The sequence below is a fragment of the Mus caroli genome, unplaced genomic scaffold, assembly GCF_978045245.1.
Source record: "Mus caroli unplaced genomic scaffold, Mus_caroli_1 scaffold_13, whole genome shotgun sequence".
Taxonomy (NCBI): domain Eukaryota; kingdom Metazoa; phylum Chordata; class Mammalia; order Rodentia; family Muridae; genus Mus; species Mus caroli.
This window is the reverse complement of record NW_028227268.1, coordinates 55,896,092-56,038,921: the sequence shown is the minus strand read 5'-3', so window position 1 is coordinate 56,038,921 and position 142,830 is coordinate 55,896,092. Positions and strand designations below refer to the sequence as shown.

The 142,830-nt window shown below is 45.9% G+C and overlaps 4 protein-coding genes and 1 pseudogene across 6 annotated transcripts; 4 read left to right on the top strand and 1 right to left on the bottom strand.

Annotated features, from left to right (window-relative positions):
• Positions 1–65,296: 65,296 nt before the first annotated feature.
• On the top strand, positions 65,297–75,852 carry Tmem220 (transmembrane protein 220). Of its 2 annotated transcripts, XM_029484256.2 has the most exons (7): positions 65,297–65,403; positions 66,038–66,067; positions 66,252–66,323; positions 70,009–70,069; positions 71,068–71,191; positions 72,184–72,243; positions 74,171–75,852. In XM_029484256.2, the coding sequence occupies exons 1-7, from the start codon at positions 65,311–65,313 to the stop codon at positions 74,304–74,306; spliced, it is 576 nt and encodes a 191-aa protein (XP_029340116.1). In that variant the 5' UTR covers positions 65,297–65,310; the 3' UTR covers positions 74,307–75,852. The 2 variants fall into 2 exon arrangements, with proteins under 2 accessions (XP_029340116.1, XP_021033021.1); XM_021177362.3 differs by lacking the exon at positions 66,252–66,323.
• A 1,721-nt stretch (positions 75,853–77,573) lies between these two features.
• On the bottom strand, positions 77,574–92,120 carry Adprm (ADP-ribose/CDP-alcohol diphosphatase, manganese dependent). Of its 2 annotated transcripts, XM_021176987.3 has the most exons (5): positions 92,026–92,120; positions 91,175–91,272; positions 81,022–81,648; positions 79,725–79,841; positions 77,574–77,965 (listed from the first exon to the last, which is right to left on the bottom strand). In XM_021176987.3, the coding sequence occupies exons 3-5, from the start codon at positions 81,620–81,622 to the stop codon at positions 77,661–77,663; spliced, it is 1,023 nt and encodes a 340-aa protein (XP_021032646.1). In that variant the 5' UTR covers positions 81,623–81,648; positions 91,175–91,272; positions 92,026–92,120; the 3' UTR covers positions 77,574–77,660. The 2 variants fall into 2 exon arrangements, with proteins under 2 accessions (XP_021032646.1, XP_021032647.1); XM_021176988.3 differs by lacking the exon at positions 91,175–91,272 and having other exon boundaries at positions 92,026–92,083.
• Positions 92,121–92,135: 15 nt separating this feature from the next.
• Sco1 (synthesis of cytochrome C oxidase 1) lies at positions 92,136–103,419 on the top strand. Its single transcript, XM_021176989.3, has 6 exons — positions 92,136–92,407; positions 93,267–93,357; positions 95,236–95,433; positions 96,007–96,099; positions 96,772–96,887; positions 101,802–103,419. The coding sequence occupies exons 1-6, from the start codon at positions 92,186–92,188 to the stop codon at positions 101,934–101,936; spliced, it is 855 nt and encodes a 284-aa protein (XP_021032648.1). The 5' UTR covers positions 92,136–92,185; the 3' UTR covers positions 101,937–103,419.
• A 5,455-nt stretch (positions 103,420–108,874) lies between these two features.
• Positions 108,875–110,437, top strand: LOC110305703 (prefoldin subunit 3 pseudogene; annotated as a pseudogene).
• Positions 110,438–119,152: 8,715 nt separating this feature from the next.
• LOC110304238 (myosin-3) lies at positions 119,153–141,683 on the top strand. Its single transcript, XM_021175477.1, has 39 exons — positions 119,153–119,356; positions 121,425–121,568; positions 122,018–122,174; positions 122,602–122,629; positions 122,948–123,056; positions 123,273–123,365; positions 123,986–124,049; positions 124,124–124,222; positions 125,530–125,633; positions 125,713–125,851; positions 126,411–126,529; positions 126,615–126,764; positions 127,755–127,925; positions 128,014–128,320; positions 128,437–128,507; positions 129,388–129,475; positions 129,560–129,677; positions 130,044–130,167; positions 130,261–130,397; positions 131,059–131,314; positions 131,507–131,749; positions 131,851–132,027; positions 132,155–132,300; positions 132,381–132,471; positions 133,177–133,566; positions 133,658–133,784; positions 135,397–135,515; positions 135,695–135,891; positions 136,274–136,457; positions 137,274–137,439; positions 137,981–138,105; positions 138,580–138,888; positions 139,002–139,205; positions 139,279–139,404; positions 140,204–140,374; positions 140,494–140,598; positions 140,742–140,837; positions 140,932–141,069; positions 141,532–141,683. The coding sequence occupies exons 1-39, from the start codon at positions 119,153–119,155 to the stop codon at positions 141,556–141,558; spliced, it is 5,823 nt and encodes a 1,940-aa protein (XP_021031136.1). The 3' UTR covers positions 141,559–141,683.
• The last annotated feature ends 1,147 nt before the right edge of the window (positions 141,684–142,830 follow it).

Sequence of the window (142,830 nt, the reverse complement as noted above, 5' to 3'; positions counted from 1 at the left end):
TGGGACAGTGGTGGACCCTTCCTTCCAGACAGACACTCTTGAAAGATTATGATCAGTTCTGCCTGTGTGGTGCTGGGGCAGGAACCAGCATGTAGCGAGTGCTCTATCGTTAAGCAACCTCCCCAGCATGGTCAACTCCTAAGGCAGTAGACAGGATGAAGAGGGTGTTCTTTTGTTCTCAGAGGCAATGGGAATGGATGCAGCTCCCAAATGCCAGGCTTTCACTCAGGCCCAGCTGGATTTTCAGATTTAGGGGCTACCCGGCATGTTCTCCATGGAACACGGTCATTCATTCCAACATGACTGTCTCAAACTTTGTGTGTAGGAGGCCCTCAAAGCCACCATCAGCTCACCATGACCTTCTCCCTCCATCATTCCCTGAAGTAAAGTAGTCCAGAGTAACAGCTTAACATGACTGCTCCAGAGGCTGCTCACTCACTGTGGGAATACCTGCTCTCCTGTGACCTCGGACAAGTCTCTTTCTTTCCCTTTACGATGAAAGCTTAGATCAGATAGGGCACCTGAAAGACCCCTAGAGGAGGCAGTACAAGGCAGAGTGAGAGGACTGGAACCCAGATCCACCACTCCACTCATGCAGGACACTGTTTTTTCACTGTGTTTACTACTGAATCACACATTAGTACTTTCTGTGAACATTTCCTTCGGTGCCCAACACTGTCTCTCCAAGATGATTGGTGCCAGTTCCTTTCCATTCTGCAACCTTTGGCCTCAGTATAATTGCCAACTTTATTTATGATTTATGGCAGATTGTAACTGGTTTAGCCAGTTCCCAGCAATCAGAGTGGGGTCAAGGAAAAAGAAGCAGACTCTGGAGTCCAGAGCCCGATGCCACACTCCCTCCCACATCCTTCAGAGACTCTGCAAGATGAAGCAGATAGGACCTGCTCCACCCTGCCCTGGAGTTAAGGAGGCCATGTTCCTAGTCTGCCCTAGGACAGAGCTGTGGTCTGGCAGCTCTGCCAGCCTTTACTCTGCAGTGTGCCAGTTCTCCAGAGGCAAGAGGGCAACTGGTGCTAACCCTCAAAGGCTGCCCAGAAAGTTTCAGGATAACTGGCTCCTTTTTATAGCCCAACAGGGTACAGAGCAAGACCTTCTTGCTTTGATTTTTATCTCTTGGCCACTGTGTTTCCAGGACTGTTTGCTTCATTTTATTTTTATTTATTTTTACTTCTCGGGCATGTCCCATAAAGATAAGTCCCTAAGCAAAGTCACATAAAGACTCACCCATTGGCAAATTTAAGACAATCCCTAACCTCAAACACACACACACACACACACACACACACACACACACACGCACACACACTCCCTGGCCTCTACAACTCAGCAAACATACATGTACACACATGAATACACTGCACATATGTAGATACATCTCCCCTCCCCCAACCCCGTTGTACACAGATATTCAAGGTATACACTAGCATGACTCCCTCACAGACACCTTAATCTAATCGCATACCATCCTATGGCTTCCCTTACACTTGCACACACCCATCATGAAACTATCACCCACAAGAACAAGCACGCCCACAGTGTTGCTATCAAGGCTTATGGCCCCGAGCCTTGGAAAGTGAAACTTGTTTCTCTGCATTTGCCTTTTCAAATAGGTAGGTAACCTCTCTTCTCTGCCCACGCTGCTGCTATGTCTGCTCAAAGGTTAGCTGGGTAAAAGGGCACCCACAATTTGTTCGGCAAGCCCATTCCTGGAACCGACACAGTGCTAGGGCTATGTGAACAGCCAAGCATCTCTCAAGTCTCTCCAGGGATTTCTAATCTGAGGAGAGAGATATTGCAAGTGCACACCACTTCACAAAAGTACACAGGAAAACGCATTCCAGGAGATAGGCCCAGTCTTGCATAGGCTCTGAAAGCTGGAGTGAGCACAGAGCCCCTGGCTGGAAGCGTGGTCTATGTATCTGGCCAAGGATATGTGTGTGTTGGGGATGGGCAGGGGGGTGGTGTTGTGATTCACATGTCTGACCTAGCCCTGAGAAACAGATAAGAAGTTGACAGCTAGAGATGGCATAGGCCAGGTTAGCCTGGAAAGAGAAAGGCTGCAGAGACTAAATAATTAAAGAGCTCAGGGAGGCTAATCAGATATATTGTACTTAGGGATCCTCAGTGCAGCTCATGCAGGACTCTTAACACTTAGTGAGGCTTTTGGTCCTTGGTGTGGAAGGGGATGTCAACATTACAGACTGGAGAATGGCCTTACCCTCCCCTCCCCTCCCCTACTCTAGGAAGGGTAAGTTAGCAATGTGGATGAAATGATCTGGAAGGTACAGGCTCAGAGATGGGGATAACACCCAGAAAGTACAAGTTCTGGGTAACGAAAGTTTGGAGAGAAATGATAGCTATAAAATGGGAATGAGTAGGAGTGCGAAGACACCCTGACAAAATGGCGCCCGTCCTGCTTCCCTTCAGGGACAGGCTGTGACAAAAGCTCAGAAAGTGTCACCATTCCCAGAACAAGAGAGGTCAGGAGAAGCCATGTTTAATTCAAATGATTCGTGTTTCTCTCAAGAACAGAGAGATATAAATGCAAATGGAGCATATGAGCAGGACTACCTAATAGTTGAGTGTGCGCATTGCTCAAGCTCAGAAAACAGATCAGGTATAGAGCTGGAGGCAGAGCCGAAGACATGACTATGGGTAAGATTGTAGAGAGAGAAGAAGCTGAGGAAAAGGGGGAGACTGTAGAGATTGGGGAAAGAAAGGAGACATGGGGAGGAACATTAAGACTCTCTGAGCCAGGCTCTAGGGACTGCTCCTATTCCATTTCGCCATACTATCATGCTTTGAGAAAAGAACCATGGAACAACTCCCCTCTCTTCCTTTCCCTTTTATTCCTCCTCCTCTTCCTCCTTCTCCTCTTCATCATCATCCTCTTTATCATAGATGTTGACTTTTGGATTACAAGGAGCATAGTGATTAACCCACTTGAGCAATGTGAAAGAGCCAGTAAGCATTGGAGCTAGACTTTCTACATGACTGGGCATTGGCAGATATGGCCTCTGACCAAATCTTCCCTGCTTCTTATTTTTGTAAGTAAAGCCTCATTGGCTCTCCATTCATTTCTTGACTTCTGTTATTAACCCCAGCTGCTCTATGCAGTAGTAGAGGGGTTAGATAGTTCAACCAGAGACCAGATAGCCTAACAAGTCTGAACTACTGACTATCTGGCTCTTTATGAAAAAGTATGGCCTTTGGCCCTTGGAAGACAAGGTCAGAGCTGTGGACCATGCCTGTGCTCAGAGGATGAGACAAGAAACATTGGTTGAGTAGTCTAAGTGAAAGTTCCCAGTAATGATAAGGGAGTGCCATGATGAAGCTGGCAAAGAGGACAAAGGAAGACATGATCAACTGCATAGGGACTGGCCTTGGTATGTTTCAGAGGCACCGAAGCCTCAGGAAAGGTCACACATCTCAGCAATGAGTCTTTATCAGTGAACAGTTGGGAAGGATCAAGATGAGTGCTATGTGTGGAGTGACTGATGAGATGTACAAGGCCTGGGTGCAGAGTGCTCTCCAAAGTGTTTGGTGATGAAATTAAGGAGGTAGGACAGTGGCCTGATAGCATAGGATTCCTTTCTAGGGGGTGGGGGTAGGTACAGGGAATTGAATGAGAGGGTGAGTGGAGGGAGAAAACGGGGGTTTGAGAGTGATGAGCAAAGATGGACTTCTAGGAATAGGGCAGAGATTAGAACCAAAAGCCCAGGATGAGGCACTAGCTTTGTGTTTAAGGAACTAATACTTGATAAGCCCATTGTTTGTAAGCAGACGAACCAATGGCTTATTTTCAAGTCCCACTCGTTGCTTCCAACTCAGAACAAAGCACTCAAAACTCCAGTTTACAGATGGAAGAAATCTGAGCCTCAGATCTGTTTAAAGTACTCCAAGGGAAATTGGTGGGTATCCAGGGACAGCCCTAGAATTCAGAGCCAGGTCTGGCCATTGAGTCTTGTCTGATCCACAATTGTCGACTTTTGTCCAGCATGGGTCTGTCTGGCCCAGAAGAATCAAATCAAGGTGTGCAGTCTTTGCAGCACACCCTCCGATAGTATCCAAGAGGGACCCAGATGCTGCAATGATGGAGCTTTCACATCACCCACCAGGATAGCCGAGAATGACTGTGAATACCAGGACTCTCTCTGGAGCCCAATCTCCCCGTGCCAAACCGCTGATACTGCTGCCAGCACCCCAGAAGTTTGTGGAGGACAGAGGAGCCATGAAGTTCCACCAGTGGGGCTTTTTATAGGAACCACTCCACTCCTGGCTTAGATACCAAAGAAACCTCTGGTCAAAGTCTTTTCAAAGAACTGCCAACGGAAATCGGGGTCTCCCGTGAGCATGTGTCCCACAGTACTGTTGTCAAGTCTCTTTGACATCCACTAGACTCCAAGTGCCTGGTCTCTCTTCATCCCACCACTGAGGAGATACACAGAAGCCAATTCCAACATGGAGACTGCAACATGAATGTGCAGGCAGCAGTGAGCACACAGGACTCTCCTTACAGGAGATAAGCTGGCACTGTTCACGCAGACCCACCTAGGTGCAGAGCCAGGCCATGAGGGCTGCTCACAGTGTGCTCCAGGTCACCTGAAACTATCAGGCACTTTCTCTGATAAGCACTATAGGACTGTGCTGTGCTATCTGTCTGTGTGTTGTTCATGACTTAAAGGATAAAACTACATTTCTAGGCTAAATTACGTGTAGTCTACTACAGCCTGACCCCAGAATCTACCAAAGACCACCATTCCAGGGACAATCACAAAGATGTCATCCAAGCTGACCTACGCCACTAATTTATATTTCCTATGGCCTGATTTTGTACTTGGTATTTATATTAGGGATTATAATGCTCGTGTTTCCTTTAAGATGTCTCACATCATTTATGGTATGAGGTATTTGCCTGCAGAAAGAAATGGACATATTGTTGTGTGTCTGACATGATGTGATTCTGAGTCTGCATGGTGACATAATCTCCTCACACCCTCAGCTTTAGGGCACTGTCATCCCATTTATTTATCTTGGGAGTCTACTTTGAGTAATTATACTGCCATCACACACACACACACACACACACACACACACGGGAACAGGCAGAGCACAGAGGTTAGCCTCACCAGGTAGACTCTTCTGGAATCTCTGGGCTCAGCTAACAGCTTGGCTCCTCAGTATTAGGATGGACTCAGAAAGCTGAGAAGAGCCTCTCTACCAGTGCCTGACAAATACAGAGGTGGATGCTCACAGTCAACCCATGGACTGAGCACAGGGTTTCCAGTGGAGGAGCTAGAGAAAGGACCGAAGGAGCTGAAGGGGTTTGAAGCCCCAAAGGAGAAACAACAATATGAATCAACCAGTACCCCCAGAGCTCCCAGAGAACCACCAACCGAAGAGTACACATGGAGGGACCCATGGCTCCGGCCACATATGTAGCAGAGGATGGCCTGTGGGACATCAATGAGAGGAGAGGCCCTTGGTCCTGTGAAGGCTCGATGCCCCAGTGTAGGGAAATGCCAGGACAGGGAAGTGGGAGTGTGTGGGTTGGTGAGCAGGGGAAGGGGGGGGGGGATAGAGAGTTTTCGGAGGGGAAACAAGGAAAGGGAATAACATTTGAAATGTAAATAAAGAAAATATCTAATAAAAAATAAAGTAATAACCCCCCAAAAAGTAAATATGCACATACATATATGGATACCCACAAGAAATTAGAGATAATTTCATTGTATTTATATATTAGGCTACTTAGCTAATAGTATTTTCTATTGTTTCTCTTTTTCTTGTTTAAATTTTTATTTGTTATTAAACTAATAAAATATATTTTAATAAATTTTAATTTATATATATATATATATATATATATATATATATATATCCTGAAAAGATATCATGAAAAAAATCCCAGTTAAAAGAAAGATGGGCTGGGCAGTGGTGGCACTTTAATCCCAGCACTTAGGAGGCAGAAGCAGGCAGATTCCTGAGTTCAAGGCCAGCCTGGTCTGCAGAGTGAGGTCCAGGACAGCCAGGGCTACACAGAGAAACCCTGTCTCGAAAAAACAAACAAACAAATAAACAAACAAACGAAATAAAGAAAGATGGAGCTCTTATCCAGAACCTTCCTTGACCTCCGTCATCCATAACCCTATTGATAGTGTCAATTAGAAATGTGTGGGGAGGAGCTGCCCCCATACCCAGGAGAGACCAGCTCTTTTTACTTGAGGTTCTGCTATTATTACAGTAAGACATGTGACTAGTGACCAAAGTCCCTAGGAAGACACTGAGCTAGAGTCCCCCTAGCTTCTCTTCATGAGACCAACACAGCTGGCTATTTTGTTGTTGTTGTTGTTACTGCTGCTGTTGTTTAATTCTAGAAATGGAACCAGTCTCTGTTTCTTTGGGCTGGGTACCAAATGCATTCTCTGGCTCTCACTCAGCAACAGCCTCATCTGCACTCACTGGGGAAAACTAGGCTCACACTCAGCCCAGGGGATACGTTCACACCAGAGAAAGACTGAAAGAGCTAAGACTGACTGAGCCGCAGTGGCTGCTTCCCACCTCACACAAAGCCCTCACTGCAGGGAATCCCGGGTGTCATTTGCACCTTTAAGGAGTTGAAAGTGATAGGTCCAGGTTTGGAGCCCAGGTCTCTATGCTGTCAATCAAATACTCTTTTTCCCTCTGGGAATGGCTGACTGGCTTCTCCCCAACCATACAGAGCCTCAGGCAGAAACAAGCAAACAAAACAGCACAGGCCAGGGGAGGCGAGACAGACTCATGCTACAAGTGAGTCACGCAACTTCATACCTCAGGCATCAACCTGGCTGTGCTCTGTACCAGGGAATGAGCAAGACTCCACGCTGCTCTGCGTCACCCCAGATGCCAGGGTGCTGAATGCACAGGTGCTTGTCACGCCAGCAGGGCTTGCAGAGAGAGAAGAGGACTAGGGAGAGGTAAAATGGTGAGAGATTAAGCCAATTTACATCTCACCTGCCTCCCTCCTGGCTCATCTCAGTACTCCTCACAAGATAAGTTCCCTAGGAGACAGCTAGCTGGGCTTTTGCATGCCCCTAAATTCAGTACCTCCCTCCCGTCTCATACAGACTTCTGTGGGTGTTTTCCACCGATGAGGAGATGAGGACAATGACATTATAATCACAAAACCCAACTGGGATTCAGCATTGGCCCCCTAGATGAGCAGACACCTGAGATGTAACCCTCCCCTTTTGTAGAAATCAAAGGATAGAGCTGCAACATCTTGAGCCACCTCATCGGGGCTCATGATGGTTCTAGGACTGCAAGGCACTGTGTTTAAAAAGCCATTTAAAGACGTCTGTTGCTAATCATCAAATCTTCACATAAACACATGCCTGTGGCTCATCAGAGGCAGGACCCATAAACCCTGTGGGATATGAGCATACTAGAGGAAAAGATGGATCACTCCCAAATATGGATCTCAAAGCTCCCTAGATTCGACTCACCTCTCAATGAAATTAAGTAGGTGGGAATAAGGGAAGCTTATCATGGCTGGAGTACAAGCTGACTTGATTATGGTTGAGGTGGGTTCAGAACTGTTATTTGAATGAAGAGACAAAGAGCCTGGATAAAGACCAACCCCGAGGATAATGATGCTAGGAAGACAAGCATGACCCTTTAGGGAAAGAGATGTGTTGTGGGTTTATTCTGCTTCTTCCCTCATCAAGGATCCATGTTTATTCTCTGAGAAGGACACCACTGAGTCCACACTCAGCATGCACTTGGGCTGTACCAGTTCAGGAGACATGCTGATCATCTGGCAGAAAAACGAAACAGTAGGTGCCAACTAACAGATAACTCAACTTGTTAGGAGACGGATTGTCTATTCCAAGACTCCCAGAAGTTTCCTGGCAGGGTAAGCACACAAGGATGGAGGCCAGCCAAGACAACAAGGGGATCGGCCAAACACCCTTTGTCAGAGACACTGGGATGAGAGGCTTAGAATGTCAGAATCAGACTATGGGTCTAGGATGCCCAAGTTCGAGCTGTGAGAAAGCTCTCTGTGCTTATCCAAGCACCAAATCAATGGATTCCAGTAGTGGATGACTTTACAGCCTTAAGAACTCTTGTGTTTATATTCACTTTTATGCAACCAATAGTCACGTCGAGCCACATCCCACCCAGGTTCCAGCCCCTGTGAGTGTTTTCAGCCATTTGAAGTTGGTAACATTCAGGGATATGAATCCACTATGGCCCTACCCAAGCTGTTCATTGTGACCCACACCAAGCTGTCCCCAAACTCTAACTCAGAGAAAAAAGTAGATATAGCCAACGCATTATTTCCCATGTTAACAGCTTAAGCACTGCATTTGATCTGACCCCAATTATTAGTTTCCTTCCTAATTCTTTCCCAGAACCAGTTGCTCCAGTACTACCCAGCCCTGTGGAACACTTTTCTTCTTTACTTAGCTTCACTTGTTTTTAAGACACTAGCCTATTCCATAGTGAGGAGCCCCAGACTATGGCCACTGGAGCATAGCCTTACACACAGCATTGGCTCTGATGTCTTCTCACTCCTGACTCCCTCTTTCCCACCAATCCTCTTCCTCTGCCCTCCAACACTGTGGCTGTCTTTTCCTGAGGACACACCTACATTCCTGATTGCTAATTCCAGTCAGGAGGCTTGACTTTGGCCCCCGCCAAGGGTCTGTCATCTGAAGAAGACTCCAGGGCTACAATAATCAGTTCTTGGGAATACTTAAGGCCAGGCATGGTGGCGCACACCTTTAATCCCAGCACTTGGGAGGCAGAGGCAAGGGAATACTTAAGGAGCAGCTCTCAAAGTCCAGTCTGAGGACCAGCAGCAATTTCTTCACCTGGGATCTTGGTAGAAACGCAAAGCTTTTGGTCTCTCTGAGTACCCAATTCCCTATCCCCCTAAGGACTTTTCTGACTCCAGTATTGAAGGTTGTGTGTCCTTGGAACCCTTAGGCATGGACAAACTGGTGAGGTTAGTCACCTCCCCCTATCCTACACCTGCTTAATGGCCAGTTATAGACATAGGGTCCAGTGATAGGGGGTTAATACATCCTTCAGTGGACTCAGGTCAGGCTAACTCAAATCCAAGAATGTAATGTTGCTGCCAGAAGTGAATATACTCTACAGAGACACTTGAGCCCCTTGCTTTGGCTTTAGACTATTGAGACAACTGGACCCCAAGGGTGTGGAATTTCCCAGGAACCTCACACTGGGAGAAAGAAAGGGCTGAAGTCTGGTTCAGCCAGAAGAGAAAAACGCTTCTAGGAAGAGATTAATAGTTAGGCAGATTCACAGGCAGAAGAGATTGGAGCTGAGACAAAGATGAGGGGCGGGACAGTGCCTTAATGGAGACTGGATAGTTCTACAAACTTTTGGTCCTCTGTTTAAACCTAAAACTCAGGTTAGGCCTTGAGACATGAACTTGACAGGCAGTAGGGGAGGTATTAGACCTCTTAGTTCATCTTCCCTGTGAAGCCACATTGAATAGCTCTCCTTTCCTGCTTACTCTATTAAGCTTTTTCTATTTGGACCATTGAGTGCAGGTGGTAAACCTGGCTTGCAAGGGTTGCCAGAGGCCAGGTTCCAACCCTAGCTCCAGAAATGAGACTGTCTATCCTGATTGGTTTGGGGTGTGACATCTAACATTTGCCCAAGGGCTAACCTGTGTATGACTGCATGTCCTCTGCACTCCCTCTGGGCAGGGGAACATAAAATTTGACCTGCTGACTGTCACATGGAGTCCAAGCCAGGCTGAACTAGCCCCAGGCAGCTCTCTCGGCTATGGGAACCTCATGTCCTAGCTAGCCCATACTGTCCCACATGTCTCACAACTGACCTGTCAGCCAGAAAGCTGGATAGACAAGTGCTTCCCACGTCTCCTTGGGATCTCAATTTTTAAGAAAAGCAACGCTTCCCCCTTACTAGACATGCAAATCCTTGGTCTCGTCTCAAACTTCCTGAAGTAGAAGTTCTGCAAAGGGCCATTCAAAAGCCCTTTGTCTTCGATTCCGATGCTCTCTCATTTTCTGTTTCTTCAGGGGATACAGTGCCCCCTAGGAATTTGAGGTGATTTTCAGTGTCAGAGTCTGCCTTGGGCCCCATGACTCCTAAGAAGGACAAGAGCCATCTCTTACTCTCACCTAATGACTTCCTAAGTCTGTAGAGGTGAGGACAAAAGGAAGTAGCCCCTCCTCTGCCCCTACCATGCCTACCCCACTACATCCACAGTGCCAGGCAGTTCAATACTCTGTGGGTCCCTTCTGGGAGAGGTTCTGGGATGGAAAACATCCTTTGGATGCTGTGCCCATTTCTAACCTAGTTGTAATAGCATCAAAATTCTCCTCTACCTGCCACCTCCATGCCATCCTTCTTGTCTTAAAAGTCTGTTGTCTGCCAATGAGATTGTAATCACCATGGAATAATTAATTCATTTCCCCATGATTTATTAATCAAACCCATCCATAACTGGCTATGCAAAAATGCAAAAAACAGATGTATTAGGATTTCCATTAGCGTTTTTGAAACATTTAAAGTAATGCATTATAACCCCATAAATCCCTTGGGAATCCGTGAAGAACAAATGAAACCAGAGATTTCAGCTCTTAGCTGCCCGTGTGGAGGAGGGTGGTGCAAGAAGAGCCAGAGAGAAAATGCTTCTTAGCTCTCCGTGCCACTCTCTGCTCTCCCCACTACCACTAGCTAGCTCAGGACTTCAACCCCTTCCACAAGCCCTACCTTCCCTTCCATTTCTGGAGACTATCCAAGGCGCAACTCATAAGCAAGGCCAGCGTTAGCTTAGCATCACAGAGGTTTATACTAAATGTTCTGCTTCCCTGTTCCCAAAGAGACCATCCTGCGGGCTTTACCTCAGGTCCTACAAACTCAGTCTCCTGTCTTCTTCACTTAAATCATCTGAGGATGGGATGCGTGTGGTTGTTTGGCCCAGAATTAGTTCCCAGGACCCTTCTCCATCATAGCAATCTCAAGGCCACGTGAGCAACATAAGATGCTCACCACAGTGACAAGCAAGTTGTTAGAGGTAGATACTTCCCACTTCCTCCTGCAAAGCCTTGCCCAGGAAAGTGGAGCTAGAGGACAGTCCCAGTGATAGACAGGACCAGTCTTTGCTCCTACTTGGTACTAGATGGAGCCATCTTTTTCCTCTCTCATTTGGTACACTTGTTGGCACATATTTTGTTACACGTCTTTTGAGTCTCATTATGTAGCACAGGCTGACTTGAAATCCACAATCCCCCTGCCTCCACCTCTTGATAGCTGTTTTTACAGGAGTGCACCACACGTGGGTCCTTCCAGACTCTTTCCTATTACAGGAGAGAAGCAGCCTTCAGGCCTGGAGCTGGAAGAGGTCAGCCTCCAACAAAACAAATTCAAAATCTTTCACGATTGTAAACTTGTGTGAATGCCAACTTTCATTTATTATTTTTTCAGTGTCTTATTTAATATTCATGCATGTATATAATGTGTTTGGATCAAATCCCTCCCCACACTTCCTTCGCTCCAATTCCTCCATGTTCCTCCCAAATGTTGATTTTTTTTTTCACCCCATAGCATATTTGTGTGTATTCAGTACTTCTAAAATGTGCCCAAATTTTCAAGTCAAAATTCCATGATTTTGCCTATGTGTTTACTTTCCCGAGCCCAGGGACATGGACCAGTTGCCCAGCTGAGAAGGAATTTCACCATAGGCAACGATTCTCTAGCAGTCACATGTGGGTGCTTGTAAGGTTTCCAGGCAAGCCCAGCCATGTTGAATGTCCCCTGGAAAAGAAAGAAGCACTCCCCTCTCATTCCAGCTCCATGTTTGCCATGGAAGAATGAGTCACGGGTGGCCTGAAACCCAGTTTACCTGGCCTCTGGTTTGCTGCTCTTCCCACATGTCATTTTCCATGGGTGAAAGCAAAGGTCCAGAGATGGACAGGGGGTCTCCAGGGTAACCAGCCAGGTGGGTAAAGGAGTCTAGTCAGGGACTTGCTGTGCTGAGCACACAGAGTGGTGATGCCAACACTGTATTATTTAGAGGATACAGGCATGGGAGCAGGTTAAGTGGCATAATTCAAATTCCTGGTCTGTGAACTACAGCCACTCAAAGCACACATTAGCCTCCAAAGCCACTGTGAGGTATCAGCCAAGTACAAGTGACTATGCTGCTAGGTCCCAACATAGCCTCCCCATGGGGACAACAAGGGTTACCCCCCCCAAGCCATTAAAGGTGACATCTAAAATGAAACTCCTTATCTCTGATATCATTTATTATTGATATAAGCCAATGTCAGGAGTCAATTATGCAGATGAACTTGGACCAGCTGTCGTGTGATAAACACCTAGAAATCACTCTCTCCACATGCCATCCTCACAGCGCAATTCCAACCAGATTAATCAGAATTAACCAGAATCCTGATTAATCCCAAACTTATTGGCCATCTCAGCCACTCTTCATTTAATCGATAGCATTTGCATTTTTACTGTCCTTCATCCAAAATTCCTCTTAAGCTACAAGAGATCGTGAAAGTCTCCATGGCCTGACTCTTCTGCATTACCACCAAAAAGGCTGCTCAACCCTATTATCCCCAGGAAGTAATGATACCGTGCCTTTCCACAAGCACTGATGCTTACAAGAGAGCGCTGGGTGGAGAGGAAATGGGAGATGGATTGCTTGGAATGGACAGTTCAGTGCTTCCAGTGGTAAGTTGAGCAGCTTGAAGCTGTGTGCCTGCAACTTAGTTCATCCAGGAATAGATCTTCTTCTGTATTGTCAACAGCTTTGCACTTGAAGGGTTACTGAATGTGTTACACTAGGACAGACAAGGGGCTTTGGAACTAAAGGACACAGCAAAGAAATGAGACCATACACCCAGAGACCTACACCTCCTCCACCCTGTACATATTCACACATATTTGCAATACCCTGAATGTTGGAGGCAGAATAGGAACCATCAATTGAACTCATTGCAGAGTCTTTGATTTATGTTGGATTGAAGCCAAATCTAGGACTGGCATGATATCAAGCCCCACAGTATGGAAGTTACACCCACAACGTTGAAACTTAGTGGTAGACTTAAACCTCATGCAAAGGGTAAGGTTAAGTTTCCTTTCCTTACACACACACACACACACACACACACACACACACACACACACACAGAGAGAGAGAGAGAGAGAGAGAGAGAGAGAGAGAGCCCCTCTCCCTTTGCCCAGTAACCAGTAGAAATCATAGTCAATTGAGGTAGAGAAAGTTTTGGAGGGGAGATGAGACCTGGGTTCCCGTCCCCCTTTTGCCTTTCAACTTGCTGGCCGAATGACTATCACTACAGCCCTCTTTGCACTCCCATCTGTAAAATGGGCTTTTGGAGCTAACCAGGCAAGCTCACACGATGCAGTAATAACCAACTTCTATTGAGTTTTCATCACATGTCAGCACTTTCCACAGTTTATCTCCTTTCCTGCCTATCATAACCTTGTAAATTTATGACAGATGATTGGGAGAAATCCGGGAACTTATCCTGGATCGCAGTCAGTGAGTGACAAGGAGAGATGGGACTGGAACCTGCCAATCTGATAGCACAGCACTTTGAAATCCATAAATCACACTTAGATGTAGGTGAAAGGTGAAAGGCAGGGTAAAGTCAGCACTGGGGAGTCAGTGGAGCTCACAACAAGGTAGATTTTTGCTGCTTCCCAGACCTCACATTGCTGGGCAGATCATCTGTGTTTTAATGAGCCCCATCAAGTAATTCCAACTACGCCCAAATCAAAGAGTCCCAATTAGGTGAGCACAGACACCAGCTTCAGCCAGCATGAGGTGACAAGGGCAGCATTCACCCTCTTGCGCTAACATGAAGAAACTATATATAAAAGAACAGGTGAAATCAAGATAACCAAATATTGAATCTTTGATAGATGGATGAAGACAGATTCATAAGGAAAAATGGAGCGAAATGATCAATATACAGAATGAGAAAGGAGACACTGATGGCTCTACAAGTGCTAGAAAGCTACAGAATGGACGTGAAGAGTGACTTCAGGATATCTCCGCTACTCCTCTTGTTGCTGGAACAAAGTGTCCAACAAAAGCATTGACTAAATATTTGTTTTATTTTATGAGCTTCTCTGCCTGTGAGAGTGGGTGTGTATGTGCACCATGTGTGCAGTGTCCATGGAGGCCCGAAGAGGGCATCAGATCGCCCTGCAACTGGACATACAGACGGCTGTGAGCTGCCCTGTGGGAGGAGAGAATCAAACATGGGTCCTCCAGAAGGGCAGCCAGTGCTCTAAGCACGGAGCCATCTCTCCAGTCCCAACAAAAGCAATTTAAAGAAGAGGATATTTGGAGCTGGGGAGATGGATTAACAGTTAAGAGCACTTTCTTGCACTTACACACGCGTGCGTGCGCACATACACACACACACACACACACACACACACATTTTTTTTAAAAAATCCTTTAAAAGAGAGAAGACAAGAAAAATATGGAGAGGGGGGAAAAGAAAGGTTCTTTGCCATATATGTTATAACCTAGCTGCCCTCATGGAAATCTGAAAGTAGGAAAGATTAATTTATCTACATCTGGAATAGTAAGGGGGAAAAATGTATTCATTAGTTAGTGGATCTACCTGTCTACCCATCACTCAGTCAACAGAGTTAGAATCTCTGCAGTCAGGCAGTGAGTTGATGCCATAGTAATGTAGTAACTGGCATGCATCAGGGCTGACAGCCACAAGGAAGGGGAAGTCCCTGAGCCCTGCTCTATCGTTTTTAGAGTAAGACAAGCTGTTTTGATATGCCTGTGGAAGGGCACAAAACCCACACAGGAAGATTTTCACACAAGAACAACGACCATTATATAAGAAGTATGTGCGAGCCTTTATGCACAGTGTCTCCTAGAGAACTGAAGGTCAAGGTGGTAAAGTGACTCTTCAGGGTCTCATGTCTCAGGAATTAAACTCAGTCACCCAAACACCTTTCTACTCTAGACTCTTGGAGTTTCAAAAGAAGGCAATTGAGAAGACTCCATCTGTCAAAACCTCTCTTCCCTCAGGAGGCCTATCCCCCTTGCTGTCATCTCCTCAGTTTCCACCAGACATCCCATCCCCACATTTCTCCTGCATTGCACACAATGCCCCTGCTTCTCTGAGTTCCCCTATTTTTGCTAACAAGGGTTCAAAAGACAGTATCTTGTTGCTAACACCCACTCTAAGAGTATTATTAAATTCTGTCCTAGAGGAGCTGGAGAGAGAGCCCAGTGGTTAAGAAAACTAGCTGCTCTTACAGAGGACCCAGGTTCGGTTCTCAGCACTCACACGGCAGCTCACAGCCATTTGTAACTCCAGTTCCAGAAGACCCAACACCCTTTTCTGGCCTCTACAGACACCAGCTACACATGGTGCACACACATCCCTGCATGCAAAACACTCATACATAGGAAGTAAAATAAAAATTTTAAAATGTTTGCACATTCTTATGTCTTGTTTATAGCCACATATTTGTCCATGGCTCAGTGTGATGTAACGGTGACCTAACAGAGCTGAGCAGACAGAACTCGATCCAAATAACTCAGGCCCTTGGTGATGTCTGTGGGTGTGAGACCCAAGACCACTCTAGCATAGAGGGGGAGAGCAAAGGAGCTAGCATAGAGTGATGAAGTGTCCTCCATCCTAAATCAATAAAGAACAGGAGAGCACAGTATGTACACTGTGGCCTGTAAGGCAACCATGGGGAAACAGGGAAACACACACACAGAGTAAGTGGGGGAACAAAGGGCAAAGAGAAAACAAGCAGGATAATGTTGGGCCTGAATCCAACACACAAATTACAAGACAGAGATTATCCAGGTGGAATATTTTCAGTTGCCCAATTGTACGCTATCTATAAGAAACTCACATCAAATAGAATGATATCAGTAGGTTAAAAGCAAATGAATGAGAAAACATAGGCTGTGCAAACATAACCAAAAGAAAGCCAGGGCTACAAAAGTGGATAGGGGGAGCTCAGCTCCCTACCCCGCTGTTTCCTGAGTAAAGTCACAGAGTGGCTTAAGAGCTCCATTCTTTGACTTGGCCAGCTGTGGACTTTTCCCAACAGGCTTTGGCTCATGTCAAAGCTTTCAACTACCCCAAGTACTGATAACGGTGGCAAAGCAGCTGCCCAAAACTCGGGGGGGGGGGGGACGGGGCGGGGAAACATGGCCTCGTGCATGTCCCAATATTCCTTAACTCCTCATAAAAACTTCACATTGAGGCTAGCAAGATTACTTTACAGGTAAAGCTGCTTGCTGCATATGCCTGGAGACCCACGTTCTAGCCACGGATCCCATGGAGAGAAGCAACTCCACAAAGATGTCCTCTGATCTCCATCCACACTTTGTGACAAGCCTACCCAACATACACAGCATCCACACACATTGATGATGATGATGATAACAATTTAATAATAATATATTTGTTTAACTCTACATACTGATCCCATCACTGATCTAGTAGCACATCCCTTTCTCTAGCTGTCAATCATGAGGATAAGGTCCAGCAGTCTGTAATTGGCCCTCTTGCCAATGTTCTGCACAGATCACCTGGCATCAGAGCTTCTTGCATCCACCCCACCCCCAATACTGAGCATAGATGAATTCATAGCCTTACTCACGCTAGGCAAGTGTTCTACCCCTGAGCGACATATCTAGCACCCCTACACCCACACCATATTCTGAGACAAGGTCTCACAAAGGCACCCAAGCTGATCTTAAGCTTATGATTCTCCTGCATGTACCTGCAGAATATCTGGGATTATAGTCACATGGCACTGTCTATTTGGTGCCTCATTCTTTGGACTCCTCACCACCAATGCATTGGGACACATCTTTTAGGGTACTTTCTTGCTATAGCCTTTGTGGTAACTCCAGATGAGCTTTGGGAAGATGAAAACCTAACATAAGAACAAAGAGAATATGAGATATGAATATGAGATATGAGATATCTATCATAGTACACATATATGTATATATACATATGCATAGTGGCACACACATGGAATCCCTGAACTCTGAAAACCTAAGATAAAAGGATCAAGAGTTCAGGCTAGCCTGACTCAGAGAGTGGGATCCCCACACACACCAAAATAATGCACAGAACTTCCAGGGATGTAAAGGGACATTATATAATGACAAAGAGTCAATTAGTCAAGACAACAAGAAATTCCAAGAGCCGTATGTACCAGTGGCTAGAGAGATGGCCAGGTGGTTAAGATCACACCCTGCTCTTGCTAAGGACACCAGTTCAGTCCCCAGAACCCATGGAAAGCTGCCTGCTCACAACCACCTGTAGCTCCAGCTCCCAGCAACCCAGTGCCTCGGGCTTCCATGGGTGCCTGTGCTGATGTGCACCTACTCTCACCCAGCTAAACATACATACACACAATTTAAAATAATAATAATAATAACTCTTGTTTAAAAGAAACATATGCACTAAATAACAAAGTTTTGAAATGAGTAAAATGGTTGAATATACACTTCTCCAAAGTTCACTACATGGACGATAGATATGTTCATGATCATTAACCGTTAGAGTTATATGTATTAAATTATCCTGAAATACACTAGGCACTTATTAGAATGCCTAAAAGAAAGTACTGTAAGCAAAAATTTAGTAACTGGAGCTCTCAGCTACTACCAGCAGAAACGGAGAACTGTGTGACCATGAAATGGGTTGACAGTTTTACACAAATAAGCAAGTTCTTACCATATGTCCTGGGAGTCCCATGAATATATTTATCCCCTGTGAAGGGGTGTTATAGTCACATAAACTCATAAGTGTTTTTTAACAGCTGTACTTAGAACTGCAAAAAGAAAACGAGTCAAACTAAACAGCCTTCCACAGAAGATCAGTGAGAACTATGGTAAATCCATACAAATGCAATGCACTTCAGAAAGAAAAAGTAAAGGACTTTTGACAGAAATAATAACTTGGATTGACCTCGTAGAGTTTAAGATGAGTGAAAAAAAGGCCAATCCTAAAGCTTTTATTTGTGACACAGAGCAAGCTTGGAAACATGCTCCCGTGAAAGAACAGCCATTGTGTGCCTGGGTTTGAGCTTAGAATGGAGTAAGGATGAGATTACAAAGAAATGGCAGGAGGAAGTTCTTTGGGTGGTGGTGGGGCTCTCGCTCTGGACTCTGATGCTCACAAATCTGTACTTGGATTAGAAGTCCATGAACCATGGTTCCCCCCACCCACCCAATTATATCAGCTGTGTGTTGATTTTAAAAATTAAATTAAAATTAAAAACTGTGTTCTTCACCATTTGTACTTCTCAAACTTTCCCAAAGAGTCTTTTCATGTAAGCCACAGGAAAAACTGCTTTGCTATTTCCTTTCTTTACTATCTGTCCCCACATTCTAAGGACTCACACTTTCTCCCAGTACTGCATCAGGCAGTAAAGGGGAGAAGGTAAGCCCTCTACCTTCTTCTTCAGCACTGACAACAGACATGCCCCCTTCAAGTTCCCCACTTCCCAGGACACCCTAGATCAAGCTAAACCCCACCACCATTTTCCCATCTCCTCTTTTGCTCCCAAGCCCACTTTACAAGTCTAAGTAGGAGCTTCCCTCAGTATTGAAAGTTAGCATTGGCAAAGCCTGTATGTGTTGTGGGTGGCATGGGAAAGCCAGGGTTTAGAATCCACCTTAACAAAACACACTTAACTAAAGGGGGCCTCAAAACAGTCAAGCAAGGAAGCTCCAAACTGACTATAACCATGTTACTGCTTCAGCCAAAGAAAATTTCTGGAATTCCTTTACTTGAGAGAGGGTCTGCTATGTAATCTTCCTGTCTTGACCTCCAAAGTGCTGGGATTACAGGAGTAAGCCAACATGCCTGGTTCAGAATTCTTCAATAGTCTCCAGGCCAGACTGCATTGTACAAGAACCCCAGTAACAATAATGAAATTAGTGATGTGTGTGTGTATGTGTGTTTATCTAATCCCCACAGCAACATCATATAGTAAGGTAAGTACTTGAAACACCCATTCAATACATGATAAAAATAAAAAACAGCATTATTTTCAAGTCTGCCAGGTGATAGATCTGGCTTTGAACCTAAACTACCTAACTCCTCAATCCATACTTTCAATAACTACTAAGCTGTGGTGCCGGTGGGTGTGCCTAATTTCCTTATCTGAAAATGAGTTCTCATCTGTTTACCCCACCACTAAGCGAATCTTTTTCAACCCTACTGAATTTTGGTTATTTATTCAAGTAACCTATCTTCAAAGGAAAATTACCAATATAAGATAAATCCAAAAGAATTTGCTGCAGGCTTTACAAGTGGCTCCCAGGAAGGGTCACGCATTCTTGAGTAATGACAATCTCCCAAGACTGTGTACTCTACCTAAATGTCCATGGCTATAATTGACTCTGGTATGTTGGGTAAAAATAATTCACCCCATTCTCTTATAATCATTCCTCAAAATAAGCAGGTAAGGCGAGCATCTTCCAGAGTCCTCCACCCCTTCCTTCCCTGCAGCACTCAGAAAGACATACTTGACTCAAGATGTTTTCAAAGCAGAGGCAGAAACACTCCTCCCTGCCTAGCCCCTCAGAGATTAACAAGTTCACCCTACTTTTAACCCAAAGTAGGAATATTTCTGCCCAGTGTCTTCAGACTCCAAGCACCGGGATGGAAGTGAGAGGTGAGCAGATTATGGTTCAACTATCAGCAACCATCAACACCCGGATTCATGCTCACCTCCCAGTCCTCGCCCTCTCTGCTCACTTATTTCAGATGCAGCAATGACCTTCAGATTCATGGCAGCCCTAAAACATCTCTCACAGAAGACCCAATGGTATCTAAGACCAGGGAGAAACTAGACCAGAGACAAGTTTGGAGGACTAGTGAGAGGATGGGAGCCAACATACCTGTCCATCAAAAAAAAAAAAAAAGAATGAAATCCCACCTCAAATATTATGGGGTGCAGACACCAGGATGAATGAATATCTCTCCACAATATTAATGGCAGCCAGAGTCAAGATTACCTAAGTCAAGGGTCAGCCAAAAGGATAGCTATTAAGCAGTCACAGTCTACAGTGTTAGCTTTCTTTCTGCACCTTGCCTGGTCATCTTTTTTCTTCTTCCTCCTTTTTCTTTGTTTTTGTCTTTCTTATAAAACTTTGAAAAGTTTACACAGATAGAAAGGGGGAAGGGAGAAGGAGAGGGAGAGGGAGAAGGAGAGAAAGAGAGAGTGACAGACAGATGACAGACAGACAGAGAAAGAGATCATGAGGAACACAAAAGCAAGCAACAGGGCATATCTGATCCTCGAGCCACAATTGGATGACCCCAAGTCAACAGTTCTCAAACATTACTCTTCCAATAAGAAACACAGTAAAAATCCATGGTGTACTGTTAATAAACTAATAATCTAAAAACAGAAACATCATCCTGATTTGCCCGTACCCATAGTATAAGTATTCCCACCAGGCTTATTGTGTTGCTCCCGGCACAGAGCTGAGAACTGAGGCTGCGTGGTAAACTTAACAGTCGAGACCAGCCTGCCCAAAGTCATTTTGCATCAATCACAGGTAGACAACATACTGCAGAAATTTTGTCACTGCCAAATTATGGGAAATTCCAGTATTGGTTTTATGAGTAAATAGCATGCCAATAACACTCATTCAATAAATATTTGTACTGTGGTAAAGTGTAGGACCGAATGGTGTGTGACAAACTCAAGTAGGTCACAGTGTAGCAGAGAGAACAAGGATAAGCATCCACAACCTATGAACAAGCAGGGAGAAGAGATCTGGAGGGGACTGTGTAGCCCGGAGGAGCTGTGCCTCTCATGGACTGTGGATCAGAAAATTATCCCCAACTTAGCTCCAAGACGGGAGGCTGTGGGGCCAAATAGACCTTACCAGATCATTTCAGAAAGTCCCATCTCAGGTCTTCACACTCTTGTAGTATGCACCTTAGTTTAGAAAAGTCTTGCTTAGGGAAGTTAACATGTATAAGACTAATTGTTTGTTTGTTTGTTTGTTTTTGGTTTTTGTTGTTGTTGTTTTTTGTTTTTCTGACATGGAAGAAGTGTTCTTTCCTAATGATCATTTTACCCTTGATTTTTTTTTTTTTCTGTGCTAAGAATTTGTCATGAAAAGGACACAGGGCTGTGGTCATGTGATAAAAACGATGTTTGCATGCACGGTTGGAGGGTTTTTTCCTTCGTTTCTGAACGTACATTGTACATGAATAATAACACAAAATAAGACTTCTGAGTTCCCTGGCACTCCAACACTAACTTGTTCTTGCATTTTCTGCATGCTGCCATCTGAGTCTAGGACACAAGACAGCTCCAAGGGTTGCTTACTGTTGCAGGATTTTCCCTGTCCAATTACATTAGGGCAGCAGGAAGGTTGTGATTGGACAGGAAAAGGGAGGCGGAGCTAAGAGTTGCAGGGACAGAGAGTGTCAGAGAGAGGGGCAGGGAGAAAAGAAGATCAACCAGCAGTGGTTTTAATCAGCCACAGGTAGTTAGGATATCATAAGGTTAGAATGATTGGGATAAAGCTTTTATCATTATCAATTGGTTCTGACATTATTGTATTGGCATCTTGTAAATTGAGAATTTATTGACACATAAATTGGTTACTTTTATGGTTCAAGGGTGTTGAGTTGGCGGGCTGAGAGAAGCTGGCGGCAGAGAGAGGGGCTGGTGGCAGCGATCTGCAAGGGAACTCAGAGACTCCAGCCCTGCTGGAGAGTTGGCAGACAGTTTAGAGTTGAGATCCGAGTTGAGATCACCCAGCTGGAGCCCTATGGTCTGCTCATGCCAGCACTAGCGTGGGAATGGGCTGATTCTCTTGTTTAATATTTACCGCAGCAGCTTACTTTTCATGTGTCTTTGTTTTTGATGCAGAGTCTCACTATGTTGGCTGGTGATGCCGTTTATTGCATATTAGTCAGTTTTTTACTTAATCTCGCAGTGACATGTATGCATTCTTTTCCCCATTGGTTTTTATAACAAGTCATGTTTCTAATTCCCTCTCTGTTGCAGTGACATGATGCTCATGTGACAAAAAAGCAACACTGGGGTAGGGTGCTTATTTCAGCTTCCAGGTCCATCATGGAAGGAAGTCAGACCTCAATCAGGAACTGGAAGTGGAAAACATGGAGGAGTGTTGCTTCGTGACTGGAAGGATTGGAGATTTGTACTTAGCTATTTTATACAGCCAAGACTCGAATGCCCAGAGAACAGGCCACCCTCAGAGGGCTGGATCCCTTGAAAGGGTCATTCAACCCCTATAGGAGTCACAACCTACAGGTTGAAAACTGATGCTGTAGGATGTGTCAAGTTGACAGTTAATGCTACCTAGGGAAAAGCAATTTTCCATAGTTTCAATGCACTCATGGCTTCAATACTTTTCTGTCTAATGATTCAGTCCTGTCAGCTTCCATTGTCTGACAAACCGCCCCAGAACAAAACAGCTTAAAACAAGAGCTGTTTCTTGAGTTCATGATTCTGCGTGTTGTCAGGCTCTGGTGTGCCATGGCCTGACCCCTGTCAGCTGGGCTCTGTGTAGCAGGACACATGACAGCCCAGTGCTCTTGTGCTGTGCCTGCTGACTGGCCAGCTGCAGACCAGAGCAAGAGAAACAGTTGGCTCCTGTGTTTCTGGTCATCCAGCAGACTGATCCAGGCTTTTGACATGATAATTGTTGGTTTCCAAGTTCAGTAAGTGAAGATAAGAACATATAATGTATGTCTTTTTTTCACACCCTGCTTGTATCTTGTCCTGATGATCAAAGCACGTCAGCTGGCCAGGCAGAAGGCACGGGCACGGAGAAAAGCTAGGCACAAGGAAATGCAGACAAGTTGGGGAACGACTACTGTACCAATTCACCAGATGTCGTTCATGACTTGAATGATGTTTGCCAACTGCTAACAAATAACTTTGGAGGTTACGTTCTTCCAGGATGAAGACATAAACCAGTTACCCTGTAAAAGGGAATATTGGGAGAAGTATTTTAAAACGCCGTGGAGGGAAGAGGACCCCTAGCAGAGAGGACAGAATGTATAAAGATGTGGAAGCCAGGCAGCCAAGGCTCCTCCCCGCCGTTCACCATGACACAAAAAGAAAGCAGGCCTTCCTTGACTGGAAACATCTGTTCCGTGCAGGTGGCTTTCACTCAAGCACCTTATGCTATGATCTGATTTCACTTTCAGCAGCTATCATGTCTGCCCTGCTCAAAAGATTGGCGACGAACCCCAGAGACAGTGTGTTTGACTTAGGACTGAGTCTAACAGGTATCACAATCTGCAAGGACGAGAGGACTCGGAGGCCTCTGGCAAACAAGGATTCCTTAGAGGTGAAAAGGGAGGTTCTACAAGGAAGGAAAGAGGTGGAAGGGCATTGTGTTGAAGAAGAGGGGCAAGAAATGAGTAATTATCCAGGAATAGGGAGGGCACACAGCTGGGGAAAACAAAACACAGACCAGGGGACCTTGGCAGAGTGTCACAGTTGGGACCTTGTTCTAGAAACCAACACTGTACAGACCACCTTCACTCAGACCATATTCCTATCCTGCTTCACTGGATCATGTGACCACTCAAGCACTTCCACTCAAGTGGCCACGATGATGTCAGTCACTCCACTACCCAGCAGTGGAGTTTGTCCAGTGGTGTTTCTTGCATTTTTAAGACCTTATCAACAAAGCCCACCCTTCACTTTTGATCAGCCTAAATATTGGGCAGCTGGGGATCCAGGGTGTCAGGGGATGGTAAAACGCGTGGAGTCCCTGTCACCTTATTCCTGTTCTCTAGGACTGAGAGTAGCACTAACAAGACAGGAGTCACTGAAAAGCCCTGGCTTTCTCTGCCTGTGAGAACGAGGGCTAGCTCAACACATAATTGACTCACTTGGAGCATACTGCTCTGAAATGTTTGCATGTACTGGCACCGGTTGAGTCATACAGTATAAATGTTCACATGTCAGATGTGTTTTTCTTAAGCCGCATAGAAAGAAAGAAAACTCGGCAGTGTAAGCGAAAACTCGGCAGTGTAAGCCTTACAAGAAAATCTAAGCTGCGATGTCGTGGTTTGGTTTCCTTCGGTTAGAAGTCTCTGCTTTCTTAATTGACGGCCAGTTTTTACAATTACCCTCCCTGACATCTACATCTCCCTAAAGTGACTTGCAAAAAGTGGGCCCACCGGAGGGGTGGAGAAAGGCAGGAAATGTGACACCACCTCCCCACCCTACCCCCACCCCAGAAAGCCCAAAGGAGGTCGGCAGAGCCTGGGATGACAGAAAGAAGAGCTCCGGAGCTAATTAAGTCTGCAGAGGAGCCAAAGAGGCCTCCTTCCTGGTTCACTGCCAGACACAAAGCTTTTTGATGCTGCTCGTAAATCTGAGCGCGCCAGGCCAAAGAGGAATTTGATTACAATAACTAAAAATATTCAAAGAAAGAACGAAAAAAAGGGGCTCAGAAAAGATGGACTCTGCCAACCGACTGTGCAAGGATAGAAGGGTTCATGACCTCTAATCTTGATAGTTAGATGATTCTCTCCATAAATAATTGCATTTAACCAAAAGCAGGTCGAAAATTATCAGCCCCGCAGCGGCACCTTCCTCCCCCCCCCCCCCCCCCCCGCCACCTAGTGGCTGTGCCGTGAAGCTTGCGCCATCTCGTGTCCAATCCTGGAGTCACAAGCATTGGTTTAGCTTTAGCAAATTTTGAAAAGCTGATTCCGAGTGGAGCATGCCCTTGGCTTTGTTTTCAATACAACGTTCCTGTAAGAATGTGCCCATTTGGGGTCGCTACGAGAGACTGGCACATATAATTCTAACAATTTCCTTCTGGCATTCGTATAGCCTTTGGAGATTTACAAAGCCCTTTTGTACATAGATTTTACAACCATGGGCCAGCAGCAGGTGGGAAGTCATAATTACTTTCACTTTACCAAAAAAATAGAATCAGGATTGAAAAGACCCAGAGACCTGCTTAAGGTCAAAGGTATCAGGACGACAGAACTAAGTACTAGACCCCCTAGAGTCCAAGGTTAGGGAGATTTTCCTTAATTCCCGGTAAAATGTCTTGATCCTCACAAATACTGTGAAGCACAGCCCTGGCCGAAGTTCATCGCTTGCAGGACCTCTGAAGCATACTGATGCCCGGTTCCGTGTCCAGAGTCACACTTAGCCACTGTAGGGAGATGTTTGCACACCAGCATTTTAGGAAGGTCTCCTGAGAGGCTAACGTGTACTTGAGGTTGAAAACCGTGTTATCAGTGAAATAAAATAGAAGCATAGAAAAGTTATGCTTACATTTCAGAGAACTTTATGCCCATTAAAACCTGGGGGGGGGGCATCCCATAAACAACCATCAAAACCAGACACTATTGTGGATGCCAACAAGAGCTTGCTGACAGGAGCCTGATATAGCTGTCTCCTGAGAGGCTCTGACAGTGCCTGACAAATACAGAAATGGATGCTCATGGCCATCTGTTGAACAGAGCACAGGGTCCCCAATGAAGGAGCTAGAGAAAGTGCCCAAGGAGCTGAAGGGGTTTGCAGCCCCATAAGAGGAACAACAATATGAACTAACCAGTATTCCCAGAGCTCCCTGGGACTAAACCACCAACCAATATGGTGGGATTCGTGGTTCCAGCTGCATATGTAGCAGAGGATGGCCTAGACGGTCATCAATGGGAGGAGAGGCCCTTGGTCCTGTGAAGGTTATATGCCCCAGTATAGAGGAATGCCAGGGCTGGGAAGCAGGAGTGGGTGGATTAGTGAGCAGGGGGGGAATGGGTTTTTTGGAGGGGAAACTAGGAAGGGGGATAACATTTGAAATGTAAATAAAGAAAATATCTAATAAAAATAAATAAATTTAAAAAAAAAAACCCTGGGGGCACACCAGGGACCATCTATAAAGTCACAGGGGAAGAACCTGGAAGTATCATTGTGACTCCCTTTTCCTCAACACACAGGAGAGAGGGAGAGAGAGAGAGAGAGGGAGAGGGAGAGGGAGAGGGAGAGGGAGAGGGAGAGGGAGAGGGAGAGGGAGAGGGAGAGGGAGAGGGAGAGGGAGAGGGAGAGGGAGAGGGAGAGGGAGAGAGAGAGAGACTCAATACACAATGGATGCACACTGCTTTTCTGAGCTGGACATCCCCCCTTTTCTAACTAACCCGTACCCACACCTAAGCAGAAGATCACCAGGTCCCAGGGTTATTGGATCTCCTGGACATCTCATGGCCTTTTCAACTATCAGGACTCAAAAGAATGTTGAGGACCATGAAGCTCTGAAAGTCCTAAGTCAGCCAGCCAGAAAATGGGAGCAACTGCATTTCACGTTCCTTTTGTGCAAGTTGTGGCACATCTTTTTTTGAGCAATGCATTTTGTTGATTGTGTTAAAGTCAAGACTACAGTCAGATACCTGATGCACTCCCCAGACCTGGGTGGCAGAGCCCTGGTCCACTAGAGTCAAAGATGGTCACACTTGTTCTGATGGCAGAGATGCTAGAGTGAATGAAGGCAGCTGCGTGTCCAAGTTCACCTAGCAGGGTTTCAGGTCCCCTGGGCATGAATTCAGATCAGTCATTCATTCCACCAATATTTATCAAATACTCTGTGCCAGGTACTGGGTACACAGCAGTGGACCACACAGGCAAAGTGATAGAGATGTCATTCCAGTTAGTGAAGAGACAGAGAAGAAGATGGCTACTCATTTGCATATGAACACACACACACACACATGATTGATACTCAAGAAAAGACAAGTTAATAAAAAGATGGCAAGAAGTGTTAGGATCTGAGAATGGCAGAGCCCATACTGACTAAAGTCAATGAGGGGGCAGCATGGAAATATCTGGATGCAGGACAGAAACAGCAGGTGCAAAGGCCCTGTGGTAGCCATGAGCCCAAGGCATTCAAGAAAGAGCAACCAGATGAGATCAGTGGAGGAAGAAATATAGGAGAACCTTTTGGGGCCTTGACTTTTACGCTGAGCAACATGAGCCACTTGGAGGAAGCATGTGGAGACAGTGGGAAATGAGTGGGAAGGCGGGGCACACCCAGGAATGCCATGGTGCAAGGTTTCCCACTTACAGCCACTGTATAACTGAACTATGATAGCTTATAATGATAATAGAAATCATTTGACACAGATTTGCCACTTGGGCAGGGTTCATTCAGCTGGGGTACCTCAGCGCACAGTCTGGAGAGCGTGGGCTGGAGTCATCTGGACCCTCACTCTCTCAAGCTGCTGGGGCATGATGCAGGCTGTTGGCTCAGGCCCACGTCAGTGCATCTGCAGGTCACTAATGTGCACTGTGAGCTTCCTTACAACATGGTAGCAGTGCTCAAAGTCAGCAGGCATCTCTCCTGGCAGGTCATCCACGGAGGTGGTCTCAGGGAGCAAACACGTAAACCCCACCTGGAAACCAAGGAAGTGGCAAGGCTCCCGGCCTTAGGAATGTTTGAGAAGCCCAGTGCATACAGGTGGAGAAAATCTGTCAGGGGCCAAAGTGCACACACACTGCACACAGGTACATGTTAGAGAGATCAATAACCTAAGATGTCACTTTTCCAACAGGCCAGATTATAGAGGGCCAGGATCCCACCAAAGACTTCCGTGCTGAGGACCACTTCTGTGCTGTGGAGAGTGGATGTCGATTCTCTAGCCATCCCTGACACATCATCTGGTTCTATCTCAGAAGAATGGACACTTGGCAGAAACATATTGAAGACACATCTTGATACTTCCAAACTCTTCCAAAATCATGCTCACGAGTCAGTCCAGTCAAGTGTGTGTGTTTGGAAACACTGACTGATAACTCTGTGCCTCCATTATCTTCGTCTGTGAATGCGGGCCCTATAGAACTGTCCGCTTGTACAGTGCCTTGCACAAAGCCCTTCAGTGGCCAAATATGGTCCTGAGAAGGAGGGCAGTCAAGTAGGACTTGGGCTAACAGCAAGCCTAGTACCACTATAAAGATTAATAGGACTCTGTTAGGAAGGTCAAAGCCAGGCTGTCTGGGACAGCAGCTTTCTCTGGCTGGTGACTAAGAGGCAGGATGGCAGGACTCAGCTCTTCCTGTGTAATTGAATTTCCTCCCAGAGCCAGGGAAGACTTGGGGAGGTTAACCACATCTCCCCAGCTCACACAGCCACAGGCTGCCCTCTGGGCCCTTCGGAGACAGTAACACTTTACCAGAAGCTGCTTCTGCCAACTGCTAGTGGCCCCAGTGACCTGATCAATGATGACTGCTGAGACCCCACTCTCTTCTTCCTCATATCCATGATGGAGCACCCACAGGAGAGGCCTTTGGGGGGTTACGGAAGGAGTCCTGGAAGTTGGGGAAAGGGTCTCAGTCTCTGATATTTTTTAACCAGATGTTGTTGTTGTTCTGAGGAACAATATCACACATTATAGAATATTTGCAACATCTTGGTCTCTGATCACTAGACACAAGTTAAAACATACCTTCGTCCCCATTCACTGCCCAGAGTGAGAGAGCAAAGTCATCAGGAGCTAAGACCACCATACTGTGTGTGTGTGTGTGTGTGTGTGTGTGTGGTTAGAGGTGCATGTATACACCTGTGCATAGAAGTGAAGCAAAGAAATGCACCCCTGTGAGAATTGACTCCATACATTCAAGAAAAAATAAGAAAAATGTTTTTAATAATAGTGATATTATTATTATTGTTGTTACTATTTTTTCATGCCCAAACAGAAATTTTTGCTGACTTTTATAGACCTTGAACTTACGCATTCTACACACACACTGTCATCCTTAAATCTCTTTCACTTAGAACAATTTATTTATTTATTTTTATTTTTTTTAATATTTTTATTAGGTATTTTCCTCATTTACATTTCCAATGCTATCCCAAAAGTCCCCCATACCCTTCCCCCCCCCACTCCCCTACCCACCCACTCCTACTTTTTGGCCCTGGCATTCCCCTGTACTGGGGCATATAAAGTTTGCATGTCCAATGGGCCTCTCTTTCCAGTGATGGCCGACTAGGCCATCTTTTGATACATATGCAGCTAGAGTCAAGAGCTCCAGGATACTGGTTAGTTCATAATGTTGTTCCACCTATAGGGTTGCAGATCCCTTTAGCTCCTTGGGTACTTTCTCTAGCTCTTCCATTGGGGGCCCTGTGATCCATCCAATAGCTGACTGTGAGCATCCACTTATGTGTTTGCTAGGTCCGGCATTGTCTTACAAGAGACAGCTATATCAGGGTCCTTTCAGCAAAATCTTGCTAGTGTATACAATGGTGTCAGCATTTGGAGGCTGATTATGGGATGGATCCCTGGATATGGCAGTCTCTAGATGGTCCATCCTTTCGTCTCAGCTCCAAACTTTGTCTCTGTAACTCCTTCCATGGGTGTTTTGTTCCCAATTCTAATAAGGGGAAAAGTGTCCACACTTTGGTCTTCGTTCTTCTTGAGTTTCATGTGTTTTGCAAATTGTAACTTATATCTTGGGTATTCTAAGTTTCTGGGCTAATATCCACTTATCAGTGAGTACATATCATGTGAGTTCTTTTGTAATTGGGTTACCTCACTCAGGATGATGCCCTCCAGGTCCATCCATTTGCCTAGGAATTTCATAAATTCATTCTTTTTAATAGCTGAGTAGTACTCCATTGTGTAAATGTACCACAGTTTTTGTATCCATTCCTCTGTTGAGGGGCATCTGGGTTCTTTCCAGCTTCTGGCTATTATAAATAAGGCTGCTATGAACATAGTGGAGCATGTTTCTTTCTTACTAGTTGGCACTTAGAACAATTTAAAAAGCGACAGGAAACTTCGATTCTGGCCACTCGGCAGATGGGAGAGTTATACAGCACAGGGATTACCAAGGCTGTCTTTAAGCACACCAGGGTTGTTCTTTTCAAACAGTTGTTACCCACAGTCATCTTGCCCATCTGGTAGAAATATGCTTTACTTAAGAAGAGAACCAGGGACTTTATGGCAGGCTAGAAGTCAACAATGGTCGTCACTCTGGACTGCTCCCTTGAGCCGTCCATTGTAGACACTTATAGACGTGTCTATAAGTGGTAGCATCCTAAACTTCATTTATATTTTTGGTTACCAGAAAAATGCAAATTAAAACAATTACAACGTACCTTTGCATATGCAACTGTTAAAGATTGGCCTTAAATAGTAATGCCTAATTGTGGGAAGAACGCTTATCAACTAAGCCATCTTCTCAGTACTACACTGTGCAGGATTTTAAAGATATTCTAAGTTTTAGCCACCACAATCAGATAAGAAAATGAATGGAGCTCATTGATACTACATTAACTTTCAGATGGAGTGAGGAATTAAAAGTTTAAAAGGCTCAAAGGATTAAAAGATACAAAGCAAAAACGTCCATGTGTAAAAGATAAAGTCCACATGAACATATGTCACTTTTGACTTAGACTACATTCTAAACGGCATATGAAGGATCCATAACAGTATATTATTAACTTTCATCTATACATAATAAAAGACTACTATTCCAATTAAAGGCAAGAATAGATGGGGCTGGAGAGATGGTTCATCGGTTAAGAGCACTGACTGCTCTTCCGAAGGTCACGAGTTCAATTCCCAGAAACCACATGGTGGCTCACAACCATCCGTAACAAGATCTGGTACCCTCTTCTGGAGTATTTGAAGACAGCTACAGTGTCCTTACATACAATAAATAAATCTTAAAAAAAAAAAAAGAATAGATATGACATGGTATGTACAAAATAAGAAAAGTAAGAAAATGATATGGATTAAAGTGTCCGATATGTTTGGTTACCAGGAAAACACAAATTAAAACAATTACAATGTACCTTTGTGTACGCAACTGTCAAAGATTGATTTTAAATAATAATGTTTAATTGTGGGAAGAATGTGAAAAACCTGGCACTGGGGATGAGAACTGATGTGATTTTAGCTTTCCAAAGGAGAGTCTGATGTTAAAAAGCACAAAAATAACCGAAATGTATCATCAGGACATAGGACACTGCACATAGCTGCACATGCCTGTAATCCCAGCTCTGGAGAGAAAGAGGCAGGAAGACCAGGAGTTCAAGGCCAGCCTTGACAATGTAGAAAGTTCAGATCCAGTCTGGGCTACATGAGATGCTATCTTAAAAAGCAAAACAAATGAACAAAAATGTAGCATGCCCCTCACAGCAGGAGATGCCAGTGGCACTAAAGATGCAAAGTCCACATCGGTGTGGCATCTGCTGAAGTGTGGACCTGTTTGTCACTCTAAGCCCAGTGGTTTTCGTGGTTCCGATGGTTACATTGATAGGAGAATCCTAAGGGCAAGAAGAAACGAACAAAGAGCTTCCCATCCACCACTGCGACTTATCCAACACTACCTTCTTCTTTCTCTCTTAGGCCTCTGTAAAATCTCCCTGCTTACGTCCCAGAACTAAAAGCAGTGCATAAAATATTGTGAGATAGAGTCTCGGCAGGACAAGCGTGTGTGTATGTGTGTGTGTGTGTGTGTGTGTGTGTGTGTGTGTGTGTGTGTGTGTAGTGCTTCTAAGTCCACTAAGCCAGCCGTATGACTTCAGACAAGACACTTCTGCTTTCTATGCTTTGGGTTAGCTATCGGTAGGTTAGAAGGAATGGTGGTTCTTGCCTTACAGTTACTGTGTAAGAGTTGAGATCATGCTTGTGAGGCAGTGATGGAGCTCATTTCTCCTTAGGTTTGCAACGAGATGTGAAACCTTCACAGATACACTGGACAAGAGCGAAGCACTCCGTAATCATAGATGTGGTGATGCACACACACAGGGACCATATGCAAATCAGTGCATCCTGGGCGTGGGGGGAGGTCACAGACAGGTCAGAGATACTTATTGGTCTCTCCCAGAAATTGCTTTTCTAGATAGGTTCACCTGTATCTCTTCACCTGCAGAGACCACCTGATACAGACCACATTCCCCTCTGCATGGCTCCTCCTATAGGCTACGCAGGGCTGGTCCTCACCTCTAGCCTACCTGATGGGTAGAATTGATATCATTTTCAGCACTAGTCATGGGCACCCACAAGATGGCATATTGGTGTCAATTCGAAGTGTTTGGGGAGGTCACTTAAGTCCAGCCGAGAATGTTCTCTTTGAAGTTAATGTAGGACGGCATGCCAGAATCTCATAAACTTTGAGGACACACAGTTCTGAAGTAGGGCAGAGATGAGATTGCTAACTGTCCAGCCACCTCTCCTGACTCCTGGTATAAATGGATCTGTTTATTATGGGATGTCCATGGCATTATAATTTTAAGTATAATGTTAAATTTGTTGTAACAATAAGGGTTTGTTTGTTTGTTTGTTTGTTTTTGAGACCGTCTTGCTGTACAGTCCAGGCCATCTATGAACTGGAAACCCTCCTCTTGCCGCAGACACAAATGCTAGGATAATGGAAAAGAGGCAGCACATCTGTCTGTTGCTGCTGTTTTGAGACAGAGGTCTCCCTTATGTATGCCAGGATAGCCTCGAATTCACAACCCTCCTACTTCAGCTTCTCAAGTGTTGGCATTGCAGATGTATGCCATGGTGCGCAGCCAGAAAGGGTGTGGCCCATCTAAACGTACCTCAGATCTCTCTCTTGAGCTATATTCAAGGCCACTTTATCTGACAGCAAGGCCCTTTACCAAGAGGGCAAATGGGAAGGATTTCTAAATCCATCTGACCTCTGACCTCCAGCTCCAGCAACATCTCAACTATTGGCAGATGTGTTCCAAGGGGAGATAGGGGGTTACAAGGCTGGGATCTGGCGTTCAGGACAGAGCTGTCCAATAGCAGCCCTTGGGAGCATTAGTGTGCTGTGTCCCTATGCAATAATGGTAGCTAACAACCAATAGGGAGTATTGAAGTGGAGGCTGGTGGGACCAGTGGATTTCATCTTCTTTAATTTTAACTAGTTTGTATTTAAATGACCACGTGTAGCTTGTGATGACCTTGTTGGGCCATTCGCTGTGGGTAAGGACACAGGATCTGGACCTAGGTTGCCTAGGTCTGCATCACAGCTGCTCTCCCAGTTACTCTGAATATTGGACAACCCCATGCCTCAGTTTCCAAAACCTATGGAATGGGCATCCTCTTAGCACATAGCTTCTTGGGAGGATTACATGACTTTCTGTGAGCACTGTGCTCAGCACAGTCAGTGGGAGGTTTCTGTTGCTCTGCAGGATACCCCACCCCCTTTTCCTTCATTATTCCGCTCTCCTCTCTCCCCATTTCTGCTCTGGGAGATTAGCCTGGATGAGTCAGGTTAGTGCTTCTGTCTCTCAGGTTTCCGGTTGGGTGTAGCCCCATGAGAGGCACTGACACAGCACAGAGCTGGAGAGGAAAGACGTCTGGCTCCTTCTCTGCTCTCCTCCTTGCCTGGCAGTCATGCTCTCCTCTTCCTTTGCTTCTGAGTTTAAGCTCCATCATCCTGCTTGCTGCTCAGCCTAGAGTTGGCAGGAATCAGCTCCTGCCTTGTTAGCCATGGTTTCTTGTCATCCTGTCCCACTGTGTTAGACAGTACCTTTCCTGGACCTCGAGGTCTTGGCCTTAGGGTGCTTTCTGACCAGTAGGTCTCAGGGAGTTACTGATACATTGTTGGCATCACCTTGCCTACATCTGTGCCAGTATCCAAACCAAATTGCTGGCTGCACTGGCTGTCTCTTCTTGATGTCTTAAGTCTTATTAACTGGCCCTAGCTGGTTAGCTCAGAGCTTGTAGAAGTGGGAAGATGATTGACAGAGAAGACAAATGTATTTTCTCTACAAGAATCCTTGCCCTCTGGAAACAAGCACACTCGCTTCCCTAGCAAACTTATGTCAGAGAACTTTTCTGCTGTGCCTTGTACCGTGACAATAAAACCCTGAATCTACTTTAACGGCTCCAGTAGGAGCAGCACCCTCCACCCCCACCCACCCATCCCTCCCACCCCTCCCACCCCTAGAGTCAGCCAGGGATTGATGATATCTCCCTAGTGAATGAACACCAGCTGTGTCTCTGCCAATATTAGGTCTCCCTGGTGGAAAAGATGACCAAGATCAAGGGCTTGTTGCTAGGTGCTTGGGATGGAGGCAAGGGTGGAATTAAAGATAATTAAGGGAAAGTGTCTTAGTCAGGGTTCCTATTTCTGCACAAAACATCACGACTGAGAAACAGGTTGGGGAGGAAAGGGTTTATTCGGATTACACTTCCATACTGCTGTTCATCACCAAAGTCAGGACTGGACTCAAGCAGGTCAGGAAGCAGGAGCTGATGCAGAGACCATGGAGGGATGTTCCTTACTGGCTTGCTTCCCCTGACTTGCTCAGCTTGCTTTCTTGTAGAACCCAAGACTACTTGCCCAGGTATGGCACTACTCACAAGGGGCCCTCCCAGCTTGATCCCTAATTGAGAAAATGCCTTACAGCTGGATCTCATGGAGGCATTTCCTCAACTGAAGCTCCTTTCTCTGTGATAACTCCAGCCTATGTCAAATTGACACATAAAACCAGCCAGTACAGAAAGCCGGAAGAAGAGAAGATTTGGGGCATAGAGTGGCTGATTCTCTGTGTCAGCAAATATTTACTCTGCAAAGTGCCTTTGTGAGGGTTTGTACTTACAGGTGGCAAAGGAGTCAACTTTGGTAGGTTTAAGGAGAAAGCAGTTAATTCGGAGTATATTTAGTGGGCTCCATAATGACCATAAACGCTGGGGAGCCAGTTTCTGAACACAGAAAGCAGACGGGGAAGCTAAGCCAAGTTATATCAAAGGTCTTGCCAGTAAACCCTTGGGTCCCCTATCACTCCACTCACTGGTCTGCAGCTGTCACTATGAATGTCAACCCTTCTGCTTCTCTTAACTAGCTCCTGATTTAAAGTCCAGGCATGTATATCAGCCTGGCTGACACTGGACCACGGGCTGAGTTCCCTGTGCCAGGGAAATGGAAAAGCAGTACCTAGACCTCTGGTCCTTTGGGTCCATTGGATAATGGGCGATGTTTTCCATTAAGATGCTTGGCAGGGGCTAGTAAGATAGTTCAGCAGGTAAAGGCATTTGTCACCAAGACTGACAACCTGAATTAAAGTCCTAGGTCCCACAGACTGGAAGGAGATAACACACACAGACACACACATACACACACACACACACACAGAGAGAGAGAGAGAGAGAGTGTGTGTTTTGTTTAGCTCTAAAAGATCAAAATTGTGGAATTTCCAGCAAAGTGTATGTAACTGGAGATCATCACATTAGGTAAAATATCCCAGAAAGACATATATTACATATTTTGTCTCATACATGGAATCTAGATTACAGTGTGTGTGTGTGTGTGTGTGTGTGCACGCGCGTGTGAGATTGGAGTATATTGTGAACATGTGGGCAATATCATAATGAATTCTGTTCTTTTACACAAATATTATTATACAGGAGAAGCAGTCTAGAAGTCACTGAGAAAGAACTTCCACCATCATGGTCACTTCAGGTGACACTAGACAGGTAGACATCGGCTTTGCTACTCACTGGGATTGAAATGACAGGATGGAGGCGTCTGTTCTTTGTTGACGCTCATTAAGAAGAAGCTACTTCTCTCAGGTAATGGTAGTGCAAATCTCTAATCTCAGCACTTGAGAAACAGAGGCAAACTCTCTGAGTATGAGGCCAATCTTATCTACAGAGTGAGTTTCTGGACAGCCAGAGCTATAGAGAGAAATCCTGTCTCAAAACCAAGAGAGAGAGACAAAGAAAGAGAGATGTGGAGGAGGAGGAGGAGGAGGAGGAGGAGGAGGAGGAGGAGGAGGAGGAGGAAGATGAAGAGGAGGAGGAGGAAGAGGAGGAAGAGGAGGAGGAAGAGGAGGAAGAGGAGGAGGAGGAGAAGCAACTAGAATACTGCTGCTTGATCAAAAACCTAGAATCTAAGTTCTACCTTTGGCCCTGGATAGACTCTTGGCATTCTAAGATACCCAAAAATATTACTATTATCTCCTCTTTTATGCTAACTCTTTATTTAAGAGTTAGTCCAATTTGTCCTGTCAATCACTCCAGTCCATGCACCAAGGAAAACTGACTCACCTGCAGATGTGCTAAGGAGAAGAAAGGACTAATTATTCTGTAACTGAGTATTGGGGGCCAGCCACAGCATCCAGTACTAAGGCAGGCAGTAAAGGGGTATGGAATTATTGATTGGGACCAAAAGCTGCTTACTTTTGGCAGTTATATTTGCTTTAACTCTTTGCTATCCTGGGGTCAAAAGCCACTGGCTTCTGGTAATTTAATTCTTGCTGGTGGCAGCAGAGGATTAAGGAAAAAAAGGCTTAGTTACTGGGGCTCTTTTTCTCTCTGATCCAAAGGCCATCACTGGCTAGGCAAGAGGCTAGGAGTTGGTTAACTCTTGATGAGCCAGTGAGAAAAGAAAGGAAAGAAAGTCATTTACACAGACAGCGTGCACACCAGATGAAGCATAAATGGCCAAACTTGATTATTGTGTGCAACTTTTTAAAACATTTTAGATAAAAAGTTTTCTCTGTAAGAAAGAATTACCTCATAGATAAAATGTTACATAAAAGGGGAGTTACAGAAGGATGTCCATAAGTAAGTTCAAAGCTGTGTTTCATTCTATAAGCTCATTATAAGCTCAAAGCAACAGTTGCACATGGCCTTGCTTTGTCATAGTGCACACCTATGGCTTCATCCTCCGACCTGACCTAGAATGAATGTTTTTCCCTGATCCCAAAATTTGTCCTAAGCCTATTTCTCTTCTTAATGTAATTTATGAAAGCTCATTTTATTCCTCATTATGCAGTCTTTACTTGCTATTCCATGAGAAGGGGGACATCCTATATTTGATTCTTTATTATATCTTTCTGGCAAAACAACTAAGACATCTCCTTAAACTTTCTTCCTAATAGTATTTTAATAAAATTAGGAATTCTGTAAGGTCATTAATTCATCTAAACAACATTCATTTATGAAAGTTCATTTTCATGTTGATCTGCAGGAACTTTGACCACTAGGGTGGGCTGATGCCCAGGAGTCATTACGCTATGTAATAATGACAGGAAAGGCATCTCGGCAGCAGGAAGCAATCTTAGGATGAAGTCTCTGGGGCTGTGCCTTTCCACAGTGTACCCATTGCAACCATGCAAAATGGTGGGTCATCTCCAGGAAATTCATGTCTTTTCCACAGCCTTTCCTAGATGGTTTCTGTCAACTCAGATAATGTTCATATCCTTGCAGAAGCCCCTCTATTGAGGCAGACACTTACAATGTTTCCATGAGGTACCATTGCAGGGCCTGCCCACCTTTATGACCAGTAAGTCTTCAGTGCTAATGTCTGTGTGCCTGAGGATCAATTTGTATCATAAAAGTAAAACCACACTATTTCAAAAGACTGGTTTCAGAGCCTCTGATAGGCCTAGGAAAACCCATGAATCTAATTCCCTACACTATAGACACCTAAGCAGACTCCAGCACTGCACAGAAGGTACCCTAGGGACATCAGGATGCTGTAATCTAGGTCAAGGAGGTGAGCTAAGACTTGAAAGAAATAAAGCAGAAGGAAAGGGGATAAGGTAATCCAACGCCCACTGTGAGATCTAGTGGATGAGGTTCTCCAACTCCCACTGTGAGATCTAATGCAAGCATTATACAGAGGAACCAAAGGAACGGATGGCAGGAGCTCACGACACTGGAAACAGGTGAACATAGGAGGTGTACAAGCTTGTCTCCATCATTCCAAAATAATTCATTTTGACCTCTTGAGTCAATATTTTTCAGATGACTCACTAGCAGATTGTGAAATCAATTTAGTGGATTCTGACAGGCAGCTCTCAAAAGCGATAGAGACCAAAAATGCAGGTTTAGTATTGATCTATGTAAAGTTTTGCTTCTTTTATATAAATAAGAGCATTAGAAAACTTGACTTCAATCTTTGAAGAGTCTTACAGTAGGTTAAAGTTCCAGGAAGTTGAGAGCCATGTCATAGGCTGTTTGACATTTTTCAAGAAGTGTTTGGACAAGGATAGGGTGGGATTTGCAGCCTGCAGCCCTCATGATGCTGCAGGCTCCATGGACAGTCCCGGAGGATAAGCCTAAGGGATGCATTCCAGCAGAAGACTGGGAATTAACAGAGGAGCTGAACTGATGCTCTTATTGAGAGGAGTGGGGAGCTAGAGCCAAAAGTGTAAAAGGGGTTACAACTGCACTGAAGACTCAGAGGAAAAGACTCTGTTCCCAGTATAGCCAGAAGGATGAAGATGCCTGACCTGAGCTGGGCCCTGGAGGTCATGTATATTTATTTACCTGTGGGGGAAACATGTGTGTGTGTGTGTGTGTGTGTGTGTGTGTGTGTGTGTGTGTGTGTGTGTGTGTAAGCAGACATAGTACCCAGGAACATCTCTAGAGCTCTATCCATTGGGCACAGTGCACCTACCCCAAGCCAAGTTCATCCAATACTGACCCCCAAATGGAGCCTTGAGTAGAGAGGCCCAGGACCAATCCACCCTGTGACCCTGACAAGTTGCTTCGCTTGTCTGGGACCTAAGAACTGGCTCTTAGATCTCCACTGAATCTGTGAGCCTCCCTCCACCTTTCCTCACAAGTCCTTAGGCTAAATTTCCATTTCCTTACTCCCACACAGCAAAAGGCATTTTCTTAGCACCCAAGAACACCTGAGAGATACGCAGCATTCTCTCGGTTGGCCTCATAACGCTCATGTGGCAGGATTCATGAGGTAGTTTCAAACCACTGTGCAAACTACTGAGCACTGGACAGTGTGAATAATAGGGGCTTGGCACCACCACCACCCTCACCTCTAGGCCCTTCACATACCATGCATCCATGTTCTCCTTATGAAATACACGATCTGGTGCTAAAGGCGCCTGCAGAACAATCATGCACTACACCCTATGATCACCCCAGCACAGTGAGAGGCACACGAGAAGGCTGAGGCAAATGGTGGTGGGGTTTATATTGAGTTCCCCAGAAGACAGAAGGACGCTGACCAAGCTGAGGGCCTGGCATGAACCATGGCCAGAAGCAGCTGCTGCTCTGCTGGGCTACGTGGTCATTGCAAACAGCCTGGTAAGTCTCCGTGGTTTGTAGAAAAGAGATGGGGAGAGCTGATGCCCTTCCTTGAGGGCTTGGGTCTTAACTACAAGGGGCTATGAAAACCAAGGGACAGACTTGAATGATAGAGAACCGAAAAGTATGCATCTGGGGGGTTTCCGGGCTGTCCAGCTAGAGCAAAGAGAAAATCATAGACTTGGTGCTCACACATATGAGGTACAAAGTGTCTATCTCAAAGCCTCTCTGACCTCTAACAAGAATGATAGGTAGGTCAGCCTGCATGTTCCCACCCCCTTATACTTCCCCTGGGTACTCATTCCTTCCCTGCCCATCTCACTAAACCTTATCAAATCTGAAAGGACAAGGACAGCATCTTGTTTCCTTTGTTCTTCATATACCACCCAGTGGCTACTCTGTAACTGCGGAATGAATGAACGATCTGTCGTCCTTCCGGTTCATGTCCCTTCCTTTCTCCCCACTGGCAGGTCAGACTCAGGTATTCTGTACTCTCTGCCACACTGCTGAGCCTGGTTCCTCCGGGGACTCTGTGTAGGACATTTGTTTACCCTGGAGAGAAGTAGAGCCTAGGACTGGTCAAGTGAGCTGGGCACAACTTGGCTAGGAGCCAGGCATCAGTGGAAAATTCCACTGGCACCAAGCCTGCTGGGCCACAGCGCACACAGGAAGCTACTAAGAGTGGAAGTGGAGAAAAACCTACATTTTTTTTCTTTTCCGTGGGTCTGTATCTTCCCACCCCAGCCCATCCTTCCCAACCCTTTTAAAAACTAAAAAGGGGATCCTGAACTTCATTTTTAGAGTGCACCAGAAAGTATCCCCTTTAGACCTCATGAAGCAGATGGTCTCTGTCACAGCCACTCAGCTCTGTCCCTTGTAGCAGAAACACAATGGGTGAAACACATCAGTGTATGGACGGTGGGTTTCAACTAACTTGATTAGGCTTCAGGGTGTGCACTTCAGAACGTAGTTAGTAGACTGCCAAACCTCTGGGCACTGTCCACCCTAAGCCCTCCTCCCACCTAAGATCCCTAGCAATGGTTCTCAACCAGGGTGATTTTGCCACCAACGCCCCCACCCCCCATAGGAAACATTTGGCAGTGTCTAGAGATCTTTCTAGTCCCCACATGCCATGGAAAGCTATTGCTGGCATCTAGTGGGTAGAGTCTGTTACTGAATGTTTTAGGGTACAAGTCTGGTCTACAGCAGTCTTAAGGAGATAGCTTCATTCCCTTCTCCTCAGTATGCTAATTAACAAACCGAGTACCAATAAACAGGGGGAAACGGTTGATTTGATGATGTTACATTGGGATGAAGAGTCAACAAAGAGGCCCAGGGGTCCAGCGCTGACACTTAAAAGGAGACGTGCATAAGTAAGCAGTTCTAGTCAAGGAATGCCCCTGCCCATCACTGACCCGTCATTGTCTGGATTCCTGTCGGTTTTACAAGATGGAGCAATGATGGAGGGAAAAGTTTATTGTAGACACAAGGGAGAGCATTGCCAGAGGCAAGGACACCTGGAAGTGTCCAGAGTGAACATAACCAGACTGTGCTGGGCCGTGTGAACAGAAGAGGGAGGGAAAGGGAGAGGGGAGTGAGGGGAGCCAGGTGCAGCATCCAGGAGGCCCAAAAAGAGGACAGATAACCAAAATGGCTGGACTACATACTAAAGAACATCTGGGGAAAGGGCAGCCCAACCCCTGGGTTGGAGAAATTTAAGGTAAGAAACAAAGTATGCCAACCAGGAGGGTGCTGAACAGAGACTGGGGGATGCTGGGAGCCAGCTTTTGCTTTCATCGAGTAAGTAGTCACCTCAGCCATTTGTCCTGGGTTTGAGACGAACAGGTTGGATTGACCGTCACCTCCACCTAATGGGGAAAGCTGAAATTCAGAAAGACTAAGTAACTTCAGCCAAGGCACACAAGGCACACAGCAAAGTTTAGCTCCAGACGCCTCAGAAACAGGAACCCCTGCCTTTTACTGAAACATGGAAGCATCTGAAATTAGGAGAGACCTCAGCGATGTCCTCCATCTGCAGGAGAAAAGTTGACAGGGAGCCATTTGTTGCAGTGACCATGGTATCTCCAGCACCTCTGCATTTGGTGGTCTTTCTGCCCATTCCTTCTCTCCATTCTTATAATTTCTCTGTGAGACCATCCAGCTAGAACAAACCACCATTGATCCAGGTTGCAGAGACCCCACCTTAGATGTCGGAGTTCCTTTACAAGTCTCTGCTTTTGCAAGGCTGTAGCAGGAGATTCAAGATAACTTCTCCCTCCCAACCCATCTCTGACCTCGCATCTCTGTCCTGCTTTCTGCTAGGTTGCAATATTGTTATCTTTGTGACTCCATCGAAACGTGTTTGTTGGGTGACTTATAAAGAGGGTTTCACCACCAGTCACAGCCTTACCAGGGATTTCCTTCACACCCCACTGTTCCACCCTACCAGGAGGCAAGTATCCACTTCCAGAAAGTGCTCCCCTCCCCACTGTCTGAATGATGACAGCATCCTGGCTTGGGACTCATTTAACAACAAATAAGGCTGTATTAGATTAACAACAAATAAGGCCACATTAGATTCACAGGAAACGAGGTTGTATTGGATGCAAGTTGCCTGACTATCATCGTTTGCTTTCTGGGTGGAAGGAAATTGTCTCATCAGGGCCTGGCTTCCTTAATGGGTAGCTTTTTGCTCATGGGAGAATTAAGTGCCAAGTGTGTGCCGCCAGTTACTCAGGCAGCCCCGACCTGGCCAGCCACACAGGGGAAGAAAATCACACATTCTCAGACAGAAGACTTGCTACATTTGGTAGGGACAAAGAGGGCCTGAAAACAGAGTGCTGGTCTATGTCCTGAAGCAGATCCTCTCTAACTCTTTTTTTCTAAGAAGACTCACACATCTTCAGCCAGCACCACCTACACCGAGAGGTCAGCCCGCAAGTGTGAGGGAGGTACAGAATATCCAGACCGGCCTGAGGGAGCCCGTCAGCCCCAAGTTTAGTGCAACACTAACTGCAAGCCCTGATACTGGGACCTTCAACTGTGAGGTCTCGGCCAGAGGACTTTTGCAGCCAACCAATGAGGAGAGGATACAGAGGTGAGCGAGCGATTCCTGAATTCATCAACATTCTCTTTGCCTTCAGCATTGGAAATATACACTTCTCATGTGTGAATGGGACAATTACGGATGCTAAATGGATCCCATACATGGACACGTGATACAGGCACTGCCTTCCTGCCCGTATGGAAGGGGGCCGTGTAATTCCCTATGCACTTTCTGAAAGAAAGCACTAGCTTTCCTGTGTGTGGCTTTCACAGCCAAGCTAAAAGACTCTTTGGAGTCAAGGTCTGTGTTTTCAGATCCTCATAGGAGGTGGCAGTGATGGAAGAGATAGAGAGATTGGTCAAGAATGCATACTTCTGAGGACCTGAGCTCTCATATCAGGAGGCTTACAGGTACCTGTAACTCTAGCATCAGAGTGATCAAGTGTTTCTGGCCTTCATGGGCACCTGCACTCACATTCACACACCCACACACTAATTCACAGACATACATATAATTAAAAATAAATTAAATCTATTTTAAAATATTTTATGTCTCAGCCATCCCAGCATTTTTATAAAACACACACACACACACACATATATACATACGGTGTCCTAAAAAAAAAACAAAAAACAAAAACAAAAACAAACAGAGCTAAGGCACAAGATTTATCTGCTGAATGAGTAATTGGATAAGTGGATAAATAAATTAATTCCATCTGCATGGAGCATATGCTAGAGAGGAGACCCAAGACAAACCCACCCCTGGGTTCTTTCTCAGGGTTGCAGTCCAGAGCTCAGGCTATAACGTTCTGTGAGGGGCACACAGACCAGGATAACCAGGGGTAAGAATGGGGCCAGAAGAACAAGAGTGCAAACACTTCATACAAAGCCCGCAAAGAGCAGGGCACACTCTTTGTTTCCTCTGCTCTTTGTCCACAGTTTGTACTCCCTGGGGCTGCTGTGGGCCTGTGCTGTTGCTAGGCAACTGCCTCCCTGAGCATTACCAGAAAGAAGAGTTTCTCCTTGGTCTGAGAGCACCTGAAAGGGTTGTGAGGGACCAGATACACCTCACCTGGGTGGTCTCTTAAACTAACTAAGGATTCCTTCTGATCCCTGTCAAGCAGATGAACTCAGATGCCCAGCTTCTCCAGGAAAGAAACAGTCATTCCCAGTCCTGCCAAGATCAGGATGGAGGAAAGTGGATATGCAACAGGATGGTAGTGAGATAGTGACATATTGAGAGAGTTTTGTAGTAGGGGTGGGGGAGATGTAGGAGTGGAGGATAGTTCTGTGCTGTGTCCTCCTGAGGGAAATGGAGGAATACTTTCCGTCCTCCTCTGAACCACTGACACCAGAGCTTCTAAACTGGAGCTGACATTAATTCCTTCACTTCTTGGATACATTTGGCCATATCTGAAGACCATTTTGACTATCATGCGCGGGAGATCTCTAACCAGCATCAGGTGACTAGAGATGCTCTTTAACCAACCTTTACAACACACAGAAGAACAAAACAAAACAAATTGCCCAACACCAAATGTCATCAGTGCTGAGAAACCTGGTCTAAGAGTGACTGAGGCTTATGGATTATCACCAGCATCATGGAGCTACATCAAACTGGAGTGTTCTCTAATGTCCATAACTTTGTATCTCTAAGTCTCTGAAGACCCAACCCACACATCACCACAGTGGATCAGAGGCAGGGATGGGAACAAATAAGAGAGAACAATAATTGGGCACCTACTATGTGCCAGAAGTCCCACTAGAGTAGATACACTACAGTCCTTCACTACTAAAGGACAAATATAAAACTGTCCTGGGTCCCCACACACACACACACTCCCCCTTTTCCTTTGCCATCAACTGGTTAGACATGCAAGAAGAGAAATTCAAAAATTTGGGAAGTCACTCCTATTAGTTAATATAAGAGAAATTCAACTTCAGCCGTGCATGAAGGCTTCTGTGGTGTTCACACAAGAATCCACCTAGGGAGGAAGATAATAGGGCTAGGGGAAATGGGAGTGGCCTCAGGCCCTGACTTTCATCTGGCATCCTATCTGTCAACAAGTCTAACTTGACACCCCGCCCACCAGTCTGGCTGCCAATCAAATCCTCCAATCAGGCTCAGAGGCAAACCTTCTGGGAGTGAAGTCTTAACTAGGAAGGATTCCTGTTGCTCTTGCTCTCCACAGGCTCTGATGACCACCTCCTCCACCTGAGCTGAGTAAAGAGAAATAGAGAGCAAGTGCTCACCCAAACGTAAGACTTCCAAGTACCCATCAGACTCAAGAAAGCCAGCCTCACTCGCTCTCTCATCATGGGGTTCGATATCCCAGACAGAGCATGGGTGTGGTCTCCAGGGTGTTTGGGAAAGTCTATTTTCATTCCTATTGCACCTGAGAAATGATGCTGCTCAGTGCAGGGACCTCATCATCCTTCCTTCTGATGTCAGTAGACCTGGAGACAGTATACAGCACATGTAGATGTCTTTTTCTTTCCCTGTATCCAGTGTGTGTGTGTGTGTTGTGCATATATGAATTTATGTACATGTGTGGGCATTGGGTGTGCATGGATGCAGATGCCAGAGGTTGATGAAATGAACCATCTTTAATCCTCTCCTACCCTATTCAATGAGGTAAGACGCTCAATCCAAACCAAAGCCACCTCCATAGGTAGTCTCCCTAACCAGCTTGCTCTGGGGAATCCCCAGTCTCTACCTTGTGAAGTTGGATTAACAGACAACCCACTCAGCATTTACATGATGCACTGGCTAGTTTTATGCCAAGTTTACATAAGTTAGAGTCATCATAGAGGAGGGATCCTCAACTGAGAAAATGTCTCCGTAAGATCATGCTGTAGGCAAGTCGATAAGGCATTTTCTTAATTAGTGATTAATGGGGGTGGGGACTCAGCCCATTGCTTGTGCAGCCAACCTTAGGCTGGTAGTTCTGGGTGTTATAAGAAACCAGGCTGAGCAAGCCATGAGGAGCAAGCCAGTAAGTAACACACACACACACACACACACACACACACACACACTCCATGGCCTCTGCATCAGCTCCTGCCTTCAGGTTCCTGCCCTGTTTGAGTTCCTGTCCTGACTTCCTTCAGTGATGAACAGTGGTGTGGAAGCATGTGCCAAATAAACCCTTCCCTCCCAAAGTTGCTTTGGTGGTGGTGTTTCATCACAGCAGTAACCTTAACTAAGACACTCGGCTTCTGGAGATCTAAGCTCTGGTCTTCACCGGCCTTCATGCTTGTGCAGTAAGTACTTAACCACTGAGAAGTTTGCCCAGCCCATTAAAAAACAATGTCTTTCTACATTACCACGACACATGCTTTCAATCCTCACAACCTAAGGCATCGGGGCTTTAATATTCTTTTTCTGCTAGTCTGTGAGACCAATATTAAATGTTTGGAGGAGCTGCTCCAAATGTTTGGAGGAAAGCCACTGTGGCAGGTTAGCATGCCAGGGAGGCAAACATAAGCAAAGTGTGTAGTGTGGGACTGTTAGGTAAATCAAAGGAAAGCCACAGTATAGAGCCACAATATAGTTGAAATAAAGTGCCCCGTCAGTGCTGATGAGGACTGTCCCAAGCCTGGAAGAAAGAGTCATGATATATATATATATATATATATATATATATATATATATATATATCTTATGGAAAGCATGACCTCAGGCTAGGCACATGAGACAATTCAAGGCTGACTGCTGAGAGTCAACTGTGATATAGTTTAGGAGGGCAAACAGCTTCTGTATCCCTGAAGAGGAATCTTGATACAGGCCGTAGCTTTTGGCAGCCACTCACTAATGAAGAACAGAGCTGGAAATGCCCCATCTCCTACCGTGATGCTTCAATATAACCTATTCCCTGTCATCAAGTCTTAGTCTTCATGATGATTGGAAAGATCTGAGTGGTCTAATATTGGCATTCCAAGATAACTTAGGGTGACCTAGCAAACTGCAGGAGTGAGGAATGGACAAAGAAAGAAGCCCCCACCATAGTGTACAGACCTACCCTGCAAGGTCTGCAGTAACAGAACTCACTCCTGTCATGGGATGTCATGGGATGGGTCACCCTGAACTTTACACCTGAACCTAGTACTCTAACTTGGCTTCACTTCACCCTCTCCCCACCCAACTAGTCCCAATCCAGAGCCTAGACATCCTATCACAACTACATCCTTCCTTTACAACCAGTCGTTGAAATCCTTGCGATGAACTGGATGCTTCAGCTGTTACCAGTCTTGGACTTAGTTGTTCCTTCACAGAATCCTTAGCTAACCAGGAATCAGATAATTTACAGGTGTCTCATTCACACAGTCCCGGTAGTCTCTGAGCCTTGGCACTCAGTTATTCTTTGTCTTGCACTTACCGGGGCAGCCATATTTGCCATGGGTCAGTTTCTGAAAGTGATAGGCCTTACAGCCACAGTGTAGCACAATGTGGGTGTCGTACGGGGATGCTTTCAAATGGTAACACCCCCTCCACCATCTTGTTTCCCCCGCCAAGTTAAAAAAAGGCTGGAAGAGAAGGCATATCTGCAGTTTATTTTACATTGTAGAATGTTAAAGAGCTGAAAAGGAGGTGTTGAGATTCAAGCAGGCAAAATGGGGATCTTCAGTGTCACATAAGTAGTCTGTCCAGCAAGGCAAGGCTAAGGTCAGAAAGATGGGACTGAACCCCATCTCCCTGGAAGTCTCCTGACTCCTGGCCTTGGGCACTTCTGGCAGTGAAGCAGAAAAATGGCCCTACCCAGCTTTGCTTTTTGCAAGAAGCCTCCCATGTCCTTTGGCAGTTCCAATCTTTCCTTCAGCCTTCCAGGTCCCTTCTCTCCTCACCCCCATGCTCACCCCTGCTCACTGTTCACTTATCTCCCCTAGAAAGCTTTTCTAGACTCCCAGACTAGAAAATTTATACTCCTATCCCCTTTATCCTCTTAGCCCTGAGAAGAGAGAAGACCCCCCCCTTGTGCCTTCCCTGTAGCTATCAGACTATTAAAGCAATGAGCCCCCAGATGGCACCATTTCCCCAGGAATTTTATGCTGGAGGGAAAAAGAGCTGAAGACCTGGTACCAACCAGAGGAGGGACATGTTTTCTGAGAAAAGATCCCACACAGTCCTGGAAGCCTATCAGACCACCCACAGGAGAGCCTGGAGCCAAGAAAAGGCTGAATCAGCAAGGGGTGGGACCACACCTTGACCAGGATCGCTAATGATGTCTTCTTACTCCAATATTAAAATCTGGACCGTGGGGCTGGAGAGATGGCTCAGTGGTTAAGAGCACTGACTGATCCTCCCCTCCGGAGCTCCTGAGTTCAAATCCCAGCCACCACATGGTGGCTCTCAACCATCCATAATGAGATCTGATGTCCTCTTCTGGTGTTTCGGAAAACAGCCACAGTGTTCTTACATACAATAAACAAATAAATTTAAAAAAAAAAAAAGAAGCCTAGACCTCAGGTCAGAACCCCAAGGTGGGTTTGGGGTGAAGGTCACTGCGTCTCTCTTGGTTTCTCTTCCCAGTGTGGCCATGCCAAATAAAACTCCTTTTTCTGCTTTTTACTATTTTCCCTTTAGCTGGTATATTGAGAATGGGTGGCCAACCCTTGCTTACTAGAATTACCAGGGCCCAGTTTTCAAACTAAAACCTGCAGTAACATCAGGAGCCCGGTATTCTTTCTTGCACTCGTGACTATCCTAGTTAAATCTGTACTGTGTAACTTCCTGTCCAGTGTCTCATTAAAAATGTGAGCTTCGTGTGATAGGGGACCGAAGCTGTCTTGGTCACCAGTGTATCCCCAGGAGGAAACAGCTAACCAAGGGTACATTCTGTGTGGCTGTCCTGGTTAGCTTTTCGTCAACTTGACGCAAGCTAGAGTTATCTGGGAAAAGGAACCTCAATGGAGAAAGTGTCTCCATCAGATCACCTGTGGGCAAGTCTGTGGGGGCATAGTCTTGATTAATGATCGATGAATTGATCATAATTGATAATAATGATGAGGGGGTTCAGCCCACTTTGGGTGATGTCGTTCCTGGACAGGTGGTCTTGGGTTGTTTTATAAAGCAGGCTGGTAAATCTGTGGGAAGCAAGCCAGTAAGCAGCACTCCTTTATGGCCCCTGCTTCCGTTTCAGCCTTCAGGTTCCTCCCAGACCTGAGTTCCTGTCTTGGGTGGCTTTCCTCACCGATGGACTGTGATCAGAATGTGTAAGCCAAATATAACCCTTTCCTACCCAAGTTGCTTTATCACAGCAACGAAAAGCAGGTAAGACAGTGTGCTAATTCTCCAACTCTCTTATCCCTTGTTCATAGAGGATCTCGACTTCTTAGACAAATACCAACAGTCCCAAAGACACTCCAGATATCACAAACCTCTCAGAGTCACCCCCCACCCCCCAAAAATCTAAACCCAAAGCGATGATGGGATGATGGCTGTCCTTCCTAAACCGCCTGTGCTCAAAGAGGGAACCTGGGATTTTTTGAGCTTCTGCCAAGCCGAAGGGAGGTCAGGGACCTAAGACAGTTCTGGCCTGGGCCCCAGGCAATGGGGAGAGCAGGAGCACAAATCGCATTAGCACGGTGCTCAGCTGCTGAATTAGAGGTTGCAGCCTGCTCAGCAGCTCTTCCTAATAGGACATTAATGTTCATTCTGAGCAATTACTGTATTTGCAACGGTTTCTTAATGTTCGGCTTCTGGAGCCTCAGAGCTAAGGGCCTTGTGTTTCCGGTAACCAGCTCTCTACTAAGGCGGACGGATGAACTTCAGAAAGGCTCTTCCCAGCCGGATCTGGGGAAAGTTCAGCAGCTGGCAGACTCTGTACCTGGCTTCCCTGACCTGATCACATCCTACAGACTTTCAAGTGAGGGTAGACAGAGGCAGGTAGGTCTCTAGGTGAGCACACATACACACACACACACACACACACACACACACACACACACACACACATCAAGTGCCTTCTCTGCAGGTGCTCCCTGCAGTCACCCTGCTAAGTGCTCCTGGCAGCATCCAGTCTTCAGCATCCCACTATGGTGCTTATCATTTTTATTTTAATAGCATCTCCCCTCTTGATCATTAGCATAATTAAGATTCCATTGTAGAAGTAGAGCACAGTGTGGAACTGAGCAGATGACATTACCTTTGCACCCACGGGTCACAGTCCCCGGACGCTATCCTATACATAGCCATACATGAAAATAAGTAAATACCAGCCTTACAAACACAGAGGGCAGTGCCCCAACAGCCTTGTGGTGGTAGGATGGCTGTGGTATGTTGCGATTGCATCTGTAGCTCCTTTCCCAGTGAGATATGGCCTCCAGATGGGGGCATTCAACCAAGCTCACTATAGATCTGGGGCAGGGCACCTGGCACAGAGCATTCATCCTTCAGATGTTCGATGGCTGGCTGCTGTCTCAGGGTTTCTTGGGTTGTGAGTGACCTAGTTGAGGTACCCAATTAAAACTGGCTCCCAATTAAAACTGGCTAGCAAAAGGTAATTCTCTGAAATTCTTAGGGGATCGAAATTGTTACATCTGTAAGTGAAAGTTGATTTTCTCTCTCTCTCTCTCTCTCTCTCTCTCTCTCTCTCTCTCTCTCTCTCTCTCTCTCTCTCTCTCTCTCTCGTCTCATTTAGTGTTAGAGTCATTCCTAGGCTCCTCTGGGTAGACAAGACCCTGGTCTGGTTTTCCAAGACTTGTGTCCATCTCTCTGTCTGTGGTGTTCCTACCTAACCACCCCACCACTGGATTTGTTAATTTGGACAGAGGGAGGAAAGAAGGTAGGGTTCCTGCACTGTCTACTCCCAGGGGAACTCTGTGATCTGGTGTCCCCTCAGCTGTCAGAGCTCAGCCCTAACTCGTAGAGGACCAGACACTCTCTGCACACCCCAGTCTGCTCCTTGTGGGTTGGACCAAGCCTGTGATAAAATGAGAGGCTGGAAGCTACAGAAAGAAAAGGAAAAGGAAGCAAGGGATGAAGGAAGGAAGGAAGGAAGGAAGGAAGGAAGGAAGGAAGGAAGGAAGGAAGGAAGGAAAGAAGGGAGGGAGGGAGGGAAGGAGAGAGGGAGGGAGGGGCAAGCCTTACCCAGCCTCAGCTCACTGACTGCATGCAGAAGCAAACTGCAGAGACTGCATATGCTATGGGCTTAAATCTCAGGGTCACTCTCCCTCAGGTGTGGGGTGTTACTCGAGTTCTCCTTTACTTCTCTGTCTGTCTGTCTGTCTGTCTGTCTCTCCCATCTCTGTCTGTCTGTGTCTGTCTATCTCTGTCCCTTCTTCTCCCCTTCCTGCCTCTCTCTCACACTCCCTCTTTTTTCCTTTTTTCTTTCTCTCTCTCCCTTTCTCTCTCCTTTTCTCCCCCCCCACATTCTCCTCTTTATCCCTCTCCTTTCCTATCTTTTTCTCTCCCCTCTCCCTTCTCTCCTTTTCTCCTGCCCCCCACATTCTCCTCTATCTCCCTCTTCTTTTATCATGCTCTATTTCCTCAGTGTGCTTTCTCTTTCCTCCCTTCTCTTTCTTCCCCCTTCCCTCCCTCCTTTTCACTCTCTTCCTCCCCTCTTCTCCTCTTCCCTCTTCTTTTCTCTTTCTCTGCTCCCTCTTCCTGTGTCTCTCATGTTTTCTACACCCTCTCACCCTCTCCTTCCCCATTCCCTCTCCCTGTGTAGATCTTTTTGCTCCCTCCCCCACACACCTCTCCTTCTTTCCTCCCCTCCGCCCCCAACCTCACCACACACACTTCCACGTTTGCATTTCTCCAGGATCTCTTAGTCTCTTGTCTGCCTGCCTTCTTCCCATCAGATATTTAAACTCTACCAAATACAGTGTTTCTTTTATCAGCCAAGTGCACACTTGATGCTGTATTACTGTGAGAAAGTGAAATCTCTCTCCGATAAGGGAATCCTGTTCCCTTCTATTGACCACCGTGTCTTAGAAAAACGCACTTAACACTGAATGTAATTCGATTTTTCAGAGGAGCATAAAGCAATCGTTCACCGGAGATGAAAGGCCTCACTTCCTGCCGCCGGTGGACAGGGCTGCATCTGTTTGTCTGCAGCAACCAGAGGAGCCAGTATCTCAGCAGAACTGGCTCAGAGCACACCCAGTGGACAAATCTGACAAATGTCTTTCACCAGCCTTTGTAGAACTTTGTGCAGTGCTTTCTAGAAACAAGCAGAAGCTGTGTCAAACATATAATCTCCAACTAGTGCTGCCTTCAGGGTCTTTAAGAAGAAACATGTCCCAGGCAGCCACAGGGGACCAGGCACCAATGAAGAGGATTTTGTTAGGAGAACAGAACAATTGGTCAGAAATCAGGGGCAGTAATTCCCAGACCATGGGACACTCCACCTTCAAACCAAAACCAATCTATGAGTAAACTGCCCAAGGACTGTCCTTTCATTCAGGATCCAGCCTTGAATCAAGACTCTAGTATTGCCCCCACCCCCCAGCACTGCCCATGTTCTTCACAAAGGACTGTGAGCATGGCCCCTGTCATCAGTTTGCTGGGAGCATTTTCCAGGCTCTACACAGAGCTGGGCAGAGCCAAGTGTCTTCTCCCTCATTCATTCACCCTCTAAACCTTTACATAACTGAAAATACATCAAGTAGTGGGGGCTCTAGAAAGAAAAAAATGACAAAGCCAGGAGACAGAATATGGCTATAGGGAGTCAGGAATGTTCTTCCTTTGAGTTACAATTTGATCAGAACCCCAATGAAGTGAGACTCGGCCAGACCCACATCTAATGAAAGTCAGGGCTAGGGAAATAACTCATTGCTAAAGTATATGTTTGGCATGTGACAAGCCCTGGACTTTATTCTCAGCCCCGTCCAAACAAAATAATAAACAAACAAACAAATAAATGGTAGTTACAGGGTCGGAGAAGGCCAGGCTGAATCTGAAGACACACACCTGTAAGCTTTAATCCCAGCACTCGGGGAGCAGAGGCAGGTGGATTTCTGTGAATTTGAAGCCCATCTACTCGACATATTGAGTTTCAAGCCAGCCACAGTTACAAGATTAGATCATCTCAAAAACAACAAAACAAAATAAAACAAATAACCCAAAACATTAGAAGTCTTGAGCCTTACAGAAATCCTTAGGATATGGGGTTAGTTTTTTCTCTAATAAGCACTGAGGTGTGCCCTTCCCCCAGCCTTGAGCAGGCTAAATAGACCTTAATTATTTGCCACAGTTGGTCTTCCACCAATTTAGCCTGACCTAGGGTAGAGTCTTCTGCCTTGCCCTACCTGTAATTTTCTACAGGAGCAGACTGCCGGCTGAGCCTTCTTTGCAACATAATCCAGCTGAAACAAAGGATGGGTCTGTGGATTTTCTCTATATAAATGCAAAGCTAAAAATTAAACTTTGAGCCTTGATCAGAAACCTTTGTCTTGGCTTCATCTGTCTCTCAGCTGCCTATCCTTTTCCATTTCCAGCCTCCCTTTCAGGTACCCAGTTCTCTGTGGCTGCTGGACAGCTACACTGAGGCATGAACCTAGTGTCCTGTGCATGGTAGGTACTGAATTGCAACACCAGACCTTTTTTCTTGTAGAAGGGGCACGTTTTTAAAAATTGACAGAGGGTCTCACTCAATTACTCATGCTGTCCTCGAACCTGGGCCTGTCTTGAACATGAGATCCACCTTCCTCTGTCTCCATGGGGCCCTGGGATCACCGCCTACATCACCAGGCATGGCTAAAGGCTTGGGTTTTTATTATGAAAAGATTAAAGAGCTTTGAGATGAAGAGAGTTGTGAGTTGGTTTTGGCTTTTATTTATTTACTTATTTATTTGGGGGGGTGGTATGGTGTCCATGTGAGATTGCAGGACAACTTTTGTGGGAATCAGGTCTCTCCTTCACCATGATGGACCTGGGGATCACGCTCAGGCGGTCCAGCTTGGCAGCCCTTGCTTTTACCCACTGAACTTGTTCATTGGCTCCATTGCTTTGTTTGTTTGCTTGTTTATTTTGAACAAATGTGGCCTCTGTAGGGGAAAATTAGAATCTCACGGGAGTGGAAGCTAGGAGACTAATTTGTTGGGATGCACTGTAGCCCAGGTGAGAAGGGCTGGCAGTTCTGGTTGGGCTACCAATCCTGAGGGTGGAGAGGAAACAGGTACCCAAGTGTGAACAGAGTTTTGAAGCAACCAAATGTATTAGCTTCAGAAGAGAAAAAATGGGTCAAAGATGACATCAGGGATTTGGGCCTGAGCATCTGGTGATGCTGGTGGTACCAGTTACAGAATAAGGTGGACTTGGGGGGAGGCCAATGCTTGAGAATATGACTTTGTATGTATTAAAATAATATGTGAGAAGGAAGGGGAGAAGGCAAAAGATGCACTAGTGGCCCAGTGGGAGGTGAGAACCAAGGAGAGATGGGAATCAGTAGGAGCCTGGAACTTTTGGGAAGTGCAAACAAAAGGAGAGTTTAGCAAAGCAAGGTGGGAGAGACTCAAGAGAAAAACAACACATGGCGTCCAATCAGTAGTCGTGAGGGATCACTCTACATCCCATCATGGACACCTAGGCCCTTGGATGTGTAAGTTCCTTACATGAAATGCCATTGAAAAAATAATGAAAAAGTTATATTAAAAGTGTTTTAAACTACTGGAGAGATGATTTCATGAACAAACTGTTTGCTGTTCAAGCCATGAGGGCCTCATGCCCAGCACCTATGTAAAAGCCAGGTACAATGGTACATGCCTGTGACTGAGCAGACAAGAGGAGGCAGGAACTTGCCCTCTGGCTAGAGTAGCTGGCCAGTGAGAGACATTCCATCAGCCTGTGAGCCTCCACCTGCAGAAGCATGGGTGAACACACCTCCACGCATGCACATGTGTGCACACATGTACAAATAATTAATAAATAAAAATAATAAAAGGCATAGTATTTACATGGATATATGCACGTCCTCCTGTGTGCTTTAAAATGTTTTTTGATCACCGATCTGGTACAACACACAGTACACTGTGCATTTGGGGCATAAATAAGTCTGTGTGGGATCAACATAGATGCAATTTTTTTGGGGGGAGGGGTTTTTGAGACAGGGTTTTTCTGTGTAGCCCTGGCTGTCCTGGAACTCATTCTGTAGACCAGGCTGGCCTCGAACTTAGAGATCTGCCTGCCTCTGCCTCCCAAGTGCTGGGATTAAAGGCATGCACCACCACGCCTGGCGAATTTTTTTTCAGATATTTTTATATACACTTGGTTCAGTCAACCACTGCAGAAGCTGAGGATAGAGGCTGAGTATAATTCAAGGTGGAGGGCCTGTGTAACTGTGTCCAAAGCCATCGATAATTAGAGCAACAGGAGCTCGAGGCAAACCTTGGATTGGAGAAAGCACGGATGAACTTGAACCAGTCGTACGTAACTTATAACTGCCATACAACTCTGCCAGCCAAACACCACTGTCTCCATTTTAACTGGTAAGTAGTTTGAGGGTGTGCCAGGATCACATGCCCGTGAGTGTTGGAAGGAAAACTTTGATTGTAGATGTTTGAGGCACCATCTCCCATCAAATCACCATGCCCTGGCTATGAAGGTACATCACTGGCCAGGTGCTGAGTCTGTAAGCTTACAGCTCCTATCAAGTAGGAATTATCAGCATATAGTGTGAAAGCCAAAGTTACGTCTTAAGTTTTCATTTCTGTGCCTACAATGTCTATGAAACAAAAATACCTCTACTCCATAAGCCCCTTGCCCAAGGACAGATACTTTCTGAAGTGCTGAAGGATATTGTTCATAGGAGATAAAAAGCCACGTGGTTTTAACTCCCCTAAACAAGTTCATTTGGCCCGACAACAATGGATGTGCTCGATCACATGTGGGCAAGAGGTAAGTGGGCAGGAAATATGTCAGGATGTGGGCTCGCCCCTGATTGGACCTGTTGGGAAATTCACTGGGTTGTGGGTTTTACCTTTACAAGCCCCTGCAGAACATGACTCATGGTTATTTTCTGGAAACCCATACATGGACCTGGCCAGAGAGTCCATCAACCCGGCCAGTGTTTAATTAAAGCTTGCTTCCAATTTGGCTCTCAATCATGGTAGTGGCCTTATTTTCTATGAGTAGGATTAACAGCCGTCCTCCTAGAAAGAGCACAGTCCAGCTTAAAACAGAAGACTGGCATTTCTCTCTCACCGTCTTCACGCCTAACGTTTATCACGCTTGAGATCCCAATCACGTCAGGTCTGGCAACCCATCCTCGATAAGCCAATTTAAAAAGCCAAATTAAAAGTGGAAAGCAGAAGGGGAGATTTATCTATTCAACATGGCCACACTGGGGAGAGGAAAAAGGGAATCCAGTGAAGACCCTCCAGTCAGTCTTAAGGGTTCAGAAATAAGAGCAAGTTTTAAACAGAAAGCTAGGATATGACTATCTAAGCAATCCCATTCAAGACGTGGTCCTGGAATACATTAGTATCTGGGTTTTATATTCTCACCCCGTAAGGTGTCCTGCCAAGTTCTTAGAAACGTGTGTGTGTGAAGTCTCTTTCAGGGAGACACACCCCCCCTCTGGCTGGCCTGGTGCTCAGTCCCTCTCAGAGCATGAGACTCCTGGGGGAAATTCTCGTTTCTCTGTGGGTCCATTGTTTCAACAATCTAATAGTCAATTGAGAAACACAAGTTTCTCTTTAGAATATCTTCGTTCCTGGCAGGCTGTGTTACACTAACACTTGTTAGATTTTGATGTCTGTATAGCAAAACAACTTTGGAGAGCCAGTTCCACTAGCCAGGACCACTGAGGAGCAGGGGGATGCTTTCCACAGCACAGGACCCCACTATGCTGGAGAGCATCTACAGTCTGCATCCTCCCCCAGATCCTGCTGAGACCCTCAACCTCTGGCCCCTGCTCAGCCTCCTCCCTGCCTATCGTCCCCTCCACCATCAGTGGTCTCCTTAACGGCTTTCACTTCCCGGAGTTTTAGTTACCCATGATGAATGGCAGTTCATGGAAAAGGTTAATGTGGGTTCTGAACAAATTCATGTAAATTTTGGTACATATTGTTGACATTTTGTCTAGGCTCTGCCCCACAGTTACCTGGCAACAGCCAGGTGTGCCTGACTCACTATAAAAGGGGCTGCTTGCCCCCTCCTTGCTCTCTTGTTCTCTTCTCTTCTCTTCTCTTCTCTTCTCTTCTCTTCTCTTCTCTTCTCTTCTCTTCTCTTCTCTTCTCTCTCTCTCTTCTCTTCTCGCTCTTGCCCCTTACCCTCTTCTCTCTCTCTCCCCATTCCTCTCCCCACCCCCTCTACACATGATCACGGCCAGCCTCTACTCCTCTACATGTAAACTCTATTCTATACTATACCATCGTGTGTGGCTGGTACCACAGGGGAAAGGGATGCCTCAGCATGGGCCCAAAGAGACACCTCTTCCCCTACACCATACCGTGCTTCCCTCAAACATATTCCTTCCTTCTTATTTTTTTTTATAAAACACAAATATAGTATTGTTGTGCATGCTATATTTTATTCTTAGTTGTTATTCTCTATACCTAATTTATATCCTAAACTCCATCATAGGTGTCTATGCAGAGGGAAGGTGTAGTGTCCAAGATAGGGTTTGGTACTATTCATGGCTTCCAGCATCTGCTGAAGGACTTCGGACATGTCTGCTATGGATAAGGGGAGACACTGTAATGTGAAGAGCTAGTGGACAGATATAGTGATGCAGGCCTGAATTCCCAGGGCTTGAAAGATGAAGCAGAATCCCCAAGATACGGGGCAAGCTTGAGGTTAGCCTGGGCTACATAGGCAAACCCTGAACCACCAATAACTAAAACAAAACAAACAACTGAAAGAGATTAGTGGTCTTCTACCCATACATCTCTGTGTGGTCTTACTGATTACAGTGAATTTAAGCTACTTTAGAACACTTCTTTTCTTTCTTTTTTCTTTTTTAGCTTGCTGCATTTCAGTTTGTTTGTTTGTTTGTTTCAACATTTTATTATGAAGCTGTATAAACACAAGCACTGATCAGGGAACCACTATCCATCCACCACCTCTAGTTTATAGGGACAAGTTACTCTGCCTCCTTTGTCACACCGTTGTCCACCCATCCTTCCACCTACCAGCATCAACCCATCATATGTTTAAGCCACTGTACAGGTCACCCCAAAACACTTCAGCACAGCCCCAATCCGGTATTTGCTCACGGGTTTATTTTTGGTGACACAGTTTGCAAACATTAGCAACTCGGACGTGTACAAACGCTACAGTGTTGACGGGTACAGACACACGGAGAACAACCTCTCCCTCAAGATACAGAGCACTGTGGTCACAGGCCACACGCTCTCTCCTGACCTCTCCCAGTCCATCCCCACCCATCCCAGGGGAATGGCTGACGGGATGTGCTTCACCAGAAATGGTTTTACCTGGTGAAGACTTTCTCACAAATAACCTTCCTTCCCTCCTCTCTCTGAGCATGGCTGCCGATCAAGGATGCTGAGGCGTTCCTTCCCTTAAGTTTCTCTCAGTAATCCATTGTGTGACTGAGTCTCAGTAAGACTGCTCTCCTCTTGACTGCAACGATTATTTAATAAAGAAAAGTATTATTCATTAGCAAAATTCCTCTTCAGGGTGATGTGGAGGGTCTAAGAGACAGCTCGGATGGAACAAGCACTTGCCGCACAAAGCAGACACCCAAGCGTGCTCCTCAGAGCTCCCTATGGAAGGAGAGAACCAACCCCTGAGAAGTGTCCTATGACCTCTGACAGGCGTGCTGCGGCATTCCCAAACACGCACATGATAAGGACTGATACCTGGATTGAAAAAATAACCCTGTTAAGAATTCTTTCATCATCTAAAGCTAGCAGGAGGCCAGCAAGATGGATCAGCTCCAAGTCTGAGGACCCAAGTCCAATCCTGGGACCCACATGGTAGACACAGAGAACTGACACTCACAAGTTTATCCTCTGACCTCCATGTATGCATGCACACCCCCCCCCACATACATGAACATACAAATGCAAATAAAAAGTATTAATGACTAAAGCTAGCACATCCACCAACTGGGACTGAAACATCTAAAGGCTGCTTGCTGTGCAGTAGCTGCAAGTGGGGCATGAGGCAGGCCTGGGTCACTGCTGTCTGTAATAGGATGTCTGTTGGTTTGCTCCAGAATTTTGCTCTGGTCTTGGTGACATATATTTAAGCAAACCTTCTGTTCTTTGTCACAAAACAAAAAGGTATTTTTTTCTAGGTAACTGTTTTGGTGAGTGTCAAAAATCCTTTGAAGTCATATACACTGTAAAAAGATCTAAAGGATGGTAGGTGTTCATCTGGACGGTTCCTTAAGTCTGTGGCTCTTTCCTGTCATGGTGGCTTAGCCCCAGCTGTGTGCTAACTGTACTGGGCCTGGGGAAGCAACTGGAAGAAAGAAAGAAAACAGATGCAGATATTCTCCTCATGGGGCTTGCAGTCTGGTGAGTCACACAGACACCAAGCAACTCATTGTTTAATTGCCAGTTTGACCATACTACCAGAGCTAAGGGCAGCTGCAGAGGGTGTGGAGGGGTTGCCCCAGGAGACCGAGTGCAAACAGGAGGGAGAGTCGAATAGGCGAAGGAGAAGGAGTGGGTGGAACCCAGGTCGGCAGCAGAGAGATTTGCATAATAGAAGGCTGTGTAACCAAAGGGTTACAGGGGACATAACTGAGTATGAAGATGTGGGGAAGGAAGCCCTACGGGGAGGAATTTTAGACTGCTGGGCCCAGCTTTGCTGGGTTTTACTGACTGTTCAAACTATTGGTCTTTGACCCTGGAGTTTCCTATTTGAAGATTAGGTGAGGTTGTCCGGTCTGTTCACTCTTTAAGTTTCTGGTGCTCCGGAGAACAGTGCCCTGCATCAATCTGAAGAAGGGGGCGGGGAGGTGGGAGGGCGAGGCAGGAGTGGAGGAGGGGCACAGCACAAGATGGAGGCAGGGAAGGAGGGAGGGATGGTTTTAGGTAGAAGTTTGAGAGTTATGTCTTGCAGAGGTCACCAGTTGCATAGTGGGTGGGAGCAAGCTCAGAACCTAGATCTTGGCTTGGCTACCCTCACAGGTACGGCACTGCGAGGGGTGGGCAGTCTAAACAACAGGTTAGTGCAGTGCTGTGAGTTCACAATGCCATCAGGGTTGCTTCTTTCCTGGCCTCCTGCTCACAGTTCCTCCTGTGGCTTTCCCTGGGCTCTCCCAGAAGGGGAGAAGGATGTATAGATATATATATATTGAATCCTCTTCCTATAAGAACACCAGTCCTTGAAGGAGATGAAGGGGTTTGCAACCCCATAGGAAGAACAACAATATCCACTAACCAGACCCCCCAGAGCTCCCAGGGACTAAATCACCAACCAAAGAGTTCACATGAAGGGGACCCATGGCTCCAGCTGCAGAGGATGGCATTGTCTGGCATCAGTGGATGGAGAGGCCCTTGGTACTGTGAACGGTTTGATGCCCCAGGGAATGCCAGAGTGGTGAGATGGGAGTGGGTGGATGGGTGGGCAAGCACCCTCATAGAAGCAGGGGGAGGGAGGGTCGAGGGGGTTTCCTGAGGGGAACTGGGAAAGGGGATAGCATTTGAAATATAAATACATAAAATATCCAATAATAAAAAATTAAAAATGCCAGTCCTATCAGGTAAGGACCCCACCCTAGTGACCTCACTTAACTATCTCCATAAAAGCCCTTTCTCCATATAGTCAGCATAAGGACAAGGAGGGTAGCTCAGCTCAGTCCACAATAAGACAGATGCGGGGGAAACCAGCCAGGAGGCCTGGGAGAGCGCAGGGGCAGCCTCCTTTTCAAGGAGTAGCAGTAAGAAGGGACAATGCTGTGCAGAAAGGTCTGTGAGAATCACAGGTGGCTTCCCAGGGCAGGGAAAGGAGGGAAGACATTGATAAGTTTCTACAGTTAACCTGCTGAACGATAGCACCCCAAAGACATGTCTACACCCCAGCCCTAGAAGTCTGTGCACATGACCTCATGACCTTACATAGAAAAAAATTTTCATTGAAAATGTAATCAACTTGAGAATCAGAAACTTTGGATCAATCTGAATCTATCCTGTGATCAGAAAGGAGAAGACAGCAAGATGCCCCAGTGAGTAAAGGTGCGGGCTGCCAAGCTTGACGGGATCCAAGTTTAATCCCTAAGGCTTGCAGGGTGGAAGGAGAGACCTGACTCTGGCAAGCTGTCCTCTGACTTCCACGTGTACATGTTAGCTCTCGAACGTGCACACATACGCACACACATACACACACACACCACGTGTGCGCACACGCACAACTTTAAAAAATTAAGACAGAGAAGATATTGAATGAAAATGGGCCCAGCGATGAAGCCAAAATAGCCACTCTGTGGGTGAAAGTGAAAAGGTTTTTACCAAACTGCGAAGGCTGTCTCCTGGGAAAACAAGAAGAGACTGGAAAAGATTTCCAGGATTAAACCAAAAAGGGATAAAGGGGGCTTGTGAGCAGGGACTGGGGGAGCCTCGAGGCCTAGTTAATAGTCACCACAGTCATGTTAGTGGAAGAGCCACAAGTTCCTCTAGCCAGAGATAAGAATGACTCCTTGGTTAGCAAGCAGAAAACTTCTTTAAGCCCCTGAGGGAATGGGGACTTTTTTCTAAATGCCTGACCTTAGGAAAAGGACTTTCCTGGGGGGAGGGGGGGGGATCAGACAGGTACTACACAGATAAGGGTAAGTCAAGACAGTCCACAGGAGAGATTTGGCCAGAAAGAGCCCCCAAAAAGCTAGAAAAAAACAAGGCAGACAGCTCCCCAAAGCCTTTTGAGGGGAGTATGGTCCTGCTGACAGGACTTCCAGACTCTAGAACTATGAGATAATCGATTCTCTGTTTTGGTAAAGAAACTATCATTTCTCTGCTTTCAGGATAATTTGCTAAGGCACCCTTACACAACCAACAAAAAGAGTTAACTGTGTATGCGATTGTGTCATCAGGGAAGAGAGAGACACCCGAGAAACTAATGTCTCCTAGTTTAGATTTACAAATGCAGACTTTGAGACGCTGTTAAGACGTCAAAAGCTACCTTGGGATTGCATAAAGACTCCACAACCTACGCTATTATCATTATTGTTTGCTGGGGGGGTGGGGGGGTGTCGTGCCTCATTTGTTCCATTTGCTCATTTGCTCCTCATTTGCCTCCTGGGTAGCAAATGGGTTTAAGCTCTGCCAGTGGCACAGCAAAGCTCCGCTCCTTCTTCGCAATGCTTCAGCTCAAAGTTCCTGGTACAAAGTTCTATTTGTATTTCTTCACCTCGGGCTGATTCCAAGTTCATATCCACCCCGAAAGTCTACATCAGACCTACCCAGGGAGATCCTAGGGGAGGCACAATCCTCCCTCCCCCACCTTTCCGCCCTACCTCTCCCCAACCCCACCCAGGAATCGGTTCAAAGAGGAAGTCCGCCACCTTGTGGACACTCACAGTTCCAACAGCCTAACCCTTAAATACCGAAGTCAAGATTAGGAGAGAAGTGGTTTTTTAATCTTCTGTCCTCCCACGTCCTTTATCTTATTAGTGCAAAGGGACACGGCTATGGGTGGGGAGATCCTTCCGTCTTTAAGATAGCTAAGAGGCGAGCAAAATGATGTCAAGCACGTCCTGAGGGATCTGCTCTATGGCCTTTGGAGAAATGAGACCACGCCTACAGATGACCTCTTAAGCCTCCCCGGGTCATGGAAGAAAAGCAGTATTTCCTGAAAAGTTTTTCTATGTGTCTCAAAACCCTCTAGGAGGCTTCTCCGTGCCCTTGGAAAAGCCCAACTTCAGCCACACTTACTCCTGTTTTCCTACCTTCCAACAACTGTTCTCACTATATTTGTCACCACTACAGGTGGTTTGGTGGCCTTGGGGACCAGGTCCTCCTCACGCATGCTCTTCTCTGCCTTGAGCATGGCTCCATGTAGTCTTCCCCACTTGTACTCATTCACATTTTAGTCAGGAAACTTCTAAGGACCCTTGGGAAAGGTCAGAGTCCTGGCTGTGCGCATTTCCACAGAGGCCGTCTCCGGGCCGTCCCCCGCTCCGTCCCCGCTACCCTGCCCACTGAGATCACCCGCTTATTTCTCTAATTGTGTTTAGTTCTCAGACTACGACAATCAGCTCAGTGCCAGACGCGTTGGAAGTCCTGTATATTTAGTAAATGGATGAAGAAAATGGTCCAATGTGCTTCATACCCATAACCAGCGTAAGACGGATAGACATATGCTGTCTATCCAGGCACAAGGGAGGAGGGGCATTAAAATCTCTTCTCTTTCCAGTGACATGTGGGGACATCTGAGGAGCATTCTTTAGGTCAGATGCCTTTCATTGGCCATCAATTTTAATTTGCCTTCAAGTGTTCACAATGGGAGCTAAATTTTGCAAACACTCCAAATCAGAGTCCAGGCAGGCTTTGCAGGAGCACGCCAGGCTTGCTAGACTATCTTGCCCTTCACTGGTTTTAGATACTTCAGGAGAAGCCCGTGTGATTCAGTGTAGACTCCCCCAACCATCCTCTCTATATTCTGTTCTTCTGGCAATGGCAGTTTCTTCTGGTCCTCTCTCCTCTGCTTGTAGATGGAGCCTTCTCCTGTGGCCTCACAGAGAGAGTCCTTTCTCTCCATCTGTGTCCTGGGTACCTCTTCCCACAGGGACATCAGCCTATTGGAATAGAGTTCATCCTTGTGACCTCGTTTAAAAAAAAAATGTTCGTTTTAGCTGGAGAGACGGCTCAGAGGTTAAGAGCACTGACTGCTCTTCTAGAAGTCCTGAGTTCAAATCCCAGCAACCACCCGGTGGCTCACAACCAACTATAATGAGATCTGGCGCCCTCTTCTGGCATGCAGGCAGAATGCTGTCTACATAAATAAAAAAAATGTTCTTTCACTATTAATATTTTTAATTATTATTATCATCAGCGTGAATGAGTCAGTGTGTGTGTGTGCGTGCGTGCGCACGCGTGTGTATGTGTGTGTGTGCGTGCGTGCGCACGCGTGTGTGTGTGTGTGTGTGTGTGTGTGTGTGTGTGTGTGTGTGTTTGAGGGCACACCAAGGATGTGGTGGGGGGGAGTGGTCAGATTCCTCCTGTCTTTTCACACGGATCAAACTGAGGTAGGTAGCTTTGTGTTGCAATTGCTTTACATCTTACCAGCCCATGACCTCATTTTAACTTAACCACCTCTTTAAAGGCTCCAAAAAATGGGGCTACAGGGATGGGGGCAGGGAGTGGGTGGGGAGGTAATCCCGCCCACAGCACTCTCCACTTTAGCTTCATTCTTTCCATGCAGAGCCAAAGCACTGAAGGTGACCTTGGCTTATTCGCATTCGAGGTTGGTTAGTGGGGGAGACCTGAAGAGGAGCCTCACCCAATATTAGTAAAAGTGGTTGGTGCCGTCCTTGCACACCTCGGATAAGGGTTGTGCCTGCTTCTCCAAGGCCCCCAAGCTCCCTTCTCTCTCTCTCTTTCCTCTCTCTCTCTCTCTTTCCTCTCTCTCTCTCTCTCTCTCTCTCTCTCTCTCTCTTTCTCTGCCTTTCCCTGCCTCTACTACCCTCTTAACTCTCCTCCTTGCACCCTAAATAAACTATTCATACTATACCGTTGTGTGGCTGGTCCCTCAGAGGGAAGGGATACCTTGTCATGGACCCACCGAGACATCTCCTTCCCCACACCCTGCCAGAACATATTCTTATAGCTCTTTCTCTTTTTATGATCACAACAATGGTGGCCCTCAACCATAAAATTATTTTTGTTGCTATTCATAATTGTAATTTTGTTACTGCTATAAATCATAATGCAAATCTGCTTTCTGATGGTCTTAGTTAGGGGAACTCTATGAAAGGGTCCTTTGGGCCCCTCGAAGGGGTCGCGACCCACAAGTTGAGAAGTGCTGCTCTAAAGGCCGCCCTTGAATGGAAAACACTACTGAGAAGTTGATCTTTTTCTTTTTTTAGTTAAAAGGAAAGCAGAACAGTCAGGCACCCAAAATGCAGGATTTGAGGTGACAAAGACTATTTGGATTAACAATGATTCAGTCTATGCATGTGTAAATGAGCCCAAAGAAGCTACTCCGGAGCTTACACAACAGGAAACTGGCTGAAATAAGTGAGCAAAGAGCTGCCAATACTTCCAAGTCTTCCCTTTCTAAGAAATGCATAGCAAATGAGTGTTGGAAACGTTGGTTTTGCAGATGGGTTAGAAATATGCCGGGCGTGGTGGCGCACGCCTTTAGTCCCAGCACTCGGGAGGCAGAGGCAGGCGGATTTCTGAGTTCGAGGCCAGCCTGGTCTACAAAGTGAGTTCCAGGACAGCCAGGGCTACACAGAGAAACCCTGTCTCGAAAAACCAAAAAAAGAAATATAAATATGTATAATACATAAATAAATATCTTATATGATGAGAGCACGTGAAGGTAAAGGGAGCTGCCTCTGGAACTCACTTCAGAAATGTCGCAATGTTTTCCTCCCTCTGGAAGCACGGGAGCTTTAAAAAGAAGCACTTAAATACTAATTCCAGCACTATTTAGGACTATGAATGTGTAAATGAGACTAGGCTGTGAGTTTGAAGTTAGTGTGTTTTATATAGTGAGTTCCAGGACAGCCACTGGACCCTGTCACAGAAAACGGAAAAACAAAAACAAAACCTAACCAGAACACGCGTGCGAGCACGTCCTTTTTCTTTTCCTTTTTCTTCTTCATTTGTGTTTCTGGTTTGTTCTGTTTCTTTCATTTGCCTTTTTTTTTGGTTTTTTCGAAACAGGGTTTCTCTGTGTAGCCCTGGCTATCCTGGAACTCACTTTGTAGACCAGGCTGGCCTCGAACTCAGAAATGCGCCTGCCTCTACCTCCCGAGTGCTGGGATTAAAGGCGTGCGCCACCACGCCCGGCTTCATTTGCTTTTTTTAATGAGAGAAAGAATAAGGGAAAAGAAAGGCACAGCAATGCCAATGATATACTCTATCCACTAGAGGGCGCCGCAAGACCGTTCTAGACCTGAGGAGGGCGGGGAGGGAAGAAGGGCTCGCCTCGTCCTTGTATCCCCGCTCCCGCTGTCTGAGCCCTGCCCCTTGTCCCGCCCCCACCTACTACGCCCCGCCCCTCCTTCTGGGTACCGCCCCGCTAGCCCAGCCTCGCCCTCTGGCCACGCCCCTCTGGGGCCTGTCCTGCTCCTCCGGCTTCTAGGTCATGGCGCCAGCAGTGGCTACTTGGGCTCCCTTCTTGTGGCGGGCCTGCAACGCACTCATGGCAGCTTTCTTCGCCCTGGCCGCTGTGGTGCAGGTCAGGAGGGCTGAGGAGGGCTGGCAGAGGGACCGCGAAGCCTGGGCGACCGGTTCTCAGGGTGGAGCCGAATTGGGACCCGCAGAGTCCTTTCAAGCAGAAAGAACATGGATGAATATGTGTGGTTAGGCAACACGCTCAGAGCCTGATCTAGTGGCCCCGTGCAAGTTTGTGCAGCCGGTCACTTAGAAAGGGGCCCAGAACCGCAGCTCTGACACCTTTTCGAATCTTCAGCCTCTGTGAGATGGGTTTCAGCGCCTGGGAGGAAAGTGGAAACAGAATAGACAGCATCCTTACCCTTCCTAGACCTCTTCCTGATCATCCTCAGGGTGACTGCCCTCGTATCTTGGGACCTAGGATTTTAAAATACACCATAATAGTTCTTAGGAAATCCCAAGCAGTTATTTTCAAAAGATGCATGGCTGGGTGTTAGATCTACCTGTTGTGTTCAACCGAGAGGAGAATCCCTGCCGCCATCGGGATGTGCAGACTGCTAGACTAGCTCATGGTGTTCTGTACCCTGAGCCCATTGCAGCGCCTAGGTCTTCGCAATGAATAGTAAACACAAGGTCAGACCAGACAGAGGATACATGGGTGTAATGTGAGCTAACACCTTGACGTTTTGACATTCTAGGTGAACGATCCAGATGCAGAGCTGTGGGTGGTGAGTACGAGCTACTTGCAAAACGTTCCTCCATTTGACACGACTACACTCCGATCCTGGGACACTTGTCTAAAACCCAGAAATTAACACCTCTGTGAGCTCATGTCCCTAATTTTTCCCATCGGAGGGGGAAATCACTCTGATCATATAACTGATGGAGCTGCGAATTCTGAACTTTCTGTAGACACGAAAGTCTTTCTGCAGAGAGAGCTTATACCAGCGACTCCCATTTCCCATGACTACCCGGGACATGACAGTAGGAGTTCCTGTCATTTGCCAAGGACGTATAACATGCTGGTCACTTGACATACATTATGCTAACCTTTATGACAGCCGTTACAAGGATGTGTGTTGGTTATATCCCTCTGTGACTTTTGTTCTCAGGCGACAATAGACAGTCTTGGAGGCAGACTGCACAGTATCATTGAGAAACTCATCTTGGGTTTGGGGACAGTGCTCACTGTATAGAGAACAGCGAGTGAGAACACCAGGAATGCAGAGCTGAGTTCTAGCCTGGTTTGAATATTGGGGCAGTAGAACCATGGCCCGAAACTGCTTGTTATCCAGAGTCCCCTGTCCCCAGATTAAATGACCTCCTTGGCCTTTTGCTCCATAGCCTGAGTTCACAGTCATATCTCATATATCCCCTCAGGAAGCTCCATGTTGGTTCCCTGAAAGATGGCTCCAGATAGCCACCAGCACCACCGTGCTGCTCTGTGAAACCTGTCTGGGATCCCACAGAACACCTCTCCTCCCTAAGCTCCATCCACCGCCTGACCCAGCAATTTCTGTTCTCAGCAGAGCTACCTAGGCATCCTCACTCAATACCTGTTGCCTTTAACATCACTGCCTTGAGATGCTGTCAAAAGTAAAAAAAGAATTCAGCAGCATCCATTCTAGGCATAGGTACATGCACAGTGCCTGAGTACCCTACCTTTGCTCGTTCCCACTCAGCCCTCCCTTACTTCCCCTGAAGACAGCCTTATAACTCTTCTGTCTGCCTCCTGCCTCCTCTGCCTCTTGGCTACCGGTACATCACTGTCCGCTTTCAAACCCTTTGTTGTTTCCCAAGCTAAGTCGGAGCTCCTCCATTTGGTCTTTAGCCCCACCATAGCATGGCCCATCCCACATTTCCAGCATTGTCTTTGGAGTCTAGTCCAGAAATGATGGCTACCAGGCCTTGCCCCTAGCCTGTCTGCTGCTGTGTGCCCGGACTCCCAGGACTCTCACAGATGCCATCTCGGTCACTCTGCCTCTTTCCAAGAGGATCTGACCATCCTTCCTGATCTCTCGTCATAGCAACAACTCCTTTGGCTGATGCTCTGGGCATCCAGCTTCCAGAAGGACAGGGACATGTTCTCCATCTCCTTAGGAGCCTTGTATAAAGTTTCCTCGTAAAAATCCTCCCGAGGGAAGTGCAGAAGGAATGGATGCACAGATGAACAGTACTATGTTGCTTTCTGCACTTTGGAGACTAGGTCTTCACCCAGCTCCTTCCCACAGTCCCTGATGTACCTTGTTCATGGAGGCTACTTGCATCACAGAGGCAAATACTGGGATGTGGATTATAACAACAGGTTATAGAAATACAGAACATAGCACATAAGAAATTCTGGTGGTCGCTTGATGAACAAGAGAGACATGAAGGAATCGGGCTTTCTCTTCTCAGCCTTCCTCGTGTTTATTGACTAGCTTCTGCAGCTGCAGACCTCTCTAATCCCCAGAGGAGTATACCCAACGTGTGAGGAGTCAAAGCAGGAGCGAGATAGGCTTCCTCCTGGGCTTCCATCCCTCCAGTTACAGACAAAATGTTTCCCAAGAAGGCCCTTGGACAGGTGGCATTTGGTTTGCACAAATCAGCATGCTGTGTTGGTATTAGGGTCTCGGTGTGATTTATATGCAACCATACCTTGTTAAAATACCTTGTATGGCATTAACTTGGCCCTGGGAGACACCACCTTACCTATATTCCTGGACATGACCATTTTTGCAATGGATGAGAATTAGGGACGAGTCCAGGGTACTCGATGACTTTACAAATTAAATTCTGCTAAGTGGATACTATGATACCTTTAGTTTTTCCATTGGTTAAAAAAAAATTAATGAAGGACTGGCAAGTTGACTCAGTGGGTAAAGTTGCTTTCCCAGAAGCCTAAAGCCTGATTTTGGTCCTAGTGACCCATGAAGAGAACGGACTCCACAGAGGTGTCCTCTGACCACCACCACTTAGATCATACACACATGCATATACACAGATGCACATGCGTTCACTCATAAATTAAGAAGCTAATTGCATTTACTAAATCCCAAGTGTATCAGACGAGAACATTATAAGTGAATGATACCGGGTTCATATTTTTACTGAGCCTTGTTTTTTGTTTTGTTTCATTTTTGGTTTTCTAGACAGGGTTTCTCTGTGCAGCCCTGGCTGTCCTGGAACCCACTCTGTAGATTAGGCTGGTCTTAAACTCAGAGATTAGCCTGCCTCTGCCTCCCAAGTGCTGGGATTAAAGGTGTGGGCTACCATTGTTGTAACGTGTGTACTAGAAGCAGTTCTTTTCTATCTCTCCACCCCCAGCTTTTTTCATCTTCTCCGATTATCGACAGGGCAAAGCATTTTCATACGGATTATTACATCACAGTTGCCGTGAGAGACTCAGAGGCTCGATTTCTTCATCTATGTATAAAGCAGTAGAATAAGGCTGTGTAGTCTGTTGAGACAGACATGCAGACATTTGCGTGCACATTTTAAAAATCTATGCAGAACATTTCCCACAGAGCACAGTTGGGTGTGTGCTCATTAATGGTCTTCTGTCTCTGATTGCCTCTATCTGCCTCACTCCTGAGTAGCTGAATCATATAGTTATCCACGTGGAATGGGTCTGACCCCTGACCCCTGACCCAAGTGTGTCCTTGGAAAAGCAGCAGTGTTCCATCCAGGGACTTGTCAGAAAGACAGCATGCTGAGACCTACTACAGACCTACCCGCTCAGCACAAGACCCATGCTAAAGACCCTCAAGGAGCATGACTGCCCATCTGTCAGAGACAACCTGACTTGCAGGTATCAACTGGCTGACATTCCAGTCACCAGCTTGGATGGAGCAGGAAACACTAACACAGACTTTCAGATCCAAGGTGAAAACCAGCCACTTGAAACAACATTTCTTCTGGTCATTTCCAAAGAGACTGAAGGTTTCTGCTCTACACAAACTGATATGGTGAAGTAGCCCCCTATCTTGGAAAGTCTCCAAGTTTTATGAATCTATTCTCCCTTCTTGCCTTCGGCTACACACACACACACACACACACACCGCCAGAGTTTGTGTCTTACAATAAAGCTCAAGAATGGGACCTTTTCAGGGCCAGTCTTTCCAATTCCATTTCCTAAATGAACAACCTTGTCTCAGTACTGAGCATGTCAGACCCACACATCATTTGGATGCTTTCTGTGACCTCAGTTATACAACTGGAATACTGAGTCACATGGTCCATGGGGGAGCGGGGGGTGCGTCCAGCTTAGCAGGGCCATCTGGCCATTCATGAACTGTATTTTCAGAGGATGCTCTTTTATGTAAGCAGGGACGGTCACCCTGGGTATGGAAGTTGCTTGGGAGAAACTGGGAGGCCAGCATTGATGAAACACTGCTCAGAGTTACAGCTTGAGGGTCCGAAGCATCTCCTGGAAGAGCTGATGGAGGGAGGTGATGCGGTGATGAGGTCATACTAGCAGAATTACCACATCCTCCATGACTTACTGAAACAGGAAAATCCCTCAGCTTGGGGACCACAGACCACACTTTTATTTGCTAGATGGTCTGGAATGTATCACATGTTGAGTATACTCTTGTCTTCAGTCCTGGGGATGAGATGGTCGAGACTGGGCTAACGCCCCCACTTTTGAGCACCCTTCCTAACCCTCACACTTCCTTTTTGCTAACAGGTGGTGTACATGATCCCAGCAGTGCTTACCCTGCTTGTTGGGTTTAATCCTCTTATCACAGGTATGAATAGCAGATTCTACACGGAGGGTCAGCAAATCGGAGTTCTTAGAACGGTGGGAATCTACCTGACCAACCCCCAAGAGAAACAGGGTTCTAGGCATCTCACCTTGCTTCTGATAATGAGTCGCGCTCCTTTTCACTTCCAGTCTAGGTCCTAGACCATCCTAGGGAGACTTGCCCAGCTCTGGGCATACTAACCATTATCAACTATGATTCGAGACCTCTGGCACCCATTGCTGTTTATGAGATTGGGTTTGGGCTGGAGAGATGGCTCAGTGGTTAAGAGCACTGACTGTTCTTCCAAAGGTCCTGTGTTCAATTCCCAGCCACCACATGGTGACTCACACCCATCTGTAAAGAGATTGAGTTCATAAGGGAGAAGAGTTTGGTCACTGCCCTGGTTTCTTAAACCTCCAGCTAATGTTAGATCAGATGGGCAGCAGTCACCGTGGTAATCATGTCTTCTCGGACTCGGGGGCAATCATTGCCTGTTGCATAATTTTCTTCTTTCTAATCCAGATCAGCTCATTTATTTTTACATATTTTTAGAGAAACACCATTCTTGTTGCTAACTACTTTCTTCTTTGAAATGCAGTCACAATGTATGTATAGAAACTGTCAGTTGTGTATAGAAAGTGCCTAACATGTCTGCAATACACCTCTACATTTTTCATTAGTATATGTTGCTCCTTCCAATCTCCCTGTGCTTAGTTCTTGCAGCAACGTATGGTGTGCTTTTATGTGTTCCCCTATTTGGTGCAAGCTAATCTTACACGCAAGCACATGCTTCATGCCTCTTTGCATAAGCTCACACGTATTATTCCACCAAGCTAAGCAACAGAAAGTGGAGAGGCCAGGTGCCAGTGACAGGGGCAAGTGGCGTGGGAAGGGTGGCTCTCCAAAGAAAATGAAGTATTATAAAGCAAGTATGAGAGAAGAACGCCAGCGCCTCCTTCTGGATCCGACCTGACTAACAGCTGCAGGGCATCCGTTTGTAGGCAACTTCATCTGGAAGAGTGTGTCTGCGATACATATGCTGTTCTGTGCGCTGTGGGCTGGCGGCTTGGCGTACCGCTTCTTGCTTCACGCAAAGCAGAACCTCCTAAATGAGGAAGAAGGCAGGTGAGCAGGGGCGTTTGCCCTTTGGAGGGGTGGGGCAGACCTGAGTCATTTACAACAGCAGCTTCCCAGTGCACAGTGATGCTATAGCTCCCCCAACTGTGCTAGGAGGAGCAGGGACAGTAACAGCCATTATCAGGTGAAGAAAGTGTGGCTTCAAACCTGGCATTGTCTCCTGCATTCCATCACACCAGCTCTCATAGCCGTACCAATTCCACATTACTTTTGGGCAGGTGAACCTTGACCTCCCTGTAATTAGTAAGAACGTACATAGTACAGTAATGCTCCAGTCTGATAAGCTGGGGACAGCATCCTGAGTCACTCAGGGCAGTCTCTGCCAACCTTGCTTAATGTGTCACATGCCATCCCTCTCTTGATCAGAACCATTTAGTCCTAGTTTATTACCCTTCCTTTGTTTGGCTCCCAGCCTTACTAAGAGACCGTTTCTGTTTTTTTTCTACCGTTTCTGGTGTCTGCTGGCACAATGCTCCAGAGACTTGCATGTTAGGTGCCACTGACAGGGTGTGGTTTGTTCTGGACTCTAACCTACGTAATCTGGAGAGATGGCCAAGCTGGACCTGCAGATGGGGATGTACACTAGATGGGTTGAGTCACCTCCAGCTTTGAAGCCCAGGAATCAGGGTGGACTCGAAGTAGAGCCTCCAGTGACAGTGACAACAGGCCTGTTCTTCAGTTAATGCAAGAGGCACACATCCCTGACACACAACTCCACAAGCACATTTTCCTTAACATTATTAGTCTGATGAGCACCACAGCTACTCTCCCTGCCGTCTCCCTCGGCTCTCACGGCTCTCACAGTGTGTTTAGATTTCATATTTGTTTGAGTAGATGCAGAGCACTGATTCCCTTTAAAAACATGACACTAACCACGAATGAAGCCTCAGTCTGTTTGGGGGACTGCACCTCTGCGAGTGATGTGCAGTGGGGGGTGGAGGCAGGAGCCACTTCATGATGTGAAATGCGGTGTTTTCCAGGGAGCTGTCTGGCCTGGTGATTGTCACAGCATGGATGGCCCTGTGCCACAGCTCATCCAAGTAAGTTCACCATATCAGTAAAAACCAAGGGATCAGGAGATGGCTCAGAGGTTAAGAGCACTGGCTGCTTTTCCAGAGGACCTGAGTTCAGTTCCCAACATCCACAAAGTAGATTATAGACATCTGTTAGCTCCAGGCCCAGGGGATCTGAGGTCCTCTTCTGGCTTCCATAGGAGCCAGGCACACAAGTGGCACACAGACAAATATGTAGGCAAAACACTCACACACATAAATAAATTTTTTGACTCAACTGTATTTGAAATTTCCAAATGTACATCTTTGTTAATGGTCTCCACGTTGATCACACCATGTTCAAAGAACATACTTTGTAGGACATAAGTTCTTTGAAAAATATGTGGGGGTATTTTATGGCTGAAATGATAGAACACCAGGTACGCATGTGGTGCTCTTACATACATGTAAGCTAATACTCATACACGTAAAGTAAAAATAAATCTTAGAGCAACTGCAGACTGATAATACAGTGACCATGATTCAGTTCAGACATTGCTTTCAAGTACATTTGGGCTAAAAAAGAAAACACTACAGAGATCAGAACTGAATCATGGTAACACTAACATTTATGAAATGCAGCTTAAAAACCATGCTTAGACATAAATTCTGAGCTTTAGTATATATTTGATGTGAGGGGCGAGGAGGTTGGGACAAATGAGCTAGGCTTCAAGCTTAGGAGAACATCAAAAAAATGTGAAAACAGCCGGACAGTGGTGACGCACACCTTTAATCCCAGCACTTGGGAGGCAGAGGCAGGCGGATTTCTGAGTTCAAGGACAGCCTGGTCTACAGAGTGAGTTCCACGACAGCCAGGGCTATACAGAGAAACCCTGTCTCGAAAAACAATAACAACAACAACAACAAAAGAGGGAAGGAGAGAGAGAGAAAAGGAACATTAAAGCAAAAACCAATTAAATGAAAATTTGACTTGCAAAATAAGAGAACCAATAAGATCAAATACGGATTCTCTAAAATTATCATATTAATAAACCCTAGTAAGACCTAAAAGAAAAAAAAATACATGTCTAAGAACAAACTCCACAGAGGCACAAATAAAAGAAACCTTAGGGGTAAACAAGAACCCAGCCCAGCTAACGAATCAAGTCCTAAGATACAACTGTGTTCAATATACTTAAAATCCCCGATTAAACCAACAAGTTCATCGAAACATCCAATTGACTTGAAGAGTTTATCATCAATGCGTCGATGTAATAGGTCGTTTTCAGGAATTCCTATTTTGGACTTGTTGATTCTTAAAGTTTATGCATTGTTGTGATGCTGGAGACAGAATGTAGGCCTTGTACGTGGTAAGGCATTTGTTCAACCAGTGAGATACATCCCCAGATCTCTTGATATTTTATCTGAGACAAGGTCTCGGTTGTCCTGTCTAGCCTTGAATCCGTTCTCTACAAGGCAGGTCTTGTATTTTTAATCCCCCTGCCTCTAGAGAAAGCAGTTGTGTCTTCAAGACCCTGGGAAAGGTTGGGCATGGTGCTACATGTTCTTATCCCAGCACTCAGAGGGGTGAGGCAGGAGGATTGCTACAAGTTAAAGGCCAGCCTGAGCTACATAACAAACATGAGGCCAACAAGAACCACACAGCAAGACTCTGTCTCAGAGAGAAATGCTTCTTACAGAGTTCCCAAAGGAGGAGGTGGTACTGACTAGGGAAAGATCAATTTTAGCAGTCTAATTACTCAGTATTCCTCAAAACAGAGTGGGGAAAGGCATTTGCAACATATATCAAGTATATACATATATAAAAGTATATACAGAACTAATGCAATTCAATATTAATTTCAATAAAGAGAAACTATTAAGATGTAATGTTTTACCAATTCAAACTTTATGCATATTTCCAAAGCAATTTCTTTTCTTAGACTTCAATTTACAATACTTTTTATTTTTATAGGAATCCAGGTGGTGGAAGAATGCACTTGGCTATTGCCGTTGTAATCACCCTATTCCCACTCCTGTCGTGGGTCTACGTATACATGAACAAGGAGATGCGGTCCTCCTGGCCAACTCACTGCAAGACAGTCATTTAAATGAACCCAATAATGTTTACAACATGTTATACACATTGGGGTAATGGGACAATTTCCCAGAGATGATTTAAAGTCTTGGGAATGTAACAAGGCTACTCACAATGTGATGGAAGATTGACTAGGTCAGATAAGAACTGGGAGCTGAGACTCTAGAGGTCTCTTCTGTGACAGCACTGGACCAGGCAATGAGCAGAAACTTGAGTTTGAATCTAGCTTTAGCACTATGTGATGGGGCAAACCCCCAAATCTCCTGGTACATATTTCCTCACATATAAAGTAGGATGTCAGATCTCTTTAGTTACCACAACCAAACTATTGTGAAGGCACTCTGAGAAGATGAAGCTCACTTGAGTTCCAAAGGGAGTAGAGTGAGAGGGGGCTGAGGCTATACCCAGCCTCATGCTGACATGGAGGGAGGTTCAAAAAGACCACAATCCCAAACTAATCCCAATGTACTTAACTGGTTCAGCTGTACTGAACCCAGAAAAATTCCAGGGCAGGTGAGCCAAATGAAAGTAGAAATTAAAGAAAATATAGAAAAGATAAATTTGGAGTTAGCAAGAATGGGGAATATTAATCATAAGTTATTCTCCGTGAAAACTAAGATGGAAATCTATACATCTTTTAAATGAATGTTGAAGTGACCACAGAGGAGGAGAGCTCTGTAGGGTGACACAGTCCAACAGGGCATACACAGGTTGTTATTGAGCACTTGACTTGTGGGCAGGGTGACCAAAGAAGTCAATTTTTAACTTTTCTACTTTTAGAAGCAGGGAGTCAACTGCCAGGAAAAGTTAAGTGTGCATGGGATCGTGTGAGTGTGTGTGTGTGCGCGCGCGTGTGTGTGTGTATGGATCTTCTTCAACTGCAAATTTTGGTATGGACTGTTGGTGTTGTCTGGTGCTATGTATTCAAATGCTAAATACTGGCCCCTGAGATCTGATTGCCTCATTTCATGTACAGCAAATGATATTATATAAACTTTGCTTGCCAATCTTTTGTGACTGGTTAAATAAAAGTGGCTAACAGCCAATTACTGGGGAGAATTACTAGGTAGGCAGGGCTTGTCATAGGGCTGGGGGGGAGGGAAAGAGAGAGAGGAGGAGGAGGAAGAGGAGAGAGCAGTTCACTTTGATGGGATGGACCAGGAGCATAGGCCGTTGATTGGCAAGTAACCTGGGGAGCGCAGCTAGGAAATAGCCAGTCTAGCATTGAAAAAATAGTTTAGGGGTAATCGTCCAGTCATTGTGCTGGAAGCTGATTAAATAAATAGTTTGGACTCTGTCTCGATTATTAGGGGGCTGACAGGGTCACAGTAATTACTAGTTATTAAATACTAGTAGTCTAGTTATTAAATACCTTACAGCAACAATCAACAGGTGAAGTATTTGCAAGAGTTTAGCGTTCGGGTGGATGTGCTCCAGTGCAAAACACAGTAGACTTTAGAGACACAAACCCAGAACAATGTATTTTATACTAAGTGCATGCTGAAAAAATATTTTGAGATAAGTCGGGCTAAATAAAATATATTGAATTTATCTTTGAAGGTGTGATTGCTTGAGTATTATTTAAGTAGCTCACATTATGTGTCAGATATCTGCATGGGGAGCTTATCTAGGCTGGAATCAAACTCTGTAACCAGATGAGTGGTGGTTTACAGGGGAATGTCCCCTCAGGCCCATGTCTGAATACGTGGTCCCCGCTTGGCAGTGATGCTTGGGTAGGTTAGAATGTGTGGCTTTACTGGAGGAAGTAGTCGCTGGGGATGAGATTTGAGGTTTCAAAAGGTCCAGGCCATTCCCAGTGTCTCTCTCTGCCTCGAACTTTGGAACACGGTATGAATGCTCAGCTGTTCCTGCCACCATGGACTCTAACCCTCTAGAACAGCAGGTTCTGCACCTGGGGGTCACAACCCTTGGAGGTGGGGGTGTCAAACAACCCTTCCACCCCTAGAGCCATCTGCATATCAGATATTTACATTAAGATTTAGAACTAGCAAAATTACAGTTATGAAGTAGCAACAGAAATAATTTTATAGTTGGGGGTCACCACAATGTGAGGAGAGGGTAGAGGCATTAGGAGGGTTGGGAACCACTGCTCCAGAACCCTAAATCCCGAATTACATACTTTCTTTTTCTAAGTTGCCTTGGCCATGATCTTTTGTTACAGCAATAGAAAAGTCGCTAAGGCAAGATTCATTTCAGTTGTAAGAAATGCTTCTTTTGAATAGAATTCATGCTCACCACGCCGAGTGAAAATGAGTCAGATACTGTTTTATATCATGTAAGACAACAGTACTCTGTAAATACTAAAGGGATCCTTAAGTCAGATTATCAAGGACAAGATAGAGTTGATATTAAAACAATTACAGTGCAGTTCGAGTCAATAAAATACACGCCAAGGATCTGAGTTTTCCAGCGTCCCTTTAGGGTGCATGGTCTTCACAGCTCTTGTATGGTCTTTAGAACTAAGTCATGACGAGTCCAGTCCATTTGCAAATTTGACACGGGACCTACTGATCCTCTGAATCATGCTTGATGTCTGTGTGTAAATGAGTCATGTTCAGAACACAGATCCAGTATTTTAATTCCCTGTATCAAGACTAGTATGGCTGTAAATATTCATAGTACCCTGTGCACCCTCACAGACGCACGGAAGACACTGACTTTGTGTGCGCTTGCCTTGGATCTTACCAATGGAATAAAATAATTTTTATCTTTTGAAGGTAGGGTCTACATAGTTCAAGCTAGCCAAGCTTTCTTCTCCTTCAGTGTTTCTGGTTTTATTTCAGTACAGATAAGATGTCCATGCATACTGTCAGGCAGCCTGGGGTTGGGCTTACTGCCCAGCTCTGTTGCTCTTTCTGAAACAAACGACCAATGTCCACTCATACAGCAGGGTAAGCAGGTCAGACTTGACTTAGCTTTTGGCTTTCATGTGCTAAGCTGTTAAGAGTTAACACAAGAATAATTCTCCTTGTACAAAAAAAAAGACAGAGAGGGGAGGGGGAGGGGGAGGGGGAGGGGAGGGGGAGGGGAGGGGATGGGGAGGGGAAGTAAAGAAATTCAAATTAGGCCAAATACAGCCCCTTCTTAGGAGTATATGCCCACATGAGTCTCCTTCCTGGTTTATTTTAAGATTTTCAGTACTAGCTTTCAGTACCTGGATATATTATCCAAAAATAACACTTCTGAGTTTTATCTTCACTCACACATAATCAAGGTGCAAATACATTTTGTACACAAACAGAATACTTAAGAGCACAACTGAGAATTTAACTTTTTATGGAATGTAATAAAACATAAAACAGTATCATTCACTTTCTACAAAGCAGACAAGATAATGAGGCGAAAATCACAAAGCTTGTTCCCTGGTATAAGTCATAATTCTGTCTGGGACTCTGCCTCTTCCTTTCAGCAGCATTCTGTCAGGGTAGACATGGACTGTGCCGAAGGCCTGGCTGTCCGGAGCTGTTTCAATAACCCCTTCAAGGTTGACATGGTGCACGCCGAAAGGATCTTCAGAGTAGCCACCGTCGTGTGTGTGGCCGGCAAGGAAACACACCACACACTTGTGAGACCATATGATTGACAGAGCATCCACGTAGTTCCAAGCCAGGCACACGCTGTCAGAGGCCTCTGGGTAAATAGGAAGATGGCCTGTTAAGGAAAAATTAGGAGCAAATTAAATTTTTTTTCCATCAAGAAAAAAGACCAGAAGCTAGAATTCAGGAAAGCAAACCTAAACACATGCAGACCGAGGTGACAATGCGCTTTGTAATCTCGGCACTTGGGAAGTGGCAGGAGGAGGGTCATGAGTTCAAGACCAGCCTGAGCTATGGAGCAGGCAATCTATAACCACATCTTTGATAAACAGAATAGACAGATGGGTAGATGGTTTAAATATAAGGTAGAAGATATATTTGTATAGGAAAATGATCTCTGAGGCTTACACAATCCCAAAGGCATCCTATGCAGGGGATCTGTAAAGGCCCAGGAGTCAGCCAGATTCTATGCCAGGATCCAATCTCACTGATTTCCATATATAGGAATGTTACATATAAAGAAAGATGCAGCTAAAGAACAGCTTAAGAGCTGCCCAGGGGTTGTGCTATATAAAAATGTCACTGAACAAACACAGTTCAGGAGACGTTAAAGAACCTGTGGCAATCAAAGCTGCCAGATCCAACTTGTAGCTGAGAAAACTGATTAAAGCAGGGAAGGTGGACCTTGGGCCCTAGGAGCTACGTGGGCATAGAAGCAGGACTCTGAACTGCAGTGCCACCATATCTGACAGTTTAAGAGAGTGCACTGGGCCAGAGCTCGCCTGTCTTGCTCCTTCCCAGTCACTGAGCTCTGCTCTGCTACTGTTTGTTTGCATCCGTACATTTAAACAAGTTTCACTTAATGCCTCTTGTTTATAAGCAAGTAAGAAAGGGACTGGGTAACAGACCCCTAGCAGGGCATGTGCCCAAGCACTTATGCGCACCCTTCCCTCCTTCCCCTTCTCTGACCCGAGTGTTCTAAGGCTAAGAGAAGCTACACTGACAATCAAATGGTAGCAGACACACCTCTGTTCAATTGAAGGATTTCCATTCATGATTTCATGTGTGTGAGAAAAGTGCAGTTCACAGGCTTTCTCAATGCTCACAAGGTTCCTAAAACCAAGAGGCAGATGGCATCCCAGCATCACGTAGGAGCAGGCACACCTTCCAAACTGCCCGTTATCTCCAATGGCAGTGTGTCCCAAAACTGATTCCTAAATGAAAACTAGTTCCTGTGGAACTGTGGGACTGGCAGAGAACTGCAAGTGTGACTGTCACATCTCACACCAGCTCTGCCTCAGCTGGGCAGCAGTGATCCAGCCGTGGTAATTTCACTGCCAGCCAAGGCTGCTAAGGGTAAGACTTAGTGGATACTTTGATTCATAGTTGGGAAAAGTCCACTTTGAACCCTACAAGGGAAACTCAGAGACACTAACAGATGGCAAGATGTTTTGTTTATTTTACAATTCTTTCCTGACTCATTTTAAATGTTAAGATTTAGGTTTCAAAGAAAAGTAGTAAGTGGGGCTGAAGAGATGGCTCAGCAATGAAGAGCACTGGCTGCTCTTCCAGAGGACCAGGATCCAATTCCCAGCACCCACATGTTAGCTCACAACTGTCTGTAATTACAGAAGAGACCTGCCTGACACCCTCTTCTGGCCTCCTCAGGGTACTGCAAACACACAGTATATGAAGATATATTCAGGCAAACACTCATACACCAATACAGTTAGTTATTTTATAATCTCAAAAAGGTATAAGTATCTGTTTTACAGAAAGAAGATATCAAAACACAAATATTACTGTTCTTTCATGGATTAACTTCCCAATTTTTAAAATGCCCATGTAACCAAAGGAGCAGTTTGCATACTTACTCACAATCACTACCTTCTCCTGGTTCGTGTCAGAGAATGTAAGAACTTCATTCAGCCAGTTCAGCTGTTCTTGGCTGAATCCTCCATTAAACTGGACATACTGGGGCTCAGAAAGTCCTGAATGAATTCAGCAAGTTAGACCTGTTGCATGTCATCCTCTCCCTCATCTGGGCATTCAAGTTTAGCTAATGCAAGGATACACTTTCTTTGGGGATCAACATCTTAAGAATGTAGAGCAATATACAAATACAGTGATGTAAATCCTAGTCTCGACTTCCTGCGTACGTACTTCACTCACTTTCCACTATGCTCCAAACACAACCTCCTTCCTGTCCTCCGAGCCCTACTCCATATCCTTGTCCCTGTTACCTTCACCCCAGTCGGGCCTGTGCTCTGACACTTGGGAGTATTTGCATCTGTTTCCTGTGCCTGCCAGCTCCCTACCCAACTCTTTCTAAGTGTAGCTCCTGTCATCTGGACAATGGCTTGGATTCTTGTGTCCTTGGGGTGCTTCTGTCTGCTTACCTCATCTAAAATAGCACCACTAGCCCTTTGCTGTAACACCATGCTCTGTTTTCTCAGTGCAGCTATCACCGAGGGGAGAATCTGGCTTTTGTCTCATTTACTGCTATGGTATGGATGTGAAATGTCGCTAAGGCTCATATGTTGAAGACCTGGTCACCAACTGTGGAATTACTGGGAGGTGAGAGCATCTCTTAGAGGTGAGAACTAGTGAGGGAAGTCAGGTCTCGGAAGGATGCCCTCGATGGGGAGACCACCAGCTCAGCCCCCTTCCCCCACTTTGCTTGCAGGCTCTAAGGTGTGGGCAGCTTGCTCTAGTGTGTATTCCCTGTCACCATGTGCTCCTTTACCACAGGCCCCAGTGTAGCCAGGCCAAGGGACTATGAACCGAACGCCTCCAAACCGTAAGCCGAGACAGACCTTTTCCCCCATGTAAGTTGATTATTTTAGGTAGTGACCAGTGATGGAAAGCTAACAGATATATTTATTCTTATCTGCCCTACCCACCGACTGCTATGGAAAATAAATATATTTTCCATTAAAAAAAAGAGAATTACTAAGTGCTCAGTCCAGAATGGACACTCAATATCTGCTAAATGTCTGAAGTCTGAATTACTTGTAACAAGTTTATGAGACTTCAACAAGGTATAAGAATCCTGACCCTGAACAATGACAATAAACTTTTACCTTAATCATCCATCTTCCTGCTGAATAAAAGGTAGCTGAAGAATTTAAAGACAAAGTATTAGATTCTCAGCTCAAAGCAATAATTCACCTTGGGGACTATTCAACTCCACATTTGGGTTGTGCTCCCTCAGCATCTTCATGCACTGCTCATATTTTGGAGAAGATGGGTCTATGCCCAATACACTCAGGTCATAAGAATCGAGTAAAATGAACCGGAATTTAGGGAATGGTACAAAGTGATAAGCGTAATAGTTCTCTGATGGCGTGGTCTCAGGATGCTGTACAATCTGGTCTTCTAGAAACTTGCTGTTAAGTTTAGAGTTTGCTAAGTAGTCTCTGCTGAAGTTATAGAACTCATGGTTTCCCCACGTGTGGTGAACTGGAACTTTAAGCATCTGAAATGTGTTCATGACAAGTTCTAGAGACTTTTCTGATACTTTATACTGTGCATTGTAGCCATCGATGATGTCTCCGAGCTGCAGGACACAACAGGGCATGCTGCTTTCTTTATTCCAGTCTTCGATGGCACCCTGTAAGTGAATAAGACTGTGTCGGTAGTACCTCCGCCTGCTTCTTTGATAATTGTATCCATCTTCTAAATCAGCGTATTGAATATCTGCTATAACTCCAAAGGAAAACAGTGGCTCTGAAGCATCAGCTGGAGAACCGGGGACCAGCTTATCAGCCATAACCTCCAAGCAGACTTCTAAATAAGCTAAGGAGAGGGAAAAGAGACCCACGTTAAAATACTGCAGCCTTCCAGTGGACAGAAGAAAATGACAAAAAGGTTAATCCACTAGACAGCAAGACAGACGGACAAGTGTGAAGGCACTAGAGGTTAATGTCTTAGCTCTGAAATGTTTCAGTTCTCATCCGTAAAGATGATAACCTCTCTCACTCAGAAGACTAACCATTTACAAGAGGGCACTGCCAAACTGAACATCAGGAATTCCAACCACAATGGCCAAGTTCAAATCTGGAAATATTTCTTACTTTGTACCCATTTTAAACATTGGGGATTCATAAGTTGCTATGTATACAAATGCTAAATTCTGAGCCCCAAGAGCTGGCTGCCATCCAGACAAGTGCATCCTCACATACACCAACCCTTGCTGTGTAAACCTTGCTCCCCGCTTTAAAGCTATTGGTTAATAAAGGGCTTGAGCCTGAAACTGGTTAGTAGAGAGAGAAATGTGGGACCTGAGAATTGAGTGAGGGGTCTCAGGAGAGACCATGGGGGAGGAGTAGGAAGGAGAGAACTGATGGAGGAAGGAGGTCACCATGAGGCCAAAAGCAGCTTGTCCTGAGGACACACATGGAACAGAACCAGCCCAGCGAGACTGAACTGTAAGTAGCATGGGGCCTATGGTTTGGATATAGGTGAGAATACTCAGAGCCTGCCCAGTCTAGGCTTACAGCGTGGTGGCGCACGCCTTTAATCCCAGCACTCGGGAGGCAGAGGCAGGTGGATTTCTGAGTTCGAGGCCAGCCTGGTCTACAAAGTGAGTTCCAGGACAGCCAGGGCTATACAGAGAAACCCTGTCTGGAAAAACCAAAAAAAAAAAACCAAAAAACAAAAAAAAAAACAGCTGGGAAATAAAATAACAGGTTTTTATGTCTTCTACATGGACTAGCTTGAAACAAGTATTTCATTTACATAAAACTGCACCCATCCCACAGCACCGTCACACTCACTCGGCCACCTACTTCCCACAGCAGAGCCCACTCTGGGATGCTCCGGCAGGCCAAGGCTTTTTTCTTTGCTGATGAGCAGCCTGCAGAAAGAAGTCTTTCCCTTTAGTATCTGAGGGAAGACAGCGATGATATGAAAAGAAGGTAGTTTAATGACAAAAGTCCCCAGAGGTTTGGGAGTTTGGTGTCCCGCCCCCAGTCGGTGGCATTTATGGGTAGGTGCAGCCTTGTTGGATTAAGTAAGCCACTGAGGGCAGGCTTTCATTGTTTAAAGCCTCGAGCTACTTCCAGTCCACCCTCGGCTTCATTCTGCCATTGACCACGTCCTCCCTTGGCTCCCTGTGGTGCCATCATGCCTGCCTGATACAGCAGACTCACAGAGCAGAAGTGGGGGGCTACTGTTGGAGACAGGGTCTCTCTATGTAGCCCTGGATATCCTTGCACTCCCAGTGTAGATCAGGTTAGCCTAGAACTCACAGAGATCCACCTGCCTCCGCTTCCCAAAAGTATGTGTTACCTCACCTGAGTATAAAAGACTCTTATCCCTCTGAACTATACGGCAAAATAAACTCTACCTTCAGTTACTTTGGGTCATTTTTTTTTAAATCACAATAGAAATGTAACTAATATAAAGAAGAATAATTTTAAATTCAAAAAAGCCCAGTATATGGGCTGAAAAGATGCCCAGAGGTTGAAAGAGCTTCCTCTAGGGTGCCTGAATTCCCAGTACCCAGGTCAGAAAGCTCACAACCACCTGTAATTCCATCTACAAACACAGGGACCTGATATCCCCTTTGGGCTTCCTAGGGCTCTCAAACAGATGGGTGTGTATTCACACAGAAATATATAAAGGAAAACTACAAATGCTATGACATCGCAGTACCCGCTGTCCTTTCTATGAGCAGCTGAATTCTAATTTGAACCGGTTCTCCTAATCTTAGAACCAGTCCCCAGGTTCTGAGCCAGAACAGAAAACACAATCTTTTCATCCCACACATAATCTCCGCTTAAACTCTAGAAAGTATCTCATTAGGTAATTTATAAACAGAATTTGTAATGCTAAAAGAACCAAGAATACTAAGGATTATGACAAACATAAAAGGCCAAGGTGCTAAATGACAAACTATTCTTATTATGAAAAAAAAAACCCAAACAAACAAACAAAACCAACTCCCCACCCCCCCCAAAAAAAATCCAAAAAACCTCTAGTTCTATCTAAATTGATCAAAATCTAGCTGTTGCTAAAAATTCCTGACTTTCTAAAATCCTTCCGACTCCTGGTCACTAAGCACCTGATCTGCCTAGCCAAGCTCCTACTTTAAATCTCCAAAGAAACATGAAATCACAGTCTAAGCTTCTAAGCTACTCCTAACAGAAAGGCTCCAACTCCATATTCAGCACAGGGGCCAGGCTCCAGCTAGACATGAGAATGGGGGCTCTCCTCACTCTGACACTGCTGTCACTGGATGGGTCACTGGGTAAAGGTTGCTGCCTGCCAAACCTGATGACCCGAGTTCAATTTCTAAGACCCACATGGTGGGAACAGTAAACTCCAGCCCTCAAACGGTCCTCTGATCTCCACATATGCACTGTGTCACACATGTATCATGTACATAGTTATTTTCCTTAACGTTTTTAAAAAGTGTTTAAATTTGTTCTCTTCTTCCAGTCTCCACTTGAAAACCCTACCAGACACCGTGTCTAAATATTTGTGATGGGACAGTATTTTCCTAACCTTCCTGTGAGCAAAAGACACTCTTACTGGTGAGGTGGAAAACTCAAGATAAAATTACAAGAAAAACAAACTTCATCAAAGTCAGCTGAAAATACTTGATCTAATTAGTTTCCGATACTTGAGATTTCAAGTGCAGCCGAATGGGATTAAAGCAAAGGCCAGACAGCAAGGTCTCCAGGGACCCAAAGCTCAAGACAAAACTGTCCCGAGAATGCCCTCCAGGCTGTGACACATAAGCCTGCTTAGATATTAAACTCAGAACCGTTAGGTGATCTCTTAGAGAAGGTTCAGTCCCAGTGATCTTCTCTTCTCTTCAGAAAGCAGTTGTTACCTCTGCTAACAGTCATTTCCCGTTGATTGTGTAACCACACCCCACTTTCTTTCAGGCCAATTTCCCTTCTGAGTTCATGGTTTGTGACTTCCCTTTGCTGGCTGATCACCTAGGGGTAGGTACACAGCCCAAGCTGGGTCAACAAACTTCAGCTTAACAACATCTGCCAGGAGCCTGCGCACGGCTGTGGAAGCTAGTCCTGAAAGCTACAAGGGAAGTGACTACGGCAACACTGTCCTGTCCCGACTCCCATTTTCTCTGCTTAGGCATTCCTCAGCCCTGACCTCTCAACAGGCACAGCTATACTGGCAACAGACTTTCCATGACCCTGACCATGGTCCAAATGTATTAACCAAAATTATTAACGTTTGTACAACTAAAGATAAACTTAAATAACCAATAAAGCTATAAATCAAAATAAGTTGTCATGCTGGTCACAGACAAAAGTTAAAGACTCTGGTTTGGCCTAATATGCATGGTGGGCTATAACTTTCTCATCAATCCTATAACACAACCCGAGTTTCTAGGGGGAAATTGGCAGAGATGAATCTAACACAGAAGGAAGCAAATGTGAATGAAATGATGCAAGAGTCCTGGAAACTACCGAATGCCTGCACCCACTGGTCCCCACTACAGCTACCGTAGTCATTCACTGCACCCCTGCTCTGTGAGTCTGTTCTACCAGGCAGGCATGGTGGCACCACAGGAAACCGAGGGAGAACATGGTCAATGGCAGGATGAAGCAGAGAGTGGCCTGGAAGTAGCTCATGGCTTTAAACAATGAAAGCATTAACGTGTAATGTAGGGAGTGGGATTGTACTTCCTGAACCCCTCCGCCATCTTCCACAGACCTGCCTCCTCTCACCAGCTACTCTGAGTTCTACAGCCTTGGCTAAGAGCAGCCTCTCTCCTCAGCTGACATGAGCTGACTGGCAGAAGAGCAGAGCATGGGGAACTATACATTCTCTCAGTGTAATTCCTTGCATCCATGCTACCTTCTCAAGGGCTCTATAGAATCAGGCTTAAAGCCCCAACACCTAACTGACAGTCCCCTCACCCCTCATATAGATCCATTTCCTTCTACCAACTTCTGCCTCCTGGTTTTACCAGTAGATCTGGCGCCAATAGAAAGCTCAGACTTCAGTGACAATGATGATGGCATTTGCAAAAATCTCTTTTATGTCTTCAGATATTTCTCCTTGTATAAGACACAAATCAAGCCGGGCAGTGGTGGCGCATGCCTTTAGTACCAGCACTTGGGGGGCAGAGGCAGGCGGATTTCTGAGTTCAAGGACACTCTGGTCTACAGAGTGAGTTCCAGGGCAGCCAGGGCTACACAGAGAAACCCTGTCTCGAAAAACCAAACCAAACCAAACCAAACCAAACCAAACCAAACCAAACCAAAAATACCAAAACAACAAAACAAAACAAAACAAAACCAAAAAAAAAAAAAAAGAACGGATCAACGCCCAGTTCATCTCTAGCAACATTAGAGTATCACCCTGCACCTGCTGGTGTGACAGAATGGGAAGAAGGGGATGGGGATAAGAGGCAGGTATAGTCCACACATCACTAATGTGATCAAGAACACTTTTACTAGGTAACAAGGAATGTGTGAAGGCCCGAGAATCTCTCTCTTACCATTAGGAGGGTCTCTGCTCCACCTCACTTTGGTCTGTCATGGGAAAGTTAAGAGTCCAGAAGGAGCTGGGCAGTGGTGGTGCACACCTTTAATCCCAGCACTCCGGAGGCAGAGGCAGGCGGATTTCTGAGTTCTAGGCCAGCCTGGTCTACAAAGTGAGTTCCAGGTCAGCCAGAGCTATACAGAGAAACCCTGTCTCAAAAAACCAAAAAAAAAAAAACAAAAAAGAAAGAGTCCAGAAGGATGAACCAGGGTATATTTAGGGACAAATGGTTAGGCTCACAATGGGTAAGGCTGGGCAAAGAGAACTACGTTTGTAGAGAAATTACTCAGGCTAGTTCCAGGCTGAACTTTACAGTTCAGGGAAATAGACAAAAAGGAACTTGGAGAAGCCAGCCCTAGAGGACAGAGGCCAGGAACTCATATTGATCTCCAGCAGGGAAATGAAGAATAAGCAACCAACTGACAGGGACTTTTCCAAAATACCCATCTCCATAAAATAACACACATACACAGAGAAAAATATTTCACAATGTTAGTGTTAATAAGAGGAAGTGCTCGTGATTAGGCACAGGAGTCTGATCCTATGATGAAGCAAGTATGTGTCAGTAAGGTCACAAAACTGCCAGTTTAGCCTGTCCCACTTAAGCCAGCCTAAACTCACATCCAGGACAGAACTTAGGAAGCCTCGTCAACTAATGATAGAATAAGCATCAAACAGTACAATGTGTGCCCTATCGCTCTCAGGAGAGGTTCCTGAAGAAAACCCATCTGATACCTTGGTGGCTTCTGTTAATAATAGAAGTTCCAGACTTATACTATACAACATGCTACCCTTGCAAGGGCTCTATAAAATCAGGATTAAAGATGTTATTAGCAATTCACTCAATATTTGGTTACAATTAAAATTTAGTATTTTATCTAATAGATAAACTATTGCAGGATATTTGATCATACTATGAACTCCAAGATTGTGTTATTTACTGGAAAAACTTGTTTTTAGCTGTGGTTTGGCTCAGCCTTAGCACACACCTTTAATTCAACAGCTTATTATGTGAATACCGTAAACAGGATTAAATAAAGTCAACAATAGGTCAAGAGGCAGAGCAAGCAACCAGTTGACAGAAGTAAATATAAGATTATTAAGGAAAAAAAACCATAGAGAGTAAGGGGAAGTCAGGAGGATGGATAAAGAGATACACAGGAAGTAGAAGGAAGGGACATTCAGTTTTAAGGAGGCTAGAGAGTGGGGCATTCCTGCTGGGACAACTAGCTGAGGAAGAAGGTCAGCTGGAAGGTCAACACACATATCGGCACCCGCTCTGCCTCTCTGAGCTAGCAGGCTTTCACCCCAGCATCTGACTCCAGTCTTCATTGGTAAAAATCCAATGATTAAGATTTTGTTAAAAAATAAAATAAAATAAACAATACAAAAAAGTTGTAAGACACTTTACTAGACAAAGAAAATGAGCATAGAGCTAGTAGTAAAATCTTAGGCTAACAGAATCTAATAGATGGGTTAAATCTAACAGATGGGTTAAATACAACACCAAATCCAACTTTAATCTGCCATGTGCATTTGATCATGTACCGTACAGCTGAGTACAGGACAGAGAGTTTACCCTAGCCAAAATAGAAGGGGAACAAAACTTTTGCTGAGACTTCTTCAGGAAGGAAACTTAATGTTGACAGACATGGATTTGAAAGGCTGAATAGAAATCTAAGACCTCTTCTAGCTACTTTCTCAAGAAGTCACACCCACGCATGCCCTTGTGGCTCTCCCTCCCCTAAGCATCTCTTTCCGATAAACTCTCACTCTTGCATCTGTAAAACCTCGTCATAAACTCCAAATGTGTCATACTGATTCATCCTGAAACTCCTTTCAGCACCCGAGAATCCCAGCTTGAGCCAAGCAGAAAAACTCTGCAATGAGTGCCTGAGACTGCATGAGGCGGTGCTCCTGCTCCTGCCCCACTCAGCCTGCCATCTTCCCTAGCAGCTTCGAGAGGACAGTCCCTGGCATAGCACTGTTTCAAGAGCACCCCACGATAAGATCTCCTGTACCCTCAAAGCATGAGAAGACCTGCAAGCTCTAAGCTCTTTGCAGACAACAGAGAAAAATCCTTACCTTCTTAAAAACCAAAGCTAAGCCTCACTTAAAGACCCATCAGTGGCTGGGGCCTGACTTTCTGTTCTGCTTGGCTTCACTGTTTTTCTTTTAGGCACTGTTGGCAGAATACATACTCTATGGCTAAGGCTTTACACTATTGCCTTTTTTTGTTTGGTTGGCTTTTTTTTTTGGTTTTTCGAGACAGGTTTCTGTATAGCCCTGGCTGTCCTGGAACTCACTTCGTAAACCAGGCTGGCCTCGAACTCAGAAATCCACCTGCCTCTGTCTCCCAAGTGCTGGGATTTTTTTTTTTTTAAATCTACTCAACTATTAAAACCTTTTTTGTGGGCTGGGGAGATGGCTCAGCAGTTAGGTATGCTTGCTGCTCTCTCATGAAACGGAGTTCAGACCCAGCACACATAGTGGGTGGCTCACAACTACTCCACCTCCAAGGGACCCAAAGCCCTCTGCTGGCATCTGAGGGCAACACACACATATGCACACCCGTACACACAAAATAAATCTTAAAAAAGGAAGGAAGGAAGGAAAGAGAACCCATTGGCTGGACCAATGGCTCAAAAATTAAGAGTGTTCTTACAAAGGATATGAGTCCAGTTCCCATCATCTATCTCAGGTGGGTCTCAGCCACCTGTAGCTCCAACTCCAGGCGCTCCATCACCTCTGGCCTTCTTACGCACCTGCACTCTTATGTACACACACACTTTAAAACATCTTATTTAGAAAAACAAAAACAAAACAACAAATAATCCTTCTTGGAGTTGTTCTTTGTATTTTCCCACACTCTCAGTTTATAATCAGGTGTTTACTTCTTTAAATCCTACACCCAGAAGTTAAAATGACGACAGTCCCACTTACAAAGGCTAATGGCCCCTGATAGTCTGTTCAACAGCACAAAGAGAACCTGTGTCACAAATACAGCGCTGGGACTATACACCTGACAACTCAGATATGTATCCTCAATTCCCCAAGTACCACAACTGACTAACATCACAGGTCTTAGTTACCGTGTGATAAGAAGGCCTGGTCACTTTGGTGCTAATCTTAGGACCAGGCGTAACAATCTGCTGTTTGCTTCACTGCTTATGTGGTCTGATGTGGTGAGTGACTGCACCCTCTCCTACATTCCCACAGAACAGTGATCCTACAATCTCCAAACTCAGATTCTCGCACTTCTGTAAAAGTAACTTTTATTCTCCTGTAGTAATTATTGTCTTGGAGGCCTAGTCCTGGAAGCTTCCAGCCTCCATATAGTCTAACCTAGGCCTAGAATGTCTTCAGCCTCTGAGACTTGCTCCTAAATAAGCTCACCCCTTCCTAGTTCTTTCTGTTCTCTGGCTGGCTGGTTCTGGCTCAAACTCCTCTCTGAGCTAACTGATTCAGCCCGGCTTTTCTCTCTCTCTCTCTCTCTCTCTCAGATTCTCCCAAATTGCTCTGCTTGGCTCCTTCTCACTCTCTGGCTTGTTCATTCTTCACCTGTGTCTAGTTTGTTCTCTCTCTGCAACCTGTATCTGTACAACTGTCCTGGTAAAACTGCCTTCTCCCTCTCTTCCTCTGTGCTGCTCCCTTAAGTAGCTTCCTCTTCCTTTCCTCTCTCTTCTCTTGAGAGTCGGGCAGATCTTATTCTGTCAAATCTTTCTCTGATTCATCACTTCGTCTGCCATTCAATTAGACATCACTTTCAAACATGAGTGCTTTCTTCTACAAGCTAACTTTACCTTCATAATTTGGGATTACAGGTGTGCGCCAAGGTCCGAGTCACACCACAACTAGAAACAGCACTTTTCAGTAAATAACACAATCTCGAGGTTCGTGGTGTGAACAAATAGTCTGCAACACATCCTACTTAGACGAGAGACCTTGAGACAGGTGATGGCTGGATAGGCAGGGAATGCATCCTTGTTCAGCAAACAGTGAGAGGAAACAGATCTTCCACCACCATCAACTCTTAAGATAGAGGAAGGAATCAGTCTCAGAGGGAAAATGAGGAAGACATGGGAAGGAAAGGGAAGGCCCAGAGTCTGGTTGGAGTCTCTTGCCACCTGAGAATCAAAAATTTCCCTGATATTAATCATGTCTGCTATGAAGGTTGCCTACAGAGAAATGGCATTCCCTTTCTGTAGATTTCAAATAAGAATGTTAAAATAGCAATAAACTATACTTAAGCCCTAAGCACATATCACCTTGGGGTATGGTCCTATTCCTTTCCTAGACATAAAGCTACAGTTTTCTGGAAATTTTACAAACAAGACTATAAACTTTATTTGCACAAAACATGTCCCAAGGCCCTTGTGTAATCCTACCCAAGGTACCCCTGGAGCCAGCCTATAATCTATTACCCAGAAAAATGAGATTAAAAGAAAAAGTTGTTTGACGATCTCTTAAGATGTACCTTCAGAAGCCACCCAAATTTTATACACACACACACGTGTGTGTGTGTGTATATGTATATATATATATATATATATATATATATATATACTGTTATAAAAACATTCAAGTGTGACTCCTGAAATGCCCATGCTTTTGGGTGTGTACTCTCCTCCTAAGCATCTCTCTATTCATCTGTGTTCTTCAATTTGTGTTAAAATCTTTTCATAAACTTCAACAATGCTTTGTTTTATAAAAAAACAAAAAACAAAAACTTCTAGTAACTTTGAGTATAAATTTCATAAGATTGCAGATCAACCCGACCGAGAACTATATTACTTACGGTGTTAGAGAGCAGCCTGATAGATCAAAAAAGCCAAGCACGGAGAAGAACAGTATCATGCTCCAATGCAACAACCCCTGAAGCAATGCTGGGATCCCCTTGGAGTTAAAAAAAAAAAAAAGTGCTTTAATTAAAACACGGAAGTTGTTATACACAACACCACAGGGCGGGGTGGGGTGAGAGGGGCAAAGGTGAGAAAACTACAAGGTGGAGATCATTTGCCCAGCGCGTGCACAGCAAATAATAAACAAACAAAACGAATACGACGTAAAATTTCTCAAGGAACAACAACAAGAAAAAGTGTAGCTGTAGCCAACTAAGCAGTCCCAAATGAGGAAACCTTCAACAAACTTTAAAATCTGAGACAGGAGGGTGGGTGGGAGACCTTTTAAAGAAATGAGCCACTGAGACTAAATGAAAGATGGGTATGACGCAGCACACACCTTTGCAGTGCCTTGTTAGCAGGCGGCTTGTATTGCAGTTAGAAGCGCTGCCACTTTGGTCTTAAGTCATCTTACTATCTTAGACACTCAAAGTCTTATTTATTATTTTTTCCAAGTCATGGGTTATTACGGTTATTTCAAAAGTTATGGGATGACTTCTAATTTGGGGTCCGAGACCTCGCAGTTCCACCCGGCCGGTTTTTAGACCGGGCAGTAGGAGGGGATCCCCTAGTCCCTTACAGCTGGGAGGAGTGAACCCGGTTAGAAGACCCAGGGCCACCTCGTCCCACTGCGATGTTTGTGTTCTCCAGCCGCCGCCAGGCCCAGCCCAGGATCCCAAGGAACCATCTCCCAAAGCTCGCCGCCCACAAGCAGCTCCACCCTTCTCCAATCCTGAGAACCACATACCGCTAGCAGCCGCGGGACCCGGGACTCCTTCACAACCAGAGGGCAAACAGCGTCACCAACGAGCCAAGGGGAAAGAGCGGCCTCCCTCGGCTTCCGGCGGAAGCGGAAGCTCGAGCGGAAATGGAGAGGCGGCCCAAAGGAGGCGCGGTCTCCTAAACTCATGGCGGCACTTGTACGGGCCGCAGTGGTGAGGTCGCAGTGTCGCCAGCTCTGGCGTCTGTTCCCTCGCGGCCATGGGCTCAGGGATGTGGCGGAGAGGCCGAGACCGGAGGAGGCGTGCTACTGCCTGCGGAGCAGAGCCTTCAGCGCTGGGCCGCCACCGCCCGGAGCCGGTCCGGAGCCCAAGGGCGGTCAAGCCGGGTCTCACCGCCCGAAGCCTGGGGTGAGTGTCCGCATGGAGCCTTTCTGGGCTCGGCGCTCTCTGCAGCCTTCCATCTCTGCATCCTGCAAGGTCACATCTCAGGAACTTCCTGGCGTGAAAGGGCCATGGAATCCCTTCCTTGCTTCCTGGTCAGCGATAGTTCCAACTTTGACAGAACTGTTTCCTGGTCCCAGCCTTTACAGAATTTGAGAACCTACTCTCCCTCCGCGCGGTTACAACTCGGGCTTTTGTTCCAGGAAAAAAAAAATCAGTTCTGGACTTTAAAGAGTACAGAGAAATAACACAATGTTAGTTTTCAGGAAGCCCCCACTTTTAGGTTTCTTTTGATGTCATTTTGGAAGCCAGTTGGGTAACCTACCCAGATGTATTTTTATCCTCAGTATCAGCATAAGCCAGTCATCAGTCACTTTTTTTGTTTGTTGAGACCAGGTGTCTTATATCTTAGATTGACCTAGAACTCGATATGTAGCCAAGAATGACTTTTGAGCTTGATCCCCCTCCCAGGATGCTTAAGATTATAGATGTGCAACGCCACACCCACTTTTATACAGTGCTTGGCATGGAACCCATGGCCTTGGGACATGACAATCAAGCACTCAACCAATTAAGTGAGCTTCATTCCCCCGCCCCCCCAGCCCTTAATTGGTTTGTAAATTAACTTGGGCATTTTTTTTTAAACTTGGAAACGGGTGCTTTTGCAGTAGATATAACCATTATTTATCCCCAAATAACCTGAAGCATTCGGTGTATGCAACTGGTTTGTGTGTATGTACTTGCTGTGAAAATGAAGGTAACAAATACAGCTCAGTTAAGTGTTTGCATCTTACTTGTTTTATTGTTTCAATCTCTGCCCCAGTAGCCTGTTTCTTGGAAGTCTTTAGCTCTCACCTTTGCCATTGGAGGCTCTTTATTGGCTGGAATGAAGTACTTCAAGAAAGAAAAGATAGAAAGTAAGTGGTTACCCTCTGGAGTATTTTTTTTCTTTTTAATTATTGTACATGCGTGTGCATGCAGATGATGTGTGCACGCCACGGTGGGGGCCAGAGAACTTTTTGGGAGTTGGTGCTAGTATTCTTCCATGGTGGGTTTCTAGGGTTGAGCTTGGGTAATCAGGCTTTTCTATCAAGCACTTCTATCTACTTGGCTATTGGCCAACCCTGTCCTTAAACCTTTTGATTTAAAATAATTCAAGGATTTCCCTAGATACTGTTTTCCAGGTCAGAGGGCAGGGCAGGCAGGGGTCTGTGTGGGCCTGAAGAAATCTTGATTGTGGGATCTGAGAAGACTTCCTAGGGTTCAGGCATGTAGAGCGGTGTGGGTAGGAACTGCAAACGACTTGGGGTGGTAGCTTTGGGCAAGCCCAGGCTGTCTGTGGTGGAGGGGAAGCCAGAAACTGCTATGAAATACCGTTGTGAAATGTTGAAGGCACTCTAATTGAGGTTGATACTGTATTGCTTTTGTAATAAAAGCATCAATTCAGACCCATTCCTTGTTCCTGGTTGTCTCTTCAGCTTCTGCAGATTACAAGTTTCTCAGGCCTCACCTGACTTGGCCGGCCTTGACAACTTTGAAAACCACAGGCCAGTTATTTAGTAAATTGTTCCTCAGCCTGTACTATCCTGATCTTCTCTCGGGACGTTGTTGAGGTCCTGCAGCCTTTGACAGGGTTGTCACAGAAATGGTACCACATGTAGTGGGGTGCATCAAGATTTTTCCTTGTCCCATTATTGGTGATGTTGCATCATCTAAGACATCTCAGCCTTCCCATATGAATTGTATGTTTTATCGTGCGTGCTTGTGTGTACTGTTCTCATCCCTCTGGGTTTATTCACTTGCCATATATTCAGGGATTGTGATCTGTTCTCTTTCTTTTAATACTCAAAGTAGCTCTCGGGAGCTTGTGATAGTTGTTTTGTTTCTTTGTTTTTATTGTTAAGTTGGCACAACCTAGAGTCACGCGGGAAGGGTCTCAGTGAGGGTCTCTAGATCAGGCTGGCCTGTGGATATATGTGCATGGCCTTGGGGATTCTTTTGATTGCCCTAACTGATGTGGGAAGATCCAGCCTGAAAGTGGCAGGCAGCCCTACTTCCTGGTTTGGGTCCTGTAGTTTCTAAGTGTAGGGAAAGCTTGCTAAAGACTATGCATGCATAGGTTATTTCTCCTCTAGACTGCAGATGTGATGTGACTAGTGCTGCAGGCTCCTCCCACTGTGAGTTCGTCACAGATGGGCCATTACCAGGAATTGTAAGCTAAAGTAAACCCTTTCTCATCTAAGTTTCTTTTTGACAGAATATTTTATCACAGCATCAGAAATGAAACCAGAAGAATTTGTTGTTAGTTTCAGTAGCCTTTGGGTTTTTCTTCTATCACTGGCCCTACTGGTGCTGTGTTTCAGCTCATTTCAGCATTTCTCACCAGGACCTCCGATTGCCTTAGCACTACAGAGAGCATTTCTGTCCTCTCCACTGTCATCCCTGTTTGTTTGTTTGTTTGTTTAATCTTTATAAAACTAAGGTCCCATCACTACTGCCTTTCCTTATTTAGCTGCCTCTGGCACACTCAGCCTCAAGGCTCTCTCCCTCACACTGAACAGCTTAGGACTGGATTGTTCTAGGTAAACACTTTTTTCCACTTAAATTACAGTGTTTGCATGTGTAATAGCATTCAGTTTTCTTCTTTTATGCTTATTTTTCTGAGATTTCTTCTGTATTTTCTTTCCCATCCGACTCGACCCCACATGCAACTGTTTCTAGTATTACGCTGACTGTGTCACATATTTCAGTGACTCTGGTTACAGTGACTTGTTTTGTTGGTGTTTCTCTTTTAGAGCTGGAGAAACAACGGCATCGCAGCATTGGGAAGCCTTTACTAGGGGGGCCATTTTCCCTTACAACTCACAATGGGGAGCCCAAAACCGACAAGGACTACCTGGGTCAATGGGTATTGATTTATTTTGGCTTCACTCATTGCCCTGATATCTGTCCAGAAGAACTAGAAAAAATGATTGAAGTTGTGGAGGAGATAGGTAAGAGACCAATCATGATTTGCACTGCTGATTTACTAGTCCTGGTTCCACAGTCTCTAGTGTCTGGTAATGTTTTCATTGTTCATGTTCCATGTTCAGCTTGCTCTGACTCTAGGGCCCTTGCTAGGGAGCCAAGAACGGCATCGTGCTTCCATCTCCTTTTACTAGAATGTTCTCATTGTTTTTCCTGATGACACTGATGGTTAGATTAGGAAATCTGGAGTGGTCGATAATATTTAATTAGTGTCAATTAAAAGCAATCTGAAGGGAGCATACCTCTTTATTCAGTCTTTATTGATATTGTACCATGTCCTTGATATGGCAGGGACAACTGCAGAGACTGGCTTGCAGTAGGAAGTTAGATGACAATGAAAGGTGATCCTGAGTAACAGCATTTACTTATCAAAGTGTGTGATAGCACGTCTGTCTGCCTCCTCCTCCTCCACTCCAGATCATCTAATCTGGCCTCTGTGCCCCCCTGACATTTTGCTGTAGAACTGTTTTCCCCAGGTATTGCTGGATCTCTGTCTTTTCCCTTATGGTGACTATTGACTAATTGGACCTTTCTTTCAGACAGTATTCCATCCCTGCCAAATTTAACTCCACTTTTCATCACCATTGACCCAGAAAGGGACACAAAAGAAGCCATTGCGACTTATGTGAAAGGTGTGTTTTTCTGATAATTTACATACTCACCTCTTAACAGTTTACAGTAGCAAACCAACCGAGACTTAACAGTGCTTCCTAAAGTAGACAGGTGGTATTGCCAGTTGTTTTGAAGGGTGATAAAACAGTGAGGCTCAGTCACAGTTCAGTTTGTTGATACGCGAGAAGCAGGTTTCTCCATTTGTGGTGCTCTGGTCTTTACTTGTATCACAGGAGCGAATGGCACTTGAGCCCTGTATGACCTAAGCTAAGTGGGGGTAAGGGTGTGTTGCTTCTCACTGTGTCTTGCCATGCTTTTTGTTTGAATGGAGAAACATACTTCAGTAGTGTATGCAGTGGGAGATTAAAGATGGATTTTGGAGCATAAACAAATTTTGACCTCAGGCTTTGTTTTTGTTTGTTTATTTAATTACTGATTTATTGAGGGTGGGTTTAACTGTACTATTGGCTGTCCTGGAACTCACTATAGACTAGGCTATCTTGAACTCACAGAGACCCACCTGCCTCTGTCTCCAGACTGCTGGGATTAAAAATGTGAACCAGCCTCTTCTTAGGCATTTTAAAAGACTTTCAAGATTATGTAAATTCTAAAAAACATAACAGCACATACATTCTATGACTGATTTACCCATAGCCATTAGGTTTTGCTTACTGTCTTGTTTTTATATTTAGAATTTTCTCCCAAATTGGTTGGTTTGACTGGCACAAAAGAAGAGATTGATGGAGTGGCCAGAGCATACAGGGTGTATTACAGCCCTGGCCCGAAGGATGAGGATGAAGACTACATAGTAAGTAAATGCTCAGCTTTGAATGCCTGGCCTGGCCCGGCATCCCAGGTCTCACAAATTTTACCTGCCTGCCTGGCCTCTGAGATAAAGGCTAAAGAGATGGCTCACTGATTAAGGCACTTGATGCTCCTCCAGAGGAGCTGGGTGCAGTTCCCAGCACCCACCTTACAGCTCACAATCAGCTGTAACTCTAGTTCCAGGGAATCTGATGTCCTCTTCTGGACTCTACAGGCGCCAGGCACAAATGTGGGACATGTACAGACATGTAAGAAGCACTCAAACACATGAGACAAAAATACCTTTTAAAAAGAAGAAAGAAAACTAGGGCTATTGTAAATTCCTTGAGAATTTTGGATAATTTGGAAATCTAGTAGGCACATATATTTGAAAGATGACTGCTTATTGTTTAATTTACATTTACTCTTCTTATAATTTGCCTGACCTCCTTCCCTAGTTATATACAGTTACGTGGTGTCCGTTCTGCTTCAGGGTTAGTTTATGAGCATCCTGTTTTTCTCCCTGTGTCTTTGATGAAGGGGGAAAAAGTGCTTCTTTTCAAACTTGTAAGTTGTAAGCCTTAGGGAATCATATTTTATTGAAAAGCAAGAGAGAAAATTACAGACTGTCTGCAAGCTTTACTGGCTTTGGACTTAGTTCAGTTTAACATGAGGTTCAACAGTGAGAGTTAGACTGCCTGCCCAATTTACCCTTGTGGTTCTTCCATTAAGGATCTGTTTCCTTGGTAGTCATTGTTGTCTGGGAGGTCCTGAGCAGCTGGACCCGTTTCTCATTGGTGGTTTTGTGGTGTGCACAAGGCTGACTCTTCTTCTCAACCCAGTTGTTTGTTTCTTAGCACAGCCAGAATTGACATGGTGCTACAGCAGCAATTCTTAGCCTGTGGGTTGCTATCCCTTTGTAGGTTGACCAACCCTTTCACAGGGGTCACTTAAGACAATTGAAAACTGTAAATACCTATATTATGATTCATAAGAGTAGCAGAATTACAGATAGGAAGTAGCAACAAAGGTAGTTTTATGGTTGGGGTCACTACAACATGAGGAACTGTATCAGAGGGTCTCAACATTAGGAAGGTTGAGAACCACTGTACAGTAGTCTCATTATTGATTTTTTTTCTGTTGTCATACTCTGGGTTTTCTATAATGTCAGTTAACTAAAATGATTAATAATAAGATTTCCTTGTAACTATAAAAGTGGTTGGTGTGGGGGAGATGTGTAGAGCACTGAGATATTTATTTGCCAGCTCCCTGTGGCCTGTCCCTAGAGCGGTATGCAGAGTGTTTGTTTTCTCCACTGACTGCTGTGGTTTGCACGTTTTTCTTGTCCTGCATTTGTGTACGTGTTGGCTAGGATGGCTGATACAGGAGCTCCCAGCCTCTGCCCGTCTCCGCTTCCTTGTACTGTACACACAGGCGTGTGTGGCTGTGCTTGCCTTTTACCTGGGTTCAGGTGATGCGAATGCTTGTGCTTTACAGCAAGCACTGGGACACTAGGCTTCAGTCACTCTATAGCCCTTTGAGCTTGTAGCCTCTTGTGTACCCCTGTGTACCCTCTGACAAAAATAAAAATGGGCTCTTGACCATGTCTCATGTCCAACATGGTATCATATTTTCCAGACCCAATGCCTCATAGCATTGGGAAAACTTGGGATTCATGGAAGAAAGGGAAAAGAGAAAAATGAAATATTTTTCCCTGAAGCCCTGTTTGAGAGAAGTAGTCAGGCTCTCCTGTGGCTGTGTCTTGCTACATCTGCAAGTGTGAGAAGTAGAAGTAAGTGACTGTCATGCACAGGCTGGAGCCTTTGAGTCCATTAGCAGACCAAGCACATACTAGGCCTTGAAAGTTGTACTTGTGATGCAGTTAATCTGAAGTGTAGTTGACGTTTTTGTCTTAAAGATTAAAGTACAGATATACAAATCTTATGGAGGCTTCCTTGACCTCCTAGCAGGCATCTTAGACCCTGTTTTCCCACATATTGCTCTGATGCCCGAAGACTGCTCTTACTTCATTGCTGTACATTTGCTAAATCAGCCAACAGGGGGAGATACACTAAGACTTCTTAGAGTTTTTCTTAAGTGATTCCTTATATCTTGAGGCCATGAATAGATGGAAATATCTGTTAAGATTTAAGGACTAGTAAGAGGGCAGAGCTTAAAGATTAACCTTGAGGTATAATGGGATGATATTTCATAATCTTACACAAAAGTGATAAAAGTAGCATCTTTAGACATTATATATAAATTGAGCATAAAAACTTAACAAGTAAAGCTAAATTTGCATGTTATACACATAGTTATTACATGCATAAGCACACATTACTATTATATAAATGTTAGCTAGAAAATAGTTTGGGTAGAATAGAAATAGTTTTTAAATCTAAATGAAGACCATCAACTTCATAACAAAAATGTGGATTATTTAATGATATATCTCTTTTTAACCCTGTTAAGTTTAGCTAGGATTGGAAAGTTTAAAAATACTGTTGTCAGTCTAGGAAAAGTGGGAAGTGTGTTGTTGGAGTGAACTTGGTCTGTGCACTGTCAGTGGGAATGGATCAGCTAAGTTCTCTTTGGAAGACAATGTATGTGAGGTTACCTTTGCCTTGTTGGCACTGTTGCTGTCGGGAAGTTAGCTTACAGGTGAATCTTACAGCATTGTTGGTAAAAACTAAGGATTGAAACCCAAGCAACCCTTTTTGAAGAGTGACTTTATCTGTCGTGATGTAGAACAGTGTTTTGTGTTACTTGACAAGGGTCTGTCATAAAGTCTTAAGTTGTGTGACGGTAGTAGGTAGTGTGGGTATAATGCATAGTAAATACAAACAAGAATAAAGTAGGGACCAGTGACAGTGGTTCCATGGGAGAAGAACCAAGGGATTCTGGGAGTCCAGAAGATTAGTACACATGCAATATCTTTGAAGGCAGCTATAAGGTATATTTAAGAAACATGAATTGCCGCCTCTGTAGTTGAATTGGAAATAGTGGCAACATGGTGATAAGAAAAGGATGCATACTTTGAAATTAGACAGGTGCTAAATCTTAATGTTAGATCAGGCATTTTGCAGTGTATGTAACTTCCCCTCTCCAGCCTGTCTGTACTTTATAGAGGACTCCTGTCTCAGGATGAAATGAAGTGAGGGGCTTGGAGACAGCTCAGTGGGTAACAGTGCTGTTGCACTGAGTTCAAATTCCCAGCAACCACACAAAAAAAACAGGCATGGTCATGTGCTCTTGAAACTCCACACTATTGGACTGCTAGAGGAGGTTTGCTGAGGCTACCAACCTAAGTCCAGGTTTACTGAGAGACCTTGTCTCAAGTGAATCAAGCAGAGACTGACAAAAGAAGACACCCAACATTGCCTTCTGTCCTCTGTGCATGCATGTGTGTGCTCATACCTACATGTGCACATATACCACACACTAAGGGAATAGGATGTGTAAATTGCTAGTTTGTTTTTCTTTACTACAAACTATTAGAATTTGTAGAATTCTCTATTAGAACAGTGTTCATTGTTCCAATGATAACCATGTTAAGTATTGAAAAGTGATCACACAGAAGCTTGACAAGGACAGAGAATGTCTTTTACTATATACTAGTTGGTAATTTATATTAAGAACTCTCAGAAGTAAGTCCAACATACTCCCTATTCTTTAAAGAGGAAAGTGTCTACAGGAAAAGGGAAAGGGGACCTATGTTGTATGTGTATATGAAATCATCAAAAATTCTCTTAAGAAAGGAACCAGTGAAGAAAGAAGGTATATGCTACAAAGAAAGGCTTGAGGGGAAAGCCAGAGTTTTAATTCTGATTCTGTGAAGTGTGAGGAGAAATTCCAGGCCCTGCCTGGCTCCTGCATTAAATTCTCCACATGAAGTCACCAGCTGTCTGAGCTCTTGGTGGCATTCTTTTCTGATGGCAGGAGAGTGGCTCTTTCCATTTGCTCTCTCCTTATGAATGTGTGTATATAAAAAGGTTACAGCCTCACAGCCATATAATGTGGGTTGGGGTATATTCAGGGGTGTTTCCTCTTTGGTATGTGTGATGACATACTTATCTTTCTATCTTGCCAAACAAGCCTCCAACAAATTCCAAGGACTTAGGATGGCAGATCTACTCTTAAAATATTACAGAAATGAATATCCAAAGACTGGTCTGAACTTACGTTGGAACTGAGACATGTTAAGAGGAAATTAATGGGAAAATTGATGATGGGTTGAAGAGGCTCCTAAAGAGCAGCCTTTGTGGTTGGTGGGGAGTGGACAAGCAGTTTGCTTCAGAGCACAAGCTCAGAATAGCAAATGCAAGTTTCCCAGGGCAGAAAAACATCCTACAGTTTTTGTTGGGATCTCAAATATCAGATAAATCACTACTAGGGTTTATATCACATTTGTCAGCTAGTGGTTGGTTTTCTGGCTTCTCATAAAGTGTGTCAAGCAGAGTGTAGGCAGGTCTAAGCATGAGGGCGGGCACCTAGGCACTCACTGACCGACCATTGCTTCGACTCCTGTGTGACAAGTATGAGTGGAGAAGGGATCAGATGAGAGACTCCCAGTCAGAAGTGGAAAGTGTTTCAAAATAGTGTTGCTGTTCCACAGCATAGGCTACTTAGAAGGCTAGTGGGAGGTGCATTCTTCTCTCAGAGACTGTACAGTGGGTATGTAAAGAGCAGTACCAAAAGCATCCCAGGCTGGACCCAGCAGCAGCCATTTCTAGACCATGGCTGTGCATGCACTGGAGGTGGTGCAGGCCCAGTTTGTAGACCGTGCATTGGTGACTGGCCTCTGCTGTGGTTACTTACATACTGGTGCTAACTTCTCTTACCCTGCAACATCTTTCTCCTCAGTAAAATAAGATTGTAATCTTTATTCACACATTCCTTTCCCCCTTCTGCTTTACAGGTGGATCATACAATAATAATGTACTTGATTGGACCAGATGGAGAATTTCTTGATTATTTTGGACAAAACAAGAAGAAGGCAGAAATAGCTGGCTCAATTGCTGCACACATGAGGTCATACATGAAGAAGAGGTAGCCAGAGCCGCATCACCAGATGCAGGATTGGCTTGCTGAAGAGGAAGCTTTGTCTCCCAGAGGAACCTCTGTATAATGTAACATACAACATGGACTTCATACCCTGAGAACATCATTCTACATGAGATGTTAGCCTGGGGCTCAGCCAACCCAGTCTGCCAGGAAACTACCATGAGTCTAAAGGGCCAGGGTGGTCAGAACCAGTGGAGAACAGGCGTCCAGAACCATCAGAGAGGCACACAGTGCCCATCTGTAGGAATGGCACTCTTGGAGTAGTGTTGCTTCCTTGCCGGTGTCTTCTTGCTCAGGCATGTGGGGCCAAATTCTACAGGAAAGTGTCACTTCTGTAATGCTCTTGCTGTTTCAACTTGTGTGCTCAGCATAGGCGTTCAAGTCCTCTGTATATTTGAGAGTAGAAGCTCAGCTTCTTTGAAAAGAATGTCACCATCAGGTCTGCCTCTCCGTCCCACAGTAGGTGCTGCTTTGGGCTGGAGGAGAAAGCTTAGTGTTTGCACATAACTGTTGGTTCAATCTCCACCTTTTTATTTTTAATTTTTTGTTTTTTGAGGCAGGGTTTCTCTGTGTGGCCCTGGCTATCCTGGAACTCACTCTGTAGACCAGGCTGGCCTGGAACTCAGAAATCCGCCTGCCTCTGCCTCCCCAGTGCTGGGATTAAAGGCATGCACCACCACTGCCCGGCTTTTTTTTTTTTTTTTTTAAATCCTTTTTATTTTTTTAATAGCTAAGTGATTTGACTGGTTTTCAGTGGTAGACCAAGTGGAAATGAGAATATTTATCATGTCTATGATCTGGTAATTTTTATGTACCAGATTACACAATGTATGAAATAAAAGATGTGGTCAGTCCAGCAACTTGGACAAGCATGGCTTTGCTTCTGTGAAGAATGGGTGCCTAGCACACCATGGTAGGGGCAGAGGCCACAGACTGAAGTGCTTGTTAAAATGCAGATTCACAGGCCAGGAACTGGCCTCTTGAGTCAGAGTGGGATACAGAGACCTAGGTCTCCAGGGGCAAGTGACTGAGATCTGAGGACCTGAGTCCACACCTGGGTCATCTGTTCCATAGAGAAGTAACAAGCATAACCACTCTTAAAGGTGTCAGCAGCTACTCCAGGAAATGTCATCCAGCTGGGTGTGGTGGGCACACTGTTAGTGCCAGCACTCGGGAGGCAGAGGCAGGGGCTTCTTCAAGTTTGAGGCTAGCCTGGTCTAATAGAGAGTCTTGGGCCAACCAGGCTACCTAATAAGACCCTGTCTCCAAAAAAAAAGAGAGAGTAAGAAAGACAATGCCTGCTGAGTAATGAATCTTGGCTTTGTTTCTGAATTAAACTTCCCTGATACCTGGGTTTGGCTATCTCCTTTTCAACCTGAACCTTTCTAGTGAATCCAAAGATGCTACAAATCAGCCTTGCTGGAAACCATTCTTCCCAAACAAGCAATAAAGGCTTATTTTCTGATTTTTAACTTCTTGGTACTTATATGAAGCCTAATGAAAATACTCCTATCACCATGAAAGAACACCTGTAAATGTTATAGGCCAAATCATGTCATTTACAATTTATATATTCAAGTCCTGGATCAGTCACTTCAGAATGTGACTGAATGTGGAAAGAAGGAAGGCATTTATTTATTTGTTTGTTTGTTTTTAAGTTTTTGAGGCAGGGTTTCTCTGTAATCCTGGCTGTCCTAGAACTTGTAAGGACCAGGCTGGCCTTGAACTGAGATCCACTTGCCACTGCCTCTGGGTATTTGGTGGTGGGACTAAAGGCATGCACCACCACCACACAGCTGGAGAGTAAGGCTTTAAAGAGGTAATTAAGTTTAAATGAAGCTGTTAGGTTTTCTCTTCCTTAAAGCAGTAATACTGATATCCTTAAAAGGGTAGGAAATTAGAACACAGGAGAACAGGCAGAAGCACAGTTGTCCGTCCCTGGCCTCAGAAGAAACCAACTCCTGACACCCCCATCATTGATTGCCAGTCTCTAGAACTTAAGAAAACAATTATTTTCTGTTAAATCGGTCAGCTGCAGTGAACCAGTACAGTCCATTCCTTAGTTGTGAGCCACCATGGGGTTGCTGAGAATTGAACTCAGAACTGCTGAAAGAGCAGTCAGTGTCCTTAACCACTGAGCAATCTCTCCAGCCACCCTGGTTAGAGACATTTAAGACATTAAGTAGCCATTTAATGTCTTTATCTCAGGGTTCTACATTGGTCACTCCATATCATACTGTAACTGTGTGTATACTGCACTAAGGTCAAGGAAGAAGCAAGTGTAGTAGGGTTCAGTGTAAACCAGAACAAAGGCAACAACCTGCTTGTTAGGGTTTTTCTTTGTAAAACCAGGATGGCATTGGGAAGACATCAGATGGTGGGAGCACAGACCAGAAGTGCACAGCTCCAGCGGGACTTGGTGTGATTGGTTTCAATTGAAGCAGACACAAAGCCCCTTCCAGAGTGAGATGCCTTGAGCTAGGTAGTGGCTTACATACCTGGAAGTGTAGGATGTATCCTGCCACTGTCTACAATCTACACCTCAAACCACATCAGAAGAATTCCTGAGTGGCCTTGAAAGAGCATGTCTGGGGTGTAAGACTTCAGCTCTTAGCAATGTGCTCTAGCTTAGCACAGTAGCAAGGGCAGGCTACCCCAGGCGAGAGAGCGACAAAGAGACTGAAGAAGGCAGAGCTCTCAGGAAAGTTTAACAAACCCAAAGGGAAGAGAATGCTTTATTACTTATTGCAAACATCACCACCCATAATTTCCATAATTTCCCTACTAGTTCTATGCAAGAGTCATCATTAATGGGTATCATTCTGAGACAAAATTCCATTGCTTTAATTTTTACTATTGATCACTAGTAATGCCATGTTTTCCATCTATAATTTACTTGTTATTATTCTTTTGCAAACTATGCACTTATGTTCTTGGGCGTTTCCTGAAGTTATTCATATGTAATTTCTTTCTGGACTCATAATCATTTCTCATCCATTGGTGTTAGTATTTATGTTTTTGATGAAGCCTAGTGATGACTGTATTCTGCCTTTGCTGTCATGTCATAACTGCATTTCTGGGTATTATGGTTGTAAGAAACAGAGGCTCACCCGTTGAAGCTCTAGAGAAAGAAGATGGGAAGAACTAAAATTGTGTAGACTGGACCTAAAACCGGATGCTCAAGAACGCCAGAGGCCAGAGCATTTTCCCCCAAATTCAGGTTCACAGCACAGCAGTGTGGGAGAAAATTAGGCTGTCTATACATTTAAATTTTTAGACAGTGTAAACATATATAACTATGCAAAAGTATATACATCCTGTTTATAAAGTATAAACTGATACCATGTTATAGTTTACATTTGCAATGTGCACCAACATTTTATTAACTTTTCAACAAACCCAAGAGGACCTACATGGGCCCTTCCTCCCAGCACCACTACAATGGCGGACCTGATTCTGTGATGGTAGGACAACTTCAAGACCATCACAAGACCTCAGTGCCCAGCAGCAGCAGAGGGGAAGGCTCTCTTTCTTACTCTGCCTGGGCTCTTCAATTTGCATCATCCTCACATGGAAAATGGATAATGAGCTGCCAACTGCAGACCCACCCAGGAATACTTCAGATGGCTGGACTGTAAGAGTAGTGTTTCCAGCCCATTCCACAAAAAGGAATTTAAATGGGAACAAGGGTCATTGGAGTGGTCTCACTGTTAGGCTGACACTGACCAGCTGTTCTTCCATGAGACTCCCCAAAGGCCTATGAGCAAACTCACTGCCTCTCAATGCCATGACAGCTTTGGTTGCTGTCCTCTAGGGTGGACTGGAGGTCTCTGGAGCCTTTGATTCTCTATGCCGTGAAATGGGAATGGAAGACCCTGCATATGGGCCCTGACTCTGACTATTCTCTTCCCTTTGGGTTTGTTAAGCTTTGCTGAGATCTCTGCCTTCTTCAGGGGAAGTGTTGCTTGCTGAGTGCCAGCCTTACTCTAGATTCAGAGAAAGACTTTGTCTCAAGGAAATAAAGCAGAAGAGAGAGAGCAGGACAACAGTGTCGTCCTCTGGTCTTTACATGTTTACATGGGGATACACATCTTCAGACACACACACACCACATACAAAAAGAAATTGCTAGGAAAAGTGGTCAAGTCTAAGGAAGATAGTTGATCTCTTGTGTTGACTTCAATCCCTTTGTAGTTTCTTCCAACATTATGGTGCCAAGAGAGATTGTGGTGATAAGAGCAGGATCAGGTATCTGCTGTGATTCACTGGTAATATCCCCCTGCAGGGGTTGTAGGAGTAGCCATCTTGATCTAATTCCCACCAGCCATGAAAATGAGCTGCTGGGTTCGCTGTTGCCCTGTGTGCTTGGTTGCTGTTGACTGGAGAGAGGCACAATATGCTGGGTTCTTCATGCACAACCTGGGAAGACCCTGGAAGAAATGCCTTTGGTGACAGGTTGCCATGTCACCCCAGAGAATGTAATCTATTGTGACAGGCAACACTTCCCCTCAGCATACCTACAGACTTGTGTCTCTTATGCTCATTAAGTGACAGAGTGACAGGCTAGAGATGGGGGGTTATAGTTATTAGTTTACCCCCCTCCCTGCCTTTTAATTTTACATAGAACGAAACTAAGGTCAAGTTAGTAAGTTTAAACTTTACCAGGGCGATTTGTTTCTCCCATAATCCAAGGCTATTCTCAGTGTTGAGGCACTGAGGTAGCTACTTGCACCAAGCACAGAGCAAGGACCAGGACCTCACCACAGCCCATCCCCCCCTGTGCAGCACTCCTGCTGAGTCACAGCTTCCCCATCAATTAAGTGGGGATATGGCCACCTGCTCTGCCTATTCCCTGGGATTGAGGCAAGGCTCAAATAAGATCAGGAACAAATGAGTGAAGCATTGGTAACACACGCACAAGAGTACTAGCGCATTTGACATACGAAAGTTCCAAGAATAGAAAAAAACACGAGAGAAAGGAAAAGGGATGTGAAGATGAGAATACGAGTGGCCAGCAGATACAAGACATCCAACTTCACAAGGAAGCAGCACCTGATACCTCGACAATACAGTTGCCTAAGCAAAGCTCCAACAATAACAACAATCACACGAACACAGAAGGTGGAAGCCGCACGGTGTCCCAACTCTAGCAGACAGACTCACAGGCAACTAAGGACTGTTGAGGGAGGGAGAACTGATTTCTCCCCAGAAGAGCCCCTTAGTTGGTTACCCAATGCAAAGTGAAACCATGTACACACAAGCAACACCAAATGGACTCAGCAGGTTGTGTGTGTGTGTATACATACACACATTTATATATGTAACAGTAATAAGATGTCATCAATTTGAGATAGAGTGAGGATGGGCATGAGAGAGGCTTATGGAGGAAATAGAAGTGAGTAAAGTGACATAGTTGGATTTTAATTAAAATTTAAAATTTTAAGTAACAATCTTTAAAAAAATAGAAAAGAAAATACACTGAATATTTTATTGTATTTTGTCATTTGTGGTTTTACTATGCCAATTTTGTTTGCTATCAATCTTTTAAGATAGTCATGATGCTGATTTTAAATTTTCTCTCTTTCTGGCTTCCCTCACCCTGTAGGAAAAGTTCTTGAGGTTATGGGGTTATTGACGTTCCAACCAGCCCAGCACCCCACAGGTAAACCTGAGCAAAGGGGTCCCCAAGCTCTTCATGCTCCCTCCCTTTCAGGAACCCTCTATGGGGGATTTGCCACCTCAACCTACTCAAGGCCCTAAATATGGGCCTGTCTTTTAGAATAAAATGTGTGATTGTTTTCTTAAAAAAAAAAAAAACAATGTAGATGTTTTGAGACAGGGTCTCTCTACATAGCCCTGGCAGTCCTGGAACTCACTATGTAGGACTAGGCTGGCCTGAAACTCACATAGAGCTACCTGCGTCTGCCTCCTGAGTGTTGGGATTAAAAATGTGCACCACCATGCTTAGCCTTGGTCTCAGGACCCAAGGTAATGCTAGTGAACTGTAGGACGGAGGGGGCTGAGTTAGACCCCTCCTTAGAATCTAAGGACACCAGGGAATCTCCTGTAGGAGGTTGCATGAGCCGGTGATTTGTAAAGATGTAGCTTTCTCCCTAGGTTTTTATCTGGATCCCCCACCTTCCCTCCTCACCATCAGGAGATTTCCTGAGTGCCAGTGACCCAGCAGACTGGAAGAAGGCATATGATCTGGCTGTTAAACCATAACTTTTAGCTCCTTTCCCAGATGAGTGAAAGGGAGGGAGAAGTGGGAGAAAGGGGAGAAGCTAGTGGCTGGAACTAAACCTGAGAAACCAACGAAAGGTCTCAGCACAAGGAGGAGATGGAGTCTGGTCCTTTTCCCGTCTCTGATTCAGGACAGACTGGTGAGGCCCCTAGGCCAGAGCAGCAGCTCTTTCAGAACATCCCTATGGTGAATCTTTCTGCTCTGAGTGTCAAGATGGCAGAGGGTAAGAAGGAGTTCACTCAGGTTTTCCTTAGTGTTTGTTTCTTCACATTTGGACCTAACGTTGTTTAATCTGATGTGTGTGGGCAGGCATGCTTCCCATTTCCCTTTTCCCGAATGGAGCGCTGCTTATCGGAGTCCATTTTGGACCTGAGATATTGCTGCCTTCGTTATCAGCTGTCCGTTTGTGTTCTACAGATGTCTCCAGAGCTTCTGTCTGAACTTTCTGTCATGTCCCTTTGTCCTCGTGCACAGTATGACTCCATTATGTGTGGACTGTGGTATAGTTTCTTTGCTTCATTTTTTTATATTATTTTTTAAGATTTATTTATTATATGTAAGTACACTGTAGCTGTCTTCAGACACTCCAGAAGAGGGCGTCAGATCTCATTACGGATGGTTGTGAGCCACCATGTGGTTGCTGGGAATTGAACTCAGGAACTCTGGAAGAGCAGTCGGTGCTCTTAACCTCTGAGCCTTTTCTGAAGGTGGCGGCGGCTAAGGACCGATGTGGCCTAGAAACTGCTGCTGGAAACGGGCGGCGGCTCCACTTAGGGATTCCTGAAGCAGTGTTTGTGGAAGATGTAGATTCTTTCATGAAGCAGCCTGGGAATGAGACTGCAGATACAGTGTTAAAGAAGCTGGACGAACAATACCAGAAGTATAAGTTTATGGAACTCAACCTTGCTCAAAAAAAAAGGAGGCTGAAAGGTCAGATTCCTGAAATTAAACAGACTTTGGAAATTCTGAACTACATGCAGAAGAAAAAAGAGTCTACCAATTCAATGGAGACCAGATTCTTACTGGCAGATAACCTGTACTGCAAAGCTTCAGTTCCTCCTACTGATAAAGTATGCCTATGGTTGGGGGCTAATGTAATGCTTGAATATGATATTGATGAAGCTCAGGCCTTGTTGGAAAAAAATTATCAACTGCCACAAAGAATCTTGATTCTCTTGAAGAAGACCTTGACTTTCTTCGAGATCAGTTTACTACCACAGAAGTCAATATGGCCAGGGTTTATAATTGGGACATAAAACGAAGAAACAAAGATGATTCTACCAAGAATAAAGCATAACACTGGCAATTGAAAATGTGATTCAGGTTTTCAAACATGTTAAAAAAGCCAAGGTTTAAAGATTGATCTAATTTTCACTGATCTTTTTTTTCACAGCAAGATTAAAATTTAAAAACACCGTTTTATTTATTTATGAAAACAAATTTACTTTCAAATAGTTTATGAAATTAACAGTATTTTTTTCATATTTCCCTAAAATGTAATGCTGCTTTTGTTTTATTTTATCTGTTATAAGACAACTCCTAACTGAAATGGCCAAGAACTGTGAGGAATGCTATGGAAGCTGCTGAATACTTGGCACCAGAGCAGTTTTCTTTTTCTTTATTGATTGATATTACTCTCACTGGATATGGTAAACCTTTTAGAGGCAGGAAAGACATACAGTTCCAATATTTGTAAGCTTGTTCTTTAGTACTTGAAGGGCATTATCATCTTTTGTTGCTGTTTTGTTCTGTAAATGGGGTTTCATGTATTTCTGCCTAACCAGTAGCTTTTATAATACTCTGAACTTTTCAGAAAATTGTTATTTGCTTTCCTACACAGTATGAGGGCTATTGACATACAAAACACTTTGATCCCAAGTAAGTATAGTGTGTCTGCAATGACAGTATAAGGGAGACTTGATCAATGCGAGAGAGTACTACCCATTCAAAACTGTAAGCTAAGGTAATTTTATATTATGTAACAGTTTTCTAAGGCATCTCGAACAGTAACATAAATATAAATCTGCATTATTTGAAAAGAGTTGTAAGCTTTTTTATTCATGATAAAATTTACATAGGACAGATATAATCTCTGGAAAGCCATTGGTACTGACTGTGGTAAAAGTACTTGGTGAAACAGATTCTGGTAAAAACACATGCATGTTATTCCATCTCTGTGTAGTAAAAAGTATACTTGTACAATGTTTTGTACTTGTATTTCATGTTATTAAAACAGTGATGTTCAACATGTAAAAAAAAAATAAAAACCTCTGAGCCATCTCTCTAGGCCTGCTTCATCTTTACTTATTTGTTGATTTTTATACGACAGGGTCTCAGAATGTACACCTGGTGACTTGGAAGGAACTACTCACTACATAGAGCAGACTGGCCTCCGACTCACAGAGACACAGAGATCCTATCTCTGCCTGTCGAGCACTGGGATCAAAGGCAAGCAGTGCCATATCAGGTTGTGGAGTGTGTTGTCATCATTGGAATGGCATTCCTGTGGCTTGTCTCTTTTCTGTTTTGTTTGTTGTTTATCATTCATGTCTGAAATTCAGTATTGACTTTTGGGCTCCAGGGGAGAAAATTTGTTGGTTTGTTTTTTTCTTGGGGTTTCAAATCTTGCCATACTAGCCTGGGGATGGCTGGAGTCTTTATGGTATAGAGTTATTCCCCTGTAGCAGCCCTTGTAGGTTGCACACACCTGTTCACTTGTTCAGTTCTTTTCTTTAATTTGTTTATATCCATTGCTCTGGGTCTTCTCTTCCCTGTGGAGTGCTGTCATTGAACTGGATCGTGCAAGCATTGCCCTCTCCACTGCTCCTCGGGTGTGTTTTCTAAGGTTTATTATCCTTCAAACCCACGTTATACTTCAAATTAAGAGCTGTTTCAGGATTACTATCTCTGCAATCATGAGCAAGGCAACTTACTAGAAAAGAGCATTTAATTAGGGGCCTGTTTATACTTTCAGAGGGTGAGTGCATGGGCATCGGCATCGTGAACAGATAGATACACGCCACCAGGTAGGCATTCATGGTGCTGGAGCAGTAGCTGAGAGCTTAGTTCTGATCTGAAGGCAGAAGACAAATAGAGACTAGCCTGGTGTGGACCTTTGAAACCTCAAAGCCCACTCCCAGTGGCTCCTCCAATAAAGCCACACCTCCAGTCCTTCTCAAACAGTTCCTCTAATTGGGAACCAAGCATCCAAACATGTAAGCCAGTGGGGAGCCATTCCCGTTCAAACCACCACAAGAACTATGGTTTACATTTTAACTGGCACCCTCCACCTCAGCGACCTTTCTTCCTGAGTTCTGCTGTCACAGTGCCATTTATTCTCCAGATCATGTCTTCCTGATGACACCTTTGATCTCTTTTCTCCATGCTTGCCTATTGTTGGGGGCGGGGAGAGACTGATATCTTCCTCCTGTGGCACTACCTACCTTTCACTGTTATTAGTGAATCTCCTGGCAAGGCCTTATCTCTTTGCAAGTTCCTTGTCATAGAACTCCTTTTCTCCTGCTCCATTAGAGCAGTTGTTTTCAACCTTGCTAGTGCCTCGACCCGGTAATATGGTTTTGTTGTGGTGACCTCCAACCGTAAAAAACCACAAAACCATTTGTGTTGCAACTTCATAACTGTAATTTTGCTACAATGATTTGCTAAGTAAATACTTGCTATGCGCTGATATTCGACCTTCCCCCAAAGGGGCTGCGACCCACAGGTTGAGAACCACTGCTGCGCATGCTCATCCACGTCCGGCAGGGTACGCCATGCTTCCAGCCACAAGGGTCCCATCAATCATCTCAGTCCAATGCAGACTTGTGACAGTAGCTGTCATCTCCTCTGAGCCAGCTAAATGTCTCAAACCAGATGAACACCCTCCCTTCCAGTCTTTTCCTTCTGTTCTACCAGAGTGTGACATTTTGTCCTTATGTGGTCACTTTTCAACACCAGCGCTGTCTCGGACAGATTAAGAGTTGACATTTCCCAGAAGCTGCTTCTGGTTAATCTCGCAGGTATCCCAGCTTGTGGCATAATCTCCGAATCATCTAGTTAATGAGGCGCTTCAGAGCCTGGCTTCGTCCTTCTCCTTCTAGCCTGGTATTGGCTGGCTGCAAACCCATGCTGGCTTCTTTTCCTTCCCCGTGCTTCGGCTTCCTCTTCAACAATCCAAGCTCCTACTCGTGCCCCTCGAATAGTGTTTATATAAAAGTGCACCAACTGTGCTTGCAAAATCTTCAGAGCAGTGCCCAAAAGAGACTGAAAATGCTAGTAATTTTTACTCGTGTATTCATAGTTAGTACTAATAATAGGTTACACAACGGAATGAAGATGTATTTTATTCCATCGGCAGAATAGAGAGCCTTTTTAAGACTGTGTTTTAAATGTATTAATTTTTAAAATAGGTAACACATACACCAGTTCAGAAGTATAAAAAGGCAAACCATGTCTCTCCTCCATCTCTTCAGCCACGTACTTCTCCTTCCAAAGGAAAGGGGAATCCTGAGGCTGTAGAAGCCGCTTACTGACTGGTGATGATTTTCACTGGGCTACAGTTTCCTGGGGTCTATTTTTTTCTATATCCCTGCAAGTTCCCTCTTTTTGTCTTTTTCGGTACTGCTGTTCCCCACAAAAGACCTTCCCCAAACCTCCTCTTCACTAATTCTAGTTTTGCCCCTCACTGATACCTGGTGGGATATGTTCTAACACCTCAGGGGAATGCCTAAAGCCACAGATACTGCCCAATCTGATACAAGGTACATTTTCTCCTATGTGTACATACCAGTGATCAGTGGGATTTATAAACTTGGCATAAGCAGACATCAATAGCAATAAGAATAAAGTCAAGTCATAGCAATAAACTGTAATAGTGACTTGTGTGGCTGTAGCCTCTGTCTTTTGAAAGTCCAGGCAAGATCAGGTGATGTAACAGGCCTTAAGCACAGGAGGCTGAGGCAGGAGGGTGGTAAGTTGGAAGCCGGATTGAACTACATAGAGAGCTCCTGTTTCAAAAGGGTGGGTGGGTGGGGAGTCAGCCAAACACTGTAATAATATTTTCAGACAGTGGTCTACTTAGATTAACAGAAAGTATGGTGAGTGGGGGGTGGGAGTGGGTTAATGCCACCCACCATCTTGTCCTATACAATTAGGGTTAATGTCTTAGCTTCTTTCCACCCCTAGAGATAAAGACCTCCTTGAAGATAGAGGTATTTCTCTCCTCGGGTCTTCCCCCTTGCACTGTTTAGTTCTATGCCTTATGTGTAAATCATGCTCATGTATGTTTCCATCACTCAAAAATGGGTTTAAAAATCAGATGGGGGCTGGAAAGATGGCTCAGTGGTTAAGAGCACCGACTGCTCTGCCAAAGGTCCTGAGTTCAAATCCCAGCAACCACATGGTGGCTTACAACCATCCATAACAAGATCTGACACCCTCTTCTGGAATGTCTGAAGACAGCTACAGTGTACTTACATGTAATAAATAAATTTTTAAAAAACCACTGAGCCATCTCTCCAGCCCTGGTCCTTTTCTTTAGAAGATGCATAATGAAGAGAAAAATTTCCTGTCTGCTTCTACTTATTTGCAAATACACAGCAAAATGGCAGAAAGGGAGAAAGAGAAGATGAAGAGAAGAAGAGAGGAAGAGGAAAAGGAGGGGGAGGAGGAGGGAGAAGAGGAGGAGGGGAAGAAGAAAGAGCGACAGAAGAACCGAGCAGACTGGCTGAGCACTGTGTTGCTTTGCACAACACACTGTGATGCTTTGAACTTATCTGTACATGGAAAACCGTTTCAGTAATAGAAACAAAACAGGAAAACCATGCGTTGCTGACTTGAGCTGAAGGAAGAGCTTTGGCCTCTCTTTGCTTGAATTCCTTCCTGGCTCAGGGTCCCTGTGTTTCGTCTCAGAAACAGGGAATGGTTTGGGACTAGAATAATGGAGTCCCTCATTTCCTGTGACACCAAATTCTCCTCACCGTGGGACATGGGGAAGGCACTTGATCCAGGAGGCATGTGCTCACTGTGATCCAGGAGGCTGACTTCATGCTCTGGCACACAGTGGTCCTGGGAATGCTGCTTCGTGGCTGGGAGCCCCAGCATCCACATTGTGGGTACAGACATCAAACAAGAGGCAGATAGCCAGGGAGGAAGCAGCTAGGCCTCACAGGGCGGGTGGGGAGCACCTGGCCTCCTGGCCCTGCCTGCATTCCTGAGACACAGTCCATTTTTTTCCAGCTCCTGAGGGATAAATGAAGCCCTAGGCTCCGGCTGTGGGGATTAGCTCTGCCTGTGTGATGGCTCAAAGAACAAGGGTCCCTCTGTTCCCCAGAGACGGCTAATAATATACTACATGTCATCTGTCCCCTGTTTATCAGAGGGAGAATTCCATGGCTAAAGAGCATCCAGTTTGCCTCTGAAAGCTGCCTCTTCGGGTGACAAGAAAATTCTGAGATTTTTCTCTTTAGATAGACACCTTAAAATATATTATCTGGCTGGGCGTGGTGGCACACGCCTTTAATCCTAGCACTTGGGAGGCAGAGACAGACAGATTTCTGAGTTCAAGGCCAGTCTGGTCTACAGAGTGAGTTCCAGGACAGCCAGGGCTACACAGAGAAACCCTGTCTCAAAACAAAACAAAACAAAACATAACAAAACAAAACAAATATATATATATATATATATATATATATATATATATATATATATATATAATCTGATCTCTTTCCTTGTCTGCAATTGAGTAAACACACATTTAGAATAACCCACTTAAGCTTACCCCTTAGGAAGGTAGTCCTATCATACTGCATTCAAGTGAAGGAAATAGCTTCCATTTGACAAACCTTGGGGTACCGAACACCCACAGTGTGCCAAATACTTGAATACCCTACAGGGATGCACCTAACTAGTCCACAAGATACATATACCACTCTCATTTGGCAGATGAGGGTCCCTGAAGCACAACATCCCATCCTACGGTTTAGGGAGAAGGTAACTAGTGTAGATCTTAATCCCAGCCCCACATTCTTTCTGTAGCAAGCCATGCCCACCACTACTTTGGGCACATCTTCCCCTTTCTTCAGATGAATTCCCAAAGGACCAGCCTCTTGGTTCCTTATACACACTCTTTACACTGCTTTTCTGGTCATAGTCATTGCTGCCACCCATGTTCCTCAGAACTTCTGAAGAGCTGTCCTCTGTCTCCAATGCTGCTCTCTTCACAGTCCCTGGAACCTTCCTCTTTCTCCCACCTTCAAATCCTTACATGTAAAGAAGGGTACTTAGCAAGTGACTTTTTGGATCCCTCAATGGGGCGCCTTTGACTCCACCGTGCTTTCTGCTAGGCTTGGATCTACTTGAATCTACTTGATAGCCACAGAGGAGTCTGATGGCGAGAAGAAAGGATAGCTGACTTTAGAAAATTAGTAGGTACAAGGAACCTGCGCCGAGTATTTCTCTTCTGAGTCCTGGGCATGTGAATGGCTTCTGTTACACAGTCCACGGATGGCTATGTAGGACAAGCGCTTCCCAACAAGAACTGCTGATGAAGAAGAAGCTGGAGGCACCCATCTCTCCACCTGTGTATGCTTAAAGTCAAAGACACAGCCACAGCCGTTGGCATTGTCCTGGGGGGGGGGTCTGTTGACATCTGTTCCCTTGGCGATGCTTAGATGACCCATGTCTCTTTTGCCCATGCACATCTTCACAGGATCTGAACAGAAGAGACTATGGAAGCTTGAGACAATGTGCCACTGGGCAAGAAACTCAGAGCCAGGAGACTATACTCTTCCAGGTGATGGGTGGACACGTCAGGACGAATGGTGCTAGAAGGAAGAGGGACATTTCAGTCCAAACTAGAGCAAGAGGAGCAATGAGAAGATGTGACTTCACTGTGGTCTGATGTCTAGCTAAGCACAGGCATCAGAGAGCCTCAGCGTGGCCTCTCTGCTATGAAATTGCCTAAATCTTGGAAGGGAAAGTGTGAAGGCTGTATGATTCATTGCCCACAAAATGGTTTATGTTGGGGAAGACTATCTTCCGATTCCACTCTGCCTTTTTGAAGAGTCCTCAATAGGAAAGAACACACAGAGAATGTTTAATAATGGTCCCTATGGCCGGGCGGTGGTGATGCATGCCTTTAATCCCAGCACTTGGGAGGCAGAGGCAGGCAGATTTCTGAGTTTGAGGCCAGCCTGGTCTACAAAGTGAGTTCCAGGACAGCCAGGGATACACAGAGAAACCCTGTCTCGAAAAAAATAATGGCCCCTATGAAGACTTTGGTTCTGCTTTCTCCCTTCTTCCCTTACCAGTGTATGGGTAGGCTGTAAGGGGACAGTCCGTATTCTCAAATGGGATGTATTGGCATGAAGTTCTCTATTAAATGAACAACCATGACCCCATACAACTCAGACCCTCGCCTCAAAGACTGGACCAGGAAACAAACAGAGGAATGGAAATGGACAAAAATGTCAATTGTACCTTAATTCTCTTGTTAAGGTTTAATTTTCCAGTCCTGATTTAGAAATGACAGCATCTGTTAGGCGATACCCATCCCCCCTTTCTCTTCAGGCCACTACCGTCCCCCTCGCCCCCCATCTAGGCTGGCAGCTGGCCTTTCCTAATTGGTAATATGTCTTGATAACCACAGGCCCCTAAGCAGCTGTCACTGTGAACATGGGCTGGTGGCATAGCTCCCTGTCATTAACTTGCTTGTTGGTCCTGCTAGTGCTTAAGAAAGGATTAAGTAAATAATTATAGTAATGAGACAGAAAGTAATGAGGGAAAGGAGAGAGATGGAGAAGGAGAAAAAAAAAAACTATAATCCAACCACACAAGTTTTACAGAGTTTGGCTCATAACCGTGAGGGGACTTCAACAAGTTCAATTCCACTTTATCTTCGATGAGCTTTCTAAGCAAATAGCACAACTGTGTGTCCCCTGTTTCCAAGTGGTAGTGGCTTCAGCTGATTTCAGGGTGGGATGGAGGATGGAGCCAGGTGGGGGCTCCTAAAGCAAAGGAGATCCCATTGCGCTAGGTGGAGAAGCTATAGCCCTGAGTCCACAGAGCAAGGCATCTCAAATTCCCAGCTTTCTACAGTTGGAAAAAATGGTTTCGGACCCTGCTCATTTCTATATATACTTTTCCCTTGGCAACGGCGAAAAATACCTGTGGAGGGGGCCAGTTCTCAGCCTGTGGTGTCAGTCATTCTCTTTCCAAATATAGAGGAAGAATGAGCCCAGGGGGTTAGTGGTGGCCTATAAAAGCCCAGGGGGCGGCTCTCCTCTGTGCTTCTCTCTGTCACAGTCAGAGGTAAGTCTTACACTCTCCTTGTATCTCTGTGGCCTTTACTGCTTCTAGACCTGATTCGGCCACTGCCCTAGACTGTGGCCCTCCCTGACTTTGTTATAGCAGGCGAGCCTCTTTTCTCTTCTCAAGGCGTTCTCAAGGAATACAGTAGAATGAGATTCGAGACTCAAGAGCCCAGCATCCCACTGCCTCTAGCAGATCATCGAAGCTGGGGTCCTGCCCACCCTTTCTTTCCTCTGCTTGGGAAGGATCCTGTTGGACAGGCATGGGCCTGTCCACCATAGCTCCATGTTTTCCTGTTGCCTCTCTGATCCACAGAATGAACAGAGGACTCTGTGTTCCCTACCTGGACTCTATACCTGTTGGGTGTTTAGTGGCCTCAAGACTACATGCTCTCTTAACAGGCTTAAATTAGCCAATCTCAGCATCGTCTCCAGTTTCAGATAACCAGGAGGCCTGTCCCCACCCGCTAACAGAAGCTTTTATTGGCAGGGACTCAGTCCATTTAGAATCCCTGCCCTGTTCACAATGAAGGATCTTGCAGTCTGAAGAAATTGTCAGAGTGGGCTGGAGGAGCCAACCTGCCAGGCAGTTGGTAGTTATGCCTAGCTGTAGACTGTGACCTGTCTGCAGTCCTAGGGCTTGCCTCAGAGCTAAGGCTCTTTCTGACTGTCTAGTCCTTTGTGTGTCTTAGTTGAGCCTCACCAAGGTCTGGTGGTCACTAAACTCTGTGTGCATGCTCTTGCAGGTCCCATAGGTCCACAACTGCTGCTGCTCTCTGCTGTCCTGCCGGTGTGACTCAGGTGAGCGTTGGGACCACATCCCAGAGCTTCAGGAAGTCTTCAGGTAAACCCAGATCACCCATTGCCCCCATCATGCCTGTGCCCCTGAGGAGTTACAGAGCTTAACACAGAAGTGCAGGCTTCATCCTCAGGGGTGCGGCTAGAGGTTTCCATCTATTCTCTATGGTGGTTTGTTGTTCATTTGTTTTTTGAGACAGGATCTCACTGTGTGGCCCCAGATGGCATAGAACTCTCTAGGTAGACCAGGCTGGCTTCAGACTCACAGAGATCTACTTGTCGCAGCCTCCGAAGTTCTGGGACTAAAGGCATAGACCACCATACCTGGCCTTCAGTCTATTCTTAGCATGGGAGGCAGAAACCATGTTGATTCAAAACAGTTCAAAGCTGTCTCTGCCATTTTCTACTTAGCATTCTCTCTTTAAGGAATTCTTTTACTTTTTTTTTTTTTTATGGAATGCCTTTACTTCTTTTTTTTTTTTCATGGTATTTAATTTTGAATGTTCTGTTTGCTCTACCCGTGCTTCTCAGAAAAGGAAGACATAGTGTCAAAAGTGGCATTTCAAAGGCCCCTTCACCAGGCTGAAAGAATGGAGACGCTTGGAGTAAACAGATTCTGTCTAAGCCCATGGCATTCAGTAGCAACTCAACAAATATGAGCGGATTATATTCCCAGTGCTGAACCCTTGTGTGAAGCCCCACTGGGCATGGAGCAGGCCAGACCTCCTTGACCCCATCTGAGAGGCTTCCATTCATTGCAGGGTGGCAGGTTGATACTAGGATGGGCAGGAGGCTGCCAGCTGCCAGCCCAGGGAGCAGCTGGGCTGACCCGTGGTTTGTTTTGCAGCTGACACCATGAGTAGCGACACCGAGATGGAAGTGTTTGGCATAGCTGCACCTTTCCTCCGCAAGTCGGAAAAGGAGAGGATCGAAGCTCAGAACCAGCCCTTTGATGCCAAAACCTACTGCTTTGTGGTTGACTCAAAGGAAGAATATGTCAAGGGGAAAATTAAGAGTAGCCAGGATGGGAAAGTCACTGTGGAGACAGAAGACAGCAGGGTAAGGCACTTGCTCTTTCTCTTTCTCAGCACTGACCCAAGCTCCTCACTCACAGGGCTCTGCATAAGCATATACCTCTCCTCCACCCATTTCAGGAGCCAGAGCCTGGGTCTGGAATTCAGCATCTGAAACAACGCAGGCATCCCAGACGCTAGGAGAAAGCAAAATGCCCTAGCCTCTGTGGAAGGATGAGAGGTGGGCCCCCTAGTGGCCGGCTAAAGCATTTAATTTTGGGTGTCTTTTATCACTGTATTGTTCTGGGCCAGAGAACCAGTCTCACTGTCTCAAGGGTCGGGTGCTTTTAGAACGCCCACCCTTTGTAGGTTTACCTAACTCTGTCAGTGGTCATCTAAGCAAGGAAGAAAGGGTGATGTATAAGGGATCCTAAAAGGCAACAAGGTCAAAGAACCAGGCTCTCTGTATCTGGCGTGGGATGGGCAACTTAGTTCGCTATCTTCTGTGGGAGGAAGGGACGAATTTGGGGTTTTAGAAAATCCCAAATCTGGAAATGTTACAAGGAAGAAAACAAAAGACCTGTGGGTATGGCTCAGTGATAGAACACTGGGCTGGCATATGCAAAGTCCTGCATTCAATCACCACATTCAACCACCACGTGTGTAAGGGTGTGTGTGATGGAGGCAGAAGAAGAGACAGGAGCAGAGAAAACGCAAGAGACAAAATGGCGTCATTCGGTGGGACAGGGAGGAAATGGGCAGCGCCCACATGGAAGCTCTCATAAGGGAAGGCGTCTCCTCATATCTCAGATTAAAATCTAAGAATGGGCTTCCAGAGCAGGACAGAAGGCAGGAGTTAGACTCATCGTAGGATTTTCATGGGCTCTAGGGAGAACATGCCTGAGAAGCGGCAAGAGAGCCCACGGCCCAAGTGGGTTAAGGGAGGGAAGGAAGATAGCTCCGTGGCCCACAGTGCTCAGGACCGGCTATTTCCAGAGTCACTCCTAAAAGAGAAAGGAGGGCAGGGGCTGGCAGCCCCACCCGCAGGGCCTCAGGCTCTCCACAGAGGACAGACCCAGGTGGAAGTCTTCCTCTCAAAACAGAGCTCCAGGGACACTGCAAAAGGGAAGGATGGGCCAGTGGCCTTTCCCCAAAAGCAGGGAAGGTGGTAAAGGAAGTAGGATGGGGCGTGAATCTCAGCGCTGGACAGCTGTTTCTACATAGAGGGGCGTGGCTCTCAGGGCTGGATGTCTGCTTTACCTAGATGGGGGCGTGGTTCTCAGGGCTAGATGGGGGGAAGGGGGGGGGCTTTACAGAGACGGGGGCGTGGTTCTCAGGGCTGGACAGCTGCTTCTATAGGGCAGTGAAGTTAGCAGGCTCTGTGGGCACTAGCCCAGGGCTACAGTGCCTCTCTCATTCTCTGTTGTTTCCAGTCAGCCCTGCTGCAGACATGCTCTTTTCTCTGAGTAGGTAGGAGAGCTACAGGGACAACCAACGCTATAGCCAAACAACTTCCTTTGGCTCCAATTCTGTGTCACAGCACCCCACCCCCCGCCCCAGTTAGTCCTCAGAAATCTTCCTTCATCACATTGGTCACCATCCCACAACCCCAGGCCCAAGAGAAAGACAGAGAGACAGAGAGAGAGGGACAGAGAGACAGAGAGACATAATGAGAGACAGAAAGACACACACAGAGTGACAGAGAGACACAAAGAGAGACAGAGAGACAGAATCAATAGTCCTGAGTAGATTTCATTCATCAATAGAAATCACTTCTTTATGAGTTATTAAAAGAAGTCTGGGATAATTGTAAAGACAAAACATACCCATATATATTACATATATAATACATGTATATCTGTATATACATGTATGTATGTATGTATGTATGTATGTATGTATGTATGTATGTATTTTTTCTCTCCCATAGACCTATGTGGGAGCAGATCACTCGCTTTCCCACTGCCACCTGCCATCGTAACCTGGCTTTCCCTCACTGTCACCAGGCATTTCCTCTGCTCACCTGGACTGCAGTCTCTCCTAGGGTGCCAGGCACCCTCAGCAGTCCGATGGCTGGGGAACATTAGATAAGCCTTCAGGCTCTTCCCTTTCAGACCCTGGTGGTTAAACCAGAGGACGTGTATGCCATGAACCCACCCAAGTTTGACAAGATCGAGGACATGGCCATGCTGACCCACCTGAACGAGCCCGCTGTGCTGTACAACCTCAAGGACCGATACACGTCCTGGATGATCTACGTGAGTGGCTACTACCCAACAGGCTATGCTGGGACATCAGCTGGGGGGCAGGGAAGTGGGGAGGGTGCCTTCAAAGATTCCTGTTTGTCTGGCTGAAAGAGAGGAGGTGAAGTAGAGAAGTGAATGACCAGAAAAGCCAGAGATGAATGGGCTGGGGAGGGGAGGGGCTGGAGGAAGGGAGGTAGGAAGGGGGGAAGTGGAGGAGGAGCTAAGGTTGGGAGGAGGAGCTCCAAAGAGTAAGAAAGCTGAGCTGGTATTAGTTGTGGGAGGACTGGTTGCTTTCCTCCTTGAATTTCAGTTACTTCATTCATCAATAGAAATCATGATTTCTTTATGAGTTAACAAAAGAAGCCTGGGATATTAGTAAAGGCAACACACACATATCATAAATATATATATATATATATATATATATTTATGATATATATATATTTTCCCCCCTCCCACAGACCTATTCAGGCCTCTTCTGTGTCACCGTCAACCCCTACAAATGGCTGCCAGTGTACAACCCTGAGGTGGTGGACGGCTACCGAGGCAAAAAACGCCAGGAGGCCCCGCCCCACATCTTCTCCATCTCCGACAATGCCTACCAGTTCATGCTGACTGGTGTGTTTTCGAGAAGGAAGTATGGGTGCAGAGAGTGGGTGCTAGACAGACTCAGAGGCATGCTGGTGTGAGGCCCTTAGAGAAGGAGGGGCAAGACGGAAATGAGGCTTTAGGTCCTCGGGGCGAGGAGCTTGCATTTAGCACACGCATGGGTTAGCCCATAGGAAAACGTATTCTTATGGATCAGAAGCAAAGCCTGACCATCTCGGAGGTCAGAGGATGAGAAGAGGCCTCATTTTTCAGCAAGGGCTTGGCTTCTCTGAGTCTCGTTCTCAGGACAGATGCTCTTTAAACCCCCATCTATGACTAAGCAGACAAACAGACACGTAAATAAATCAAGGGAGAAGGAGCTGAAACCCCAGTTTGCATGGCAGGTAGGAAACTCTTTGGGCACAGCCATCAGCTCTGCTTTCTTCCCCTCTCACAGATCGTGAGAACCAGTCTATCCTGATCACGTGAGTATCTCTGCTTAGAGAGACTTCTCAGCTGGGGCCGTGGATGTATCCCTCGGCTCTGATCATTAGACAGTGCTTGGAGCAAAGCCCCTGGTGAAAAGACAGGTTGGGGGTGGGTTAAAAAAAAGCCTCAGAGAACTACTAGTATCCATGCTTGTATCAACTAAGACTGCATGCAGCCCAGGTCCTCTACCTCTCTGTGTGGCGGCTCATATTCCCTTGATGTGTGTGCCAGATGTGTTGAAGACCACTGGATGACATCTTAGGGTGCTGGCTTATGAACAGGGCTAATTTCTCTGTCTTTCCATCCTTCTATAGCGGAGAATCCGGGGCCGGGAAGACGGTGAACACCAAGCGGGTCATCCAGTACTTCGCAACAATTGCAGCCACTGGGGACCTTGCCAAGAAGAAGGACTCCAAAATGAAGGTGGGGACGGGAGCAAGGAAAGAGCGTGGGCTAGGGTGGGAGAGCGTGAAGGATAGTGTGGGGTTGACCGTGAGTCGATTGGTCGTTGAGTCGTCAAGTCACCGGATCAGCCAGGAAGCGAGGCAGGCAGGAAAAGCAGAGCCAGTGACGATCCTTTAGATGAGGATTACGTGGCTTACAAATGCATTTCCCCTACCTCCTGGATTTCTTGCTTAGGGGACGCTGGAGGACCAAATCATCAGCGCCAACCCCCTGCTGGAGGCCTTTGGGAACGCCAAGACCGTGAGGAACGACAACTCGTCTCGCTTTGTGAGTCTGCCCTTGAGTGTGATAGGCTCTTCTTTTCAGCCTGCGGGACAGTCCTAGTGCCAGGGCTTGGGGAACAGCGCCCGGTGGGAAGAGACAGCGAAAAAAGCAAACGCACAGGCCACGTGAATGTGAGGCTCAAAACCCCAAGGCTGTAACTGAGAAACTGGGGACCAGGTCCCCAACAGATAGGGCTGGCCGGTAAGGGCTTTCTTTCTGGGGGTTGGGTACCGGAGCCAAAGCTGCAGGGTAAGGAAGGGTTGAGGGGAAGGGTGCTCCCCAGGGTTGGACGCTGTGTGGAGCACTCCTGCAGAGGTTCCATGTGGCAGGTGGGGAGGCAGAAGATGGAGAAGAGACCCTTCACTAACAAGCACATTAGCCCTGAGGAAGACTTTGGGTTTGGTCTTAAGCACAGCAGGAAGGATTCTGTAATCAGGGAAATGACACGGTTTAGCACTCGGGTAATTTCATTAATGAGATCTGGGAAGTCCAGGAAGAGGGAGACACACCAAATGGAAGAAGAAGGGACAGGAGGGACGACTACTGAGGAAAGGGCTTCTAGGGGCAGTGCTCAGGAATCCAGAGGAAGTTCCTCAGGCTGGTCTCCTTCTCCCTCTATGCAGGGCAAGTTCATCCGCATCCATTTTGGCACCACTGGGAAGCTGGCTTCTGCAGATATTGAAACTTGTAAGTATGCCCACTGGGATGGGTGGAGCCTCTGAGCATTGTGAACCCTGACAGGCCCTGTGCTTCTGTTCCAGATCTGCTGGAAAAGTCCAGAGTCACCTTCCAGCTGAAGGCTGAGAGAAGCTACCACATCTTCTACCAGATTCTCTCCAACAAGAAGCCTGAGCTGATCGGTGAGCTGTTAGGGACAGAGTCGGTGTGGAGGGGATAAAGTCACCCTTTGGGCAGACCTAGGAGAGTTAGTTGTATCTGTAGGCGACTCTGCAGCCAATGCAGATTTATATCAGCCACGGGATATGGCTCTTTTGGGCAACAACTATCAATTTTTAAAATTATGTAGTATTTTTGTGACTGTGTATGGAGTTGCGTGTGTTGTCTGCACACACACACACATATGTGCATGCCGAGGCCTGAGAATGCCACGGGGTGTCTTTTCTCTCAACCTTGTGCATTAAGGCAAGGGCTCTCACCCAGCCTGGAGCTACTGTAGTTTGCCAGAATGTTGGTAGGACCCATGTCTCTGCTAGGGATTACAAGCAGAGCCCCATATCCACCTGACTTTCATATGAGTTTTGGGGATTCGAACTCCAGTCCTTATGCTTCCATGGCAAGCACTTTACCTGAGCCACCTCCCCAGGCTTACTGTACCAATTTGAGAAATCTGATCAGATGTGCTGTAATGGGGCAAAATCATTATTGGTTCCATGGCAATCTTTGAGTAGTTAAGCACTTGATGGTCCTTGAGCGCCCCCTTGTGTTTCAACATAGGAACCAATGTCAGCTTATGGAAAGCCAGTGCAAGCTGATAGCCCACCCAGGCTCTATATTTTTTTCAGATGAAAGAGGCCTGTGTGCTCACTACCTCCCATCCTTTCTGTCTATCAGAGCTTAGCCTTCTGAGCTCCATCCTGCAAACAGGCTGCTGGTTTCCAGCCAACTTTAGGAAAGCTATCCCAAACAGCCTACACTTTCCCCAGCAAGGGCTCCTCCTATCCTGGCACACAGCAGTCATCCAGTTTTTCTTATTCACTGTCCCCAACATATACTGGCATGCAACATTCATTTGCAAAGAAAAAACACAAATATTTTTTCCCTAGGATTCTCAACTTGCATAGCATGGGAGACTGCAGTTTCCCCTAGCCCAGTGGTTCTCAACCTTGCTAATGCTGGGACCCTTTAATACAGTTCCTCATGTTGGGGGTGACCCCAACCATAAAATTGTTTTTGTTACTACTTCATAACTATAATTTTGCTACACTTAAGAAAATATCTGTGTTTTCTATGGTCTTAGGTGACCCTTATGTGAAAGTCATTTAACCCCAAAAGGGGTGTCGACCCACAGGTTGAGAACCACTGCTCTAGCGAGTTCTACTTCTGCATTTAATTTGGACCCCTGTGGTTGAAGTCCCAGGCCAGGGCTCAGGAGCACAATTCCACCTGGTGGAGTCTTCATTCCATGTGTGTGATTTCCTCATTTCAGAGTTGCTGTTGATTACGACCAACCCTTACGACTACCCGTTCATCAGCCAGGGCGAAATCCTGGTGGCCAGCATCGACGACGCTGAGGAGCTGTTAGCTACGGATGTAAGAAGGACCACAGGAGGGCGGGAGAGCCTCCACAGAGGGAGGGCCATGGGCAGACAAGCTGTTCTTTCCATTGCAGAGTGCCATCGACATCCTGGGCTTCACCCCGGAGGAGAAATCTGGACTTTATAAACTGACAGGGGCTGTGATGCATTATGGGAACATGAAGTTCAAGCAGAAGCAGCGGGAGGAGCAGGCTGAGCCAGATGGCACTGAAGGTACAGTGTCACCACAGCAGCCTACAGAGTGGGAGCAGGGAGGTCACTCCCCTGGGGCCATCCAGAGCCTCTTTTGAAAATGATTAATCTGAGAGGTGGATGAACCTTTTCTGGGCCTGCAATGATTATAAGGGACAATCACAATCTAGTTAAAAAACACTTATTAGGTGTGTGTGTGTGTGTGTGTGTGTGTGTAAGGATTCTATACCTCATGTGTTGAAGTCAGAGTACAGCTTTTAAGAGTCAGTTCTCTCCTTCTATAATACGAGTCCCTGGGATCAAACTCAGTTGTCAGGTGTGGTGCCCCACGCCTCTACCGGCTGAGCCATCTCTCTGCTCCCTCCACCCTTTTGCTGAAGTCCTAGAAAGGTCTTACTCCAGATGCAATGTGAAATGGCCAGGGCTTTCTGAAGCCCAATTCTGCTGCTCCATGAAGTCTGCCACAGACACTCTCTGGATGGTGTAGTGTCACGGCCCCCCCAGAGACTTTTAAGGGATGAGGAATATGAAAATGGCTTTCCTCCTGCCTCGCTGAATGTCATCTTTCCTTTCTGACCAGTGGCTGACAAAACAGCCTACTTGATGGGCCTGAATTCCTCAGACCTCCTCAAGGCCTTGTGCTTTCCCAGAGTGAAAGTCGGGAATGAATACGTTACAAAAGGGCAGACTGTGGACCAGGTAAGGACTGCCTCAAGTGCAGGAGGGGCGTGGGAGCCTGATGGCCGCTGCCCTCTTACGAGCTTGCTGGCCTCTCCTCCGACAGGTTCACCATGCTGTGAACGCTCTCTCCAAGTCCGTGTACGAGAAGCTGTTCTTGTGGATGGTGACTCGTATTAACCAGCAGCTGGATACAAAGCTACCAAGACAGCACTTCATTGGCGTTTTGGACATTGCGGGTTTTGAAATTTTTGAGGTATGTATATTTATGTTTTCTTATATCTTCATATGGGAGTTTTCATAACCCCCAAAAGAGGGCACCAGGATGGTTTTCTTGTAGGAAGGAGAGAAAGAGTGAGTTGGATAGGAGAGAGATAGCCTATCAGGACAGTTTGTGTTATTTTAAGACAGTTGTAGAGGCCAGGGAGGTGGTTAATTCAGTAAACTGCCTACCTTGAAAGTAGGGAGAACTCAGTATGACATCTAGAATACTCACATTAGAAAACAAAACAGCTGGGCATGGTGATGTGCCCTCAGAAGTGGAGATGCAGAGACAATCAGATCCTTGGGGCTTATTGGCCAGTCAGCCTACCCTACCCAGAAATTTCCAGGCCAAGAGAGCCTGTCCAAAAGAAAAAAAGAGATGGGTGGTGGATGGGAAATGACACCCAAAGTTGTCATCTGACCTATGCAGGCATACACACACACACACACACACACACACACACACACACACACACAATTGTGCACATGTGAATATACACATACATGCCGATACACACAGGGCTGTAGACTTCCTTCAAGTGGACTTTCAAAAGGTCCCACCAAATAGGTAAAATTAAGAAAAATCGAATAGAAGGCCAGAGAAGTAGATACTGTCAATCATATACTGGTTGATATAATTATCTGACTGGTTCTGAGTTAGGCACAAGTGTGTATTCAGGGTTTGCCAGGTGTGGAGATGGGCAGCTCGTAGTTTAGTTGAGAAGAAACAGAAGCCTGTTGGGCATGCAGAAGCATAAACACAAAATAAGTGCACAAGAGGGGCTGAGGGGTGGGAGAACCGTGCAGGCGGAAGACTCATGATCGCCTCTGAAAACTTAGCAGAGCAGGTGGGACCCGACCCATGAGGAGGAACGCTGATGGCATTTCCATGGGACCCGACCCATGAGGAGGAACGCTGATGGCATTTCCATTTTGAAAGAGGTCTAAGTTTTTGACATGAACGTTATGTTTTTGGCATCAGTATAACAGCCTGGAGCAGCTGTGCATCAACTTCACCAACGAGAAACTGCAACAGTTTTTCAACCACCACATGTTCGTGCTGGAGCAGGAGGAGTACAAGAAGGAGGGCATCGAGTGGACCTTCATCGACTTCGGGATGGACCTGGCGGCCTGCATCGAGCTCATCGAGAAGGTATCCATCCTGCTCTGTCTGTCTGTGCCCCTTCCCATGGACTTCCCGCTCTTATTTACTCAGCCACTTTGCCTCACCTTCAATCCAGCCGATGGGCATCTTCTCCATCCTGGAAGAGGAGTGCATGTTCCCGAAGGCGACAGACACCTCCTTCAAGAACAAGCTGTACGACCAGCACCTGGGAAAGTCCAACAACTTCCAGAAGCCTAAGGTGGTCAAAGGCAAGGCTGAAGCCCACTTCTCCCTGGTGCACTATGCGGGCACCGTGGACTACAGTGTCTCAGGCTGGCTGGAGAAGAACAAGGACCCCCTGAATGAGACCGTGGTGGGGCTGTACCAGAAGTCCTCCAACAGACTCCTGGCACATCTCTATGCCACCTTCGCAACAACAGATGGTAACTAACAGACTTCAGACGCAGGGGCTTTGCCTTTACATAATCTCCCTTTCCCACAGCATGCAAAAGTCTCGATACATCCACTCACAGTGCCCGGGCTCCTTTGTGTTTTGCAGCGGATGGTGGGAAGAAGAAAGTCGCTAAGAAGAAAGGCTCTTCCTTCCAAACTGTCTCTGCACTGTTCAGGGTAGGACACATTTAAGTTAATCCATTACCAGTTCACCCAAGTCACAGCAAAATGAGCAATGTTGAGATCCTAGGCTTGCTTTATTCAAGAGTTAGTCACTTGGCTCGAAGGCTCTCTCCGCATGAGATCAATTGACAGTCTGACAATATACAGATGAGGTTTAACAAATGTGGGGCCAGGGTTTGTTCCACTGTGTACTGTAACTAGCAGGTCTGGCTGGCTGGGGGCAGTGAGCTTTCAGTTCCAATCATTTAGCTGCCTTCAGTATGCCTGCAGTAGCACCCAGGCCCCTGGCAGGGACAGACACATTTTCTATGTTAATTTTGGAAACAATTTTGTAGTTGATGGCCATCTTGCAACCTGGGAGAAAGATGATTGAGCCAGGTCACATTTCCCTGTGCTGGGGACCAAAAATCAGACCTCAGTTTTTTTTTTTCCTTTTTGATTAGTCCATATATAATGAGATTTCTCAAGTATGGGACCCAAATCTAAATACAAAATTCATCTGTGTTTTATATATGCCTTGTACAGGAAGGAGGTAGATAATTTTACATGCTATTTGAAGCTGTACTGCTGTTTTGTCTACATAAGGTGGGATGTTCTATTTGTGTGTCATGTTGGTACTCAAAAACAATTTCAGATTTATAGAAGAAAAATTTTAGATTTTAGAGCATTTTAGATTTTAGATTTTCAAGACAGGGATGTCCAAATTATGCGAGTTGTCTGCATCTCTGAGTTTGGGCTATTCAAGCATAGAATTAATTTCACAACTCTTAAGTTGAAGCCATATAGTTTAGTTTTCACCACCATGCATTTATTTGTTTCTGTGGAAGTTTACAGTAGGCTGCCAAAAGAAAATTTTTTTTCTCTTTCCTTTTAGGAAAACTTGAACAAGCTGATGTCCAATTTAAGAACCACTCACCCACACTTTGTGCGCTGTATAATACCCAACGAAACCAAGACCCCAGGTGAGACATCTGCCAGTCCTCAAATTGCTGCTCAGTCTTTAAGGGCTTCTGGGTGAAGCTCAGGTGTCTTGCCTGTGTTCTTAGGGGCCATGGAACACAGCCTTGTCCTGCACCAACTCAGGTGTAACGGGGTGCTGGAAGGCATCCGAATCTGCAGGAAGGGGTTCCCCAACAGGATCCTGTATGGAGACTTTAAACAGAGGTACATCGTCAAAAGGCTGTTTTTCCTTTGACATGGATAAGGGCTGGGATGTGAGTGGAGAAATGTCACATGGATAGACCCATTTCAAAAGAGCAGTTGTGGTTGGCCTTCCATGTGAAATAACCTACGGTTTGGTCAAGATTCACGTTCTTGTGTCATCTATGTTTCTTTGGAACTTATCTGATATATAATAGGGGAGGGAAAAAAAGCTCTGGCACACCAGTCCTACGGCCTAGATTTCAGCAAAGTGACTATGGGCAAGTTTCTCTACTTCCTGGAAACTAGGCTTTCTGGTCTGTAGGAAGAGAAGCCTGCAATCACTGATCATTGCCAAGAGCCTGACCATTTCTGTGTCCACAATGGCAGATACCGAGTACTGAACGCCAGTGCCATCCCAGAGGGCCAGTTCATTGACAGCAAGAAAGCTTGCGAGAAGCTCTTGGCTTCCATTGACATCGACCACACACAGTACAAATTTGGACACACCAAGGTGATGCATCAGTTCTGTCTCATGCTGTTGGCCTTTGCATCCTCTTAACACAATGGGCCAGGTGGCTCATTCTTCTTATCCATCCCTCTGAAGGTGTTCTTTAAGGCTGGCTTGCTAGGAACCCTGGAAGAGATGCGGGATGAGCGTTTGGCCAAACTGATCACTCGGACACAAGCCGTGTGCAGAGGGTTTCTCATGCGTGTGGAATTCCAGAAGATGATGCAGAGGAGGTTGAGTGGGGTCTTGGTTTAAGCATGAGCTCTTTGGGAGAAGGTGGAAGGGTAGGAGAGAATCCCTAATAGGAATGAGCAAGTAATGTTTGTTCATTTGTTGAGACAGGGTTTCTCTGTGTAGCCCTATGCTGTCCTAGAATTCACTCTGTAGACCAAGTTGACCTCAAACTCAGAAATCTGCCTGCCTCTGCCTCCTGAGCACTACTAGGATTAAAGGCATGCACCAGGCTGCATTTTTTAAAAGTTAGTCCTTATCTATCTATCTATCTATCTATCTATCTATCTATCTATTAATCTTATCTATCTATTTATCTACTAATCTTATCTATTTATTAGTCTTATCTATCTACCTATTAACCTTATCTATCTACCCACTAATCTTATCTATCTACCTATTAATCTTATTTATCTACCTATCTATTAATCTTACTTATATATTAATCTTATCTATCTATCTATCTATCTATCTATCTATCTATCTATCTATCTATGCTTTGTGTTTCTGTCTGTGAGCACGTATGCCAAGGCTCACTTGTAAAGGTCAGAGGACAACTTGCAGGAGTCAGTTCTTGCCTCCACTAGGTGGGGCCTAGGAATCAAACTCAGGCTGTCAGGCATGAGCCTGACATCCCTGCTGAGCCATCTTGTTTGTTTGCAGGGAGTCCATCTTCTGCATCCAGTACAACATCCGTGCTTTCATGAACGTCAAGCACTGGCCCTGGATGAAACTCTTCTTCAAGATCAAGCCCCTGCTGAAGAGCGCAGAGACCGAGAAGGAGATGGCCACCATGAAGGAGGAGTTCCAGAAAACCAAGGATGAGCTGGCCAAGTCGGAGGCAAAGAGGAAGGAGCTGGAGGAGAAGCTGGTCACTCTGGTACAGGAGAAGAATGACCTGCAACTTCAAGTACAGGCTGTATGTCTTTAGGAATCTTGCTTTTTCAGATCCTAGATATGATTACGATGTTAGGAAATCTGGGTTAACTGAGGGTGGGGCATGGGTGGGTGTTGGGTTTTTCTTGGAGTGCTTCATGGAAGATTTCACAAAGAAAGATGGCAGTATCTCAAACCTTCGCTCCTTAAAGGGACTTGCGATTTCTTTTTAAAGGAGAGTGAGAATTTGTTGGATGCTGAGGAACGATGCGACCAGCTGATCAAAGCCAAGTTCCAGCTGGAGGCCAAAATCAAAGAGGTGACCGAGCGAGCCGAGGACGAGGAGGAGATCAACGCGGAGCTCACGGCCAAGAAGAGGAAGCTGGAGGACGAGTGCTCAGAGCTGAAGAAGGACATCGACGACCTTGAGCTGACACTGGCCAAGGTTGAGAAGGAGAAGCACGCCACGGAGAACAAGGTACTCGCTCTTCTTACTGTTTCTCTCCAGCTCGACGTACTCAGTGCTAACCAAGCTCTGCTTCTTCTTCTTCTTCTTCTAACCACTGCGGCTTCTTTTAGGTCAAAAACCTTACCGAAGAACTGGCAGGCCTGGATGAAACTATTGCAAAGCTAACACGGGAGAAGAAGGCCCTCCAAGAGGCCCACCAGCAGACCCTGGACGACCTCCAGGCTGAAGAAGACAAGGTCAATTCTCTGAGCAAGCTCAAGAGCAAGCTGGAGCAGCAAGTGGATGATGTGAGCACTGGGCATCAGTCTCAGGAGTCTTGAGGCTTCGGGGCGGAAGAACCATGGACAGGGGCGGGGCTGGGGTTATCCAATCAGAAATCATTTGATCCTAAAGTGGAAATGATGCCCCTTGCAGCTGGAGAGCTCCCTCGAACAAGAAAAGAAGCTGCGTGTGGACCTAGAAAGGAACAAAAGGAAGCTGGAGGGAGACCTGAAGCTTGCCCAAGAGTCCATATTAGATCTGGAGAACGACAAGCAACAGCTAGACGAGAGGCTCAAGAAGTACGTTCCCCCAAACACAGCTTCTGTTCTGTGGGCGGCTGGGGATCCCGTCTTCACGCGTTCTCTGTGTCCTGCTGCAGGAAGGACTTTGAATATAGTCAGCTGCAAAGCAAAGTGGAAGATGAGCAGACCTTGAGCCTCCAGCTTCAGAAGAAAATCAAGGAGTTACAGGTAGGAGGAGGTGGTCAGCTCTCACTTGCCCGCGTGGCTCACTCAGAAACCTGAGCGGTGTCTGCTGAAGTCAGAGTAGGTAGGGTAGGACTGTGAGGCTGCCTCATGGCACCTCTCTCTGTCAGGCTGACTTTGCAGTGGTGACGGTGATGACTGTGTCCCCCAAACTGGCAACAGAATGCATGGAGGTGGATGGGGAAATTCCCTGGGTAGTTAGTGACCATAATGGTGCAAGATTCATTTGGAAGAAAATCAGCAGCATTTATGTTTCTCTGGGGGAACATCCATGAGCAGATTCATCTGGTGGGAACATAACCTCTTCTCCATCATTGTCGTCACCATCTAATTTTGTATATTAATAAGTTTCCATGTGCTAGTTCATCACGTGTTTATAGTGCTCCTTCACCCAGCCCCTTCTTAGCTACGTTCCCCACCTTCCTCATCTTTAGCAATCACCATTTCATATTCAGATTGACTTAAACAAATTCTTCACATGAAAAACACGCACCACTTGTTTTTCCAGTGTCTGGTGCCCTCCATTTTGCTGCAAATGGTATGGCTTCATTCTTTTTATAGATGAGTCATATGCTACCATTTAAGTAAAAGATGTCTTCTTCATGCATTCGTGGATCGATGACACCTATTCAGATGCCAAGTTAGCTATTGTGACCCTGAGAGTCTCTTGGGCACCCCTGCTCTCTTTAGGCTCGCATCGAGGAGCTGGAGGAAGAGATAGAGGCAGAGAGGGCCACCCGGGCCAAGACAGAGAAGCAGCGCAGCGACTATGCACGCGAGCTGGAGGAGCTGAGCGAGCGGCTGGAGGAGGCGGGCGGTGTCACCTCCACCCAGATCGAACTGAACAAGAAGCGTGAGGCTGAGTTCTTGAAGCTGCGCAGGGACCTGGAGGAGGCCACCCTGCAGCACGAGGCCACGGTGGCCACGCTGAGGAAGAAGCACGCGGACAGCGCGGCCGAGCTGGCGGAGCAGATCGACAACCTGCAGCGGGTGAAGCAGAAGCTGGAGAAGGAGAAGAGCGAGTTCAAGCTGGAGATTGACGATCTCTCCAGCAGCGTAGAGAGCGTGTCCAAATCCAAGGTGAGGGGGCGGAGAGGCAGACCCGCAGGGGCAGCTGCAGTAGGTCAACCTAAGGCCACCTGCCGACCTCCCTCCTCTTTCCAACCCGCAGGCCAATCTGGAGAAGATCTGCCGAACTCTAGAGGACCAGTTAAGTGAGGCCAGGGGCAAGAATGAGGAGACGCAGAGGAGCCTAAGTGAGCTGACCACACAGAAGTCCCGGCTGCAGACAGAGGCGGGTGAGCCAAGCTTGGTTCAGTTCAATCTAGCCTGAATGCTATGTCCAGATGCCAAGCTGGAATGCCAGAAGGTTTTCCCTCCTAAGGGCAGCACCCTTTGCGGGGAGAGAATGTTTTGTTTTGCTTTGCTTTGCTTTGTTTTAAAGACAGGGCCCCACTTTTTTTTTTTCCATTTTTTTAATTAGGTATTTAGCTCATTTACATTTCCAATGCTATACCAAAAGTCCCCCATACCCCCCCCACACTCCCCTACCCACCCACTCCCCCTTTTTGGCCCTGGCGTTCCCCTGTATTGGGGCATATAAAGTTTGCAAGTCCAATGGGCCTCTCTTTCAAGTGATGGCCTATTAGGCCATCTTTCGATACATATGCAGCTAGAGTCAAGAGCTCCGGGGTACTGGTTAGTTCATATTGTTGTTCCACCTATAGGGTTGCAGATCCCTTTAGCTCCTTGGGTACTTTCTCTAGCTTCTCCATTGGGAGCCCTGTGATCCATCCAATAGCTGACTGTGAGCATCCACTTCTGTGTTTGCTAGGCCCTGGCATAGTCTCACAAGAGACAGCTATATCTGGGTCCTTTCAGTAAAATCTTGCTAGTGTATGTAATGGTGTCAGCGTTTGGAAGCTGATCATGGGATGGATCTCTGGATATGGCAATCACTAGATGGTCCATCCTTTCGTCACACTTCCAAATTTTGTCTCTGTAACTCTTTCCATGGGTGTTTTGTTTCCTATTCTAAGAAGGGGCACAGTGTCCACACTTTGGTCTTCGTTCTCTTCAGTTTAATGTGTTTAGCAAATTGTATCTTATATCTTGGGTATCCTAAGTTTCTGGGCTAAAGGGCCCCACCTTATAACCCTGGTTGGCCTAGAACTCCTTTTGTAAAACAGGCTGGCCTGAAACTCCCTGTGTAGACCAGGCTGGCCTGGAACTTAACAGAGATCTGCCTGCCTCTGCTTCTACAACACTGTTTTTAAAGACCTGCATCACCCACAGCTGGTGAGGGAGGCTTTCTAACAACACACTTTCAGAAAGAAAGTAAATGGAAGTAACACACAGACCAGGCTGCCCCAAACCGCCTGGAGGAGAACACTGAGTCTCCTCAGTGAAAACAGGAAGCGAGTGGAGGGTCAAGCTTCCATCTGACAGAACCTGGATGGGACCAGGAGGGGCCCAGCCTTTCTACCTCCTGCCTGCCTCCCCCTCTGACTTCTGCACACACCCCAGCTGATCATATTCACCCAAGAGTCTAATTTCAAATTTCCAGAGAGGCCAAGTCCTAAGTGTTTTCCTTAATGACACAGCTGCAGTCATCAGCCACTGGGGAGGTGCTTTGGGAGCGGAGAGGTGCCCTGGTGATGTTCAAACTCATAATGGTTCTCTCAGCTTTCACCGGCAGAGGTCACTCCTGGCTGCGTAGGGTTTGCAGTAGTATTTTACTAGGCTGCTATTTGCTTTTCAGGGACATACCCCTACTCTCAAGAGGAGGGGGGTCTCTTACCTTTATTACTTGCACCCCCCCATTTGGTCCAATGTCTTACACTTGGTCAGCGAGTGAATGGATGAATGAATGAATGAATGAATGAATGAGCTACTTCCTTCCTGACACAGGTGAGCTGAGTCGTCAACTGGAAGAAAAGGAAAGCATCGTATCTCAGCTCTCCAGGAGCAAGCAGGCCTTTACCCAGCAGATAGAGGAGCTCAAGAGGCAACTAGAGGAAGAGAACAAGGTACCCACTCCGAAGGAGGCTTTCTTCTTCCCGTTTTCAAATGGCGTCTGCAAAATAGAATCAAGATTGGACAAGAAGTGATGATTCAGTCAGTGCTGAGAGCAGGGCGCATCTGGCTTGTGTGCTGCACACACTCCTCATTCACTGGGGGGGGGGGGTCTTTTGATTTTTTTCTTAAGGCCAAGAACGCGCTGGCCCACGCCCTGCAGTCCTCCCGCCATGACTGTGACCTGCTGCGGGAACAGTACGAGGAGGAGCAGGAAGGCAAAGCCGAGCTGCAGAGGGCGCTGTCCAAGGCCAACAGCGAGGTGGCCCAGTGGAGGACCAAGTATGAAACGGATGCCATCCAGCGCACGGAGGAGCTGGAGGAGGCCAAGTATGTGTCTCTAATTAGAACACTTAAGGGATCTCATGGCTTAGCACACTGGCTCTAGAGTGACTCAGGGATGAATCTAATGAGTGAATTTGATTTGTTTCTCAAGATTTCCCCATCAAGGAGTCTTTAAATGTAACACTGGCTGAAATGTAAAATGTAACCGAATGAATTCAGTTCATTCAGACACCAGCTTTGATCCTGGTTAGACCGGAGAAAGGCCATTGATCACAGACTCTGAGCAGATGGGGGGGATTCTCTTAAGGTTTACGAGCAGAGGTGTGTGAGCCACGCAGTTGGTATCTCCAGCTTGGTGAGCAGTGACGCTCGCTCGAGGAGAAGATTGAAACTTAACGACATCAGTTTTCTTCTCGTTTTCTTGAAGAAAAAAGCTTGCGCAGCGCCTTCAGGATTCAGAGGAGCAGGTAGAGGCTGTAAATGCCAAATGTGCTTCCTTGGAAAAGACCAAGCAGAGGCTGCAAGGGGAGGTGGAGGACCTGATGGTGGATGTGGAAAGAGCCAACTCCCTGGCTGCTGCCCTGGACAAGAAGCAAAGGAACTTTGACAAGGTGCAGGGACGCTCTGTGCTGGCTGAACTCCATGGTGTGGGGGCTGGAGGAGGAGGGATAGGCTCCCTGCTCTGCCCTTCTTTAGCATGGAGGCCTTAAAAAAATTCCCTGAACTTCACTAGCAATTTGTTTCTCCATTGTGACATGGACTGAGAATGGGATGGGACAGAAGTCCCTTGAGAGGATTGTTGTAGCAATGAAACAGTTTCCACCAGGACACGATCTTTTCCATCGCTCATGCTTGTGTCTTTATGTGGCTGAAACTCCATCTTAGGTCCCTCCCTGTGACAGACAGGGAGGTTTGAACCAGTACTTTAATGAAATACTTCCCTTCAGGGCCATTTTTTTTTTTTTTTTTTTGTATTAGGAAAAGAGTGATCGTGTCTCGCTAATTCCTTCTTTAAGAATTCATTTGTGGGGCTGGCGAGATGGCTCAGCGGGTAAGAGCACTGACTGCTCTTCCAAAGGTCCTGAGTTCAAATCCCAGCATCCACATGGTGGCACACAACCATCCATAATGAGATCTGATGCCCTCTTCTGGTGTGTCTGAAGACAGCGACAGTGTACTTACATATGATAAATAAATAAATCTAAAAAAAAAAAAAAAAGAATTCGTTTGTCTTCTGGATATGGTAGCAATTACTGATTGATTATCTAGAGTAAGCTAATGGAATAACATCTTTGCTTATTCAATGATCTAGACCAGGCAACGGTAGAGAACCCTAACTCTGAGAGTAGCCACTTCAGGGGTGACATTCTGTTAGACGCTTGGCAGAGAGCTCACTGACAGAACCTCTCTCCACGATGCTGCTGCAGGTGTTAGCTGAGTGGAAGACGAAGTGTGAGGAGAGCCAAGCCGAGCTGGAAGCAGCTCTCAAGGAATCCCGGTCCTTGAGCACTGAGCTCTTCAAACTGAAGAATGCCTATGAAGAAGCCTTGGATCAACTTGAAACCGTGAAACGGGAGAATAAGAACTTAGAACGTAAGCCTTTCTGAACTGTCTGAGGTTGTGGGAAACCCTTCTTGTCGCCCATCATGGCCAGAGTGTGTGAGGGTGGATGAGACTCCGTTATTTAAGCTCCTCTACATGGGTCTGCTGATGCACCAATAGAAACTGCTCGCTGTTGACAAGCTGGTTTTTCTTAAAGATCTATCTGTCTATCTATCTATCTATCCATCCATCCATCCATCCATCCATCCATCTATCTATCTATCTAATTTATACGGGTACGTTCTCTTCAGACACACCAGAAGAGGGCATCAGATCCCATTGCAGATGGTTGTGAGCCACCATGTGGTTGCTGGGAATTGAACTCAGGACCTCTGTAAGAGCAGTCAGTGCTTTTAACCGCTGAGCTATCTCTCCAACCCAACAAGTTGTTGTTTTGAGTCTCTATACAATGTCTTATCTCTGAGAAGCAGAGGCCTTTAGAGTTACAGAGAGCTATCGACAGGCATCTAGTGGGTGCTTCACATTCCCAGAGGCAGGCGTTCAAATGCAATGCGAGCTCATTTCATTGCAGAAGAGATAGCGGATCTCACTGAACAGATTGCCGAGAATGGCAAAAGCATCCACGAGCTAGAGAAATCCAGAAAACAGATGGAGCTGGAGAAGGCTGACATCCAGATGGCGCTGGAGGAAGCAGAGGTGAGGATGGGTTGGGAGGCAGCAGCCAGAACAGAGGCAACAGCGTGTACCTGAGACGTTCACACTTTATGCTTCTGGAATCATGAACTCAGTGCTCGCTCGCTCCTTCCCTATGACTGTGTGGCTGAGTAAGATAATGCCCGTGACTTATCTTAAGTTGGAGAAAATCATTATGTTAAAATAGGTTTACGGCAGAAAATTTACAAACCCTTGGCTGAAGTTAGAATAGTTGTAAGGTGCTTCTTGCTCTCAAATAACTAGAAGATTGTAAATACTTTTGGTTTTTGCACAATCATAAACGAATAACCATAAAATGTTTCACTTCTGCACTAAAGGTAAGTTAGTTTACTTAAAGGTAGTTTTGACTACTATGGAATTTGATTTAGGAATCTCTCCTCAGAGTTCTGCTGACCCAAGGTTGTGTGGTCTGCTCCAGAGCAGCGCAGAAACTGTTCTTTGTTTTGTCTTTTAAAGGCAGCTCTTGAGCACGAAGAAGCTAAGATTCTCCGGATCCAGCTTGAACTGACCCAGGTGAAATCAGAGATTGATAGAAAGATTGCAGAGAAGGATGAAGAGATCGAGCAGCTGAAGAGGAACTACCAGAGGACAGTGGAGACCATGCAAGGCGCCCTGGACGCTGAGGTGCGCAGCAGGAATGAGGCCATCCGCCTGAAGAAGAAGATGGAGGGCGACCTCAATGAGATCGAGATCCAGCTGAGCCACGCCAACCGCCAGGCCGCAGAGACCATCAAGCACCTCCGGAGCGTCCAGGGACAGCTGAAGGTGGAGGGAGCGTCCTGGGGTGGGGGGACTTTGCCAGTGTCCAGATATGAAAAGACTAGGCCAAGTTTGTGGTCCTTGGCTCTCCACTTCACACGCTCTTGGCTTCTGCCCAGGACACCCAGTTGCACCTGGATGACGCTCTCCGGGGCCAGGAGGACCTGAAGGAGCAGCTGGCCATCGTGGAGCGCAGGGCCAACCTGCTGCAGGCTGAGGTGGAGGAGCTGCGGGCCACGCTGGAGCAGACGGAGAGGGCCCGGAAGCTGGCAGAGCAGGAGCTGCTGGATTCGAATGAGAGGGTCCAGCTGCTGCACACCCAGGTGAGGGCAGGGAGGATTGGGGTGTGAGGGTCCACCCCAGACGCACTGTATGACACTCCCTCCTCCTCCCCAGAACACCAGCCTCATCCACACCAAGAAGAAGTTGGAGACCGACCTCACGCAGCTCCAGAGTGAGGTGGAGGATGCCTGCAGGGACGCAAGGAATGCAGAGGAGAAGGCCAAAAAGGCCATCACTGACGTGAGGCTCCTGCTTCTTCCCCACTGTGGCCGCTGATACCGTGTCTCGTTAAAGCCCTCCTTTGCTCTAACCCCACACGTGACCGGTAGAAGTCTACCCTCTCAGGACACACATGGTGTCCATGCTGACCTCAGATCATTCCCATCTCCGTTCAAACTTGCTTGTGCCCTCTTGTACTGTTAAAAGCCGCAGATGGGGAAAAGGCAGGAAAGAGGTATACTTTTTTTTTTTCTTTTTCTGCCCCTGGAGAGGTGTTTCTTTCACTTGCATCTGGAAATGAGACCCTCCGAGGGTGCTATCCCGTCACATGGCTCCTTTCCTCTCTAACTTTCCTGGGTCTCCTCCAGGCTTTCTGGTTCTGTTGCTATAATGGCGCCACCTACTGCCTTCTATGGGAATATCACCCCAGTGCTATTTTACTTTCCTTTAGGCGTTACTTCTTGAGTCCCTCCCTGGGATTCTACCGTCTCAGGTTAATCTCCTCCAAGCCTTAGACGCTTTTGAAACTGTGTGTTGGTGATGATTACAAAACAAAAACCAAACCAAACAAAGCAAAACCTGGGCTTTGGATAGGTCCCGAGGAGACCAGTTTCAGGATACTGCTTCTCGTTCAAGTCCGTTTCGAGTTTATTTTATAAAAAATGTATATCCAGATGTAGCTTTTGGCCTCTTTCAACGTGACACATTCATGACCTCACCCGCTGTCCTTTCTGTAAAGCATTTTCTCTGCCCACAGTGGAATGCCGGCTTCCACCGCTGCATGATCTTTGAAGCCTTGCCCACACGCTTTGCCTTTCAGGCCGCCATGATGGCGGAGGAGCTGAAGAAGGAGCAGGACACCAGCGCCCACCTGGAGCGGATGAAGAAGAACCTGGAGCAGACGGTGAAGGACCTGCAGCACCGTCTGGACGAGGCTGAGCAGCTGGCGCTGAAGGGCGGCAAGAAGCAGATCCAGAAACTGGAGACGCGGGTACCTGATGGGCGGGGGTTGGGAGGTGGGGATCTCTGCTTGGCCAAGCCCAGCTTCCCAGCCCCTCCGCCCCCAATCAGGGCTCAGCGCTAGAATAACATCTGCAAACATCTCTCAAGATCAGAGAGCTGGAGTTTGAGCTGGAAGGGGAGCAGAAGAGGAACACAGAGTCTGTGAAGGGCCTGAGGAAGTATGAGCGGCGTGTTAAGGAGCTCACATATCAGGTAGGTGGAAAGATCACCTCTCCGAGGTACAAATACCACTCAAAGCTTGGAATGGGACAGAACATGTGTGCACCCCTAGACTGGCTAGGCCCTAGTACAGCACTGCCCCCCTCCTTTAACGACATCCCTATGTTCATTTGCAGAGTGAGGAGGACAGGAAGAATGTGCTGAGATTGCAGGATCTGGTGGATAAACTCCAAGTGAAAGTCAAGTCCTACAAGAGGCAGGCTGAGGAGGCTGTAAGTCAGATGCATGCGTGGCCACGCCCATTTCCCACGGGGAGACCCAGGAGGGAATCTTGCAGATTCCACCCGCTGGACTCTTTACCTTCAGGATGAACAAGCCAATGCTCATCTCACCAAGTTCAGGAAAGCCCAGCATGAGCTAGAGGAGGCCGAGGAACGGGCTGATATTGCAGAATCGCAAGTCAATAAACTGCGGGCAAAGACCCGCGACTTCACCTCTAGCCGGGTAAGCTGACCTGGGAATGCCCAAAGAGATACAGACCCTTCAGAGCTGGAAGTTGCTGTAGGGGATCCTCTATTTCCCAGTCGGAGATTCTCAAGCTCAGAGAAAACGTTCTTTACAGTCATCTACCTGGGTGGAGCTTCACTAGAAATACATTTATAATGGGAGGGGGAAAAAAAGCGCTGTCTCTTCAGCGCCCTCTGCTGGTATGAGAGAAGCTGTTCCGGAGCACCCTCTAGAGGTGGCTGAAGGTGTCTGCAATTACTGTACCCACAGGCCCATTGTGGCTCCTAGAGGGGACTCGCTCTCTCTGAGGACCAGTTTCTCAGGCATCCTCTCAAAGGACCCCCAAATTCCTTGCACCCCATTGAAACATACAGACAACTCCTTGATGCGTACGGGGAGAGGGGTCCAGGAAGTGTCTCTGCTGCCTGGCTTGACTGAGAGCATCCACATTCTCTCTAGATGGTGGTCCATGAAAGCGAGGAGTGAGCAAGCCCTCCTGGTGCAGGGCAGAAGATATGCAGAATGTATATTTTCGTGGCTCCTGACAATTCTACTTAATTTCCATGTATCGCTTTTCCACATGCAATAAAGCTTGCCTTGTTTCAAGTTGGTTTGTTTTGTCTTATGCCTTTCTCATTCCCCAAAGGGGAATTTATTCCCCTTTTGGCGATTTTTATGTTGAATGCTGAAATATTAGTAAGCGGATGTCTTCGTAGATTTAAATCGTTGTGTATGTGGTGTGTGTGTGTGTGTGTGTGCACACACCTGCGTGTGTGCTTGCACGGGGGAGGGGACTAAGCATTGCTTCAGTGGGGTGGGGAGGGAGAGTCTATGAAAGTCATCTATTAATATCATATAAGAGAGACACAAAGATTGGGCTCAGGAACACCTTGTTTCAAACTGGGGAGAATTTCTCTCCTGCACATTTTACTGGGGAAATGACGTATCTCAAAGCTGGTAAATAATGCTAGGCTCCATACAAGAGGTGAGTGAATGCCACGGTGTCTGGTCCTGCTGAGAGCTCAGAGGCCTGTGGTAGAACTCTCGCCTCAGATACACAGGACTCTGGGTTCAACTCTCAGCACTGCAAACAAACAAACAAACAAACAAACAAACAAACAAGGCATTTTAAAAAGTAAGGAAAGAAAAAGAATCTAGTCTGCATCCCCTGCTAAGTTTTGCTATCTTGGGTGCAATCCACCTTATTCCAGAGCCAAATAAACAGACCCTTCACTCATCGCCAAGCAGAAGAGGACAAATGTGGAGAAAGACAGGATAGCCACCATGTGGACTAGCCAGCAGGACAGAATCCTCTATCCAAGGTCAACTCAACAGGTGGATTGCCATGGGCACACTCATCAGAGGAGGCTGCTGAGTCTCTTTCTTTACTGAGGTCTAGAAGATGCTGGATGACCCGGTTTGACCCAGGTGGGGAGTAAAGTCCAAGGGGCTTTTGACGGTGCTGGGAACCAAGTTGGCATATCTAGGGTTTGCGGCTATGGAAGGAAGGAAGGCGTTGTCCTGGTCAGGTTTGCCTTTTTGGTGGTTCTGCACTCACCTATTCTCTAAGAACATGTTGCTTTGATTTGCTGTCACTGCTTCATGGCAATGCCATAGCTGTCAAGTGGCGTGAGAGGCAGCTGTTGCTAAGAGGAAATGGCGGCACTGAGAAGAGGTTTGATCTACAGCCCAAGCTGAGGTGGGGCCAGAAGAGCAACGGTCACTCCCCTCTCAGAAGTCAGGAGGGCTGCTGCACAC

Bases quoted from the DNA above. Each gene is read 5' to 3' on its own strand.
- LOC110304238 (XM_021175477.1), top strand. From the start codon at position 119,153: ATGAGTAGCGACACCGAGATGGAAGTGTTTGGCATAGCTGCACCTTTC. The intron at 127,926-128,013 runs GTATCCATCCTG...CCTTCAATCCAG, and splicing joins GCATCGAGCTCATCGAGAAG to CCGATGGGCATCTTCTCCAT. The intron at 135,892-136,273 runs GTATGTGTCTCT...GTTTTCTTGAAG, and splicing joins GAGGAGCTGGAGGAGGCCAA to AAAAAAGCTTGCGCAGCGCC.
- Adprm (XM_021176987.3), bottom strand. From the start codon at position 81,622: ATGGCTGATAAGCTGGTCCCCGGTTCTCCAGCTGATGCTTCAGAGCCA. The intron at 79,842-81,021 runs GTGAATTATTGC...GAATTCATTCAG, and splicing joins GGAGTTGAATAGTCCCCAAG to GACTTTCTGAGCCCCAGTAT. The intron at 77,966-79,724 runs GTAAGTATGCAA...TTTCCTTAACAG, and splicing joins GGAGAAGGTAGTGATTGTGA to GCCATCTTCCTATTTACCCA.
- Tmem220 (XM_029484256.2), top strand. From the start codon at position 65,311: ATGGCGCCAGCAGTGGCTACTTGGGCTCCCTTCTTGTGGCGGGCCTGC. The intron at 66,068-66,251 runs GTGAGTACGAGC...AACTTTCTGTAG, and splicing joins CAGATGCAGAGCTGTGGGTG to ACACGAAAGTCTTTCTGCAG. The intron at 66,324-70,008 runs GTAGGAGTTCCT...TTTTGCTAACAG, and splicing joins TGACTACCCGGGACATGACA to GTGGTGTACATGATCCCAGC.
- Sco1 (XM_021176989.3), top strand. From the start codon at position 92,186: ATGGCGGCACTTGTACGGGCCGCAGTGGTGAGGTCGCAGTGTCGCCAG. The intron at 92,408-93,266 runs GTGAGTGTCCGC...CTGCCCCAGTAG, and splicing joins CTCACCGCCCGAAGCCTGGG to CCTGTTTCTTGGAAGTCTTT. The intron at 93,358-95,235 runs GTAAGTGGTTAC...TTTCTCTTTTAG, and splicing joins CAAGAAAGAAAAGATAGAAA to AGCTGGAGAAACAACGGCAT.